Source organism: Ursus americanus, chromosome 1 (genome assembly GCF_024610735.1).
Source record: "Ursus americanus isolate L20-20 chromosome 1, mUrsAme1.1.p, whole genome shotgun sequence".
Lineage (NCBI taxonomy): Eukaryota > Metazoa > Chordata > Mammalia > Carnivora > Ursidae > Ursus > Ursus americanus.
Genome location: NC_142127.1, coordinates 41264480 through 41408658, shown reverse-complemented (window position 1 = coordinate 41408658; position 144179 = coordinate 41264480). Strand labels below are relative to the sequence as shown.

At 38.0% G+C, this 144179-nt stretch overlaps 3 protein-coding genes across 3 annotated transcripts in view; 2 read left to right on the top strand and 1 right to left on the bottom strand.

Annotated features, from left to right (window-relative positions):
- Window positions 1-45944, top strand: part of IFIH1 (interferon induced with helicase C domain 1) — a 52468-nt gene extending 6524 nt beyond the window's left edge. The window contains exons 2-16 of the mRNA XM_045780757.2: window positions 959-1127; window positions 5623-5769; window positions 18681-18764; window positions 24113-24333; window positions 30857-31067; window positions 32094-32311; window positions 33518-33634; window positions 35489-35612; window positions 36118-36390; window positions 36765-37024; window positions 39564-39713; window positions 41154-41315; window positions 44540-44730; window positions 45247-45340; window positions 45439-45944. Of these exons, the coding sequence (XP_045636713.1) occupies window positions 959-1127; window positions 5623-5769; window positions 18681-18764; window positions 24113-24333; window positions 30857-31067; window positions 32094-32311; window positions 33518-33634; window positions 35489-35612; window positions 36118-36390; window positions 36765-37024; window positions 39564-39713; window positions 41154-41315; window positions 44540-44730; window positions 45247-45340; window positions 45439-45618 (2601 nt within the window). The 3' untranslated portion in view covers window positions 45619-45944. The remainder of the gene's footprint in view (window positions 1-958; window positions 1128-5622; window positions 5770-18680; window positions 18765-24112; window positions 24334-30856; window positions 31068-32093; window positions 32312-33517; window positions 33635-35488; window positions 35613-36117; window positions 36391-36764; window positions 37025-39563; window positions 39714-41153; window positions 41316-44539; window positions 44731-45246; window positions 45341-45438) is intronic.
- LOC148110746 (ubiquitin-like) lies at window positions 29239-29996 on the bottom strand. Its single transcript, XM_087868528.1, has 2 exons — window positions 29774-29996; window positions 29239-29384 (listed from the first exon to the last, which is right to left on the bottom strand). The coding sequence occupies exons 1-2, from the start codon at window positions 29994-29996 to the stop codon at window positions 29239-29241; spliced, it is 369 nt and encodes a 122-aa protein (XP_087724654.1).
- Window positions 45945-68909: 22965 nt separating the features above from the next.
- On the top strand, window positions 68910-139051 carry FAP (fibroblast activation protein alpha). Its single transcript, XM_045780769.2, has 26 exons — window positions 68910-69163; window positions 69493-69577; window positions 84538-84636; window positions 85561-85655; window positions 86821-86895; window positions 88382-88434; window positions 91839-91911; window positions 92589-92709; window positions 93617-93771; window positions 95763-95866; window positions 98003-98138; window positions 101338-101382; window positions 107348-107452; window positions 107551-107621; window positions 109427-109480; window positions 111428-111552; window positions 115636-115683; window positions 121016-121114; window positions 121592-121661; window positions 122401-122595; window positions 127385-127439; window positions 135099-135198; window positions 136256-136320; window positions 136822-136894; window positions 137157-137230; window positions 138657-139051. Exons 1-26 carry the CDS (start codon window positions 69158-69160, stop codon window positions 138756-138758), a joined length of 2283 nt encoding a protein of 760 aa, XP_045636725.1. The 5' UTR covers window positions 68910-69157; the 3' UTR covers window positions 138759-139051.
- The last annotated feature ends 5128 nt before the right edge of the window (window positions 139052-144179 follow it).

Genomic DNA, 144179 nt, shown 5'->3' with positions numbered 1-144179 from the left:
AATAAGTCAGACTTCTTGGGGGTAGATCCCAGACATGAGTGTTTTTAAAGCTCCCCAGGTGTGCCCAATGTGCAGGTAGAGTGGAAAAGCCCCCACATTTCTTTTCAGTTGCCTCATTTTGCCCACGCGGAAGCGGAAGCCCAGAGGGATGAAGGCTTTCCTAAAGGCACAGCAGGCTGGTGATGCCCTGTCTCATTTCTTTGTGGTTGAAATGGGGCTTGCATTAGTCTTTTCTCCAAATGTTTCGTGCCATATTAAGAACTGGGAAATGCCCTGTGATAATGATTACACAAATGGTCCACATTTAAAATGCTTTGCTGGTTTAAAAGAGAAATCAAAGGAAGGCTAAAAGTTGTAATGAATAGATAGAGAAATAATTCTGCCCCATACCTTAAGAAAGGAATATATGTAGAAATAAATTTGTCTCATAATCTTAAATGCAAATTTAAGAAAATGATATAGTCATTAATACATATTGCAAATACTAAGTAAACAAGACTATAAATCTTGTGATAGTAATTACTTCATAGAAGTGATAGTCAAGAAAGAGGAGTCAGGTAAGAAATATTTGGCTTCCTATCTATAGACTCCATCAGTTGAAAAGAAATAGCAAGCTCTAGATACATGGAAAGAAATTGATGCAAATGAACAGAACAGAACAAGAAATGAAAGACACTTTCTCTTGTCCCCGTTATTCAGAATGGCCAAGGGAGAACCTTCTTCCTAAGTGTCAGTTTTGAATATCTTTGTGGCTTTTAAAATGGGGCTTGACCCAGAGATTTGCTCCCCACTACAATCCAGAATTTCTGCAAGTGACATTGTTCTTTCCTTTCGTGGTGGAATATAAGCCTTTACTAATATTTATGCTTGATTACTCATTTTTTAAAAAGGCTAGCTCCTGTTTAAAATTGTTCAGAAGATGTGTGATCTTCTTAATTCTGCTTTTCTCTTAAAACAGATTTCTGCTGCAGAAAGCAATGGAAATGAATCAGGTGTAAGAGAGCTACTGAGAAGGATCGTGCAGAAAGAAAACTGGTTTTCTGAATTTCTGACTGTTCTGAGGCAAACAGAAAACCACGCCCTTGTCCAAGAGCTAACAGGCACCACTTGCTTTGAAAGCAATGCAGGTATATCTAATTCTACTTTTTTTTTTTTTTAAAGATTTTATCCATTTATTCGACAGAGATAGAGACAGCCAGTGAGAGAGGGAACACAAGCAGGAGGAGTGGGAGAGGAAGAAGCAGGCTCATAGCAGAGGAGCCTGATGTGGGGCTTGATCCCACAATGCCAGGATCACGCCCTGAGCCGAAGGCAGACGCTTAACCGCTGTGCCACCCAGGCACCCCTAATTCTACTTTTAAAAAGAGTTTGTACATTTTCCCTAGTGGTTGAGAATTTGATGAAGCCTGTGGACACAATGCCAAACACTAAGATATTGAGAATCAAAATTTCAAAATTGGAAGTGATTTGAGAAATCATCTATTTTTTTTCCCCTTTACAAGTGAGGAAACTGTTGCCTGGGAAAAGATTAACTTACCAAGATCACAAAATTCAGCACACTGGGCTATTGGCAGCTTTATATATCTATATACTGGCAGCTGACTCCTAGTCTAACATTCTTTCCACTAGTCATCTTATATTGAAAACAAGATGATTACCTAAAATTTTTATCAAAATAATTTATACATTGATGAGATAACCAATACATTGGAAGAAAATATTCTAGTGGTTATTACAGCTGTGCTGCTAGTCTTCTGGTCATCCCTAACAATTTTTAAGGAATTTATTAAACATCTGATAGAAGGCCTGTGATTACCAACATATCTCAATATTACTTCCTGTGAGGTTTCTTTTTTGGTCCTTCAATTTATAATAATAAAAGTAACATTTTAGAGCCCTTTCACATATATTATTTGTAAATCTAATATAAACTGCCATCTTATTTTTCTTTTCGGGGTATGTATCTTGTTTTCAAAAATCTCGTATGTAAGGCAAAGTGACAGTAGCTGGGATTTACTGGGATTTACTATATTTACGCTACCTGCATTGCTCTTGTTCAAAGAATTTTAATTTTTAAAATTAGATTAAACTTCTAGAGCGCCTTCGTGGCCCGGTCGGCTGTGTCCGACTCTCGATCTCAGGGTGCGGAGCTGGAGCCCTGCATTGGACTCCATCCAATGGTTTGGTAAGAATGATTTAATTGGTAAGGAATGATTTAAATAATTGGTAAGGAATGATTTAAATACACTACAATCACTTCAAGCTTACTCCACTACTTCTGTTCATCCAGTCATCCCGTCATTCATTCACCGAACAATGTGCAATGAGTGCCACACTCGCTGTTGCAAATGCTGCAGATACAGACTTCAATGAGATCCACAAAGGCCCTGTTGCCACAAACCACTTTCTAGTGGAATAAGAAACACGATAAGCACTTTTCTAAGTTGCTTGTGCAAAATAAAAAAGTTACGGAATTATTAAAATTAATAGCACATTATTTTTTATTCTATATTATTTATGAAATAGCTTAATTTTGCCCAGTAGTTAAATACACACACACACACACACACACACACACACACACACACACACCCATGATGAGTTTCCTTTCAGGACCTCATGGAACCATTTCCATCCATGACAAACATCTAAGGGCTTAAATTTCAAAGAGAAAATGGTTGCAGTCTAGATTTTTTTTTTATTGCTGTTCCCTGGGAAATTTTGGTCTCAGTGTAATAAGGAACATTAGAAAGGTGGCCTTTCAGGTCACAAGACCTTGTCATATCTGTCCCTCAAATTCGAGGGTACCCACCCATTTTACAGTTGTATACGGTGGCACACTTGTTTAGGATGGAGTCTAGAAGATCTGCTCCAAAGTGTTGTCTAGATTCTCCTGACATAGACAACATGGCTGGCCATATTTCCTTCTACAATATATGTATTTTAAAGATTTTTATTCATTTATTTGAGAGAGAAAGAGAGAGCAAGTAGGGGGAGGAGCTTGGGGGAGGAAGAGGGACAAGCGGACCCCATGCTGAGCACAGACCCCCATGCGGCCAATCCTAGGACCCAGAGATCATGACCTGAGCGGAAACCAAGAGTTGCTCAACACACTGAGCCACCCAGGCGTCCCTCTTTCTAAAATACTTTTCAGTTCCTCTTCACAAGATGCTTTGTTAGAAGTTTGTTTGTTTTAGTAGGCTTCATGCCCAGCATGGAGTCCAATGCAGGGCTCCAGCTCCGCACCCTGAGATCAACACATGAGCCAAGATCAAGAGTCGGACACAGCCGACCGGGCCACGAAGGTGCTTCTAGAAGTTTAATGTAATTTGAAAAATTATAATTCTTTGAACAAGAGCAATGCAGGTAGCGTAAATATAGTAAATCCCAGGTAATACGTATCTACATTGTAACACACGTCATCACATAGATCTGTACTCTCCCGCTTTCCTCTTCACTTTCTTTACTGTCTGCCATAAATTTGTGTTATTATTCAGTCTTTTTGTGTCTGTTTCTGAATGGCTTAGGGACTAGTTTATCCACATTTTCCCAGCCCACGCACACAACCTGGCTGGCCAAGGCCAAGCCCTTTATAAAAGGGGGAAAGGCCTTGTGGAAAGAAAAAAAGGGAGTACCAATTATCCATCCCCCTTTCTGGTCCCGTAGCAGGGTCCTCACCTAGTTGAGGCTTCTCCCTCATTCTACCAAAGGGAGTGATGATGGGCATTGACCCAGTTATGAGGGCTTCTCTGATGGCAGGGAGCAGAGTGGAAAGAGATCTCTGAGCTTCCTTCGAGGATTGGAAGGAAAACTCCAGTCCCCAGCTGGGGCAGCATCCATGTACCCCCCACCACCCCACCCACAGGGAGGCTGCTCCTGACCCACTCATCCTAAAAAGCAGGGCTTATTTTTTCATTTCTCAGAAAATCCAATCCGAGGGGTTGGGATTGAAATTTTGTTTGCTGAACTGTACCTCTTTTTATGGGAATCTAAACATTTTTCTGGTAGGTCTTAATGACCGGAATAAAGTTAGCTGTGATCGTTCTTGTGGTTAGGAGTTACTATGGACAAAGTTGTGTTTCCCCAAAATTCATACGCTGAAGCCCTAATCCCTAATGTAACTGTTTCTGGGGGATGGGGCCTCCAAGGAGGTAATTAAGGTGCAATGAGGTCGGAAGGGTGAGCCCTGATCTGATAGGACTGTGGCTTTATGAGAAGAGAAAGAGATCTCTGTCTCTCTCTTCACCATGTGAGGACGCAGTGAGAAGGTGGCGTTCTGCACCCTAGGAGAGAGTGCCTACCAGACACCAGTCCTGCTGGCACGTTGATCGGGGACTTGCAATCTCCAGCACTATGAGAAAATAAAATTATCTGGCTTGAGTTATTCCATCTCTGGTGTTTTGTTCTTGTGGCCTGAGCTGACTGATCCAGCAGCCTGGGCTCCCAATCCTGATGCTTATTGAATCCTGGCTCTTTTACTTCCGTGGATGTGTGGCTTTGAACAGGTACTTGCCCTCTCTGTGCCTCAGTTTGCTCCTCTGTGAAGTGGAGAAAATACTATTACCTAAGGCTATTTTGAGGATTTAATGATTCAACATTTCCATAGCGTTTATATGATAAGCACAAATAAATGGACAATTCTGAGTATAGATAAACCCCAAACATACTGAATGCGTGCCTGCAAACACTATCAAGTTGTCTTCACCAACAACAGAGTCCAAAGACACAACAATTTTCTTCGGGAAATTCTCTGCACGCAGGACAAACTTTCCCTTTATTCTTGAGATGGGTTAATCCACAATGATACTTCAAGAAACTTTATTTATGGAATTGGTCTCCTCTGATAGATTATGGCCTCAGGAGGACAGAAACTCTTATTTTTCTTTGTAACCCACATAGAAGAAAACATCCAATGCATGTTGGTCGAAGGAAGAAAGGCTGGTGGTGGAAATGGAGGGAAGGGAAAGGGAAGGATATAGAATATTTTATTGAATTCCTAAAAAATCTCCAGATATTCAAAATACATGAATTTGGGCTGACATTAAAGCATATGCACATCTCATGCAGAACGCACGGCGAGGGAATAAGATGGCAAGAGCACAAGCTAAAGAAAAACCACCACCAAATTTGCATTTTCATAATTCAGCCTTAAATATAACTTTGTGTCACTAAATAAGTGTCTTACTTCCTACCAGTAATGGTCAGAGAGGAAATCATCAGACTGGTTTGTGATTACCATGATACTTGTTATAAAGTCTTTTTAGATAAAATTTAATCACTAGGAAAGAATTACTCATGGTGTCCATATTAAAAATAGAAATAACGTGTCATTAAAAAAATATATATGTTCCTAGCATTTCAAAATGTCAACGTATAAAAGTATATTCTGACAAATTTCTACCGGGAACCTCCACTTGGTTTTCAAAATAACAATGATAACTATTTATATTGTGTAAAAACTTGCATTAACAATTCACATTCTGTATTTTGAAGTATTTCAATATATTCAGGTAAATGTCTACTAGGAACTCCTGTTTCCTTTTCAGAAGAGCTATTGCAGTGATGCAGACGGTCCACAAGTCTGCACTGCACTGTGGTTAACTTCTGATGCTTTATTCACAGAGCCTGAGAATTTATCACAACGAGATGGCCCTGACGTTCAAGAAGCAGTTCTTTCAGCCACAGGTCAGCCAAGTCCAGAGAGAGAGGGCTGGGACGAGGATTGTGATTCCCTGGAATCGTCTTTGGTGGATTCTTCTGTTGTTTCAGGTATTTGGACCCTGCACACAGTTTACCTATTTTGCTGATTACCACTTCCCGAAAAATCAGTTGGTGCATTGACAATATCAGGATCTGTGAAACACAGGGAGAAAATTTGGGCCTGGAGGTTTTGTGAGCACTCTTATTAAAATCATATTTCTAGAAATGTTCAAATTAGAAGAATTCTTTGTGGCTAAAAATGTTTTCAAAACAAATGCAGTATTAATATGTTATGAATAGGAATACATTTGGTTCTAATTTTACTTTATAAGAAGATATCCATGGTCTTTGTGATGGGATAAATATTATAATCATACCGTATATTTCATAGTTTTCAAAGTACTTTCAAATATATGAATTAGTTTGATTCATCCCAAGCTCCAAGAATGAAAAAGCCATTCATTATCTTTTCTTTTTTTTATAGACTGGGATGTCTCAGAGAGGTTCAGCTGGGTTGTAGAGACCAAACACAAGGCTGTAGAAAGGAAGATGACAGGTGCTAAACTGGGGTTGGCTTGATTTGCAGTAACTAATTGGTGAGAGAACTATTGACCACCATGACCACCTTTTTTTGATATGAAACATTCCTGGAAGGATCAAACTAATTTAATTACATTCCCCTCCCTAATTTGCTCACAACAGGAAAATCCTCTCTTCCCCTCTCCCCACCAAAGGGCCACATTCTATTTTCACAAGAAATAGTCATTTAAAAGAAACAATTTTTAAAAATCTGCGCCGTGCTGGTAACTGTTTAAGAAGTAACTCTCTGGGGGAAGGAAAGGAAGGCCTGAGCTGCCAGTACTTGCCGATCTTCACAAAGAAAAAGCTCTCGCTGAAGCTGATGTCAAACCTCCGGCCTCATGTCCCTGAGCTGGAAGGAGAGAAGCGCGAGCTCGTCATCACGTTGGCATCTCCACTCTGCAGATACAATGGGCATAAACAGCCTCAGCGCCACAGATAATAGTGAAATCCAGGAACACGATCAGGAAGTGATGAGTTTAAGCATTCATTACTTTTGTTTTCATGTAATTTATTTAACTGTAAATTTATATAATTTAATTTTTAAAATGGCTGTGCTTAACAACCTGCTCACAAATTCCTGAAAATTTAACGATTGGCTTTTATGAGCCGAGATAAGCTGACTTCATCCCACCACTGCAAAGTTTACTACCTTCTCTCTCTCTCTTTTTTTTAAAGTAATCTCGATCTCCAGTGTGGGGCTCGAACTCACAACCCTGAGATCAAGAGTCACATGCTCCACTGACTGAGCCAGCCAAGTGCTTCTAAAGTTTACTGTTTTGTACTCCGAAATGTAATGTAACTGCATTGCAGGAAATTTGGAAAACATGAAAACATACAAAGGAAAAGTCACCCATCCTCCGGCAATGTAGATGTATTACTCTTAACATTTGGGTATCTATCCTTCTGATCTTTTTGCATAAGTGGATGTTTATACAAAATGGCATTTCTCCTGTGTTCATTAGAAACTCTTCTATAGCGTGGTTTTTAATGACTTAATAATAGTTCCATCCATTGGGTGCTCTATAATTAATAAATCAATTGTTAAATATTTAGGATGTTGAAAAATTTCTACATTGGGAATAACTCCCTTCCTATCTATATTTCAATTTAATTCTTAAAAAACAGATTACATATTTGGAACGTCTGGATCAAATGATGTTTATAATCTTAAGACATTTGATACTTAATGTCAAATTTCCCTCCAGGAACTTGTGCCAATTTACGTGCCCTTTAATAGTATCAGAGAGTGCCTATTGCCCTGAAGTCTCTTTCCCAAGAACAGATATTTCTACAAAATATCAGTATTTTCAAGCCTTGTCAACTGGGTATTTTGCTACTTGAATTTGATTTTTTTTAAATTTCTAGTGGAAAACCTTTTTATAAGTGTATTCTTTTTTGTTGTTACTAATTGCCTATCTATTTTTCTATTAGGGTGTTCATATTCTTCTTGCTGATTTATGTGAACTATCTAAGCACATAGGATAGCAATCCTTTCTCATAAATAGTACCAATATGTTTTATAGTTTGCCAGCTCTTCAGGCTTGTGCCTCGTTTAGGGTTTTTTCTTTTTACGTAATGCTTCTGCAGCTTTGGTGTGTATATGAATCATCGGGAGGAGTGGGTCTTACTGAAATGCGTTCTGATTCAGTAGGTCCTGTGCGGAGCCTGACATTCTTTCTCACGTGCTCCCAGGCGACGCTGTATTGCTGGTCCTGGACCACACTCTAAGTAGTGAGGTTTAACACAGAATAGCAAAAACCTGAATTCCAGAGGATTTTTTTTTTCATTTGAGCAGCTGCGCTTTCTTTCAGAAATCCTGATCCTGCAGGAATGCCAAAGTCACTATCCAAATGTGGATTTGTCACAATTTAATAAACTTCCTTAATAGGATACTTGACATCTCTGTGGGTTACTGGTTATTTTCTAAATCCACACTAGAAAGAATCAAAGACAGGACTGAAGCTGGCAGATAATCCTGTATCTTGAATGAGGGTTTTTCATCAAAGGTTGCCAGCCACGCATCTCGTCAGCCTGTCGCTTATGTATCTACGAGGATTCTGAGTCTCAGAGTGAACAAAATTAAAGGCAAAACTTTACAAATTTTCTGTTTTCTTACTAGTGCAAAACTTAAAGTTGCATGTTGTGAAAAAAAAAAAATCTAGCCCTTAATAATGGCCTTAGAGAACAGAAAGGGTTTTCCCCCCTCCCGTGTTCGCTCTCTCCCTCCCTCCCATTTGCCCTCTATTCCTTTAGCTTCTTTCATTTAACAAATATTTATTTAACTACTACATGCCAGACATGCACTGTTCAGTGTTCAGGACTGCAAATACACTGGGGGCACATAACAGAGGTGGCTTCTTGCTCCCATGCGGCTTTCCACTGATGGGCATGTCAGTCAAACAGTAGTCACTGTAGAGTCGCAGTAAGTGCTAGTAACAGTCATACAGTAAATGCAACTATAGCCTCCTAACATACGCGAGTCTGAGAACATGTGGAAGTCTGGTACACTGTACAGTGATGGGAGGACCCCACCCAGTTCACAGACTTGAACGACCTTCTGGTCTGTAGGATCCTCATGATGTGTGGACTTCCCTGTGGACTTGAGAGCCAGACAGTCCAATCCATCCTGGCCCTTTTCAGAGCAATAACAAAGGGTAACTAATTCATGAAAATGTAGTTCCTTTGCTTTAGGTCTTAGACGCCACTGCTGATACACTATGGATCATTCCAGGTGTTTTGTCTATTTTCTGATTGCTCTCCAGAACTAATAATTAAATACCCTGTAAAACTATGGAAAGAAAGAAAGAACTTGGAAAGTACCATTAGCCCGAGAAAGTTACTGGTGTTCTTTTGATTAAAGTTTTTGCTGCAAAATTTACTCTAGAAGGATTTTGCCTATACGGGCATCCTTTTGTAGAATTCACAGTCAAAATAAAGAGGAAAATATCCCATAGTCTGTGATATGCATTTGCATAATTTTGTTTTGTGTATCTTACCGGTATAGATAATGTATAATCTTTATTTTGAATTCTAATATATAGGGTTAAGATTTCATATACAGCTCAAATATAGTCAATGCTATCAAAGTAGCATTGAAAGAAACTTATTGCTTAAGCTGCACACATTCTATAAATATGAATTTTCATATGCAGGAAGAAAAAAATGTGACTCGAATTATTTCTAATTTTAAATTGACTCCTCTAATTTTTATTTCTGAACCAATTTCTAAAATATTTTTTTCAGTGCATAATAGTCTTGGTGCATACAAATGGTAATTATTTATAGTTTCAATGCAAAGAGTCCTTATGTATTGTTTTTTAGCCCTTTTGACTCCTTAACACACTGGATGGGTAAGATATACTACCATTAGTAACAGTAGCCTGCCCTGAAGGCAATTTTAATCCCATTTCTCCTTCCCCCTTGGGGTGATATATCAGGACTCCCTCGTCTGCGGCTCTGGAGAGTGCTTTTATCATACCTCCACACCGGGGCCTGGTATTTGTTCTTCCTTCCTCCTTCCAACTATTTCCCATTAAAAGGTGGTTAATAATGAAGATACACCAATTTTTAAAACTTGCCTTCTTCTAAATTAACACAGTGATTTCTAAAAGGATATTTGAATAGTTCTCAGACTGTTAGTAGAATTTTAATGCTGGATATTATAGTTCTGCTTGCTAAAGTCCCTGGTCATCTCTTTTAACAAGAATATACTGGAAATCTGTGCTGTTTCTGTTTGTCTAGACCACGCTCCCTAGAAAACATCAGAGGGACACAAAAGCCACATTCATTTTCTTCTATTGCAAATATAGGTTATCTGGATCATTTTAATTCTGAAGGCTTACAGTAGAATTGATTGTACAATCACTTTTAATTTAATAATCTGCTATTATTGCTCTCTCAAAAACAAGTACTTATTTTACATCGACCTATACATTATACTATTTTAGAAATTAATGCCCTATAATAAAATAAAAGTAAAGCAAATGAGATTCAAAATAAAATAAAATTTTTATTTGTAATGAACTTACTTTGATGCAGAGTTTCACATAAAATCTCCCAGACTTCTTTTATCATTCTGTTAGAGCTTCCTGTTATGAAACGAGAAAGTGCAAGTACCTGAGGTTGGCCAGCAGAGGGCGCTTTTACATTATAAAGAGAATGGAATTCACTGTTCAGTGTGGAAGATTATAATGTAACTGTACAGAGTGTGCCATGTGTGAATATACAGTGCGCATGACTGTGAATGCATGTGTATATTTTGATTTATATATTCGTTCACGTGAAGATTTTAAAATTCCACCCCAGCTAATGAGCTTACCAACCTGCTTGTTTTCAGACTTTAATACCTTCTTTTTCATATTCCCCCATATGTTCCACTCCTTAGGTTTATCCGGTGACATTATGCTTTGGAATATATTGTGGATATATTTTGCATAGATCATGTTCTGTAGGAGGGGTTTAAAAATTGACCTTTATAAAACAGCCTCCTTCTCCCTGGCCCAATCTGTTATAGCACTTTTTTTGTTGTTGTTTTGTTTTGCCTTTTTATAGACCAAAGTCCAATCTTAGATTTGGTCTATACTAATTTCTGTAAAAATGCCACAAAATTTATCCTTGCACTTGAGGACCAGAATAATGTTTTATAGCACCAGCCTCTAGAAATTTAGAGATTTTTAGAATCTCTAGAAAAAAAAAATACCATATAGCACTGGAGACCTTAGTGGAAAAGATAATTGACATAGCAGCACATAAGATTGTGTCAGAATTACCCACACGATGACAGGATTGGCTTGACTTCAGGTAACTATCCTTTACTTCTATATTTTGCTAAATTTAGTTACATTTATTTTTGGGAACCAGAAATACTACTGAGGCAATTCAAAAGGCAAATATTAATTTGAGCTGAAAAAAAGAAAGAGAGAGAGATGGCGAGAGAGAGAGAGAGAGAAGCTGCTGTCCCTGCTCATGTCTGCAGGGTTAATATAGGTTTGTATTTTATTTAATGGTTAATATAGGTTTGTATTTTATTTAAAACCTCCCTGGAGCCATCTAGGTTAGTTATATGACTTCCAGTTGCTTAATAGTTCTGTGAGGGTTATTGTTCATGTCTTAGGATTGAGGAGATAGGTGTTTTGACTGAAAGAATCTTCCGGTGTGTAGCTAAGACACTCTGGATTCATTTTCATGACATCCCTTCATGGCTACAAACCTCAAGCACTGTTTTGTTTTGTTTTGTTTTTAGCACCATTTTAACAAAGGTGACAATTTTAATTTTAATTTGATGCTTAGGCCTTACCTTCTCTATTTTGGCACGTGAATGAGGACTAGAAGCCAGAGAGTGAGTTGGTCAGGTCTTAATAATGAGAGAACTAAGTACTGGGGTATGGCCCTCACCCTCAAGGATATAACCCAGTTCCAGAAAACAAGTTCCAGGCCCCCGGAGAAAAGCAGTTATCTATCCAGAGTGAAGGAGAACCTGTTAAAGGATGGGGAGGGAAGACTTGGGAAGGAAGGAAGACGTAGAGACAGCCTCCCTAAGGAGGAAGCGGAGACATCCGTTCATCCGGTCCTGTGTTGGGTGTGTGCACAGAGGTGGTAGGCAGCATTTCAGACCGCCTGGGCCCTACGAGCAAGGCTGTAGGTGTAGGAAGATTCGAAATATGTCTAGGGTGGGGGGCGTCCTGAGGGGGGCTCTGCATGTGTGGGAGCAGGGCTTTTAAGGAAAGTCTCTGTACTTCTACTCAATTTTGCTGTGAACCTGAAACTGCTCTGAAAAATAAAGTCTACAAGACTTTACAGACTGTAATAAACACATCAAAATCCAGCTGTAGTAAACACAGCAAAATGATACAAAAATGCAGGGGAACAGTATGATTAGAGGGGAGCATTTATGGATCAATGGCAGTTAATGGGTTTCTCTATGGTTTTCAGAAATGATTTCCCTAAGGGAAAAAGTACTCTTAAGAGTTTATCATTCATTGTTTGGACAGTTATGAAATAGTAGCACAATGAGCACCTGATCATTTCAGATGATGCTCGTAGGAGAGTCCTTCCTGGGAGCACTGCATAGCCCTGGGAGCTGGAGCTGACTGCACTGACTTGCCAGAGCCGGACGCATCCCTTGCTTCCAAGCCCCACTCCGTGATGTCACGCTGGTAGCTTGAAATTGGCCCTGGCAGGAATATTTACACCATGGAAATTAGCAGACACTTTGAAATCATGTGGGTTGTTTTGTTTGTTTCTTTGTTTGTTTTTACCTCAACGAGCCCCCTGCTGAGTATTTACCAGCACCCCCTTAAATGTGTCTCTCCCCATACTCTCCTCAAGCTTGCTTAAGCCTGCTTAACTTGAATAACTCTGAGGGATGCTTACCAGCCAAAGAAGTTTCCAATTCACCTTCTATCTTGCCATCCCTAAACCTTGTTACTGCCAAGACTCACTTCCCATGTGGTCATCTGGCTTTTCACTCATAGCTGATTCCCTCTGGGACTTTTGGCCTCTGTTACTGACTGGGTCACTCCAGTCAGCATGGTTATCCCCACAACCCTGTATTCTAACAGCTATCTTTAATAGATGGAGACCCAAGTCCGAAGGCTAAAGGGTATACATGATACAATTTAAGCCAACACTATTACTTACACACAATTCAAATTTAATTCTGACTGAAACATTTCAGCAGTATACATTCTATAAACAGGAGCAAGGAGCTCCATGGATAGCCATGTGGGCCTGTGGCTCTAGGAGAGTTTTTTCTCTTTGGGGAACTCATTTCCTAGAAGCTTGGATCCAGGAGAGAATATGCAAGGTGGGTGGAGGTGGCTTCTCTCCATTCTGCGGGAACACATGTTCCCTGGCACGGAGAGCAGAATCTGACAGACCAAAATGTGAGCGTGTGTGTGTGTGTGCGCGCACACGCACAAATCCATATACATAGAGCTGAAAATAAAAGTCATCTATTTCCTCTCAAAAAAGATTAAGGATAAGTTATTTCAAAAGAAAAGGAGTGTTTGAGTGTTAGGATACTTTGCATTTTAGAAAAAAAAAAGACAAGAGGTCTTAGCAATGTGTCTGATCCAATTATAGGAGCCCACAGAAAAGCACAGAAAGATTCAAAGGAACCCACAGTCAGAGAAGATTCCAGAATAACTTTATTGGTGGTCTTGAAGAGCTTGGCTAGTATATCTCCATGAGACATTAGAGGAGGAAGGGAAAAGAAAGAGGGTGATAAAGATGCGTCTTAGTCCCAAATGTACTCATCACAAAAAGCCTGCTTTTTCCATATGGACAATACCCAACTGTTGTTCATTTTTAAGTATCAATAAGAGCTATTGAAAAAGACAGGACCCTAAAAAAGAAAGAAGAAAAAAAAAAAGAAAGAAAAGGAAGGGTATTATTAGTAGTACGAAAGCAAGCACACTTAGGAAGCCCATGTGGTCGTTGTGGGAGTGCCCTAAGTGCACCTGTGTTGGGATCATTAGGGCTGCGGGAATTATGAAGCCAGGTGAAGGGGCATAGCTAAATAGGTGAAGCTAAAATGCATCACAAAGTCAGAACTAGAATAAACATGAAAGTACGGTGACAAGTGAAATTAGACTATTTGCAGACCTTGCAAGCACAGCCCTCAGGTGAATGCGATCTGCGGGTGCCCTTCTCCTTTCCTAATGTGCATAGAGGCCTTGCCCCTTGCACAGCTTCCGGCTCTAATGCAAAACCACTTTTCGGCAAAGAGACTGTATGACAGCCTGAGGCAAGGGGTGAAAAAGGAGAAGTATTCTGTGGAGTGAGAAATACATCTAGGTTGAAAATAGGAGGGACATTACCTGGCAGGAATAGAAGTAAGAACCAATTTGTATCCTACCTAATGAAGCTTAGCCCTTAGATTGAATAAACAAGGTACTTACCAACTAATTGTTATAATAGCATTTTCCAGCAGAGGGCATACTTTACATTGAAATAGACCTAAAAAGGCCTTCGACCAAGAGGGTTTTTCTTCATTTGAATTTTTTTAACTTCAATATTTTTGGTTTCTAAATGGTTTAAAAATATTTTAAAGTATTTAAAGTCTAGAAGATGTTAAATGTGAAATTTCTCAGATTCCAGTTAATATTTCTGCCTTATTAGGAAAATATTCAAGTTGTGAATGCAAAATGAAGCATTTTTCCCATGGCTTATGGACTGGTCTTAGACACTTAACTATCATTGTACACAGAGCTGTTCTTTTTTTGTGCTGTTTACAAAATTATTACAGAAAACCCTATCTTTTAATTGGATGAGTATCGTTTTCTTTCATTCCAAAAGAGTTTGATATAAATAACTGCTTTTTTTTTTAACAGTTAGAGATTACCAGCATTTTCTAATCTGTTTTGTAGCCAGCCTTGATATTTTCCCTAGAGGAAATGACACCTATAGAAAAGTTAACTAAACTTATTATATAATATAACTCCAATATTCAAAGCCCATTTAACTAGCAACTTATAAGAATTTAAGATTTGTTTCTCTTCATGATTCATGTCCTTTATCTAATGGAATCATTCTAAAAATAAATGAGAAAGGAGAAACTATTATCTATATTAAAAAAAAATTTAAGAAAAAAAAAGGTTAAGTCACTTGTTAGCAGTGACTGAGCTCAGATCTGGAGACCGATCTGCTTGACTTCTTAGCACAATGTTCTTTTCATGGCAATACCCTGCCTCCAAGTGACTACTCTATTTTATCTGATCTATTTTAAAATCATAGACATGACTTTGTTCATCAGGACATAAGTCCAGATTGACATACTGTGAAAAATACAAAGAATAAAACAAAATAATCCTATATAAATCAGTTGCAGGAATTTTCGGCTTATAAACTCAATAGCCTGGTTTAATTTTGGCATCACATAATCACTTGATCTGACTTTATGTTGTGTGTGTTTGTGTGATTTTTTTAAACATGATTTCTTTAAGTGAATGCAGAAAAAATCTCTGGGGAAGACATTCTTAATGTTATGGGAGATTCAATATATTTTCTTTTATTATTAAAGTTATTTCCTTTAGTACTTCTCTTTCTATGAAATAAAAAAATACATATCAAATGCATAAGAATTCGCTGCCTAGGAAACAAAATTATTTTTGTGTTGAGAAAGTGGAGATTTTATATATCCTCAAAATGACAAAGAAATAGACCTCTATATATTCACTTTCATTTTCATAATTATTTCTAGCAGAATTATTCCAATTAATTTTGTTTAACAAGGATGGAAGTTTTCCTCTTTTATTTGTGTGCAGAAAAGTAAATTTCAAAATTTGTGTGGATGTTTAAATATAAAGTAAATGTAAGTCTATTGATGAAATCAGAAATGTTAGCAAAATAAGACAATCTCTCTACTTTTTTCCCGTCTTGGGAAGATAAACTATTTCAAGATTGATAGAAAATTTGACATTACAATGAAAATGTCTATATGCTTTAAAACAACAACAACAATAACGAGCTTTCATTTCACTTAACACTTGGATATAGGATTGTTTGCTTGTTTATGAAGCTTCGCACAAATCATTAAAAATATTGGAATACCAGGCTTGGATTCAGAAAATGGGGACTCCTCGCTCCACGCCATTCTAGCTGTGTGATCAGGATAAATGATTTAACTTCTCTGGGCCTCGGTGTGTCATCTGTAAAACCAAGGTGATGATGGGTATCTACCACATAGGACGTTGAGGTTTAGAGTGTAATTTACATCTGTGAAGGCACCAAGCTCAGTGTCTTCCTGACACACTGCAGATTTGTTTGTAAGATCAAAATAATCCACGTAATCCACTTAATAATACCCTATTTTTGGTAGCAACTTTCTTTAATATTTATAAATTAATCACGCACATTGCACTAAACAGCTACCCCAAACGTACATATGCTAAAGCAAAGCTTGGGGAAAACCTTGACTTTACCTATATACAAAGTACTTTTAAGATTGTTGTTCAACTGCTAGTGATTAGAGAATGAAATGAAAATCAAGTATAATTTCCATTTGTATTACACTTAATGGGAGACTTAAAGATACAGGGTCAGATTTTAGATCATACTTGTTAGTATTGTTTCGTATTTTTGGTATTATCTTCAGTTCTCATCCATATTTAAAACAACAAATGAAAGGCATATCAAAATTTACTTTTTTGCTTCAGAAATCTTAGTCTATATTTCTAGATCTAGAATTATCCTTCCAATGACATTTTCCCCAACTCATTTTACACCTTGCCTTTTCCTTATAAATCTTATTCTCTTTTCATCAGTACATCTGCCCAAAACGCTCTTCTGCTTGACAGTTCTATCCCACACTCGCCTCTAAGCTTCTAACAAGGCATACCTCTGGGAATTGCAAAGTGCCATATTTAAAATCTCTCAGTGAGATATACAGGTTTTCCCGTGTGATCATAAGGGATTCCTCAAATCTGAGTTTGAGAGCTAATCTACGACAACTGGTAGGCACAGTATTTTCACATTAGTATATTTATGTTGTGCTAATATACTTAAACAGTATGTATGTCCATTGAGAATTTTTCTACAAATTTCTTATCAGCTTTCTTTTAACTTTTAAGAAAGATGTCTTACATATTTGATTGGCATGGGCTATAATTCCATTATATTTCCCTCTGACTAGGCTTATCCAAGTGGGAAGGGAGATGTCACAGATGTCTCAGACGCTCAGGGAGTACTAGTCAGCAATAAAAAGGAACAAATTACTGATAGAAACAACGTGGATGCATCTCGAACGTCTTACGCTAAGTTGAAGAAGTCGAACGGAGGTTACGTACTGTGTGAATCCATTTATTAACATTCTGAAGAAGGCACAACTGTAGGGACAGAAACTAAATCAGGGACTACTAGGGGGCAGCAGGAGAGAAATGACAACAAAGGGGCCTGAGGGGGCTTCTGAGGTGATAGAAAAGTCTTGCTTGTGATGGTGGTTGCAAAACTGTATACATTTGTCAGACTCATCAAACTAAAACCTACCTAAAAGAACAACCTAAAAGGAGTGATTATAAAGATAGATAAAAAGATAAATTAAACCTCAATGCACCAACTTAAAAAAATAACTGATTAAGGAAAAAGAAAATACTTGTAGTTTTGAGGAGTTGTACACTGTCTCTCTCCAGAGACGTTTTATTGATAATAAACTATGTGCGTTTTTCAACCATTTCTATTTCTAGCCCTAAATGTGTGACACTCGGACTAGTTTTAGGTGGCGAAAGGCTACCTTAATGTAATTTATTTAGTGCATTTGGAAGCTTTAGCATGAAATGATAATTATGTAACAAGTGTAAATATTATGAAATGTTATTAATTGTAAGAAGAACATTATTTAATGGAACTCGTGCCCTAATAATATGCCAAGTCCTTGATTTTTATTTCATTTTCCAATCATCAGCAATTGAGCTACAGTGCTAAGAGCTTCTTGTACCTAACATTACTTAGTGGTTATCAAATTCTAGGAGGCGCATTGTACTAGCCCCACTTTAACTAACGGCGAGCCAGGCTCAGAGCAACCTCAACAGCAAATTTCACAAGTCCTGATTCCAGAGCCGACGTTTGTTGCCATCTTTCATTTACTTTTACGAGTTTAGCAATAGTTCTGATCCTTGTGGATAAGATCGCATAAGTCCTTGGCAATAAACTATAAAGAGGGAAGTCTTCCCTAGAGGGGAAAAAAAAAAAAAAGATTTTCAAAAGGAATTGATACTGAGTACTGAAAACCAGTCATCAGGATTAACAAATTAAGGGAATGCTCTTGCCGTCCATCGTAACTGTCACTTTTTGATGGAAGCTTAGGTTAATTGTAGTAAAGGAAAACATTTATTTCCAACCTCACAGAAGCTTCCAGTACGACTGCAATGCCAGGCTTTAAAGAGATTCTTTTTGAGAAAATTCTTTTCGAGATTTTTAAAGTTATGTGTATCACTGAACTGTTATTTTCATAACCAATTAATAGAACCACGTACTTGATTAACTTTCCATACTTTATTAATTCCCTATCATATTACATTAAAATAACTCCGTGGTTACTATAGAGCACTTTTTGTTTCAATGCCATTATCAAGCCTAGATTTTCTTTTCTTGGACAAAATTTCCATGTGGGGGGACAACAAAAGCCATCAATGTTTACAGGTCTGTAGTTGCTCTCACGTCGGACGTGCGGTGCTTCAAGTAGGTTTATGTGTTTGATTCGCTCCCCAGCAGCTGCTCATTCATGGCGGAGTCTGTAAATGGTGCTTGCCAGAAATTCTTACCTTTTATTCCTCATCGTCTGGGTGTGCCTTTTCCACTTGCATTGAACTGTATGCACTGTGTGCTGTAGAGGTGTGCAGTTAAAATACGTTGATTCTCAGAAATATTTTAAAAATATTTTAAAATGTTTTCCTTTGCAGAATCAGACACAAGTTTGGCAGAAGGAAGTGTCAGCTGCTTAGATGAAAGTCTTGGACATAACAGCAACATGGGAAGTGATTCAGGTACTGCCTAACTGTTGTGTAAACTTAAAAAGTGTGAAATAAGACGCCATATAGTGGAAAGCATGGGGGCTGTTCATACCCTCCCTAATGGATTTATGCAATTAAAGCAATTCTTTTCTACAGTTGAAGTCGTTTTGGAACTTTGCCATTCACTTTCTTTAAAAGTACAACTTATAAAAGTCTTAGACTCAAGCTCTCTCGTTTTTGATCCAGTCCTTATCTTTTTGGTGCAGATAAGAGCATGCATATGCCACATTCCATAGAGTTAGGTCATCTCTTATTTTTGCTATCTGTTTCAGTTAATTGGACTGCATTTAAGTCATGTATTTGGTTTGGTATGTGTGTTCCCGTGCCCTGCTTTTTTTTTTTTTTTAATTAAAAAAATTTCTCATTTTAAATGAGAAGAATTAATACTGTCAATAAGATGATTATGACTCTAGGTTAACCGCAAGTAACAAGAGTCCTTTTATTTTTTATGTATTTTTAAAATTTTATTTAAATTCAATTAATTAACATATAGCATATTATTAGTTTTAGAGGTAGAGTTTAGTGATTCATCAGTTGCATACAACACCCAGGGCTCATTCCATCACATGCCCTCCTTAAGGCCCATCACCCAGTTAACAAGAGTCCTTTTAAAATGAAAAACTAAAAATTACACATGTAGTTAAAAGAGTTTCAATTTGTTTAAATATCTCTTACAGAGAAGTCAAGTTTCCAAAAATATTTTTGTCACTAAATGAGGACTGTATCAGGTGTTTCCCAAATTGCTCTGTTAGTTGGCTATCACTCCAACAATAAATGAGAGTGCCTCTTCCCAGTCCTACACTTCAGCAATACTTCCTGTTATCGGATTGCCTAAATTCTGTCAGTCTGGTCGATTTCACATTGCTTCTGTCTGTTGTTTGAATGTGCAATTCCAATGATTACTACTGAACTAAAATGTTAGCATTTTCTAAGAAGAGGTGATAGATCCTCAGATATCTGGTATACACCTTTGCATATTTGTCTGTGCGTTTGATCTATTTCATAATTAAAATTAACAAATTATAAATGAACAAAAAATGCTTTGCAATGTGGCCAGCTAAGAATCAGTAGGAAACTGGCAAATTAAGAAACACAAATTACTTTATTATTCATTTGTTCTGTGATTGAGTTGTAGAAAACACTCAGAAAATATTGTGTATTTCAGATTTCCCTGCGTTGTCAGAAGAATTATAGAAATTTAGCTAGAAGAGTCCTTAAGGGACAAAATCGTTTACGTAAAAACAGTCGTCTGCCCTAAAAGCTTTCCAAGATTTTAAAGGGTTAATTCATTTTCTGTTCACTGCACTCAGTGCTTATTGAGTTATTGCCCTGTGCTTATTTCTGCGGGTTATATTTGATTTTTCCATGCTTGTTATACAGTTGTTAGATTTAACAATTAACATTTCTATTAAATGTTATTGATGTTAGAACTCAGAATATGTTCTAGCTAATATTTAACATCTTTATGGTTGTTTTAAGCTTCTGGACCTCATCCTAATTTTTATTTGTCTAAGTAAGGGCATTTCAACAATATTCATTCATTCAATAAATATTTAATGGGCATCCTCTATGTGATGGGCATTTTGTCTATTTAGGGCTGTTAGCAAATGTAACTATTTGCTGATTTTCAGTCCTCAATGTGGCATGAAAGACGTGATAAATCTGAACGCAACCTACTTTTAAAAAGCAAATACATTTTCAAAGGCAAATGCATTTGAAGACAAACACATTTTCAGAGGGCACCCGTTGACGTTCTAGATGGGGTCAGTGCTTAGAAACAAAGAATTACTGTGCATGGTGGGTGGTAAAATTCAGAATTCATAAAATTATGAAATTCCTTTCCCTCAGGTGAATGATATAGACCAAAGTAGAAGTCAGTGCAAAAAAAGGATTAGATACATTGCAAATTGGTAAACATATATTGAATTTCTGAAAAGCATTACGATGTTTGGGATAATGTTTTAACTTTTGAGGTTGACATTTAAAGGGACTGTATCCCATATGTCCTTTGTCCGCCTTCAACAATTACATAGTGGGACATAAGGATCATGGATGTGACCCAATACCATAACATTATGTTCCTCTGTGGAAGTGTTACATCATACTAAAACATGAGTAATAATGCTCTTAAAGTTTAAATATTCTCATTACGCTATGGAAGGCTTTTTTGTTTTTCTGTCTCTCATTTTTAGAGAGATATACTGCATCTCACAAAGTGGCAATATTTTTGGCAATACGCATTGTCCTGATATGTAGAAAGTGTTTCCTTACTATTTCGAGGTAATACCTATTAATATTTGTCCAGCTGGAATGGCGTGTTTTTCCGTAGTTACATACTATAGGTAAAGAAATACTTTGTCGATTTCAAACACATGCAGTGACAGACCTTTTCTCTCCAAGAATAACTCAGCTGTCAAAATCAATGTGAGAATGAAATGTGCCACATGGTGTAGTTCCAATAAAATGTTATTATTTAAGTCCTATTTGATTTTATTTTTTGACCATTTATATGGTATAGTAAAATTTCAAGGTCTTCCATCAGTATTTGTTGTAGAGGAAGGGCACAATGTAATTCAAAGCTTGTGCATATTTTAAATACCACATTCATTATTGCATTTAATTGATTTTGCTTTTTCAAAGCAAGCCAAAAAGAAACAAAAAAAACAAACAAACAAAAACCCAAACATTTCTTTTATAAAGGAAATTGGCTCCTAGCTCATTGACACCAGCCCAGTTCTCTCCTTCTGGTGACAGAGAAAATTCTCTTTTCATTGCTTATGTGGATAAATTCTTCCATCCCTATGTCAGAGGATGTGATAAGGCAAGAATCAGGCTGAATATTTAGCACTCACCCAGCTCTTCTTTGGATGCTGTTCTCACAATGAATCCAACTCTTATTTTTTTTTTCCATGTTCACTCTGTGCTTCTCTTTTAAACTTGGGGCTACCTATCAAGTTTCCCGGACTTGACTCAAAAGTATAGATGTGAATTGAGTTATCTAATAGCCCTACATTTTTAGTGGCAGCAGGATAGTACTTTAGACTCTGAAGTCCTTGAAGATAAGGACTATATTCCTGGGACTGCATGGCATGCAATTAGGGCACCCCGTAAATATTTGCTGCAGAATGAACTGGTGGTACATGATGAGTTAAGTAGCAGTGAAACAACATGAGTTTCGCTCCAGAATCAAATTTTGAACATGATAGCCCTTTTAACATCTTAACTCATCTTACATTTATTAGTACAATAAATATCTAGCATGCATAAGTGGTGTCGATGTTTCACTCTTTTGACTTAGTCTTAGATTACTTCAGGAAGAGACAGAAAATTACTCTAGGTTTCTCTTTTTAATTTGTGTTACCCAAGGGTATAGTAGTAAGCATGAAAAACAAAAAGGAAAACTGATTATTTAAAGAGGTACCTGCAACTATTAGGAGAGAAGCAGAATTTTATTATTTTTTTTTAAATCCATGCAAATATATACCTAGAGTGAAATTAAAGGGAATTTGCTAATCTTTTTTAAGCGATTTCCTAAATTAAATATCAATTTAGCAAAAGTAGATTCCTGGATCTTGGTGTTACACACAATTTAAAGGACATCTTCCTTTGCAAATATTTTTGCTCCTTTGGAAAAGTTAGGTAATCAATGCTGGGAATATAGGCAGAATATTAGAATTTTGATAATCTATAAAAGCCACTTAGCAGAGGAGTAAAGTTATTCTTAAATAAATTTGAACCTTACATAAAGATAATAGACGATGAATGATTATGGTTACTGTAGAGTTCAAAGCAAGCATAGAGAGCAAACTTGTAAACGTGTATCTTTAAATGCTGGTGATCTTAAATGGGTTTTTCCTGAAAATCGTATTAAATGAATCAGCAGATGATCCAATGATAACTTAAATGTATTGCTTCTTTGTTTACTCATCCATACAGAAGGCAAATTTCCTGCCAGGTTAGGAGATGACTCTTACTAAGTGATATTTGGTGTGAATTTTCCTACCTGTGCAGATAGTACTATCACAACAAGCTAAAACCCATTAAAATAGAATCATCCAGTTGCTGAAATGGAACCATCAGCAATTTTTGTGAAGTTAATGGGATTTTGTTAGTTTAGTTTTATTGCAATCATTGATAAGAGAAGGAACACTTCATGTGTAATGAAGTACTAAGTGCTATCATTTCATTTTTTCTTATGATTACATAAAGCAAAAGATGGGCTTTTAAATTGATATAATATTTATTTTACTGCATTCCACGTGATACATTATACATTTTTGATCTTTTTGCCCGGGTCAACGTAGATAAATATGATCACTTTTAAACAAAGTGTGTTTAAACCAAGATATGTCATAACAATTTTATTCTGATGTTCAAAAAATTAATATATGTTAGTACTTTATGAGAATTTTAAATTTAGAAATCTGTGTTAATTGGAAATGTTTTTAATGTGTCACACTTTGAGTTTCAGGAAAATATGAATACGGGGAGAATACATATAAGGAAGGGATAAAGATCACAATTCAAAACAAAATGCCGAAACGAGTCACAATTCAGTTTAAACCAACAAAATCGTTTTTCATCTTTTGATGAAAACCTATCAGTTAAAGGCTTGCATGGGATGAGTTTTTTCCCCTTCTCCCTAAATGTGGCTTCTGTTTAAGCTAGCTACCTCACACGGCAAAAATAGGATTTTTTTTTTTTTTTTGCCATTTTAGATATTTGAGTAAGATAGATAGATAGATAGATAGGCAGGCTTTTGGGTATTTGGTTGTCAGATAAAGTTTTTCAAATGAAGGAAAGTACCATCAGCTATAATATCTTCTTTGCAATAAAAAATAAGGGGGGTGGTGATACAGAACAATGACTCATTCTTTCCCAGTTCCTCTTGATTCGTAGGTGGCAAGACTACAGAGAAGCAAGTAGGGCATAAGGGCTCAACGAAGAACTGGAAAGCCTGATGCATTAAGAACCATTCCTGCCCATCTTGTACAGCAGTCCTTCTTGCAGCTTCCCCTGGCTTTGCTCACTCTGAAAAGACTCTCCCATGTTGCCTCCCCTCCTGTCCTCCATCCTGTTAATTCACTCCCTCTGCACCTCCGCCCCCAGGCCACTTCCGGGATGGGGTGCCTGGGTCGACCCCACAGATGTCAACGGAGAGCTGACACCCATATGGTACAGAAAATAGAAAAATGGATTGGTTTGGACCACACATGAAAAGGAATTTAAACCACAAGACGCCTATGTTGGGTCTTAGACTTCCTAGCCTTAGTTATTTTATTGCCCGTTCCCTTATTTTTCTACCTTTTAATTTCCTTCAGACGAAGAGAATGTGGCAGAAAGAGCATCGCCTGAGCCAGAACTGCATCTCAGGCCTTACCAAATGGAAGTCGCCCAACCAGCCTTGGAGGGGAAAAATATCATTATATGCCTCCCTACAGGGAGTGGGAAAACCAGAGTGGCTGTTTACATTGCCAAGGATCACTTGGACAAGAAGAAAAAGGCATCTGAACCTGGAAAAGTTATAGTCCTTGTCAATAAGGTATTCAAATAGCACATAATACAACAGTGTTCATTTTCACTTTATTTTTCTGACGCATTTGTAAAATGACATGTGTAACAATGGATCACACAGACCTAATGTAATTAAGAGGAATGTCAAAATAAGTAATTTATTTTATTTTAAATCTTTGCTTTTACAGATACAAGTTATTAGCTTTTAAAACGAATTTTTTCATAACACCAGAGCATAAATCAAATAGCTATTATTTATGTGTAAAGAATAATACATTTACCCAGATATTCCTTAAGGTTAACTGGTGCTAATTTAAGTTGTCGTGTACATGGACATGAATGGCCTCAGAATGCGACTGGAATCTAGGGTCAGATACTGTCTTTTGGAGTCTCTTTAACTGTTGACCCTTAGTCAAAGGTGGTAAGTCCTCCTTACCAGAATGTATATCATTTGTTTGAAGACAAAGAGAAAATTAAGTGACCATTTGGCTTTTCTAAATCAAGTTAAAAAGGAAAATAGAGGGACACCTGGGTGGCTCAGTCGGTTAAGTGTCTGCCTTTGACTCAGGTCATGATCCCAGATTCCTGGGATTGAGCCCCATGTCAGGTTCTCTGCTCAGTGGGGAGGCTGCTTCTCCCTCTGCCTGCTACTGCCCGCTACTGCCCCTGCTTGTGCTCTCTCTCTCTGACAAATAATAAATAAAATCTTTTTTTTAAAAAAAGGAAAATAGATAACCAACTTTCAAGAATTATGTATAGATGTTACTTGAAATGCAACTGAGGTTTTCCTCTAATAATTTATATTTTGGGGTATTTAAAGAACAATCTTCATAAGTAGGTTTAAGTCTTCTTCACTGTAAAACAAAATCTAGTTATCTGAGCTTTATTCAGATAAATGAGTTTATTAATTTATACATCTATATGTTGGGCAGATTAATCTTTACTTTTGTGTAGTAGAATTGAGTATACATTTCCATGGTCAGACGTAGTCTTTTTTCTATTACTTACAATAACTAGATTTTCATCATTTCCTTTACCAAAAATATAGTAATAGACTATACAGCTTTTCTATATTCTTGGATTTCTATTATGCCAAAGATTTTAGTTACAACCTGCCTTTCGGGACCAAAGAAACATACTCAAAATCTACGATCTGAATAATTTTTATCATGTAGTTCAAATGCATTTTGTATCTATCTGCTAAGTCGAAAAGCCTCTTCTTCATACTTGAATGCCTACTATTAAAACAGTTTTATTTCTCTTGTGACAGTAGTGATACGTTAGAATTTATTTGTGAATAGCCGTTCATGTATTGTCTTTATAAAGGACATTATCTTTGGAAAAAAAAGGAATCTAGCTTTGAATACATCTTCTACCCACCAGTAGTTTGACCTTGGACAAACTCCTAATTTCTCCTTGCTTTAGTCTCCTCATCTGTAAAATGAACAAAATAATACTACCCTATACAGTTGCTCTGAAATTTAAATTAGATAATCTATCTTAAGCCTGGGAATGACTCAGTAGGTTTTAGTTCTTTCTCCCACTCCCTCTTCCTCACCTCTGTAACTAATTAAATGGAACTCCTTAACCAGTGAACAGGGTCTTAATTGCCAGGTTTTGAGGAAAGAACAAAGTTAACTGTATTTGAAGATACTTCAGCTGCAGCTCTTGATACCATTTGAATATTCTGCAGTTTCCTCAAACTGAGGCTTCACTATCTCCCTCCCTAAAGGCTCTCCTTCCCTCCTTAACTGTCTCTTTGTTGGTTACACCACCCCCTCCAAAGCATGAAGCCTCAACACCTAGGAGATATTTTTTAATTCATCTGCTTCCTTCTCTTCTCTGATCAGGCCACAGGGTCATAAACTCTTAGAGCTGAAAGAGGACTTCACGATCCAGCTGTCATCTCATCTCTTGCCTCTGCTGGGTAGGCTGGGCTATCCAGGAAGTCCCGCTTTTAAAAAGATAGCTTGATCCATTCTTTGAATGACTGGCACTGGTGGAAAGCCCTCCCAAAATCTGTTTCTCAGGAATCCACACTCATTGGTTAGAGTTCTTTCCAGTGTGATTATACAGAGTAAGAATTAATTCTCCTGCCTCGTGACTGCCCTTCACATAGAGATAGCAGCAATGTGGCTCCTAAGTCATTTTTCTTTTTGTTCCCTGGGATAAATATTCCCAGTTCCTTTAACTCTTTTTTGTATAATATGGTTTCATCATCCTGAGTGCCGTTTCTGAGACGTTTATTTAGGACCTTCTTCAAATACAGCATCCAGAGTTGGGCAGAATGCTAAAGATACGGTCTCATCGGTGCAGACTGTAAGAGAGTTGAGATGTGACTCTAAGCCCATGACAAGGTCTGCTTTTTCACCGGTGCCGGCACCCACAGACTCATCTGGAGTTTGCCATAAACTAAAAGCCTCAGCTTCTTTTTTGTCTGAAAATCTGTTAAACTAGAACTCTTTTAAGTTGTTTTTGTGCAGTTAATTTCTAAATGCAAATACTTAGGTTCATTTCTTCATCTTATGCACATTGATTGATGGTTGCAGATTTCAGGTTTGTGTATGTGTCTAATGCACCTTGTTCTCACAATGACTCCTCCTCCCAGTGCTGTATGCGCATCACAAGTCTTTCATCTCATTGCATCTGCGGGATTCTTACAAATCCACATTTGCAGCCAAGTTTAAATGTTGAATTATCCTCACTAATTATTCGTATTCACTGCACTGTTGTGTAGACACTTAAGGACATTAAGTCTAATTCATCATCTTCTTCTCTATTGTTTTTCCCTAAGAATTACCTGAAATCCGTCCACTAGTTCTTCCATATATGTCATAGTTGTTTATCATCGAATTTCTTTCAATTTTAAAGTAACTTGAGCTTCAGTTCTCTTCAGTTGAGTCTGGCCCTTTATGTCACATAACCTTAGTTCTGATTTGGCTTAATAGATGGTATTGTAACCCTTGATCCTGAAAAGAGAAATCCTGTCCTCTCTAACATCGTTTACTTTCATCTCCCTGCCTCCATGCTTTCCAAAGTTATCGCCTTCAAATGCAGGGAGAAATGAAAACACCACCTGTGTTCCCAGACTTTCTATTTCCTATCTAGGGCTTCAACATCACGAGAGATAAATCCCAGGTTCCTTCAGATGCTATAATGCAGCCCCATATGATTCAGCAGAAGTGGGTAGCAGTTGGGTTTGATTAGTCTTGGCAGGCACTCTGTCACATCTCAGGAAAAGGCTCCAGGAGGACCACACACCTCCCAATTAGCCATGTCAGACTTGCATCTGGCTTTCTCTGTGTCCTTCAGTAGGAAGTCAACGCCACCCAGAGTGAGTATCAGGATTTCCAACACCTGCTACCTCCTGTAAAAACTTATTTTTGTTCTGTAGACCAGAAGATACTGCTTCTTTAGAAGGTCTTGACTCATCCTTTATGGGCAGAACCCCAGGTTGCTATGTCACCCCATGGTGTAGAGATTCTTAAATCATTCAGCAGCATGAGGGGATTTAAAGACAAACCCAAGGCAGATCCTGTTCTCAGGAATCTACAATCTAAGAAATGAGAGATGTGTATTAATAATATGATAATGAATATTGCACTTTAAGATACAGAATTAATTATTGTTGTTGTATCTCATTAAATCCACACAGCTACTTTGTGAGGTAACCATAAGTGTCCTTGTTTCACCCATCAGAAAACTGGGGCTCTGAGGCTTTACTTGGTCTGTCAGGGCTCATCCTGCCAATAAGTAGCAGAGCTGAAACCTGAACCCTTATCTTCTGAAGCCAACGGGCCTTCTTTTTTCACTATACTGATGGAATGAAAGGATCAGCAAAGTATCAGGGAAGTTTTCTGAGGACCAGAAAAATGACAGCCTCTATTTCGTTAAGTTTTCACAACAGTGATACCATAGGTTAACATTATCCTCATTTTCTCGATGTAGCAATTGAAACGATTGAAATGATTCAGTAGCTTGTCCAAGGTCACATCATAAGTAAGCAGCTAGAGTAGTGTTCACGGCTGACCTTCTCTCCTCTGGATCTTGCTCTCTCTTCCCACTCAGCTTAATTTTCATTCTCTTCTTCAGTCTTTCTTACTTCCTCCTCAGATTATATCCTCTGTCTTGTGTAAGTAGAATGCAAAGAATAGTTCTAGAAAAATGTGTCAGAAATGACTTTGTGTAAGAGAGAGAACAACTGCGGTTCTCACAGTTTAAAGGCTTACTGTCACATGAGAGGTTTCATATAAGTGCAGGTTATGTACACAGAATTGTGTCCCTAGAGATGGTCCCTAGGTTCAGTGGCCCTTTGGTGGGGCCCAGGAGTCTGCATTTTCCAAATCTCTCAAGTGATTTTGTGGCAGATGGACCAGAGACTTTACTTTGACAAAAAACAAACAAACAAAAATAAAACAAAACAAAAAATAAAAACACTAATGGAAAGTTTCTCTTCTTATTTTTCTCACCTCGTATTATTTTCTTCCACTTACCAAACTTGGTTATTAATTTTAGGTCCACACTGTTTCCTTGAAATTCATAGATTCCATTTTACCCCTTCCCTCTCCAAATTCACTCTTAGATAACTGCATTATTTACACTAAATGATAATACAAAGCATTGTTCTTTGTACACTGTTTTCAGCCAGGGATATCAGCCAGCCCTCATTTTACACGGAAGTGGGGCCCACCTCAGGTAAAAAGATGAATAACGCATGTTCTGCAGACCAATGGAAAGATAACCATTGATCACATTATCTGGTAATTATATTATGAGGAGTATAATGCTTATTCTTTGATGCTGGCCCTTGAAACTCTTCCTGCCAACTCTCTGTTTGCCACACTGTACATCCCTAGGCTCCTGTGGGAAAAATTCTTGAGGGTATAACCTTCAAGTTGGCCTGGTTATTCCTTTCCCTAATCTAGGAGGTATTCTAAACGACTGGTAATGTGTAACATTGAGGGGTCAGCTCCACCACCCCAGCAGATACTGCGATATACAGAGAGCCAGCTGAAAGGGCTTCTTTTTGCTGCCATGTGACAAAACCTTTGTTAACATTTTCAACAGGTTCAGCTGTTACTGAAAGTGGTAATTTAATTTTTAAATTTAAAATTAAATAGCAAATGGTTATAATGTAGAGTAATGCCATCACGAGGGAGTGTAAATGCAAGACTGATGGCAGGGAGGACATTAGGAGAAGGAAGGGAAAAATGAAGGGGGGAAAACAGAGAGGGAGACGAACCATGAGAGACTGTGGACTCCGGGAAACAAACTGAGGGTTTTAGAGGGGAGGGGTTGGGGGGATGGGCTAGCCCGGGGATAGGTATTAAGGAGGGCACGTATTGCATGGAGCACTGGGTGTTATATGCAAACAGTGAATCATGGAACATTACATCAAAAACTAATGATGTACTGTATGGTGACTGACATAACACAGTAAAAAGAAAAAAAAAGAATTAAATAGCCACCCCTCAGGCAGAGGACCAAGAATAGGGTTGATACTTTCTGGATATTGTAGTCAGAAAGAATGTGGCCATCTTCCAGCTCCTTGTCTGCAAACATGAGCCTCTGCTGGCCAGGGGGTATGCCTTCTTTATCCTGGGTCTTGGCCTTCACATTCTTCATGGTATCTCTGGGTTCCAACTCCAGGGTGATGGTCTTGCCGGTCAGGGTCTTCATGAAGACCTGCATTTTGACTTGCCAGTGAATGCAAAGATACTGTGAATCGCCAATTACATTGAGTAACCTCAATGCCAACATACTCCCATCAGTAATGCCAGTCACCTCTGAAAGATTTCCACTTATTTTGTCAATCTGTTTGCTCTTTTGTTCTTTCTCAGCCACCAAAGCTATTTTAGTGGTCTATCCCTTCATCTCACATCTGCTCTCCTAGGCAGTGTCTTACCTCCTCACTTTTGGTTCTCTGCTCCCTTCAGATTTTTAGGCATGTTGCCTCTGGCCCCATTCCAAAACAAACAGCAGGAATAAATCAACACTAAACACAACTCACAAGGGTCCTATGAACTATTACACTAAATGTAAAATATTCTGCATGGTACGCACAGCCCTTTATAGCCAGGCCCTGATCTGTGAAATCAGAATTTATTTCTTATCCAGCCTTGGTTTTAATTCATCTTGTCACTGACCCATGGTTTACTAGATTAAAATTCTTTCTAAACCCTTCTTTTGAGTACTCAGTTACTTCTGCCTCTTTGCTGTCACTTTGTATGTATTTCTATGAGGGAATTATTACACTGTGTTTTAATAATTTGTGGTTTTTTGTTGTTTAGTCTTAGTCTATGTGCTCAGCTAGACTGAGTTTCTCAAAGTTGTCAGCCATATCTTAAACATCGTTATGTCTTAGATACAATGTCTACACCTAATAGGCATTCAGTAAATGTTTATTGACAAATTCATGAATGTAATCATGGATAGGTTGTTATGCTTAATTAACTGATAATGTAAACACCTCTGATAATGCTTGCCACATAGTAGGACTCCTTTTTCTTTGACCATGCTCTCCCTCTCTTTTTAATTTGTCATTTTTAAAGGTGCCACTAGTTGAACAGCTCTTCCGCAAAGAGTTTGAACCATTTTTGAAGAAATGGTATCATACAATTGGATTAAGTGGTGATACCCAGTTGAAAATATCATTTCCAGAAGTTGTCAAAACCTATGATGTTATCATCAGTACAGCCCAAATCCTTGAAAATTCTCTTTTAAATTCAGAAAAAGGAGAAGATGATGGTGTCCAGTTTTCAGGTTGGTTGAAGTGGTATTTTTTGGAAAAAGAAGAATTAGTAGTAATATTGACGATAATACAGAGGCTGTATTAGTTAAATAATTTTGAAAATGCTGATTTAAAATGATTATCTCTGATTTAGGGGTGCTTGAGTGGCTCAATTGGTTAAATGTCTGACTCTTGATCTCCGATCAGGTCTTGGTCTGAGGGCGTGAGTTCAAGCCCCGTGTTGGGCTCCACACTGTGTGTGGAGCCTACTTAAAGAAAATAAAAATAAAAAGATTATCTCTGATTTAGATTGTCTTGCATTGCTTAAGTTTTCATTAAAACTCTTCTACTTTCTTGGGAAAACACAAAAGTTATAATACATTTTTAATTAGATCACTTTATTTACATAAGAATGCAGTATTAAATCAAGCACTCACTGGAGTTTCCATTTACTTTTTATTTCTAGGTACCAAGATATTTTCATATGCTAATGACACTGTTAGATATGCCATCTTTTCCATAGAATTAAATACAATTCTTTCTATTTTGTGGGGAAAGGGAAGAGAAAGTGAGAGAAAGAGAAAGAAGTATAAATAATCATTATAATCATTGTAATAATTAAATGCAATGTTAAAACAAGGCAAAACGATCTCTGTTTAAATGGTATGGTTCTCATTTGACATTAAAAAAACCCTCATCAACTTAAAATTTAATGTTTTATTAAAGAACAAAAGTGTAATCCTTATTAATTTTGGGGAGTAAGGCAGGGATTGAATCCCACCCCTTAACACTTTTTACCTTTATAAACTTTCCGAAACTAATCTCTTAAATAGGGATAATAACTAACAAGAATAGTTTCATAATTAATATAAGTGGACCTCTGGATGTACAGGTGACTAACATAGTCACATTACCCTCTTAAAAAGTGAGAGGTCTGTGCCAGGATTCTGCTGAAGAAAAGACATCCCTGTGGCAGTTCAGTTTACTACATTTAAGGTACTTTTTTTCACTCTACGTTGCTGGTATGGACAAATGAACCACTTGGATTTTCTTTTAAGACTTTTCCCTCATCGTCATTGATGAATGCCATCACACCAACAAAGAAGCAGTCTATAATAACATCATGAGGCGTTACTTGAAACAGAAGTTGAAAAACAATAAACTCAAGAAAGAATGCAAACCGGTGATTCCCCTACCTCAGATACTAGGACTAACGGCTTCACCAGGTGTTGGAGGAGCCAAAAAGCAAGCTGAAGCCAAGGAACACATTTTAAAAGTAAGCCATTAACTTTATGTAAAACAACAATAGCAATGACAACAACAACAACAACAACAACAAAAAAAAACCCCTAAAGCAAATGCCAGTGCTTCTTGGGCTTTTTGAGTAAGATTTGGTCCAAGTGCCACGGAGTGCATAAAGGAAGGTACTCTGCGATCATCGGTTAAGTGAAATCCATATGTTTTAGTTAAAGTAAATATATTCAATCTTTTACAAAACAGTAATATGCCTTAAATTACTATGGCACAGAAAAATATCACAAAAATTATGGAGTGCAGATAGAATCAATGAAAAATTGGGACAAATGAAATACCTTATTTTAAATATCTACTCCTATTGTTAAACTTGATGATCCATTTGATATAGAAATATCCACAAACTATGAAAATTTCTAATTTTCATAATACTCCATGAGTTTCAAAATTGCATATTTTCTTCTGTGCCTTTTTTGTTCTATGTGATTCTCAGATTCTGGGTAATTCACATTAAATGAGAAAATGGACATATGAGAATCTTTAGTTGAGGTTGTACTACTTGTCAGCTGACCCCAAAAGGTAACACTACATAAAGTATTAGTGTTGATTTCAAGTGTTAAGTGAATTCAGAGTAACCCAAGAAGTGTGTTGGCACTAAGGTAATTGCATTTATATTTTAAGTCCCTTACTTTGGGTTGAATTCAGTAAAAATCATGTAGAACAGACAGAGGCACAATTATTTGTTCCGAGATACAATTTATTATGGGATTAAGGACTAACATCAGTCTAGATCCAGGCATATCCAGGCTTTAGCTGCTCCTAGCTTTACATTGTCCTCATTATATATAAAAGAGGGTGATAATCTAATCCAGGGATGTCAAGATGACCTTTAAAATGTCTTACGTAATACAGTTATCTCATAACCATTTTCTGCTGATCTCTGTAATTTGCTACACTGTTTCCATGTCAGTTTTTCCAGCTGGCAAATGGAATTTAAGGAATGAAAATAAATACACTTCTTTTTCTGAAATTATCCACCAACAAGATTTAGAAGCTTCTTTTTAGTCCATTGAGATAAATGTATTGGTTAATCAGATCCACAGTAAAGCAATACTAAAATGCTATATTTACTCATGGTCCCTATTTGTTATATGAAAAATAATTCTACATTGAATCAGTTGAAAAGGAAAAGTACATATTTGAATATTGAAAAAAATCTCTTTTCCAGATATGTGCCAATCTTGATGCATGTACCATTAAAACTGTAAAAGAAAATATTGTTCAACTCAAAGACCAAATAAAAGAGCCATGCAAAAAGTTTGCAATCGCAGATGACACCAGAGAAGTATGTGCTTAAAATTTTATATTTATTAGATTTTTTTGTTCTTTTGTTTTTTTTATGTTCAATTAATCAACATATAGTACATCATTAGTTTTTGATGTAGTGTGCAACAATTCATTATACCATACTCAACTGAAAGATGCAAAGGTTATTTTATACCAACCATCTGAGGAATATTATCTTAAATTTTTGGCAAAATAAGTTACAGTTTTATTCTTTTTTTAATTATTAGGCAACAAAGTACTGCTGTGAATTCTCTCTTCCAACCTTCTTTTAGTTTTCCAGTTTATATGAAGAGTGGCTTGACTACATGTGAGCCATGGGGGTAAGGGTAGAGAGGGTTGTATAGCTAAACTAGAGGGATTACTGTAGTTCGTTTTATTCTTTTTACTGTCTTGTGAATTCCAGCACCGGTTTTCCGACATTTCGCAGAGCCATTTTATTGCTACCAGATTACAGTTGGTAATGATAATGGGAATCCTACCTAATTTGCATATTTATTTTCTTAAGAGAACACAGACATGGTAAAAAAGTAAAATATTTACTTTAATGGTGCTTTTGCAATGAGTATTTTCACTGATTATAAAAACCAACGGTGTTAGTTTGGACATTATGACCAGTATATTATGTCAATTTTTTTCTTTTGTAAAATATAAAAAGTATGATAAATTTTGGCTCTATGTACTTGATAGTATAATCATTGAAAATCTACCTCATAGGATGTTAGGATTAAATGACATGAAGAATGTGTAATAGACAATATTGTATTTGAAATGCAGTAGGTACTAACCCAATGTTACTGACCAATCTCCATAGATGAATCTTTTGGAATTCTGAAGATGACTACTATCTATTCCAGCTGAACCAGAACATCTGAATATACTTTATTTCCCTTCACTTCTTGTTACTTATTCAGTTTTACTTAATAAATATAAATGGATATTTCTACTCATAATCATTTTTTAAAACCCCACAAAACCTCAGGATATATTTTTAAAAGAAGTTGCTGTCTTACTTTTTAACTTACTTAATTTTGATATACTTTTTATTGAAGTATAACAGACATGCATAAAAGTACAACTTCATAGGTGTACAAATTGCTGAATTGTTATAAACTGAATACACCTGTATAATCAAAATCCAGATTAAGAGACAGAATGTTTTCAGCACCCCCAAAACCCCTTTTCCTCCTTCCAGTCACCCATCCCCCAAGGATAACTACTATCCTGACTTCTAACACCAAATATGGGTTTTGACTGACTTTGGACTTTATATAAATGAAATCATATAGTATGCACTCTTCTGTGTCTGTTTTTTTTTTTTTAACTCTATCTCTTAACTTTTAAAAAAATTCCAGTTAGTTAACATACAGTGTTATATTAATTACAGGGATACAATATAGAGATTCAGCACTTCCATACACCGCTCATTACAAGTCTACCATTTACTTTTTATTTTGGTAGAAATAATACTGAAACCAGTTCTTCAAAAGGGAATGTTTCTTAAATTACATTGCAGGCTTTCTAAATAATGGGGGCATTGCTTTAATACAGATATTTTTAAATTACTGTTAGCATTCAAGTTGCATATTATTCATTAATTTTAATTTTATTTTTGTAAAACTTTTCAAATGGAAATTCCAGCAGTGGTACATGATGTTGGTGTGTGGATGGCTTAAGGGTGGATTACTGATAAAAAAATAAATGTACAAAGAGGTAGTCAGAGATTAACTTGTTTCTTTGTCTAGACAAAGATTCTGAAGCAGATTTATGATAACATGGGAGTTATTTTAACAAAGATAATGTTATTTCTTTAATAATATAAACATGTAAGAATAAGTGTATAATTTATTTTTAGGATCCATTTAAAGATAAACTTTTAGAAATAATGAACAAGATTCAAAGTTTTTGCCAAATGAGTCCAATGTCAGATTTTGGAACTCAACCCTATGAACAATGGACCACTCAAATGGAAAAAAAAGGTAATTTGGGTTTTGACCTAACACTTAGTTTATTCCATGTTTAGCCAAGATTTCAGATGATATATTCTCAACCAAACTGAAAACAAACGGACTATCTAATGGAGTTTCTGTGTTCGAAGTAGTACAAGGATGAACACGTTCTAAAGAAGCAGCAATCCGTCCATTTTCTCTTTATTTCCAGTTTCACTTATTGTATGTTTAACATATTGAGATAAATATTAGGTTTCTGTCTCCAAATGCAAACTCAACTGAAATGTTTTTCATGCCATTCCCCTGAGTCAGCATGGATCAGGTCTGTGTTCTTGCTGATCCAGAGCTCAGGTAGCCAGTCTAGGGGTTGCAAAACTTTTAGAGCTCAAGGCACATTTTGAGACTTACCTTGCCCACCCAAAAACAACGTGAAGCTGATTTGGAGTCGGTATCACAGACGTATTCAAGTACACAGCACAATTTTAAGGGGTGTGTTCTACCATGATTTCACTGTACGTAACATATTCTTTCATAGCTGCACGAGAAGGAAATCGCAAAGAACGTGTTTGTGCAGAGCATTTGAGGAAGTACAATGAAGCCCTACAAATTAATGACACAATTCGAACGATTGATGCATATAATCACCTTGAAGCTTTCTATAATGATGAGAAAGAAAAGAAGTTTGCAGTCCTAGAAGATGATAGTGATGAGAGTGGTGAGGATGGTGATGGTGATGAAGATGAAGATGATGAAAAGAAACCTTTGAGCCTGGATAGGACAGATAGATTTCTCATGGATTTATTTTTCGGTAAGAATCAATGTTATGTTGATTGCGTACTCTCGTGCATTTCCTCTTGGCGTGAGCCCGCTGCTTCTCAAGAGCTCTCCAAAAGGCCCTCTTAAAATCATCTTTCATTACGAACAAAGAAATCCCACTCATATTGCGGCTCTTTCCAATTGATGGGCTCAGATTAGCCATGAACTGTATAATCACCATAAGTCATTTGGTCATCTGGTTTTATTGTCAACAAAACCGCACTACGTCTGTTTATTAAGCTGGCCTGATCATTAGATAGCACAAGATCAACTGCAGTTCAACTACATCTTAGTATCTCATTACATAAAATCTCCCAGTGTAATTTATTCACATGTTTTATAACTCAAAATAATTCTTTCTTAAAGAAAACAGGAGAATGTTGAAAAAGCTGGCTGAAAACCCAAAACATGAAAATGAAAAGCTGATCAAATTAAGAAACACCATAATGGAACAATATACAAGGACTGAAGAATCGGCCCGAGGAATAATTTTCACAAAAACACGACAGAGTGCATATGCCCTTTCTCAGTGGATTACTGAAAATAAAAAATTTGCAGAAGTAGGAGTCAAAGCCCATCATCTGATTGGAGCTGGACACAGCAGTGAGTTCAAGCCCATGACGCAGGTGAAAACATCCTTCTGTATTTCTTTCCTTATGCTGCTATTACTGTTCCCAAATTAGTTGTAGTCTTTTTTTTCCATCAATTCTCTTGCCACCCCACAAATAATTTTATAGAACTGTTGGTCTTAAAATAAAATGTGAGTTGAGTAGCAGTCTAATCTCTGGTGTCTGACAAGCTAAGCATTGTTAGGAGTCACTTTTTTCACGTACTCGGAGGAACTTTCGAAATTGAGTTTCCTTTGCAAAAATGATTGACATTTAAACTTAGTAACAAAATGGAAAAAAATGGTTACAATATAATATCAAGTGGAAAAATCAAATCCCCACAAAAATATGTGCATTATAATTAGAAAAAAATGTAGAACATGTTTGCATAGGATGAGATCTGTAAGGCAACTTGGAAAAATGAAGACATTTCATGTGTTAGAGATTTGGGACTATGAGCGATTTTCTTTTCCTTTTTAAGATTTGTTTTGTTTTGTTTTCATTTCATTACACTACTTATCGTGTGCACAGTAAAACCCATGGGAGAGATAAAAGGCACTTGTAGACATTACAAGCATGGCTTGTTGGAATAAATTGTTCTTTTGAAGTCATACTGACCTTGAGTCTTGCTGGACAAGGGGACACTCCAATTCTGTCATGGTCATCAAAATTCAGTCCAATGGAGCAAATTAAATCTGTTTTAATGTTTGCTGAAAAAAACAGCTTCTGAAATTTTACAGTGTAATGCCCAATATACTCACTGCATGTACTAAGTTAAAGTTGGTCTAAAATTTATGCGGGAGAAAGAAAGCAATGTTTTCCTGTGGTGAGGATCTTACATCGTCCTTTGTGATTAAAGCTGGTTTAGTTAATTTGTTTCCTTTTGCCCTAGCTTTCAGGAAGCTCACAGGCAAAACTGAAGTTGTCTCACTGCCTTTATGTTAATCCTTACAAATAGTGCATATATATTCTTCCACTCCTGTTTTTAATTATCTATTGTTTTAGCTTTAGTATTATGACTTGGATTTATGTGGCCTGAGCTCCTCTTTGAAAAGAGGTGAGGTACAAAAGGAAAGTATGTTGTTAAGCTACTTTTTACTCCTTGGCCATTTCAGATTTGGGGACTACATGCCCCTTCCTTATGCCCCACATCCTCCCCTTGTGAACAGAGTGGAACTTACTCATTGGGAGAAGGGTCGGCATTTACTTTATGTGATTTGAGGGTCTAACTCTGTCTGAAATTCTCATTGTTAAAGTTCTTTTTTTTTTTTTTAAGATCTTATTTATTTATTTGAGAGAGAGAAAGCAAGCATGCACGAGTTGGGGGAGGGGCAAAGGGAGGGGGAGCCCAGGTCCTGGGATCATGACCTGAGCTGAAGGCAGACATTTAACCGACTGAGCTACTCAGACGCCCCTAAAGTTACTCTTTTGAATAGCACAGACATCTGCTAAAATCTAAAGACATGTAAGCTTTTATTAGTGGACATGAGTGCGAGAGGGAGAAATTATCAGAGAAGACTGGAGAGAGGCTTTTCTGCACAATTCTCCAGCCTTTAGGAGTCAAAATAAGGACACACAGTGCCTCTAAGAAAAAAGGGAGGAGGGTGGGAGAATATACTGTTGGTCTGACATGTTTATTTTTGTCTAATGTTTAATGCTTCTGTTTAATGTTTGGGGATAGAAGATAGCATAAATGTGCACCAGAGGCCGACTGGACCAACAGCTTTGATGAGTCTGAGGACAAAACCACACTGGCCCTATCGGGCTAGGCTTATGCTTACCCACTCCTATGCCAGGGCCAGAGAGCTTGTTTAATTTCTTTACTTATATTAAAATAGTTTTAAAATTCAGAGTTTTTTCATTTAATTATAGTTTTAAAAATTATGTTTTTAGTAACTTATTATTTCATTTTTATTTACTCTTCTCTTTGAACACATATTTACCTCTTTGAGAATTAGTAAGGTTCAGGCACTGCTCTCCAGTCTTCTTGCTCCTTCCCTGGAAGCAGCCAACGTTTTCCATTTCTCACATGTCCTTCCAGACATGTTCCATAGGTTTCCTGCTGGAGCGACTCTTAAAGTGACCAGATGTGGCATAGAGTCTGTTATTTTCTCTGTGACTCAAAATTCAATGACCTTTAAAAGTGTCACCAAATCTTATTTTCTGAATATTAAAGATTCTGAAGTTAATGTAGTGAAAAGCAAAGCCCGTTCTTGTCTCTCGTTGCCTTATCCTCTTCTCCACTGAAAGCATCTCCTTTTTCCTCCCTCCCATGTCACCCATCAATTTATTTCCTTGGCATAAATGATGGTCTTCCCACTTCCAGACTGGATGATGGAAATATTTTTGTTATTGTGTGGTAATCCCAGATTGGAAATCAAATGTTGTCTCACCATCATGTCTTTGTTCAATGCCAAAAACAGATGGCAGTGAATCCGTGTATGATCTAATCCTTTGATTTGCACTGACCAGTTGCAATTTATTATTTCTTCTGCTAATTAGAAGATTTTAATGTGTTTAGCATCACAAAATTTAATTTATTAAACTGTTTCTACAGAATGAACAAAAAGAAGTCATTAGTAAATTCCGCACAGGAAAAATAAATCTGCTTATCGCTACCACAGTGGCAGAAGAAGGTCTGGATATTAAAGAATGTAATATCGTTATCCGTTATGGTCTCGTCACTAACGAAATAGCCATGGTCCAGGTACATTTAATACCTCTAATATGTTAATTTTTGATTTTGTGGTACTTGTTTTCTTTTAGCAAAACAGCACAAGTAGTTTTAAAAATATGTGCATTCTCCTTCTAAAAAAGAAATCATTTCACACCGTATACAAATATCAAATCATTATATTGCACACCTGAAGCTAATACAATGTTATATGTCAATTATACTTCAATTAAAAGAAAAAGAAATCTTGAAGAGCTGCATACTACTGCCTTTTATGGTGTCGTTTAATTCACGTGACAACAGCTAACTGTTGTATTTCTAAACAACTCTTCTTTGGTGGTTATTTCTGTGTCCCAAGGCTCTAGAAACAGGACACTGGCCCATCCTTAAGAGGAGAAAGAGGCCTCCTTAATCTAGGATATCTGTGAGTTCCCAGCTGGACCGGGAGTTTGAAGTGCAGTGTCCCTAAAGTGTCTGACAAAGTAATATGCCCACACCTTAGGGAGCTGTACTATTTCTGCATTTTCCTCCCTATTCTTGCAATTTTTCTGTGTGTTTGGAATTTTTCATAATAATATGTTGGGGGAGGCAGAGTTATACCTGCAAAACAAAGGCCAAATGTCCTAATTTCTATTTAATTTCACTTTATCTCTTACTTACACTATCTTCATGATATAATTGTTACCTTTCATTGAGTATGTATGGGAGTCATGCTTGTTAATATAAATAATATTCTTCCTATAACATTAACTAAAATCTCTTTTTTAAATACATTAAACTGTATCCTTGTGTGGAAGACTAAGATAACCAGATAACCACCAAATTAGGAAATAATTATATTTCAAGAGTTAGTTTGTTAGCAGTTTATTACACTGAATGCATTTTTATACAGATAATATTAGAGTTGATAGTTAGGTTCCTGAGCCAGGCCACAACATTTTCTGTTACTCAGAATGTACCTACATATCAATTTCTAAAGGGGACGATAGAAATTTACCACCTTGCGAGCATGTTTTCAAGGGGAAATATGCTCAAAATCCAAAGTAGATACCAGGAGCTGAACTGCATTCTCAACAGCCCTGGTGTCAAGGTCAGAGATGCCCCTTCTTTCCATCCATCCCTCCTACCAGGCCAAGGAGTGCCTCCCCAGTCCAAGTCAATGATGCTGGTTCCCACGGTTGCGAGAAGGTTCCTGGGAACGAAAAGGGTGGACAGGATGGTCTTGTGTAATTGAGGGTCTTGAGGGTTGGGGTGCTGACCTAACTATCATTGCTCTAGAACGTTGTTCATTAAAGTGCATTTTGAATTTCAAATAACCGACTTTCAAAAAATGGATAATAGCTGACTTTACCGAGAATAGAGAAATTACTTGAAAGCTGGCACACGGAGCAATGAATACCACTCCAGGCCAAAAATGAGAGCGTTCACAGAAAGGCATAACCCTTCATTTACTTGATTTCTTTATGTTCTCAGGCCCGTGGTCGAGCCAGAGCTGATGAGAGCACCTACGTCCTGGTTGCCCACAGTAACTCAGGAGTTATTGAACGCGAGATAGTTAATGATTTCCGAGAGAAAATGATGTATAAAGCTATAGACCATGTTCAGAATATGAACCCAGAGGAGTATGCTCGTAAGGTATTATTTTTGGCCCTCTCTGAACTTATTTTCCACTTTAAAGTAGCTGCATGTGGTTGCCGTTGATAGCTTTGTGGCTGTCTCAAGACAGAAATTGTGCTGAATTTTAAGTTCCAGTTGGGATGAGCTGTGCTTAGTCCAGATTCATATACAAAGAATCAAGATCTATGATGGGCAGAAATTGTCAGGCTGCCGTTCCAGTGAAACCAACTGTAAACTTTGATGATATAAATTTAGTTTGCCCTTGATCAGAAAGACTAGTACATCTCACCCATTCAGAGCAACCTGGTAATTTTGGTTTGGTTCAATCTGTTTGTATGGGCACAAGTTTTTCGTTCCAGAAATATTTATGAAGTGCCTACTGTGTGCCAGACAATGTTCTAGAAAGAGACAACGTGGTAGAAAATAAAGCAGATAGACCCCTGCTGCATGAGGCTTATATTCTCGAGCATACATAATGAGATTTGAGGAGGAGAAACAAGAAACAAAAATGAAGCAAGAAATGCATCACATAAGGATAAATATTACAGAATTAGAATAAGACAGTACGAAACAAGTCATTAGATGAATACTCTATAGATTGGGTATTTGGGGAAGTCTCTTAAAAGGAGCGACATCGAGGCTAGATCTGAACGATAAGAAAATACATAATATGTCATCCGGCTGCATCTCAATTTACTAGTGTAGAGTCATTTGAGCTGCAAGAGGAATGCAGTGAGGGAAGAATGCATTTCTACAATATTTCAGGAAATCCCCCATACCACTGAATTAAAGACTGTAACTACTATAATAGCAAACAATCCATTTAGAAGAAAATTCACACCCTTGCATATGGGTGTGAATGTTAGTTTCTTAACATTGGAATTGGCTCTACCCTAAATAGAGTTTCACGAAAGGGATGCTTTTAAATTGGTGTGCATTGCTATAACCAACTCCAAGGTTTCCTGGCCAGGTTTCTACACAAACTTATATTTTAAAACCCCTTTAGATGTAAGGCAAACCAAACAGTTGGTAATGTCAAATCAAACATCTGTGGCCAAATAATGTCACTGGAAAGTTAATCAAGTGGACATTTTCAAAGATTGATATTTCAAGACCAGGTGTTTTGGGTAAATTCTAGGACATTCCCAGAGTTTATGAGTCAAAATTTTCCAGAATATGTCTACGGTAAGATATAGTCTCTTTGGGGGCCCCAGAATCAACTACCTTTTTAGTTTTCCTTTGGCTAAGAGACCTGCCCTCCCAAAGCTACTCCAGGCTGACAAACTCAGAGCAGGGATGGCAATGATGCAGGGGCACATTCCACTACTATTCTGTTTGGCTCCCTCGCCAGACATGTCTACGGCAGGCATCACTACTAGGTCCCAGCACTACCTTCTTCTGAGTTAAGAATCCTTCTCAACACAATTTTCAGGCAGCCGTTAATAAATGGTGAGCACTGACACAGAAGGTGAGGTCTGTTTTCCATGTGATATACAGAATTTGTACCTAATTGAAAGCCTCTAAATCAAACTTCTAGAAATAATGTGAAGATCTGAAGCATTTTCCCTAGCAATGACTCAACAACTTTTCCCACATCGTTACATTTTATTTAGACTTAGACTGCCGCTGTGCCTCCTATATATTTCTTATGCTTTGTTTTATTTTTTTACCCCTCTAATTGTTTCATATTCTTTACTATTTTGGAACTAATCCTTTATTTCCTGATGTCCTGGTTACATACCCACACGCTAACCTTAGATTTATTTTTATCTTTCCTCTCAAACCTATAGGCATTCCTTGATTGCCCGCCATGTATGTGGTCCTATGCCAAATCATCTTTTATCAGCTCACAGAATTATAAATATCTTGCAAGAACAACCTAATTAAACTTTTGGGAAATGTAATACTTCAATTTTTTACGTTGTTATCATTTACAGGACATTAGTCTTTGTACTTGTCCGATTAGTTTAGGTTTAGTTTAGTTTAGTTAGGTTTAGTTCTCTTTTTTGTACTAAATATGGCTATCTTGAATCAAAGCCCAAAACAGAGGTGAGAGCCAGAGATGGATCATTCAGCTTTGTTCATCAGCACTGATAGTTTACTTTTACTAAAAGTTCCCCTCAGCCTTCAGGAAAACAATGGCTTCTTCCACAATTTAATATAAATTTGCCATCTGAGGGAGGTAAATTACTTAAGAACCAGGTTTTCCTGCTGTGAATTTGTATAGGTGTGAGAACTAGCCAGTGCCTATCTCAAGTTTTGTGTCTCTACGTAGTTTCTGTTGTGAAATAAATTGTGCCACTAACCATAGGGCCTGGAATACAGGGGTTTAAGGACTTATTCTCTCATTAAAGAAAAATGTGGACAATCTAGACCCATATGATAGCTCCATGACATCATAAAGAAGCCAAGACTCCTCTCTGTCTCTCTTCTTGCCCTTTTAGTATTTGGTTTCCATTATCTAGGTCAAAGATAGTTTTTCGTATTTCAACTGTCACATGCTCATTTTAGGCAGGAAGAAGGAAGAAGATGGAAAAGTCAAAAAGTGCAAATGGCAGCTAGCTGATACTTAAGGAGCCTTTCTGGAAATCCTATTCAATATCTTATGTCTCATTGACCACTGGCTTAGAAATGTAGTCATTTAGCTAGCATATTTCCACCCAGGATGCAATTATAGTTCTGTTCCCAGGAAGAATGGACACTGGGTAGGAAACCAGTGGTTCCTACCACAAATGTGTAAAGAGGAGATTGACTAAGATAGCGAAGGGTCTAGAAATTATAATGTGTGAGAAAAGCTTAAAGAAACTGGGGGGCTTATCACAGGTAAGAGAAGACTATTGGTAATGTAATAGAAGTGCTTGTTCTTCAAAGAGATTCCATGTAAAAGAAGGTTTAGACTTATTTTATGACACAGAATTAAAACTAATGGTGAGGGAGAGAGTTTAGAGGGCAATTTTTTTTTTTTGTGGAATATTGCTAAGGACTTTCTCACAATAGAACTTGTCTAAAATGGAATAGGTTGTTTTCGGAACACCTGAGCGTTCCACATTTCCTTGATCACAGACAGGGAAGGATTATATGCAAAGTTGTTTGGGGGGATCACCTCATTATTTTTATTTCTAGACTATGACCAAGTGTATATTTTTATAACTATCTAAGATCCCTGAATTCCAGGAGAACTACTTCAGTCAAACTGTGAAAAAAAAAAAAAAAGAGAAACTTTTTTTTTTCCATCAATGCAGATTTTGGAATTACAGATGCAAAGTATAATGGAAAAGAAAATGAAAATCAAGAGAAGTATTGCAAAGCACTACAAGGAAAACCCATCACTAATAAATTTCCTCTGCAAAAACTGCAGTGTGCTAGCCTGCTCTGGAGAAGATATCCATGTCATTGAGAAGATGCACCACGTCAACATGACGCCAGTATTCAAGTACGTCCAGGAAGACTCAATTTTAAGTTTCTTTATAAGAGGTGAAGTAGGTTGTGCTGTGAATGTTCTTCCAAAATAGTACAAATGAGACTCATTATTTTTCAGAACTTCCCCTCTTTTAGTCCCCACATTATATCCCCATTTCAAATGTCATTTTTTTCAAATATTGCACGGGGGCAGGGAGGGGAGAAGTGTAAGACCCAAAGCCATTTTGATCCAAGTCACATTAGTTTGGTGTATATTTATATGTGTTCTCAGAATTTTGGACAACTTAAGTCTCATTAAAATAATCAACAGACTTAGAAGAAGCCACCAAAGGCAACATGACCCTTGAGAGGTGTGTGTGGAAAGAGGGCATCTGCCTGATGATCTACAGGGGCAAAAGGAGGGAAGGGATAAGATGTGGGATACGCATGCCTGCAGATAGGCTTCCGGTCCAACAGCATGTGCCCATAGGCTGCATACTTGTCCATTGCAAATTCTCAGAGATTTTTTTTTATTTCTTGATAATTTTAGGGAACTCTACATTGTGAGAGAAAACAAAGCACTACGAAAGAAATTTGCAGACTATCAAACAAATGGCGAGATTATCTGCAAAAAATGTGGCCAAGTGAGTAAATTGCTGTGGGCTTATTTTTACTTTGGCCAAAAGGAATTCTTAATTGAATGTGCATTTAATTTTTCCTCTCACTCTCTTTTGTTTTTCAGGCTTGGGGGACGATGATGGTGCACAAAGGCTTAGATTTGCCTTGTCTCAAAATAAAGAATTTTGTAGTGGTTTTCAAAAATAATACGCCAAAGAAACAATACAAAAAGTGGGTAGAATTACCTATCACATTTCCCGATCTTGACTATTCACAATATTGTTTGTGTAGTGATGAGGATTGACATTTGATTTGAGAACCTTTAAAAATACTTTCAACTTAATATTTAATATGACACTGATTAATATTTTTACTATACTCCAGAACTGATGTGAGAATTAATAAAATCATTGCTTTACTCTGTGTTGAGCTGCATAGTGGAAGATAATGTAATATGCTTTCAAGTATCTATCTCATTGGTGGGCAGGGGTGAAGAATACCCAGCAGTAATACTCACTAGGGTGGAGCATTATAATATGTGGAAAGAATGCTAGAGTATAAATGAGGGTCCAAGGTATCGCTTTCAGTCCTGTCACTGATCTTCAAAATAAAATTAACCAAATCAGTTCATCTTTCTGAACCAGTGTCCTTTTTGGTGAAATGGTTATAGTATGATGTACTTTTCCTTTTATTAGTTTTCTATTGCTACACAACAAATTACCACAAACTTAGTGGCTTAAAACAACAGCCCTTGATTATTGCATGTTCTGTAGGTCGGAGGCCCAGACAGGGTCCTCTGCACAGGGCCGCAGAAGGCTGAAATCAAGTTGTGGAGCAGGTGATGTTTTCATCTGGATGCACTGGGCAAAGAGCCACTTCCAAGCTCTCTCAGGCTGTTGGCTGTCATTTCCTTGCAGCTGAAGATGAGGATTCCTGTTTTCGTGCTAGCTTTCCACTGGGGATCACTCTGAGCAGCTAGGGCTGCCCTCACCACGTGGCCTGCTCACAGGGCCTTTTATAGCACAGCTACTTGCTTCTTCAAAGCCAGCAGGACAATCTCTCTTTTGTGTGCTAAGCTAAAATCTTAACTGTAATCACAGGAGTGACTATCTCATTATATTTATAGGTCCTACCCACACTCAAAGTGGGGGGATTTTGAGGGCATATACACCAGCAGGCAGAAATCTTGGAGGCCATGTTAGAATTCTGCCTCTCACACCACTTGTCCAGCTTTTGTGAGTAAGTGGTGATATATGTGTACCTATGAAACCACTTTGAAAAACATGAAGCACCTTAAAAGGTGAGGTATTATGAAGCAGCAGCAGCAGGTAACTTAAGGCTTATTTTTCAGCTTTCCCTCCATGAACGTAACACTATGCTCAAGGAAGATTACCATGTCAGTGGAGATGTCTAGGGCTCACCCAGGGTTTAGCAGGGAGCAGATGCTGGATGTTACTAGAGAATAAAGAGAAAATGTCTACCTCCACTTGTCCCTAACACTAGGTAGAAGAGTAACCTCTCTGTGACTGTGGTATTTTCAGTGTTTCCGAACTAAGTATGATCATTTGGAGATGGACACAGGGCCCAGCCTTCAGAACACTCTCCCAGTAGACAAGTAGCCTCTTTTCGCATGAAGACCCACATGATTGACTCAGAGCCACAACTGACCATTTTAACCCACACTTATGTGGATGGTCTGTTGCATGGAAAGTGTTACCTCCTACGACGACGGAGAAACAAAATGTTGGAGGGAGTGAAAAGAAAATTCTTCTGTGGTTTTGATGGATTCATTAAATTCAGTCTAACATTAGCTTTTGTTGATAAGAACCAAGCAAAGATGAATATCAACCAATCAGAGCTCTTGGGAATGCAAGAGGACAAAAGAAGATTGTGGTTTTCTTAAAATACTTTTAAAAACTCCAGCTGACTCCATTTAAAGTATTGCTGTCTTCTAGAACATTTTGGAAACTATGCAGGAAACCAAATGCATAAAATAGCTAAATGTACTACTGTAACATATGTAGACTGTTTTTGAGGTGTCAACAAATATCAGGTTTTTTCATCTGTGTTTTCCAGTAATTTTTTTCAATAAAAAAGTGTTATTTCTACCTCAAAGTTTTAAAATACGTGTTTTAAATAGTATAAAACTTAACATGTGATGATACCTGAAAACTCAAACTATGGTGCATGTGATAATTGCAGCATTTTGATTGAGCGTTACTGAACAGTTTAATCCTTCCAATATTCAGGGATGATTTACGGAATATGCTCATGACATACAGACATCAGCTTGGAGTTGGAAGGTCTAATTTTAGTTCCCACAAAACCTTCAGTTGGTTGGGGCACTTTGGGCAGCCTCATCTCACACAGGTCCTGTGTTTCCTCTCCCGGAAAATGAGCAACTGGATTAAGTGGTGTCAAAGGTCCCTTACAACTCTAGCATTGCCCTCGTCTATGCTTCTGGCTCCCTGACTGCTTTCATTTGAAGACCTTGTCTAATGACTTGTGGTAATATCAGCTGTGGGCTAAATACCTGGCAAGCACGTGACACATTCAAAGGTACCTCATGTCTGCTAAAGGGCATTGCAGGGGTCTCAACAGGACAGGTACGTGGGCTGAAGTCATGTGTCTCAAGGCAGGTTTGAAAAGCCTGGAAGAGTCAGGAAATTTTAGAACAAGCATTTCCAAGTCAGTAGATCATCGGCCAACCTTGTAGATAGGAGATTGTAAAGGTTTTATACCAAAAGTTTGAGATCATTTCAGGTCTTATGAAATTAAAATACAATAATTTACAGTTTAAACAGACATCTTGCCTGTGAAGCATTGACGCAGCACCTACATGAGTAAAAAGTGGTTTTCCAGAGGACCACGAGTGCACGTCCCAAAAGCAGATGTTGAAAGCATAAAACACTGTAAGAGAGGTGAATATTTTTCTCTCTGCAAATTAATATATCAGAGTGTTAGGCCTTAGGGAAAAGAAGGCTTCTGGTGGTGTTTTCAATTTAGTTGAACATAAAGCCAAAGAGGATTGGAAGTTTCCTATCATTGTTGCTTTTCAGATGTGAGAAATTCGAACATACTTATGTGCAGATGGGAAAGAACAATAAAGAGTGAGAAAGTAGTAGCAATGTTCAACCCCAGAGTAAAGTGCTTATTTTGGTATTTGTTTTGTATATTATATGGTATTTCTGTATTATTGACATTTTCTGCCAAATGATATCACCACTGTCTTTTCTGGGCACCCTGATCCTTTCTCAACAGTGTGTCTTTGCACATGGTTGGGAGCCCTTCTTTGCCATCTCTCCAGCAGACATCTTTTATGTTCCTCAAAGATGGAACCCACGTGGCACTTCCCAGCATCTAGCACAGTTCGTGTTTTCAAAACTAGAACAGAGAGAACATGCAGGAGAAGTAAGGTTTACTCACCCTGAGCATAACAAAGTGCTTGTTTCCAAAACCTGATAAAAGATTACATTAGTCATAGCAATAAAGAAAAAGACAAGAAAATTATTTTATTTCCTTCAAAGAGTTATAAAGTTCATTTAAAATCGCTATAAGCTATGTCAGTCTCCTCCAGTTTGTGAATTTCTCCTTCATCTGTCATACCAGATATACAATTTTACATCTGGTTTTTATGGGGAAAGCCTGGACTGAGACGTAATTGGGTTTGGAACCTCGGGCAAGACACTTAATCGCTCTGAGACTATGGGAATTAAAACCAGCCTTGAGGGACTGCCATGAGAATTTGGATATTGCATGGAACATACCTGGCATTTGACACTTAGTGGGATTTAAAGTTTAGAACCTGGTAGCAAGAGTGGCCAGAAAAGCAGCAGCAGTTGTAACAGAACAGCTGTAAGCAGAGCATAAAAATAGTCAACTTTAGACCTAGGTTTGATAATAAGTAGGATACATACAGCCCCCACATCCAACATTTAGCCTAGAGAGCTTATCCCAAGAAGTAAGTGATGGCTGCAATGAATCATGATTGCTATGAATATGCTATTCTGTGTCCCTAGAAGGAAGACTTAATGTCCAGATCCATAGGCAGAGCAGAAAAATGGGTATTAATGTAAATAAAAAGATCAACACTTATTTGTTAAGTGGTTGTAGGCCTTTACAAGGTCTATTATGTAGATATAATTTTAATTAGATTCTGTCTTTACCTTCAAGAAATGTTGTTGTACTGACCTGGTCAGCAATTGCATGAAAAAGAGTGAGAGAGAGAGAGAGATTGGGCTGTAGCATGTCAATGGTAATTTTTGATCAATACAAATGGTGATTTTATTTGTTTCTAAATACTTAAACTTTTTACTTTTTACTCAGATCATAGGATACAAAATAGGAAATTCAGATGGAAAGCATTGCAGATATTTTTTTTGTTTTTTTAAGATATTTTCCACACAGAGTATTACCAAGTTCCTCTTTACATGAAATTAATCATCCTGTAAGCATCTCATTTGAAGATGAAATTGGCTGTGAGCTCTATTAGTTCATAATTTTTAAATCCAAATTAAAGTCCAGATCCTAAGTGGGGCCATGGGAAGAGAAACAGACTTTATAGGAAGTAATGTTTAACCATGCAGTTGTTAGACTTCATTTGGGCCACTATTTAAGTTGAATATATTTGATGAAGTATATTATTTTTTTATGTACTAATTTCATAAATGGACATGATGTTGACCCTTACAAAAGAAATTTAGGTGTTTAATTCAGTTGTGTAGATAAAATAATACTGAACCAAGGATGAGCATTTTTTCAGCTTAAATATTTCCTTCAACCCCTGTCTTCTGCTGTCTCTTACCAATATGCTTGTATTTTATTGTAAACACATAGGGCGAGTGAACTGTTGGATGGTTAGTTCTTTAATTTTGAATCCTTAACAGGCCATAAAGTGATCATAATTCATCAAGCTGAAAAGATCTGTATAGCACTATAATGACCAAAACAACTGATACGGTGCTATGTTATCTGGGACAGGGGTGCCCACCTGAGATTAGTATCAATTCAATATCACACCAATGTTTCCACTGCTGAATTTACTTTTTTTTCTTAGCATTTTACCCAGGATTATAATTTCATGACTGTACTTTGCACAATTTATGCTAATAATTATGATAACCTGTTCAGCTCAAAATTGCAACTTTCAAGGGATTTACCTCATTTGACAAGCATATCCCAGATCTTTCTCTAAGAATGATGTTTCTTGTGTTTCATTAGACTATATGGTTTTTTCTATTGAAAGCTACTAACCTCTTGGAGAAAGATCAGTTAAGGCCCTAAATTTTTTAATGGACAACTTAGTTCAGTGTTTTATTTTTATCACTCATTAATTTTGGGATAAAATGCAAAATTCAAATAACTGCAAGAAACAAACCAAAACATGTCATTCCATGTAATATGCTGTGCTCTGTGAAGGAGAGGAAAAAGAAGATAAAATGAAGGTAAAAAGGGAATAAATAGAAGCCAGGGGCGCCTGGGTGGCTCAGTTGTTAAGCGTCTGCCTTTGGCTCAGGTCATGATCCCAGGGTCCTGGTATCGAGCCCCCGCATCTGGCTCCCTGCTCAGCGGGAAGCCTGTTTCTCCCTCTTCCACTCCCCCTGCTGGGATTCCCTCTCTTGCTGTGTCTCTCTCTGTCCAATAAATAAATAGAATCTTAAAAAAAAAAAAAAAAGAAGCCAAATGGAATAGAAGCAAAGAGATTAAAAAAATAGTAACACTATAACTCATAGACCAAGAAATAAAAACAAAGAAGGAAAAACAAATTTAACTGAGGGATATTCATACATCTAATAAATGACCAATTATTTCTTTTCTATTCATAAATATTTTTAAGTCCTACTATTTATAATATACTGTGTTTTAGGCACTAATAAGTAAAATAAGGCTCTTGCCCACAAGATTTTTTACCTAATAGTGAGAATCTTTTACTCAATAATGAGTAAAATAAGGATCTTGCTTTTAGGATTCACTTACAGAGATTAGCCATGTTCATAAATACCAGGATGGGAGACTGAGAAGGGAAGGAGAGAATTACTTCCAAAAGGGACGGAAGATGGAGGTTGCCTTGGATTGTGGCATTTCCAGGAGATTTTTCAAAGTCCTTTTTAGAGTTTTCCCATTTTGGGGTGGGGGAGTTGAGGATAGATAATACCTAGAGATAAGAAAAAAGATAACACCTGGTAAATCCATAAAAGAAAATTTTACCATCAAATATAGTTAGAAAAGGAAAAGTCATCTTAATTCTGTTTAGAATAAAATATTTTTTTGTTCAAAGTATATAATAAGTTTGAAATATCTTACAGATAAACATGCCATTTGATTAAAAATATTACTAAGCTTTATTTACCCAAATCACGATAAAACAGTTACACTAGTCTCAGTAAGGTTCAGCTCCATTATAAGGGTTTGAGATGGAAATACACTGGTGAAAACGGTTGCCAGCTTCTGATGTAACTAACAGTCAAAAGAAGAGGTCAAAACTTCTCTAGATGGAGCCAGAGGTGGGAGAGAATGTGAGATGCCTGTGCTCTGGCCACATCCATCCTGGTCAAAAGATGTCTTGAGACTCAATCTTATTTTTCCATCACTCTCCTAGACAAAGGCCTCAGCATCTGGCCCAGCAGTCATCCTCTGGCCCAGGTAAGGACACTACCTCATAACCATCTGAGGAAAAGAATGTTTAGACAGCCATTGTTTGGTCTGGGACAGATGGAAGGATGGATAGTTGGTACCATGTCCATCTTTGTTCACAACATCCAGTGACTAAGGTCCTTTTTAAAAAGATTTAAAATATGTTTTACAATGTTATAATATAACATATTTTAATTTAAAATATGTTTTACAATTTGACTACACTAGGTGATTAGGCCAAGGAAGGTATCTACCAAGCAGGCGTGGCAGACAGTCTTCAACAAAGAGTGAGTTTTGGGAGGTGAGCAAATGGATGCAATAAGCATAGATGATCTCTAAATGGGTATTGTGAAAAAGAGACAGAAAAAGATGAGCAGAAAATTTTGAAAGGGAGACTAAAGTTTTAAGCCTGTTTACAGGCTGAGGAACAAGAGCCAAGAAACAGGGAGAGAGTCAAGACTCAAAGGGAGAGAGGAGGGCATAACATGAAATCAAGAGGAAAGGAAAGGATGAAGATTGGATAGAAGGATAGATGCTTCTGCTGCTGTTGAAGCAGGAAAAATAAATATGAATAAAAGATACAGTGGAAAGGCACAAAAGTAGGAGGCTGGTGAGGTTTTTTTATTGACATCAACCACTGGACTACCTGCCAAGTTGGGCTTTAGATTTGAGGATGGACATGGGGGACTTAAGGAAAGCAGTCAGGATTTTTAACATGCTTTGATGAATGGAAAATGACTAATTAGAAACTAAGTAAGAGGATTACCATGCAATATCAGGACTGGCTGATTAAGAAACAATAAATATAGCACCAATGATTTAGTAAATACTTATGTGCGGGATATAAGACTAAGTTTTGTTGTATTTATTCTTTGATATGTTAAAGAAAAAAATCAGAATGTTTAAAAGTCTGATGGACTCGAAAAACTTTAAAATGTTAGGGTTCCCCAAATAAAGCTGGTCCTGTTTATGACATCTCTCAGCACAGAGTTGCATTTGGAAGAAGCCCAATATCAACATTTCTTCAAAACTCCTCAAAATTATCTTTCTGAAACAATCTTGTATTCTTTTTTTAATATCCCCTACTCTTCCACTCAACATGATTTTACTTGCTCATTTCTTTTCCTCTCTTTGTTCATTTATCCTAGGCTTTATGGCTGTCTGAACCACAAATGGTGTTTTCCACCTTAGAAGTATACATTGGAAAGTGGGGAATTTTTTGGAAAGTGGGAAATTTTTTTGTGAATGTATTTATTTGTTATCAATTTATTACATGTCATCTCCAAATTCAACTTTTTTATCTGGTCCCTACACATGCATCTGGGCCCTTTGAGTATTTTTGCTTCGCCAGCTGGCGTTGATATTAAACTGTGCCTGTAGAGGGTGCTGGAGAAACAATGCAGAAAGAAAGGGTTTTGCTTCCTGGTTCTGGTGCGCATGCGTGGCGAACTTGCGCAAGTGTGTGTGGCTTCTCCAGCAAGCAGTTCCTGTGGGACACGTGGCTTTCTCCAGCACCAGGGGTTTGCACGGCAGCCAGCAGTACTCAGTGGCCAGCTGCTGCATCTCCTCAATTACGTGTACAGTGTCTCCACAAACACTTCCATAAACAGCTTTCCCAGGGACTTGGAGGCACATTTCCAGCAAGCTCCAGAAGACAGACTTCCAGCAAGTTCCAGTGGCACCCTGGCAAATTCTTTGCTTTCAATAACCTATGGCTGCTCTCTCCAATAATGTCTGTATCTCAGCCTTGGGTTGTCTATCTCAGGCACAAGGGAAGTGGCTGCTTCAGATCTCTGTTATTTCTGTATTCCTGGTGTTTTTAAAGATTTTATTTATTTATTTGATAGAGAGAAAGGGCTTGCAACCACAAGCATGGGGAGTGGCAGGCAGAAGGAGAGGGAGAAGCAGGCTCCCCGCTGAGCAAGGAGCCTGATGCAGGACTCAATCCCAGGACCCCAAGATCATGACCTGAGCCAAAAACAGATGCTTAACCAACTAAAACCACCCAGGGGCCCCTATTTCTGTATTCTTTAGAGTTCTTTTTACTTATTAGTTAATCTTCTGTTACTCCAATCCCATTATAGTTAATAATTATTCATATTAAATTTTACCTGTTCAAATTACTCTGTGGTTTCTCCCACCAGACTGGACTCAGTCATGCAATCATATCTAAAGAAATATGAGAGTTAGTTCGCAAGAAGTTATAATTTTCAAATATCAAGCTACTCTTATGTATAAACATTGTATTTCACACAGGAAATGACTCAAATGCATCTGACCGATTCTCTAACCAAATAACTTAGAAACAAGACAGAATATATTTCATAACTAGATACTTTCATTTCCTAAATCCAAACAATCAGTTTTATAATGCCAATAGCTGAACCACAAATTCCTATCTTATATAAAAGACCATGTAATGGATTGTTGAGAGGATTAAATGAGAAAATGCCTTTATAATAGATTTTTTTAATGACTCAACACTCTCAGAATAACTCTCAGAGCAAGAGAACGATCTTTGTTTTAGAAGTCCCCTAATGTGTGTGCTTATTTTTGAAAATGAGACTTCCTTATAGCTCCATTGGCAAATGAATCAAAGAAATAGCTAAACTGTTTTTTGCATAAAACAGGATCAGTTAGAAGGAACTAGAGAGGGAGGGAGAGAATGTTAAAGCAAGAGGGAATCCCAGGAGCAGGGCAGAAGGCTACAGCCCAAGTAGAAATTACCACTGGAAATTCCACCATCATTGTCCCAAAGCACCAGTAAATCTGCTACTTCCACACTTCAGTTGAAGTATCTGGCATCAGGGCAGTCTGGCAGGGCAACATGGAAACGATGAAGGGAAAGCACACACACAAGGAAAAGTGGCTACAGAGAATTCCAGATAACAAATGTTGACCACATTTTACAGTGACTGACACGAAGAAAACTTTCAGTAGATATTAATTTCTTTTCCTGATTTGAAGTATAAGATGTAAACTCTGACCTTGGGAAATTGACCAGTTGGTTGAGAGTTCAATGATTATAGGCACAAAATAATCAGAAAGAAATATGAGCATACAATAATCATATGGTATACAAATTATAGGTATTATAGAATTCAGAAAAGTCAGGGATAAATGGAGAAAGCTTCTGAATTAGAGCAAGTAAGGAATTTGAATAATGCCTTATATATATTAGATGTTCATATTTCATAATAATTTTGAAGGGAGGAAGAGTAGGAAGTGTACTTTAAGTGAAGGAATAAGGAAGAAGAAAAATGAACATGTTTCGGATATCTATTGGAGTACCAAACTGAATCTGGGCTTGACTGGGTAACCAATATGAAGTCATTCTAGTTTTTTGAGCAGTAGAGTAACGTGTTGGAGAAAAGACGATCTACAAAGGGTTAGCAAGTTAAATCATATTGAAGAGAGAAAAACTGGGAGGAAGTTGGAGCCATTGAGTCTGAGATGATGAACATCTGGACTTGGTTATTGGCAGTGAGAGTGGAAGCAATGAGTGATTCTGGATGATGTTGAAATAAAATCACGAGCTGAAGAAATTATGGCTGGTATGGAATTGATGGCAATAAACAGAATAAATATAAAAGTACAGCACAGTTGGTGATAGAAACAAATTGCAAGTAATTTCTTTAAGTTACGTTCTTTTTCTTTCATTATGACTCATGCTTCTGCTCGGCTGTCATCCAATGCCTCATGCGGGTCGTAGTCCCGGCATACGGAAGAGCTAGTCCACTGCACCCAAGAACTGGCTCCCGGGGCTCCAGCTGTTTTCTAATCCACCCACACTGATCACTGAACTGTGGTGGATATAATTCCCTCGTCCTGAGGAAAGGGTTTAAAATGAGTCAGAATCTCCCAATTTGTGAGTAAAGCAAGCATTTCACTTCCCAGAGGCTCTGGTTCTCAGGAAGGATGGCCACTTCCTCCTTCCATTCTCAGTCTACCAACGGGGCAAACTGGTTATAGACCCAGGTGCTATCTTGGTCTCTCAAGAACCAAATTAGGTGCTTTGGGGTTGCCATTGTAGAAAGGCCAGGGAAGGGAGTTTCTGAGAATGCGGAGGTTTCTGCACTCCTCATTCTGTGGTCCTTTCCAATGATGCTCTGTCTTAGGCTGTGGCCTGAGATAATGACCTCTTTGTCAGACTTTAAGATTAGTTGAGACCAGCTCTGTGCAATGAAAGTATAGGTAAAACACATAACTAATTTAAAGTTCGCCAATAGTTACATTAAAAAGTTAAAAGTAACAGGTGAGATTAATTTTAATAATATATCTTGACTCAATATAGCTAAAATATTACATTGACATGTTACCGATATGAAAATTGTTAATAAGATATTTCATATCTTTTTCCTATCAGGCCTCCAAAATTTGGTGTGTATTTTATACTTTTAACACATCTCAATTTGGACTTGCCACATTTTTAAGTGTTCAATAGACACATGCAGTTAGTAGCCACTGTAGTGAATAGAGCAATTCTAAATTATTTTTTAAGATAGATATAGAGAAAATGCTGTTTAAACATGAAGTTCCAATTTCTTCTTGCAAGTTACTACCTAACTTCGAATACTCTTTTTTTTTCTTAATTCTCTTCTTATCTCTGCAGTCATGCATATATTTATATCTGATAAAAACAATTACTTTTGAAAAATACATAATAAACACCATGGTTCTCTGCGCAGATCTTCTCTTCGGGGCCAGGGCACTCATCCCCCTGGGCCTGGGAATATGGCTGCTGAAAGCTCATCACTGCCTCCTTCCCTGGGTATTACCCTAAGCTATGGAGAGCTGTCTTCCCTAGGATTATGTCCTCTTGGCGGTGGCCTGAAGCCAAATCACAGACGGATGAGGAGACACAAGCCTGTCCCCCTTTACTCCATTTGGGACAACTCTGAAGGGCCATCCCAACTCCTGAGGCCCCTGTAGGGTAGACTGGGCTTCCTTTGCAATAGTTCCACAGGTCAGTGTCCTCCCCCCGCCCCATTCTGCCTTCTTCCTATCCCCATAGGTGCTATCTCCTGAGAGCAACCTCTCTCTACTCCCAACCCCACCCACAAACTACATCTTGCTTGCATCTCTCCACCTCAGAACCTGTTTCCATTAAGAGACAATATAAAGGCTCTCTTCAGCAAAAACAAAATTATAGGCAGTGTTTAAAGGGAGAAGAGGGAAAAGCGGGAGTCAGGCTTTGGTTCATTTCTGTGTATTATGACTCTACTTCTCCACAAGTGAACAAGGCCAGAGCTCTCTCTGACCCTCCCTTTCTTTCATGTCAGTTCACTCTCACTATCTTTCTTTTCCTATATCACATCTCACCCAGAGGCCAAAGTGACAACTGAGTAAAAGGTATCGTCAAAAATGGGATTAATCCTCATTGGGTTGAAGCACAAAAAGGGGAAAATCAATCCTGTTGAAGAGATAAATCTAGATTCCCCCGCGTCTTAAAACTTGAACTTGTCTGCCACGTTAAGGTCTTTGACTCTCAAATATCTAAGATTATTCTCCTGGGGAATGTTGGCTTTTCCAATTTCTGCTTTAGCCTTCTTTGATGACTTCATACTTCTGTCTTTCACACACACATACATGCATATTCATCCAGGTTAATGACAATTCATTCTGCACAGCATGACTGATGGTTCTGTTCCAGACCTTACAAAGTCATAATGCATTGAGTATTGTTATAGGTAAGACCATTAGAACCCAAGAAAGTGGAAGAACGAAGCCACCCTTCCCATTATTTCCTCTACATCGTAAGTCCCATAAATAAAGTGAAGTAGTCAGTTCTTAGATGTGAATTGAGAGTTAAGAGGCGTTGATTCTCCATCTCTCATTTGGTCTCCTACTGAAGTTTTTTGTGACTGGTTTAATATCTGAAGTATTCTACTATTTAATTGTTACAGAGACTGTAGCAATATAATGATTAGAGTGCTTTGGGGGTTCCAGAAAAACTTTTCTAGCCTATACGTTCAAGTTAAAAGATTGGATAGAATCTGATATAAGGTAGGCAATGTTTCTTTTCTTCAAAAATCTTGCTGTCTCTTTGGTCTTGATAAAATTCAGAGGGGTGGTAGAAAAGAATTGTAGAGCAGATGGGTATTTTCCTAAAGTATCCCAGAAAATATGTTTTTTCTTGAGTATTTTTATTGTGTGTATAACTAAGATATACTTATGTTAGAAGTACTGAAGCCATGGAAGTTTCTGTGCTTCTGTGAAATATTAGTTTTGACACAATGGTGATACTCAATACACAGCACCGAGAGGTCAGTGACCAGGGGTTTTTCAAAGGAGGGACCTCACATTTAGTGAAGGACAAATTGTGGGAATTACAGTGATAAGGAGATTCTGGCATAAGTCATATTTCAGGCCCTGAAAATATATTTGAGAGTATGTAGTAATACACATCAGCTATTTCTCTTAGTTGATTAAAAGCAAAACTAGAGCAAGCCCACTTGCAGTCAAGCATGGCCCCTCCTGCATTCAACAAAGGGTTTTTCTTCCTCCTTCCAATAGGAGATGGAAGTTTATATGGACGAAGGGAATGTTGTTCCTTTTTCCTGTGATAGTGGGAATGAAGTTACTAAAGAACAAAAGAGCATACCTCAGTATCACAGAAAAAGTTTCTTTAGCCTTCAGTATCATCAAGAGAGACATCGTGGGTTTGAGCTCATGCCTCACTGTAGCCAGTTTTTGTGGCATCATGTTGTGGGACAATAAATTAATGCCTGAGTAGCTTGTGTGGTTCCACGGAATCCACCCCCTTCTGCTCTTCCTTTCTCTTGCCCACTGCTTCCTTCATCTTTCTTTAGATCTCCCTCCTCTGTGATGGTTCCTCAGTGCGAACCTGGATGAGGAGACATCTGATGGTCCAGACAGCCCCGCAGGCTTTTCAGAGCCCACGGGCACCCACAGGACTCCTTGCCTACATCAGCTGGGCTTCGCCATTCAAATCTTGTTATGCCAAGCCATTCACCAAGAGCATGGCAAATCCCTTGTCAGAAAAGAGGCCCACAATTCTGGCATGCGTGTGTGTGTGTGTGTGTGTGTGTGTGTGTGTGTGTTTTAAACTACAAGTTACTGGAAAAATTATCAGAGTGGAACACAACATTGATTAAATTACGTGTTCTTTGAAATTTCTCTAATTAGAATGTCAAAAAGAAGTAGACATGGAATAGTACTTATTTCCACTTTACTAATCCATAAAACAGATACTTCTCCTAAAGAGCTGGTAATCTTTCCTCAGTTCTCGGGAGAAAATGACTGAATTGCTGCAGTAAAGTGTCCTATTACTAATTCTCCGTGTTATAATGAACAAAACTGAAAGGCACACTTAAGCAGTAGCACAAGGATTAAATGACTATTGTTAGATAACAATGGTTAATATCTGATTGTTTAACAATAATGAGCTTGACCCTTTACTGGTCACACCTGGAGGTGTTCTCCTTGAGCATTATCTAGCTTGGACCCCCTGTGAGCAGCAGGTGAGCTTCATATCATCTGTATCACTCGTTCATTCATTCATTCATTCATTCATTCATTCATTCATTCAGACAGCAATATTATTAAGCACCTATTTTATCCAAAGCATTGCTCCTATATCCTTAACATAAATTAGTGAGACAGACTAAAATGGAGCCATATATGTGTGAAAGAGGAATAAACAGTAGAAAAAATACATGCATATGTCCAGATTATAGGATATTGGGAAGTAGTAAAATCTATGGGAAAAAAGACAGGTAAACTAACAAAACAAAACTGGAGATTGAGGGGGGTCAATTTTAAATGAGTGATTCACCCTCATTGAGACGATAACAGTTGAATGAGAACCTCAGTCCGTGTTGGTAATGTCTTGCTTATTTTCTCATCCATAAATCATGGCTATCATTATCTTTCCTGATACCATCTACTAGATACATAAAAAAATTATGGGTAGGTTGAAGACTATATAGATGTCACGTCAAGGCCAGTGATTTTTTTGTGATAACATAGGATTTATCTCTTGAAAACCTGAGAGACCTGGTCTTACTCATGATAGCGGTTGGTAGGTTCCTGAATGATGTGACATGAGATGTGCTACCGAAAGTTCTGTCTCGTCTTCCAGTTCCTTTACTGTTTTAAAATCTGCTTCTTGGGGTGCCTGGGTGCTCAGTGGGTTAAGTCTCCTACTCTCGATTTCAGCTCAGGTCATGATCTCATGATGGAATGGCATACCAGGTGTGGGGTATACTGGGAGTGCAGTGGTCTGCTTCAGGAGGAAGGAGTATTTTATCACTAAAATTGTTTAAAATTACTGGACACAGTGGTAATAAAAAAGCAGACTGATTTTAGTGGCTTTTATTAAATATTAAATATGTTGCAGATAATATTCTCCTTTTCTTTTCTGCTTCCAAGAAAGACTGCTCACCACACCCCACCTGGGAACCCAATGCTCTGAAGCACGTATTTCCAGAATTTCTATTATGTCTATACCTACATAAACTTTTCCTGCCTCTTCTTTACAAAAATGGGATTATACTATATATACTAAACAAGAGATTGTGAATGCTTTCCGTGTCAATAAATGTAGACCTACATCATTCATTTTGATATGTTCCATATGGTTTTGTCTAATTCTGTCTGGATGGGCTTTTAGATAGTTTTCAGTTTCTTGATATTGTAAACTGAATTTCAACAATAGTCTTGTATTGGCAACTCTGTACACATATCTAATGTCCTCCTTAAGGTTCATTACCAGAGGTAGAATGACCACCCCGAAGGGAATGCATATTTTTGATATTTACTCCTCAACTGCACTCCAGAATGCTTATAGTACTTTCCTCTACTATCAGCTGATCATGAGAGGGCCTGCTGCCATTTTTAAATCCTTGCCAATCCAATAAATGGAAGATATCTCATTTTTGTATTTTACTTTGCATTTCTTTGTTGTCTAGCAACATTTAACAGTACCGTACAAATTTCTTTTTTTTTTAAGATTTCATTTATTTTTTTACTTAGATGAGAGAGAGAGAGAGAGGGAGAGGAGAAGCGAAGGGAGAGGGACAAGCAGACTTCCACACTGAACGTGGAGCCTGACTGGGGTTCAATCCCAGGACCCCAAAATCATGACCTGAGCCAAAATCAAGAAGGAGTCTTAACCAACCGAGCCACCCAGTTTATACCCTATTTTATAAATTTCTATTAATATTTGTTTTACATTTTTATAATTTGTAGATGTGCCTTGGTAAACTTTATTTTTGCCCTTTACCCATTTATTCTATTGTGCCATGGAACAAATGTTCCAAAAAGTGGGGGAAAGATACTGAGCACGGATGTTCACTACTATATCAGACTGCCTAGTAGAGAAGACCTGCTAATATCCATCATATGAATTTGCCGATGTATTTTTTAAACTTCAGAAATTATATGAAAAATCATATGGCTCTATATTTCTACTCCTGTAAATGTTCCCCTCCTACAATGTGTCCTCAATACTATTTGGAGGTGACTAGGCAAAACCTGTTATGTGTACTACAATTCTTATTCTGGTCATCCGAGATGAAATCTCTCAACTGCTTGCTTTGCGAGATGAGGGCGGAAGTTTCCCTGCCCCTCCCTCTGTGTTTTTTCATCCTCCTCCACTTTCCAACTTCTATTCTATGTAAATCCAATTCTATTCATATACACATAATAAATAATTTTGATTGATAATTTCTGACTACAAAAAAACTTTCGTGATTTGTCCATAGTGAATTATAAAAATTTAAAACCAATAAACACTCAAATTATAGTGAATATGTAGGTATTGCTTTTGAGCTAAGTAGTTTGGTCAGATTATGTTTCATCCTCTGTGGGTCCAATAGTAGTTTTTATGTTGATCAGTAGAGAATGTTCTTAAGATTCCGCTTTTACATTCCATCAACCGCCTCCATCTGTTATGTGACTATTGGGACTCTTGTTTATAAGTGGCATGAAAAACAACTCCAACTTAGAAAAAAAATAGTTACTCAAAAGAATAGATCTGACTTAAGAAATGGCAAGAGACAGGCGCTCACACTGTTAGCGTCTGGTTTCCAAAGACCAGATTCTCCATTTCTTGGTTCAGCTTTGTTCTCTTCTGAACGGTGACTGTAGTACTTCACTCCCTCACTTTGCCGAAATACACTTCTTCCTAAGAAAGGATATTTGGGGTGTAAGCTTTCTGAGTTTCCACTCCTCTGAAATTGTATTTATTTGATCCTCATGTTAGACTGGTTTCTTGCCTAGGTAGATTCTAGCTTGACGAACATTTTCTCTCAGAACTCTGAGAACAGTGCTCTGTCATTTTGCAGCATCTGGTTGGGAGATATTAAGTTTGTTGTCAGCCTAATTCTTGCTTCTTTTGTAGAGGACTTGTTCTCCTCTCCGGAAGAATTCAGAATTTTCTCTTTGAAATTAATATTCTAGAATTTCACATTTACGTCTAGGTATGAGTCTTTTCTCATGTTTTGTGCTGGGCATTTTGTGGGCCCTAAAGACATGTGTTCTTCTTCAGCACTGGGAAATTCTCTTGTATTTATTCTGTATAACCCCTCTGTCTCTGCTTTCTTTGACCTTCCTCAAACTCCTACTAATTGGATATTGAACTGGCTGGGTTTATATTCTATGTCTCTTATCTCCTCCATCATATTATTCATCTTGTATTTCTGTCCTGAGAGATTTCCTCAATTTTGTTTCCAAAAACATATAATGAATGATTTTTTTCTAACGTGGCAATCATATTTTTATTATGTGAGAGTTTGAATGTTACTTTTTCATAAACTGGCATCCAGGTGAATCTCACTGAGGATGCTAATTCAAGCTTTTTAAATTTTTTGTTTTTCATTTCAGCTTTATTGAGGTATAATTGACAAGTAAAATTGTGAGAATATTAAAGTGTACATTGTGGTAATTTGATATATGTGTACATTGTGGAAGGATTCCTCCCATCTAATTAATTACTACACTCATCACCTCACACACTTATCTTTTGTGTGTGTGGGGACATCGAAGTTCTATTCTGAGCAAATTTCAATTATACGGCAGAGTGTGGTCATGTACAGTCACTACGATTTACAGAGATCCTCAGACGTAGTTTAGCTTAGAGCTGAAAGTTTGTGTTCTGTATCAAACTCTCCCTGTTTCCCCCAGCAACCATTTTTCTACTCTGTTTCTAGGAGTTGGACTTTTTTTCCCTCTTTTTTTTTCCTTTTAGTTTCCACATATAAGTGATAACATGCAGTATTTGTCTTTCTCTGTCTAGCTTATCTCACTTAGCATAATGCCCTCCAGGTCCACGTTTTTGCAAATGCAAGATTCCTTCTTTCTTATTGTTGAATAATATTCCACTGTACGGATATGCCACAATTCCTTAACCATTAGTCCATGGATGAACACTTAGGTGGTTTCCGTATCTTGGCTATTGTGAATAATGCTGCAATGAACATGGGGGTGCGGGTATCTCTTTGGTATCCTGTGTTCATTTCCCTTGGGTTCATAGCCAGAAGTGCAACTGCTGAATTCAAGTTTTTTTAAAGATTGTCTTCTGTTCTCAGAATTATCTCCATGGTCACTTTTTCTATTTTCCTTGACTTTTTTTCTCTATTTATTCTTCTTAGTGTCTTAACTTTTTCTTTCATTTTAGGGTTTTGATTCTTCCTTTTCTTTTTTTAAAGATCTTATTCTTGTCTACTGCTTCTTGTTTTTTGGAGCAGATGTAAGAGCGAGGTAAGAATGGAGAGACCTTACTAGGCAAGCAGGGCTTGTTGGCCGATAGGTTTTGTTTAAGGAAAAGAGGTTGGGAAGCCAATAAGCTGGAGGACTGGATTTATTCTGTTGCACTGACTCCCAGCTAGCCCCTCTAGGAGGCTCCAGTAAGAGTTTCATACAGCTTAAAATGAAATCTCCTAATTTTTTTTGCCTGGAATAAAAGCTCAACTGCAGAATTGTTCTGCATCCGGAGAAGAGTCTATGAATGGATGTCCAAACAGTTAGCGCCCTTCCTTGCAACCCCCTTTCTCTCTCCTATCCTCGGTGGTAGATGCCATATCGGTTCTAGAACTGTTCCACAGAAGTTCCTTTCTAGGTGTGTCCCAGGCAGTCACTATCTCTTTTCTGCTTCATCCGCTGATGACACTCTCCATTCCCTCCATTGTTGCACGCCTTATCCTTTCCTGCCTTTATAATCAGCCCAATGGAGGTTCCGAAGGCAAAGAAATTGATTTATATGTTCAGTCTACCATCTTGAATTGGAAATTTCTTCAACTCTTTTATAAAATGTTTAGACTGTGACTCAGGGTATTTCTCCCCCTCCCCAAGTATCATCATAATTTGAGGTGAATTAAGTGACCTCCCAAATGACACCAGAGACTCTCACTGCATCTCTAGTTACTTTCACTCCTTCCATCCACCTCCGCCACCTACCCCTGTATCTTGTGCAGGATACAGGCCCTTGTCAGCGCCTTGGACTCGAATCTTAAATTGAAACATGCTGCTTTCTGGTAACAACTTTTTTTAATTCCCACTCTATCATTCAGTTACTACTACGACACCTGCTTTTGGCCTCGTCAATATATGCAGCTTGTTAGCCCATTTAATTTCTTTCCTCTGTTCCACCTCCTGCTAGATCCAGCCTCAATTACACCTCACATCACTGAACCTATAATTTACTCTCCTGTCAGAATCTTAAACATGAACCAATCAAATTCTCTTATAGAGTAAGACCTTCTGGGTTCATGTCCTATCTCTACCACCCACATGGCATGAGTCAGAAGCTGTGTGGCTTTGAAGAAGTTGCTTAAATTTTCTGTGCATCCATGTCCTCATCTTGAAAATGAGATAATGATAGTACTAATGTTCTGAGGATGAGATGAGACAGTTATATATTAAATGCTTAGAAAAGAGTCAGGCTCAATAAAAGTATTCAATAAGCGTTAGTCAGTAGAAATAATATTCTCTAATTATATTAAATGAAATACCAGTGAAAAACCAGTGAAATATAATGTTATATTAACATACATAAAATACTTACACATTCAATTTATACCATTTAATCAGTCTTTCTTGATGAAGCATTTCCGAGGGATGTAATATTTACATTTTTAAGCTACATCAAGGCACCCAAAGAAATGAGTTTTTTCTCTAATGTTTTTTTTTTCCTAATCCAACTTTGATTGTTAACTCTCTGCACATCCAAGGAGAACTTGCCCTAATTATTATGTTTAGATCCACTGACATCTAATTATAACATCTAATAAGGCAGTAGGTACCAATTACAAACTCGGAGGCATGTTGCCTCATATTCTCCCTTACATAACAATTGTGGTTTTAGGAAATAGACCAGATTCAAAAAGTGATTTAAACCTGTCAATTCTCATTGATACTGTTATGCCACTTCTTTTAGATCTACAGTTATGTGATAGCTATTATGAGCTTTGAAGATCTCAGGAATCCTTTAGCTTCGACCTCAAAATCTCTTTGATGATGGGATTCTGCTGAATTCCTTAACTCAAACAAGTCCCTGGAGGAAGACCTTTTAATCCCAGGCAGTGTATAATTATTGCTCTGATTACCAGACCCCCATTGTAACAGAACTCTAACCAAATTAATATTTTGGACACTATTCCTGTCGAGTGAGACTGTGGTCTTTTAAGACATGTATAACAACGTTCTCTGAAGATGTGAGGATTGTGCATATTTTCATGGTAATGATTCTATCACCATACCCTTAAAATATCTCTGAATAGAAAATCAGTGAGATGTCAATTAAATTAAAAATATTTTTACTATTGAATCAGCTTCAGGAGGTATTACAGAGAAACAATGTAATATGCTAACATTGGGTCCTATTGGAATCTTGGGCAAGTTATCTAATTTTTTCTGGGTTCCATTTCCTAATCGGTAAAATGGGTTTTGGTTATGAGTTAAATGAAATAATGTATTAAAGCTCTTTGAATATATCACTGAACTGGAAATATTTATTGAATCTGAGGAATCAGATGGGCACTCATGGCCTTCTTAAGAGCAAATTCTTATTTTATAAAAATCAAGGCTTATGTTGGCTCCACTTCTGCCCTCACACCCCTTACCCATCACTTGTCCTTAAATAATCTTAGTCTTAGATTTTGGTTCATAGATGTATCTCTCTTTCTGTATTCCTCTGCCCCCAAATAAAAGGACAGCATCCCTATTTATCCCTTCAGCATGGTCTTACCCCATTCACTCTCTACAAGTATATCACTGGATGTGTTTTCTAGGAAAACATCTAAATCAAACTCACTTTTGGCAGACACACAGTGGCTATTGCTAAATAGTTCTAGAAATCTGTCTTAGTAAGCTAAAGATTTATGTTATAGTTAACTTTCCCAGTGGGCTTACCAGAATGTAGTCATATTCTAAAATAAGCCTTAGGAGGCCCATCTTTGGGGAGAGTTTGGTTGAGCCTCTGTTATCTTAATTCTTGCTCTTAGTTTTTTATAGGCCAAAGTCATACTTGCCATATTTGTTGCCGTTGATAAGATCCAGAGTCACTTTCTGAAAAGAGTCCCGGTCCTGACCAAAACTAGACCTACTCTATGGCTTACAAACATGGTATCGTGGACTTCGTGACTCTCCTCCTGGGTCCATGCTGAAGTCAGCAGCCAATCACGAGTCTCTTTCCTACTAAGGATGAACCCAGCCTAAGGCTCATCCTCAGCCCGAGCTCCAGAAAGGGAAAAGAAACAAATATGTAAGAACTTTCCTGTCCTGCCTGTACTAGAAAGTCAGCTCCCCGAGGACACAGGCTGAGGCTTATTCATAGGTATTTTCCTGACAAACATGCTGATTGGATGTTGATTCACTGTATAAAATAAGAATGGTAGTCAGTTTCCTTAATGTTTAAAAAAAATGTTAGCATAAGCATTTTCATATTCACTCTGAAAGAAGAAAAAGCCAGTAAAGATGTTGTAATATTAAAAGGATCCAAATTTCTGTGGGAGTCTCTGTTTGGATGAAAGCTAGAACACGTACACAGTATCTCAGAGGGATGGACATGTGAAGCTCTGTTAAAGCAGCATGTGCCTAACCCATGGAATCACATGGAAAACTCTTGACATCTTTACTTCTGTAGTCAGTCTCATTTTTCTAAAAACAGTTTAAACCAGTAAGAATTTTCCAGAAGTTGAATTTGAATCACCAACCTTCCAAGGAAAAGAATAAACAAAGCTAAGTAAACATATTTCAGCCTCAAAATTTCCTCCACTCACTAACAGTTTCAACTTAAATTTTTTCCTCTTAAAGCACCCCAATTTCTTTATAGAATCTATCAAATGAGTCTCTTGTGGACGCCCACACTTGGCTGCAATCCTAAATGGTACTCAGACCAGACACATGTCGGTGCATTTTTAATTGCTAAAGCGAATAGTATCCATTTTAATTACACCCTCATCATTTATTACAGTCACTCTTCAGAATGTGAAGTCTTGGAATTAACACACTAAAAAGTACTCGTGGAGTCTGGGGCTTTGGCAGCCTGGGACAGAACTTCAGAGAACATGCTGTGTGAATTTTCCAAAGGAGGCAATCAATCTCAGAGGACCCACACGGGAGCTGTTCATTTGGAACCTCGCTGGTGGCTTTTATCTCAGATTTGAGGATCTCACGATCAATGGACATGCCTGCAAGTATAGAGCATAACCTGGATATTACTCTTAATCATTGCTTCAGTCTGTAAAAAGCTGGTCCCATCAACTGCCAAAGAGGGAGGCTCATCTAGAACCGGGTGGCTACATCTCTCTGCCAGTAAGTGCTTAATGACTCATTTTCCTCAACAGAATTTTCATAAGACTGGAATTCAGGGAGGGATGTCTGGAGAATGTCTGAAAGGAAGTTCGCAAGCCACTGTCCTGCTGTTTGCTGGAGAAAGCCTCCCATGTTAGCCAGACCAGTTGGTTAAAGCAAACAGCAACAGATTTCAGTATTGTTCCCTCGTGACCTTTCATGAACAACCCATGAAATAAATGTCGCCATGAAGTTTGTTTTAGTCAGGTTGAGAACATCATAAACTTCCAGAAAAGAAAATCATTAGTGGAAAGACAAAAGACACAGTAGGTGAACAATTGTGTTTATGTGGAACCACAGAATCTATCCGAGTGACTTGCACTGAACCAGCCAGAATACTCCAAGAAACTGTTGTATGTATATATTTTTTACAAATTCAGTCAATCACTTTTTCTGATCCATCAGGTTGACCAGTTGCTTTGGAATTATATGGATTTAGCCAAAATGAAATTGCACTTAAGACTTACCTCTGTTTTCTAATGCTATTTTATTTGTTTTAGAGGCTTTATAATTACTGAATGGTCTTCTCTCTCAGAATATATTCTGATATGGAAGCAAAAATACCACTTTTGCAAAGCCATTTCCATTCTTCCAAAGGTCTGCTGGTAAATTATTCTTCCTGATCTTTCCATCTTTCTGGCCTGTGCATATACACCTAACCCATACTAAATTTCACCAGATGGCATTTTATTTCTTTAAAGTAAAGCAGTCGTGGGTTTAGACAGTTGAATTTTTAAACTTCTGTATTTACTGAAAGTGCATATGGTGCTATATGGACAAAGAAATTGTGCTGAAAGAAAAACATTTCTGTCCGCAAGTACCTCATAATCTCCCAGAGGAAGAAAAATGTGCAGTTATGTGGTGTATGTCTCACAAAATCTTATATGGCTTTAATTTTCTTCCTCTGCTAAAAAATAGATAATGTATATTGTGCATACCTGGAGGTTGCACTATTTTAAATTTCTTTTTTGGTTGCAAATAAAAGGGTTACACAAAATGCAATCATTTGCCAAAGCGATCCGTGAGTGATTTCTAGAAGAAAATGAAACATAAACCCGAACTTGTTAAAAAAAAAAAAAAACCTAAAACCTCTGTATGTCAACGTAAGCAGATGTTGGTGTAGAATTTACAAGGATGAGAAGGCTATAAAACCTCCCTTGAGCCACTCACAGTTCATTTCAAGGCCAAGAACGCCCCCAAAATCTGTTTCTAATTTTACAGAAATCTTTTGAAATTTGGCACGGTATTCAAAAGTCCGTGGAAAGAAAAAAACCTTGTCCTAGCTTCAGCTTCCAACTCCGAAGACAGACTTGCTTCTTTTCAACGGTTTTCACAGATCCGGTGACCCACGCTCTGAAGTCAGAATTAGCTAACTTTCAAAAACATCTGGAAAAATGAAGGTTAGTATATGCAGCCTCAGGTATTGCTAAAGAAGGAGGACTGGCTAAGTTGAGTTTGATCACAGTTTTCTATTGTTTAGAAGGTGAGGATTTGTACATAAGTATGTACTTCCTGGAGTGGGTTGGGATTGGGAGATTGTTCTAAATATACTGTAGAAACATTTGTCCTTGCAGAGCTGGGAGAATTCCAGCAATTATAGCCAGATCAGTGGAAAACAATCAGAGGCTTTGTGGGGAGGGAGAAATAGGATTTAGGTGTAAACAAAATCTTGCCATATCTACTATTTAACAGAAACTGTGTATATGTCAATTTTCTTTATTTTATGTAGACGTGGTTAAAAATTGTATTTGGAGTTGCCACCTCTGCTCTGCTTGCTTTATTGGTGATGTGCATTGTCTTACGTCCTTCAAGAGGTAAGAATTTTCTCTGATTTGCTCTATCTGCTTAGGATAGCTCGGAAAGTGCACTAATGCATGGGCACAAGTGAGTGAACATTTCCTGAGTGCTTATTTCCCAAAGTAAGTCTGTTATTTCTAAAAAGACATATAAGCTCACAGATACGTTGTTGAGCAACCAGAAATACTGAGGAATTTAAGGCACAAGTAGGAAGAGATTCCCAGTATTACTTCAGCAATAGAAAAACCTAAGCACTATTCCGTATCACCCCCACACCCCCCACGATATCTGCTAAATCGCAAGTTTGAACAGGCCTTTAGAGAAAATATTTTTAACTAACATTGCTTTTCATTATTGGATTGTCTTATAGAAAGTAAGATAAGTAAGAATGGAAAAGTCAAAACAGAACCTATGGAGTTTTGTATTATGAGACTTTCCAAAAATGTAGGGAGGGAGTGGCAAATAGAGATCCCAGGGATAGCTACAGAAAAGGTGAAATTGCTGTTCTAGATGCAGTAGCAATGAAAAATCAGATTAGACTATTATCAAGCAAGCATTATGTTTAGTGATAAATTGATCCTTTTAGAAGATTAACATTGATCTCAATTTGCTGTAAGACGGAAGATACCATGAGCTAATATTGGGGCTAGTCTGAATTTGAATTAAGACTCTGTCCACAAATAATCCAGTGGTATTAGGGGAATAGGTTCTTATGAAACAGTTGATGAAGAGAAGCTCAAATTCTAAAACAGGAGAAAATTACAATAAAAACAGCTCTTGTGCCTTGGGGTCTAGGGAAAGGGGGAAAGTTTGTACTAGTAAATGTTCAAAGCTTATGATAGCTAAAGTGGGAAATATTTTTGGTTACAGATTAACTGACAGTACAGGAAGACCAATGGTAAGCCTTTAGCTAAAAAATGATCTGTTGCTTTAAAAAATGAAATATAGAAAAATATGTTGAAAAATTCAAATGCTAGTGGGATTTTCACAGAATTACAAAATGGAGAAGTTAATCAATAAGATGAAAGCAGTGTTCTCCTATCTTCACTGTTAATCTTGAGTCCTTATTTCTGCTATCTGCTGGCATTTGATTACTCTTAGGCTGCTGAGATGTGTGTGGGCATCTGTATTTTTCATGGTTTATCAAGTTAAAATTATATTCAGACCAGCATCTCACCTCAATGGTTTCGGGCCATATTTCCCTCATACGAATGTCTGTCAGATGGCGGATTAAGTCCAATCGACCTATTGAATGCTGATCCATTCAAAATTAACTCCTTGTTTGGAAAGAAATTCATCAGTACTTGAAATTAACATTTTGCTCCTTCAAAAATCAGTGTTCTGAGAACAAAAGTGTGTGGAAATTATTGTGAGCTTACCCCATGTCCACAGGCAAGATTGGATTGCAATGGGCACTTTGGAACTTAAACCATAATTTTTAATGAGAAACATACTATAGTTACACATTTAAAAAGCATGTAAGTATACAACACATAGAAATCTGTGTAACTATATACAATCTCAATCCTAACTTTCCTCCCAAGGTTAGCCACGTATCTTATACACATAAATATATGTCATAAACCACATATATTATAGAATTCCTGTCATTTATAGCATAGTTTTCTGTTTCAACCAACAGGATTATTCTCAGGGCAAAGTAATTTCTTGAAAGAGTCAAATAATCAAATTAAACTTTAGATGAAATTTTATTACTCATTGAGCAACAGAAAAATCACCAAAAAAGCTGAGAACTGTATCTTTTCTATCTATAATATCATTCTCTATCTATTCTAAGTTGGCTGTGGAACTTGTCAGAATGCCACTTGAATAACTTGTACATGGGACTATTCATTGCCTCATTTCCTGAGCAGGACCAGGGCTGGAGCTCTCCTTCCCACACGTCTGTGTACAGGCAGCCCTGATGTGTGTCTGTTTCCATATTTTTCATGGTTTTTCAAGTTAAAATTGTTTTCAGACCAGTGTCTCACCTCAAAGGTTCTGGGCCATATTTCCCTCATACAAATATCTGTCAGAGAGCTGATTAAGTCCAATTGACCTATTGAATGCTAATCCATTCAAAATGGATCCTTCTGACCTCCTTCTCACCCCACTCCTTAATCATACCAGGTCCGGAGCTACACTCTCGCCTCTGCCCAGTGCCTGGTGAGAATAGCATCTAAGGTACTAAAGCAGGAGAAGGGAAGGAGGAACAGAGGATTCAACGCCAAGTTAGCTTCCAGTTAGCCTTCTCACACTTCCTCAGAATTCCCATTACCTCACATTGGCCTTAGGTGCCCTCATATTCTTAGCCCAGGATTTCTGCGCCGGCATAAAAACAGTCTTCCTTTGAGAAACAAAGACCCACTTAAGAAACCCTGGTTCACTTTTTTGTTTATTACTGAAGTAAATCCCAGCAGTGACCTGCCCATCATTGTGTCAGTTGCCGGGGAAGCAAAGGTGCAGTGGTCTAGATTTCCTTGTGAAAGGCAAGGTAAAAACCCACTATGGAGGCATGGCCATCACCACCAGAGGGGATTTCTGCCATTCCCCACCAGATCCCAGTGAAAGAAGGTGAGAGATGGACTTTTCCACACAGGGAGAAGGTCCCAGGAACACCGGCCTCAGTTCTAAAAGAGCTGTGGAGGCATTAGACAGGATTTTAGAAACAAATAGGAAAATGTAGTAGTGAAATGAAAATAATCCATTTAGATCACCCACATAATAATAAAAATAAGGGACAATTTTTTTGAAACTTCTAAAATTTCCCATTTTTATTTTCACTGAATGGGAAACACATATGGGTTTCTATCCCTTAGTCCCAGGCCATCCCCCTTGGCCTCAGTCCACCCCTGATCCATAGATGCCCTTTCTATTCTCCTGCCTCTATTCATCTTCTCTTTTCTTCTGAAGCATCACTCCACTTCCCCTGTGAAGATGCAACCAGGCCAAGAACAGAAATTAACCTCCACAACTTCCCCTCATTTTTGCCAACCCCAAAGACAAATGCACAGATCTTGTTTCAAGAGATTTCATGAGATAAACATAATCACACCAAAAACGGGAATTGGAAAGCGATAGACGTTCCAGAATTTCAAAAGTAAATTCTATATGGCCTTGCTCACAATTTACCGTCTCTGAATTCCTGGACCTGAGTTTGTGAAATTTGTGTCTGAGGGGACAGGTAGGCACAAATGGCCCTCCCCTTGACTTCTCCTGAGTGTAGAGCTCCCCACATGATGATAAGCAAATGCTCCATAAATATTAGCTATTATCTTTCTACAATTTAACATAAAGTAGCTGCTGAAAGAATGACAGCTAGGATTTTGTTGTGGTCTTCATCCTAATGTACATAAAACACAGAGATGGCAAGTAAGCCCTACTGTGTGATGTATTCCCATTTCAGCAACGTTCTCAATTCTGAAAGTAGGGAGTCTTTACCCCTGGGTATCATTCCTGTTCCTAACCCCCACCTCCTTGGTTCAAAACCAAATATTTTTCAGGAAGTTTTGTGTGCAAGGCATTCATACAGGACATTAGCAGCTCTGACGCAAAAGCAAGAGAGAAAAAAGGGAGAAGATAAAGGAAGTTGGAGACGGGGGTAGAGGATAAAACTGAAGAAAAGAAAAAGAAGAGGGGGAATGCAATGGGGAGAAATTGGAAGTTCTCCTGGGCAGTGCCTCTAGTACCTCTCAGTGAAAGGAGAACCATTTAAGTCCAGCCTCAGATCTCCCTGAAATCCTTTGTCTACCTTTAAACAGTTTGCCTTTTACTGTTGTTTCGGGTTTGCGGTATTTTATACACATTCATATAGTTGCTAATTTTTAAAAATCTGAAGACTTCACATAAAAATCTTAGATTTCTGACTCCTCTTTAAATATTAGATCAGGCAGCACTGGGTCCATGGTAATAGTTGAGCAGCTATCTTTAGCTGGGCAGTGCATTCTCCAGTGGGCCACAGATCCCACAACTTCGGTATGTTATTGTGCTCAAGATACCACATTCATTTACAAAATCTGCCTGATTTCTAGAAAAAGTTGGATTTTTTAAAAGGATTTTATTTATTTATTTGAAATAGAGAATGCGCGAGAGAAAGCACAAGCAGGGGGAGGGGCAAAGGGAGAGGGAGAAGCAGACTCCCCGCTGAGCAGGGAGCTTGCCCCCCCCCCGGGGGGGGGCTCAATCTCAGGACCCTGGGATCATGACCTGAGCCAAAGGCAGACACGTGACTGACTGAGCCACGCAGGTGCCCCGAAACAGTTGGATTTTTAACCCTTGGACTGGAAGAGGTATATGATTCCTCCCGGGATTAAAAATAACAATCTACTTGATATGAAAAGCCTGAAATAAAAAACCTACAGTTATCCAAGATCCACAATGTCCAGTCTGCTGTGGCTCCTGACATGTCGACTGTTTGTCCAACAATTATTTGTTAAGCACCTTCCAATAACTGCCACTGGTGTAGGGCGGGAACGAGAAGGTCTCCATCCTTAGGAAAGAGCAGTCTGATAATAAGCAAGTAAACAAATACGTAAGGTATTTCGAATTCCTTAAAGTGTTACGTGGAACAGCTAGAGTGAGGGTTGTGTTAGGGCTCCAGGGCTGCCAGAACGGAATACCACAGACTGGCGGCTTCAACAGCTGACATTTATTTTCTCCCAGTTCTGGAGGCTGGAAGTCCAGGATCAGGGAGCAGACAGGTTTGGTTTCTTCGGAGGCTTCCCTCCTTCGCTTGTACATGGCCGCCTTCTTGCTGTGCCCCCACACGGCCTTTTCCCCATGCACACGTACTCCTGGTGCCTCTTCCTCTTCTGATAGGGACACCAGTTATACTGGATTCGGGCTCCATCTTTAGGATTTTTATGTGATCTTGATCATGTGCCTCCTTGAGGGCACTGTCTCCAAATATAGTCACACTGATGGTTAGAGTTTCAGTCTTTGAATTTGGGAGACACAGTTCAGTCTGTAATGAAGCTCATCCATGAAGCCTCTCGGAGATGATATTTGAGCTGAGACCTTAAGGGCAGGAAGGACACAATCCTCAATGCAAGCTTAAATCCTCAATGCAGAGGAAAATGTGGGCACAAAGTCTCTGAGGCAGGAAAGTGAGTTCAAGGAACCCAAAAGAGAATGATAGCTGTGAGGTCAAGTTATGTAAACAAGTTAACACAGGAAAATGTGTACATCCATATGTATTTACGATTATACACACACATATAAAAAATTTATAACGATTATTTACTTAGCTAGGTAATGCCCTATACAATTCATTTTAGGAGATATCTGAAACCAAGACAATTTAGATAGAACAGAAATCAATATTTTGCAAGAAGAAATATAATTTGGAATGTCTGCATGTTAGGCAGAAGTCCACTGTTGTTATTGTTATTATTATTATTACTACTATAATGTCAGTCATCACTTTTTGTAAAATAAGATACATGTGAGACAAAATCACCTTCAAAGGAGATGTGAATATGTTTTTAAGGCTTGAAATTTTCCCAGTATCAACATTCAGAACTGTGAAACAGACTCCCTCAAACATCTTAAGAGTTTTAAGCTTATTTTTTCACTGTTCTTTTGGAGGAAATCTGGGGAAGCCTGAAGGGTTGAAGAAAAGGTTCAGAAAGTTCATGGGTATAAAGGAGCTTTTGAGTTGAGTGTAAATAAATCAACTTTGCAGATAATATTTCCGTAATTCGCACTTGGATTTTAAAATCACAGAAGATGAATCTTGGCAAACTTTCTCCAAGTTTTGCCAAATTCTAAATAATATAGAAAATAATCCCAGTCTTTGGATGAGTCCCATAATGCAGAGGAGTTTACCTGTCTCTGATTTCCAAAGCGAATTGTGTTACAACTTACACAAGAACATCTAGTCATACACACACCTTGAACAAAAAATTCTAAAGCACAAATCGGGGATGTGTAATCCGGGATAAAAGTTTTTAAGAAGCAGAGACAGGCAAAATGAGTTTTAAAATATATTGTAATAATTAACACAGTAGGCACAAATTGAAATGATCTTTCCATAAGATAATCAAGTACTAATCAGTCTTTTTAAAAATTTATTCCGTATTTATATGTAGAGCAAAGGACTTACTTTTCGTTTTAGTATCCTTGTGAAATAATAAAAACAGAATAACTTACGGCTGTTCCTAACCTTTATTTCTATTAATCATAAAAAGAATATGATTATTTAGTACCTAAAGTTAATTTTTTCATACCGATTATGATTTTGTACTTGGTAGAAAAAGTGATGTGATACAGCTAAATCTATAAAAGTCTTTTTTAAAAATATTTTATTTATTTATTTGAGAGAGAGAGAGAGAACATGAGCGGGGTGAGGGGCAGCAGGAGAAGCAGACTCCCTCCTGAGCAGGAAGCCAGACATGGGGCTCAATCCCAGAACGCCAGGTTCATGACCTGAGCCAAAGGCAGACACTTCACTTACTGAGCCACCCAGGTGCCCCTAAATCTATAAAAGTCTTTAAAACAAAACATAGGAATGAATCTTCATGTTCTTGGATTAGTCAATGGTTTCTTAGATATGACCAAAAACACAAGCAGCAAAAGAAAAAGTACATACATTGAACTTCATTGAAATTTAATGCTTTGGGGTTACAAAGGATCCCATCAAGAAAGTGAAAAGACTACCCACAAAATGGGGAAAAAATATTTGCAAATCATATCTCCGATAAGGGACTTGCATCCAGAATATATAAAGAACTCTTAAAAATCAATAACAAAAAGGCAAATAACCAGGGCACTTGGGTGGCTCAGTCATTAAGAGTCTGCCTTCAGCTCAGGGTGTGATCCCAGAGTCCTGAGATCGAGCCCCACGTCAGGGTCCCTGCTCTGCTGGGAGCCTGCTTGTTCCTCTCCTACTCCCCCTGCTTGTGTTCCCTCTCTAGCTGGCTGTCTCTCTCTGTGTCAAATAAATAAAATCTTTTAAAAAAAGAAAAAGGCAAATAACCCAATTTTAAAGTGGACAAAGGATAGACATCCCCCCCCAGAAAAGTATACAAATGACCAATAAGCACGTGAAAAGATACTTAACGTCATTAGTCATTAGGAAAATGTAAATCAAAACCTGAATGAAATACCAGGAATGAAGTTGTAGGTGAGCAATTAGGCATCCATTGTAGTCCACCTAGTGAGAAATGGCTTGGCCTTGGGGGTGCAGTAGAAATGGAGAAAAGCAGACAGAGTAGAGAGAGATTTTGGAGACTGAGTTGTCAGGCTTGGGTGATTGACAAAGGCAGTAAGGAAAAAGGGAGGTCAAGGATAATTCCCAGGTATTTGAGTTGAGGAACTCTATGGATGATAGTGCCATTAACTTAGAGAAGTCTGGAGGGACAGCATGGAATTATTCTTAGCTTTCAACATATTGATTTTGAAATCCCCGAGAGATGTGCAAGCAGAGATGTTAAGGAGGAGGTTGAATAAACAGGTCTGGAATCCAGAAAAGAATTCCAGTGAGGGTCAGGTGTGGCAGCGATGGTGGAGGTAAGTCAGCCCAAGGATATGTAATAGAAATCCTGGGAGAATGAAATGTCTGAGGAAAGTTCTTCCTCAGACCCCAGGGAACACCAGTATGAGCCACACCAAAATCTAAAGTAGAGACTAGAGGAAGCTGAGCTGGCAAAGGAGACTGAGTGAGCCTTCAAAAATAGACAAAGTTTGTTTTCACCTTCAGGGTCACCCAAATGACGTCTACTGGTGCGGTTCTTATGCATTACGTTGACCATATCTGCTGATCTTCAAAGCTTTAGAGATCATGGGAAAAAAACGCCCTAATAAAAATAACATAGCACGACAATCACATAATCCACAAATGGACTTTAAAAAACCTGACAATTCCTTTGACTTAACATTGTACAGTGTTATTTGTAGAGAGAACCATGGAAAATTGCTTTCAGAAACTGGGAGCTACTATGTTTTTCAGTGACCTCTTTGCTTTGACGAAGCTCAAATTGCCTCATTTTCTCTTAACCTGCATTTTGAGGTATAATTATTCTAGCCTCTTGTGTGTTGCTTCGTTCTTCACCTTATTTCTGTGTTTGTTTTGTTCTGTTGTTGTTTTGACGTGCGCTTTTGCTTTAAATCACAGCAGAGTAATAAAATGCCAGCCTCTAAGATCAGATGGGGTGGATTTAAACCCCATCTCTGTTATATATTAGGCAAGTGACTTTGCTTCTCTGATTTCCATTTCCTAATCTGTAAAATGGTGTTAATAATAGTACTCATGTCAAAGAGTTGCTGTGAGTATTTAACGGGACCAACGCGTGCAGTGTGCTCGTTACTTATAAGAACTTAGTAAATTATTACTGGTTTAAAGATGCCTCAAATCTATTTTTTTTCGGAGTTGTCAGCCTTTGCTGAAGTATAATATTAGTTTGTAAATAGCATCTCACACCCTAGTATTTTCTACTCTTGCCCTTGAGGCGCTCACTCCGCGCGATGTGATGACTGGAAGTGATGCCTCCTCCCAGACAGCACCTCTGCAGAGCTCCCAGAAGCATGGGTGTGGTGTGCCTGGGAGCTCTGGTCACTTTCCTTGAGGTGGCTCATAAGCATCGCTTCCCAATCAAGTTCGAGAGTGAGAACAAAATGGCCTGCCGGCTATTTGTGTGCCCACTTAATAAACCATATTTTCTCATTTAGTGTACGATGAATATTAGAGCTAACATCAGATGCCTCCGCTCCGACACTGACTCTCAATTTTTCAGGACTGGAAAATTAAATGGCAGAAATAGAAACAGAATCCTAATAATGAATACACCAAGTTTTAAGAAAGAATTAGGAAAATAGTGAATCACTACTTATGAATCATTTCTGTGAATTGTAATTTCTTGGATTTGTAATTGAAATAATTTTCAGCTTTGCTTTAAGAAGTTGAAAATGCAAATAAAGTACTGTTAATTCGAGTGTTTAAGCAGTGTATGAGTAACTTGTGCTAAAGATGGGCCAAACCGAATTTAAGGGCACTATCAGGAATTAAGTGTTGATCAAGTGAGTGTCAGTTACGTATAGAAGAGAGATATGCTTTCAGAATTCTTTTGTGCTTCTGTTTAATTATTTAAAGTTTAAAAATTATGGATGTCAAAAGTAAACTTCCAAAATAATCAGAAGATTGTATTTCAAAATTAAAACATTATTTGGAAAAGGGCATGCAAATCTATTTATTCATTCAATAACTCTTAGTGGAATATTTTTCAAGTGACTGGAACTTCTTTAGTGTGATCGATGCCATGGAGTGACACTTTATACTGATTTGCATGTACACACACACACACACACACACACACATAGGAAACAATGACCTCCATGCTTTCCCTGCAATCTTCCTTTAATCCAATCTGGGGCAGAATCAGTCTCCTTACCTTTTCTTCATTCTTCAAGGATCAGCAGAGGAAAAGTACCTAAACAAGTGTCCATTTGGACAAAGCCTCAAAACAATGAGCAAGAGGACTGAATAGGGGCATAGATGTTAAGGAAGACCATTAACATTCCTTTCAAGCCATGATCAACACTTGGTTATAGGGTATCTGTGTCTATGAGGTATGGATTTCTATGCAAGCCAGCCTCACCCACGCACAAGGAGTTTATAGGCAAGGAGCGATTCCACTGATAGGCACAGGAGCTCACTGAATCAAGTAGACTCAGTGAAATCACTAAATTGCAGAATCATAACTGAGGGGCTTGGTAAAAATAAAAACTACCAGGGCCCCAAGGCCTAGAGATTCCAAATCAATAGGTTTGAGATAAAGATTAGGAATCTGTTTTTCAAAAAAACAGTCAATTTGGAGGAATCCAGGTGACTCCAAAGACTAAATTTTTATACATTCTGTAAATGAAGACATGTCCAGGTAGAAGAGTGTTTACATGAAATTCACAACGTGGTCAAGAAGGTAAAGAGTAAAGGCAGGCATATTTTTGTGGGAGAATTAATGACAGTAAGTTAACATAAAATCTGTTCAGTTGATTTATTTCTTCATTCAACAAATACTTATCATGCTCCCACTCTATGCCAAGTGCTGTCCTGGCTACTGGGCACATAATAGTGAGAAAAATCAAATACAGACTGCTATCATGGGTGAAGACCTATGCTTTATACAACTCGCATGAATATAGAGATGAAAACAGTTCATGTACAATAAATTTAGGTAAGTATTGAGACAGCAATAAGCCAATGGCATTTTCATAGAGCCCAATGGAAGGTCATTTCTGTTGGTAGCTGATACAGGGGTTAACACTGATAGTGTAGTGAAACATAATTATGTTTATGGTCTTTCTAGATGTACAAAGAACCAAAGCTTGGATTAGAAATTCTGAGTAAACTTCATGTTTCATAACTCATAATATGTGACCTAATGCGGCTTCTCAGAACAGATACATTACTCCATTGCATTTACGAACATGTGGTCATTTTCAGGAGAAAGTAAAGAATACCTAATTTAAATTCTTCCCATTTGATTTGGTATTGCACTGATCCCAGCCTGGCTCTGGCAAAATCACACCTTTCGAGCCCTGGCTACCCCACACGCGACGTTAAGAACAGTTGCCTACCCTAAATCTGTGTTATGAACCTTACTTATTTCCACATCAATATAACTAGCTCCTCTGGATATGTTTTCTGTGCATCCACTCATCACTTCTTGGGTGCTGGTGGGGCTTATTATCCTTATAATAATTAGTAGTATAATTAATACAAGTTTAAAAATGCTTTTCAGATATTTTGAGTCATAATAGGACATATGCTAAGTTCTATAAATAGATTATTGGCATTTCTAGCTACTATGCACCCATTTAAAATAAATGACTAACTAGGAAATAATATTAAATACACTTTAATGTAACTTTCCGGGTAATCTGAATTCGAAGTGCTAACAGAGTAAATAACAAATCCCTAAAATCTTTTTGAGAAATCTGACAAGGATCAGCATGATTGTTCATGATATGAAAAGGAAAATGAGTAGGCATTCTCAAAATAATTTGAAACTCTTAATTTTTATAAATTTTATTTATCCATATATGTGATATTAGTACTAACTCTGTTTATGATTATAATTGTGCTATTTCAGTAGTGGAGCTATAAAGTGACCAAAATTTTCAAGCACAACTGATGAATTTCATTATGGTAACATGAAAGTGAACATTAATTATATACACTACCAGTCTAATTTGAAACTGCATTTCCCGTACTGTGGTTTTTTAAATTATTTTTTAAAAAGATTTTATTTATTTATCTGACAGAGAGAGAGAGAACACCCACAAGCAAGGGGAGCAGGAGGCAGAGGGAGAGGGAGAAGCAGGCTCCCCACTGAGCAGGGAGCCTGACGCAGGGCTCAATCCCAGGACCCTGCAATCATGACGTGAGCTGAAGGCAAATGCTTAACCGACTAAGCCATCCAGGAACCCCCCTTACTGTGATTTTAGTAGATATTTAAAAACAAAACAGTTCCAGCGGTCAGATTAGTTTGGGAATCTCTGATCAAGAATATTTATTTGGTAGGAGGTTGGGCAAAATGGGTGAAAGGGAGTGGGAGATACAAGCTTCCAGTTATAGAATGAATAAGTCACAGGAGCAAAAGGCCCAGCATAAGGAACGTAGTGATATTGTAATAGCCATGTATGGGGACAGATGGTAGCTACGCTTGTGGTGAACATAGCATAATGAATGTACAAACTTGTTGAATCACTATGTTGTACACCTGAAACTAATGTCAACCATACTCAGATTTTTTAAAAAGGAAAAAATACAGAAAGAATACTATAAGTTATGATAATAACAAAAGCTAAATTTATTCACTGATTACCATGTGCCAAGCATAGAGCTAAATGTTTCATTTCAATTAGCTTGCTTAATTTAACCTTCTATAGAAATGAAGATTAACTGCTATGAATTTCTCAGTTAAGCATAATTGCAAGTAGGGAAAATTATATGCAAGGATATTTAAAAAGGAAAATCTATTATGTAACTCATTAGCCATAATCTAAGCATAACTTATGCTAGACAAAAAAGTAAATAAATAAAAACAAATAAGTAAATCACCAAGCTTATATTTATTTATTGAATTAAAATCAAAAATGTTTTCTAAAAAGCAATTATCTAGGAGGGGGTTTTTTTGGCATTCACAATAAAGGGATTCACTAAATCGAAAATTTTTTTCATCTATATGTTCAGGATTATGTAGATATAAATTAAATGTATCTCAAAAAGGAAAGTAATTTCCACCGCAAATAGTGTTAGAATTTCCCCTTAGCTATATTAGAAACAGATTGCAATTTACTTTTAGGAGAGCTAAGTAAAATTTAATTAAAATACTTCACAAGTATTCTAGTGTTATTGTAGTAAAATGGTCTTTTATTCATTGAATAGCAATTATAAAATCAGTGGTATAGGGGCGCCTGGGTGGCTCAGTCATTAAGCGTCTGCCTTCAGCTCAGGGCGTGATCCCTGGGTCCTGGGGTTGAGCCCTGCATCAGGCTCCCTGTTCCACGGGAAGCCTGCTGCTTCCTCTCCCACTCCCGCTGCTTGTGTTCCCTCTCTCGCTGGCCGTCTCTCTCTGTCAAATAAATAAACAAAAAATCTTTAAATAAATAAATAAAATAAAATCAGTGGTATAAATCTTACACAAGACCATTTAATTAAATAGAAGAACTTTTATTATGAATAATTGTATGGCACGTACAACCTTACTTAGAATTCAAAGAGAATATAAGAAGAAGAACATCCTAAAAAACAGCAAAACTTAGTGTTATTATTTAGTGTCTAGTTGCAAAAGGGTTCACCAGCCACCTGCGTTCTTGTAGCCACCAGAATAATTTTTAGTAAATGAAGAAAATAATTCAGGGTCCTAATTAAGCGTATGGAGTATACATACATCAGTGTGAATCAGTTAAAATAGCAGAAGATGCTATTATCCAGTTGGTCAATTAACTCTTATCACATGGCTGTACATTTATGTAATTATAAGCTTATAGAGCATGTTGCGTCTCGAATTTCCAAAGCCAGTGTGGTGGGACTGGAAGTATTATCACCATTTTCTAGTCCAGTCCTTTATACTGTTACAGGTGGGTAAGCTGTGATGCCAGGGATTGACTCACCAAAGCCCTACAGGATATTAGTAGTAGAATGATCCTGTAAAAAAGAGAGGATTAATCTCATCCAACCATCCATCCATTCATCCATCCACCCATGCTTCATTTCATGTATTCATTCATCCAACAAGCATTAATTAAATGCCTATTATGTTCTAGATACTAGGGATGTGATGGTGAGCAAAACTAGACACGGTCTCTGGCCTTACAGTGACTATTTTGAGAATACAGTGGAAGGTGGAGAAATATAAATAAAATAATCACTCAAATACATACAAGGTGACAAATCAAGGCAAATGCTTTTTTTAAAAAAGAACATGGCCTGTGGTAATGTATAACAAGGGAAACAGATCTAAACCGGGGTCAGAAGGGGTTTCCCAGAGAAGTGAACTTTATATTAAGCATTAGGGTCTGAATAGAAGCAATGAGAGGGGAGAAGGTGGAAAAAGGAGCAGAAGCCCTGGAGAAAGAAATAAGTATCTGAAAAACAGAAAACCCAGTATGTTTGGAGTCTAAAAAGTAACGAGAGAGAGGCAAGAAGGGACAGGAGGGCCATCCCGGACAGGCTAGGGCCTACAGTTCAGACGAACCTGTTTGGTCGTTATCCCACGAGTTATGGGAAGCTAGGAGAGAGTTTAGCAGGAGGAAGAAGTTATAGTTCTCATCTTCGACAGTTTTATTTTTGCATGGGCACATACCAGATTCACAAATGCTATTCAAGGTTGAGGACATTTTTCTAAGTTTTGGTTCTGTAAGGGATGGCCTGGAGAAGGGGTAGGGTGGGAGGGATGGAGAATGGCAATATGGATGTGAAGGAGGATTGGAAGTTGGTTGCCATACTACCCATCTGGCGTATCTGACTGTTTCGGAGCTCTATAATGAATGTGTTCTGAGAATAGAGTCATGTTTGAAAAACACAATTGTTTCGGAGGATCCAAATATAGGTGAAATTTGCTTGTGATTGGTGAGTTACCTTAGGTGAGGTTTGATATGGCAAACCTCTACTTCCAGAATTTTTACGATCATCTGCATAGATGATGTTGCTTTTGTGGGTTTTTTTTTTTTCTGGCCCACTTTATCTTTAAAAAAGGCCCAGTCAGGATAAGAAATTATCTAGGTTCATTGATGTCTCCTCTCTTGAGAGGTCTGAAGGTAAGGATTTGGGCTGATGGCTTCTGACCAAAGGGGATGCTAAAATATGCTGCAGCTACACCAGGAGTAATCCAAGCCAAGCATCGGGGACAAAACACAATAAACTGCTTGAAACACTAGGTTTTTAGGCTAGTCTGCAATCCCAGCTTTGCAAGGTTTAGAGTTGTGCGATCATCATCTTATCTTTTTTTAAAAATCTCTGACAACTCCGCACTGCCTGAATAGCATCCTGGCTGCTCAGCACGGCCCTCCCGGCCACCCTCATAGTCCTCTCAGGCAAGCAAACTGGCCCTCTAGGCCTTCATTAGCCTATCAAGGAAATAATACTCACAGATCTTAAGACAGGACTTAAGCCAAGTGTTTAGCAATGGCAAGTCTTTTCTTTTTTCTTTTCTTTTCTTTTCTTCTTTTCTTTTCTTTGTGATTTTGAGAAAGAGAGAGAGAGCATGCACATGCAAGGGGGGAGGGGCAGAGAAAGAGAGACAGAATCTTATGTAGGCTTCACACTCAGCATAGAGCCTCACCTGGGGCTTGATCCCAGGACCCTGAGATCATGAACTGAGAAGAAACCAAGAGTCGGTAGTTCAACCCAGTGAGCCACCCAGGTGCCCCAGCAGGTCTTTTCATGACATGAGACAGAACAGAGGAGAGACAGGCTCAGGATTTATTTAATTTATTAATCATCTTTTTTGTAATAATGTTTCCATTTCTCCCAAAGTTCATGACTCTGAAGGAAGTACAACAAGAGCACTCACACTGAAGGATATTTTAAATGGAACATTTACCTACAAAACATTTTTCCCAAACTGGATTTCAGGTAAATGAATTATTTCTTTACCTTTTGAGGCTTTAAAAAATGTGTGTGTGTTTTTATTTATTTTTTTACTTTTAGTGCCAACATCTTTCTATGGTAACTGAAGCCATATCAATTGAAATGGAAAGAAAGAACAATTATTCAGATAAGTCAAATGGCCACCAAAGCACCTTTGACAGAACCATTTGGACTGCATTTACCCAATAGTAATGATGCCGGTTAGAGTTTCAACAAGAGAGTGAAAGCTGAGAGTGCATTGTTAGAATAATCTGAAAAATGGGAGATATGCACCTATTCAGGAGAGGTCATAAAAATTTTACCAAAAGAGAAATTCCATTGTCAATCTGGATAATCTGAGAAATGGACAAATCCCACCCTGACAAAAAAAATATTTCCCAGGCCATAAAACTGATGTTTTCACATAAGTTTCAAAAATAGGAAGTTGCCAAAGGAGTCTAATCAAACAAATAATAAGGTGAACTGAGATGTTTATGACATTATAGTTTATATCTAAGGACAACTAAACAAATATGAATATTTTAATTTTTAATAAAATGCACATCAAATGGGTTTTAAACTAAATCAAACACAGCCCAAATGTAATGTATTTTTTTTGCTGCAAAACAAACATACCATTTTAAACTAGTTTATCTTCTTTGTAACACAGAGAAAATTTTATTCCCAAGCACCCCGGACTGGTCATATTGGGGCAGCTACTACTACATATGGCATTTTTGTGGAGAGTAGAAAAGAGCATCCTGTTCTCCCTTCCACTGTCGACTTATTATTTTAAATCTGACAAAGCACCATCCTGGACAGGGAAGAAAAACAAAGTCAATCTATGAAATAAGAGAGGTTTCTCTTTCTTATAAATGTATTTCCTATTAAGGGAGATCATTTCAAGTTTGTTTTCCTTCTTGTTTAAAGGACAAGAATATCTTCATCAGTCTACAGATAATGATATAGTATATTACAATATTGAAACAGGAGACTCATATACCATTTTGAGTAATGCCACCATGGTATGTATCCGGCAACATCTTCCTCCCCAAAACTTCGCCATCTCTTCACTGATCAAGGCCGAGTCCAAAATCTCCGCACTTGATCTGGACCCAATCTGCCTTCTTGGCTCCATCTCCCACTAAATTCTCAAATTCTCTCTTCTAGTCACACTAGACAACTTGTCCTTGCCTCCTCTCAATCGCCTAGCATCTTTCTTTCTCTGTGGACAAAGTGTAGCAAGAAACAAGACTCAGGGACGCCTGGGTAGCGCAGTCATTAGGCATCTGCCTTCGGCTCAGGGCGTGATCCCGGCGTTATGGGATCGAGTCCCACATCGGGCTCCTCCGCTGGGAGCCTGCTTCTTCCTCTTCCACTCCCCCTGCTTGTGTTCCCTCTCTCGCTGGCTGTCTATCTCTGTCAAATAAATAAATAAAAAATCTTAAAAAAAGAAAAGAAAAGAAAAGAAAAGAAACAAAAGTCAAGAACTCAGTCCTTACATGAGGCAAACCGAGGCTCTAGGTTCTGTCAACTCCCTAGTTATGGAAAGCTACATAAGGTTCCTCACTACACCAGCCACGGTGTGCCTCATTTTCTCTCTCTAAAGAGTAGGAAGAATAATCCCTCTCTGGGTTACTATAAGAGGTAAGTGATGCAACATCTGAATGTGGTAGGACGGCACCTAACACGGAATACGCGCTCAAGAAACAAGAGCTATGAAATGTAGGTGCATGCTGTTCTGTCTCCCGAGCTCTCAAGCCTCCTGCTTTCTCCGCCCTCAAAAGCCTGCTAACATTTTAAGATCAAGCTCAGATGATACTGTCCTCCTTTGCACAATCAATGATCCGCTCATTTGGATTTAAACACTTCTTTTTTCTTATGCTTTTACAATGCTATATTTATATCTCTTTAATAGAACTTTCTAATCTGCAATACATTGTTTTCAAGTTTAACATGTTAAGCTTCTAGAAATCACGGAATATGTCCTATTTATCACATCTTCCTCCCATAGTGTTTAATAAATTTCTTTGTATACAGTAAGTACCATGTAAACATTTTTAAAAATTGCATTGAAAGCATATGTATGTAGGAGTATATCAGTTGTATGATATCCTTTTAGAACTACACATTTACATGGCTCTGGGTATTTTTTTGTCTGTATTCTAATCAACTTCTTTATAATTCCAGAAAAGCGTGAATGCTTCAAATTATGGCTTATCACCTGATCGGCAATTTGCATATCTAGAAAGTGATTATTCAAAGGTATGGACAATTTAATTTGGGTATATCTGTCTATATCTCTTACTAATCTGCAGTTTGGCTTATAAAAGTAAGAGGAAGCAAGAATATATTTTTATGTCTAAATAGTCAAGAAGTTAATGTGGGTTCTCGATGAATCCCCAAAACATAACTAAAACATATACAAATAATTTAGAATTTTGTGTACTTGTCTGGTTATCATCCAGTAGTAGAAACTACTGTCTTCTGGGGGGGGGGGGGACTGCATTTCGAGGCACCGATATTTATCAGAAATGGGAGAATTATACTTGTATTTCTAAAGCTATTTGACTTCATAAATCGTTAGTTAATTCTTACATGTTTTAACCTCATGAAAGTTTATTATTATTGAAAATGGGAAAATCAAGGTGTCGCTTTTTTAACTCACTTGCTCAAGTAAGATAATATACAGGCAGTGATAGACCAGGGTTTAAATCTGTGGTTCAAAAGCCTGGAGTAGAAGTATCCCACCAAACCATAACCATTTACCCTTACTTAATTTCCCGAACCTGAATGAAGTTGTAGAGGGAAGTTAATTATCTTGTATTTTTCTACTTACATAACTTCAAGATAATTATTTTTTTTTGCAAGAAGGCAAAAGAATTTGTTATCAAATTAAACTTCTAATAATTACCTTTAGATAGACAACCTTTTAACTGCCATTTTTCATATCCTATCTGAGATGTAAAACTCTCTTAATATACAGAATGAATAGTTAATCTTTCCTCTCCCCTGCTGTTCTGTCTGCTGATTATTTTCCAATGGACCAAGTTCGGGTCACTAGCAGTCTTTAGGAAGACATGTTTCAACCAGTCAGAGTTTCTTTGCCAAGAGTTTGAAAGCTCTTTTAAGAAACAAAAAAATAATACTTGTATTACTCACCCACCACAGAACAACTATACTTAATGAGAAAAAGAGCAGTTTTTTTTTTTCAGGAGGAATTATAAGCTACATATCTTCTATTTATTTTCTAATTTCTATTATTTTTAAAAAGCATTACCTTTGAACAAGGCAAACATTTTGTAACAAAACTCTGTGTTGAATAAAATTCGTTACCTAATTTTAGAGGGTATCATTGTCATGAACTCAGGTGTAGGGTAACCCTTATGGCCATGGAGATCATAGTGGTTTCACTTCAATCAAGGTAAAGCATAAAGGGAAAATTCTTAGGAGAGAGTGTGTCAAAGAAAAGCTTTTTATATTAAGAAATGTCTTCGGATATGCTTTTTATGGAGTGAGGGTTGAATCACTGCTGAGATTAGTTCTGGAACTTAGACAAACAGCACAAAAGTCCACAGTAAGACTCTTTAAACGAAGACTCTTTTGGAATTGAAACATATCCTTCCTAGTGCCTTGTGAAAATTGTCCTTTTATAATTCTGACACTTGAGTTGAACGATTTGTGATTATACATTATTAACATAAGCTTTTTAAGAATCGTAATTTGTCATCGTCTGTCTTCTTTCTGACAGCTTTGGAGATACTCTTACACAGCAACATATCACATCTACGACCTCAATAATGGGTAAAATTTCATGATTGCATGTCTATTTATTCATACTACTTACATCTACTATAGTTTTTCCATCCAAATTCTGATTTGAGGTTAAGACTACATTGTCTTGTTACTGATCTTTGTTTCTTACTTCCTTAAGTGTATGTGTACCCATAAAACTTAAGAAATTGAAGGAAATACTGTTAAGGAGTATTTACCTCTTTTTATTTGACTAATATTTTGTAACTTTACACACAGTGCAGTTTTATTTTCCCTACTTTAGACACCAAATTATAAACATACCATTTATGGAAGTAAACATATGTACTGAAAGTACAAACCCAGGTGTGGGGATGATACGCTACTTTCAGGAGAGTAGATACTTCATGGGAAGGAAGCAGGAGGGAAGGAGATACAATATTTGTTGCACCTGAATACATACTCCATTAATTGTCTTTAGATTAATTGTTCTTGAAATTGCAAAATGTAAGTATTTCTTAAATTTAGGTTGTAGATTGTCATCTATTACATTATTTTCTTTTTTTATTTGTAATGTTTAACTATTTGAAATATTTGCAATTTAAAAGAAAAAAAAAAGGAGTGAGTAGGTAGGCAAAAGACCTAGTGGAAGAATTCCTGGCGGAAGGAATAACATGTAAAGACCCGAAGGGAAGGGAGAGCATGGAGTGTTCCAGAAACTCAAAGTAGGTCAGTTGAGTTGAAATTGGAGAAGGGCGTGCTGACTAGTGAGAGGTGGCATGAGGTGGGGAAGGAGACCGGGCCAGGAAGCAGGGGCCAAATAATAATGAGGAAACCATTAAGAAGAGTTTAGATGTCGTTCTGATGACAATAGGGAATCACTGAAGGGTTTTAAATGGTAAATGACATGATCAGATTTACACTTTAGAAAAATCACTCTAAGTATGGACAATGAATTGGTTTAGTTACTCATCTTAATGTGATATCTTATTGCTGTTATATAAAAGGGAAAAATAATTATATGGCTTGAAGAGGTATTGAAAAATTTTATGGTCTATTTCCTCTTTTGTTCAGCAAGAGCACAAAAATTCAAAAAAAAATCTACTTGTTTTAAATGTTCAGAAAAGAATAGCTCTGATCTTAAACTGTCAAATTGAAAAAAAGGAGCTCTACATAAAGTAGAATCTTACCTAATGTAGTCTGAGCCCTTCTCTTGTCTGTATCCACATCATCACCAAATTCAAAAAGTATTTATTGAACACCTACTATGTGAAAAGCATATATAGGAGAGAGACACATGAACTCAAGGCACTAACCCTACTCTCAAGAAAACTTGAAACTAGTGAAGTAAAAACCTTACTCTTTCAACACAATTTCTTAAGGCTTTAAACATTTCCTTATTTTTCTTTTAATCATTTTGAAATTCTCCACGTCCTATCCATGTTGAGGTTCAACAAATAAAACAGCATTGCAAAAGAAGATGACGATACTAATATTTTAATTATGGCTTGTATAAGCTTTATGGCCTAGAATCATTTTAAATATTTAGCTTTTGTGCAGTGAATTTAGTCATACCACTGTTTACTTGCTTTCTTTCTTTCCTTTTTTCTTTCTTCCTTTCTTTTCTGCACAACTATCTAATTTCCAGATTGTTGTGTTGTTTGTTTGTTTGTTTTTTTTTTTGGTCAGGTAAATATAGCATAATTTAGGAAGTGAGGGATGACAAATATGTTGAGATTCAAGGCAAGACCAAATACCACTAATTCCAAGTTTTCTATGTGCTTCTGAAGAGTCTATAAAAATCTACCACAGAGCAAGTGAAGATACTTCTGGTTTCAAGCATGGGAAGGAGTACTGAGGAGATGACAGCCTTTGTAAGCAGCCTCCTCCACTTTCTCTCATAGTGTTAGTTATTTAGAAAACAGAAAATGGCAGCTGTGGTGACTTGCCAGTCTTGAAGAGACTGTGTACTGAGATTTTCAGCTTGGTGCTGTCTGCATGCTTGGATAGATGACTCCACAGCATATGGAAACCTAAGACAGTGTTACAATGTCAAGGTAGCGTGAACCCTGGCTTGACACAGAACTGTACCCAGGTGAAGAAGGTTTTCTTTTCCGGATCATTCCTTTGCCTGTGCCCTCATGTCTTTTAATATACTCTGGCCCTTCCCGGCACCTGCTGCTCATAAACCATACTCTGGCAGGCAGGATTCTCACTGCAGCACCGGTGGCCTCTCTCTTCCAGGGGCATTACTCCTTCCCCCATCAAAACTGACCTGCCCATGTTCCCTCATGGTTTGCTAGGCCTCCGGCTCCGTGACTGAAGAAGTTACATCAAAGGAATGTGTGTTACAAGCCTTTGCATGTGTCCAAACTTTAAAAGGATGAGAAAAGTAGAAATGTCAGGCATATGTTAGATCCAGGTTAAAGTTAGTTATTGGAGGGGGAGGCCAAAGAGTCTTTCTTCAGGGTCCTCAATTTATACATTGGAGGCAGATCTGGTTTTGTGTCTCTACAAAAACATTCTTAACAAAACCATTGATGCAATCTTCAAGAAGATAATAGGCAAAACTTAAGCACGGCAGCCTATGACTCTTTAGCACTTGTAAAAATCTGAGCACATTCTTGCTGAAGAACTACAAAAGCTCCACAGTGCGAGTTAGTCAATTGAGTATTTGCAGGGCGACTCTAGGAATCAAAGTGAGATTTTGGGCCAATAAGATATTTGAAATTTCCCCATGGGTGGAGAACTTTGCAAGCTTAAGGCATACTGCCCAGTGTATGATCTGTTTTTCAGTTTAGCTTGAGATCAGATGTTCCTTTCCTTTTCTGATTTCAAGTCAGATCCCTGGGGAGATTGTCAAATGGCATCTTATTTTCAAAATTTGAAATGCATATGCATTCACAGAGATGGGGGTTGTAAATGAGAATGTGGAAGAGTACATATTAAACTTCAGCACAATTATAGCATTTGAGAGCTGGAAGGCACTTCATCGACCATCTCAGCCTGATGTGTACAGATTTTACAGTCCTGAGGGTTAAGAGACTTGAGTTTAGTTAGGGGTCTGCCAAGAACCAGTGATGTGATTTTAAAAAGTCATATCCCTCGAACCTCACGTTCCTTTTTTATAAAACGAGGGGGTTCCATTAGATAATTTCTAGAAACAGTCCCACTTTCACAGCCTATAAATCTTTAATAAATCTTTAATTCACCTCAATATAGACGTCAGAAAACTGAGACCCGGAGAAGTTAAGTGACTTAAGTAACTAGTAAAGAACCCCAACTACTACTCAATGTGTCTAGTGCCATTGCTACCACCTTCTTTCTGTTAGGTTTCAAGAAGCAGGGGATGATCCGTCATTGTTATTGTTTACTTTTTTCTGTTTACAGAGATGTTTTTTTCATTGAACAGCAAGGTTTATTATTATTTTTTCTTTCTTTTTTTTTCCTTCTAGAGAGTTTATAAGAAGAAATGAGCTTCCTCGTCCAATTCAGTATTTATGCTGGTCGCCTGTTGGGAGTAAATTAGTAAGTGTTTAAATTATAGAAGTGTTTAATCATTTAAATAAAAGAGGAGCCATTTGATTTTGGCCTTTGTTAAATTTCCCTGCCTGAAAGGAAAAAAAAAAAATTCATGACTATTTTAGTGGTTAAAAACGGGAAGAGTTTTGATAAATTGAAACTCATCTGAGAATTCCGCAAAATCTCAAGCTCATGGATAGACTTCTTTAAATATCGCAGTCAAAAACTTTATCCTCATACTCAGCCAGAATGCGTTGTGCCAGAAAGCTGAGGAAAAATATGGTTTTCACAAGTTTCCCAGACTAGCTTCAGACAACATGAAATTTTGTCCAAGCTCTTATTTAAGGACTCTAAATAAAGATTAGATCTGGCTAGCTATTAATATTCAAAGATTTATTTGACTTTCTGTTAATATACACAATTATTTATTTGGGTAATAAAACTACAAATACAATAGTAGACTCTATGCTTTATTTGATACAGACTTCAAAAATCATAATTGTTGTTAATGTGAGTTGGTTGGTTTTTTGACCTATTAAAACGATATTTTCGTTGTGAGTCTTTTTTGCATCTGGATTACCACTCATTTTGCAGGTATTAGGTAAATAGTTCATACAAATTTACAGACTTCATTGTATTTCTTATGGAATTCTCCTTATTAACTAACTTACCACCACTTCTAGGCATATGTCTATCAAAACAATATCTATTTGAAACAAAGACCAGAAGACCCACCTTTTCAAATAACATATAATGGAAAAGAAAATAAAATATTCAATGGAATCCCAGACTGGGTGTATGAAGGTAAGCTGTATTCTTTTTCTACTGTTGCTGTTTTAGGCTTTTAATTAAAAATAATTGCATATATTTAGTAAAATGGAGATGAGTGGTATGTTACTGAGATGAATGGTGGCATTTCTGAAAGCTGTTATCAGGTTAGGAACAGGGTGAGCCTGTTCTGAAAGAGCAAAATCTAATAATCGGCCTGGGAGAGTTTATTTTCATAAGCATTATAAAGTGGTAGTAATAATTTATATTTCAAGAGTATATGGTCTTTAGATGCTATGTTAGTACATTTCCTCAGGTTTCTTTTTTCTTGAGAAATAAGCTTCTTCCAAAACGAAACAGCAATCTACGTAATTTTGCAGGGAAATATTCCTAGGTTTTGATGCTTTCGTGAATTGTGTCCTCTCTCTAGGTCATGTAGGATCCAGGACTCACCTGGACGTTAAAAGGTCTTGTAGTCCTTGCCTTTACTAAAAAATATATAACTGAGCTGTTGTTGTTGTTGTTGTTGTTTTTAATATTCCTAGGATAAAAAGTCATCTTCCAACATTTATGTCACTCTGTAATATAATTACAGTTCCCCTTGTTTGGGCTACTTGAGGTGACTATAAAAACCAGAAGCTGTCCCAAAGGGAAAAGGTTACTTATTGTTGAAATGTTTAATTAATTTACTTAAATAATTACATTTCTGATTTAATACCAATTCGTAAGAAGACTGGTTGATGTTTGATATGAGGTATAAGGTTAAACTCTTTCTTTAAACTCAGATTGTCCTTTTTAATAACCAAATTTTGGGATATGTTACATCCACATTAAATACATTATTTCAGTCAATAAATGGCTAATACAATGTATTTTGAAGCATTTACAATGATCTTAAGAGTCAGTTATAACTGTAATTAACATGCTTGTATTTGTCTTTCAGAGGAAATGCTTGCTACAAAATATGCTCTCTGGTGGTCTCCTAATGGAAAATTTTTGGCATATGCAGAATTTAATGATACAGAGATACCAGTTATTGCCTATTCCTATTTTGGTGATGAACAATATCCTAGAACAATAAATATTCCATACCCAAAGGTATGTTGAGTACTTTTAGCAGATGCTTCCATTTCTCCGGTGTCAAAATGAGCAACCAATACCATGAATAGAGGTGGGATCAACAAGTTTGGAGAGCTTCTTATCCTTGTGCATTGTAAGGCAAACATTGTACTGTGCTCTATTATTTATGTGGACGTCTGTTGCTTTGGACATCTGGTTGTGCTGGATGAAGTAGTCTTTGCAAAATCCATCGCAGAATCTTTGAAAAACATATGGTCTAGATTATGGAGGAAAAACAAGCTTAACTTAATTTTAATTTTTCATATTTCGTGCTCCAAATTCAGGGTAAAGTTCTGTTTTGCAATTCCCTCTTGAATTCTCATGTAAATGCAAACTAGAATGGAAAATACAAATGTTGAACTTGATGTTCCTGTCAGGTAGAAACAGGCATGTGTTATGATCTTTTCTGGACATACAAGGTAGGTTAGGCTTGTAAGCCTAGTTTCTTCCTTGAGGAATTAAACGTGGAGTTTAAAGTTTCTTGTATAACCATTCTAGAATTCTCAGTGTACACACTTTTCATTCAGCCCCATGTCTGTAGTGGGAGAACGGCAAGGTCACGGTGGAGAAGCACCATATCCCGATTTGATTTAGACAAAAAATCTGAAAGGGGATCAAATCAAATCATAAATCGTCCTCTCTCACAAGAAGTGATTTTAGAAAATACTTCTTTGTTCTTTAGTCGCTATGGTGTTTACTTGCGAAAGAGAACACTGTTACAGATGGATCCAGTGGGTGCCTATATGTGACAAAGATGGACAGATGTGCATACGCACAAGTGATTTTTGATGCGAGTCAAAGTGATTGTGGTAAGAGAAATAAAAATAGCAGATAGTCTAAAATTTATGTTAAAAGTCATCTGAGAAAAGGCAGTGTATAGGAGATGCATGTTTAGGTAGGAGACCCCTCAATGGCTGGGTAAAAAGTCTGAAAGCTGGAGATATTTGGAAGCAAGAGTGTGGTTCCTGGGGCCCAAGATGTGAAAGAACTTGGGTCTTTAGGAGGGTGGAAGGGAGCAGGAAGAGACGGAGGAACCCAGTACTGAGGACTGACTGACACTGGCAGAGAAGTTGGAACCCAAATTTTCACGTTTCCTTGAAGACCGAAGTTGTTGAAACATCTGATGTTAGACTGAGAGGTGAGACGACCTGAAAGAAGCCTAAAGCCCTAGCTAAATCTCACAGGGAGACAGGTCAGAGGAGGGCCTGGACAGTTCTTTAGATAAATCCAAACAGCATGGAGTCATTTAAGGCTGTGAACCTAAACTTCGTGGACTTAAATTGTTTAACAATTATAAGACTCTCTTTTTCTGTGTTAAAATAACAGGAACTCTAAGAAGCTGTCTGGGTGTGAACTACACTGTCATGTAAATTTAGGGTGTATAATAGCACAGAAAGTACAAAACAAGAAAAGTGCAAATTCCACGGGCACTTTATTTGGAGGTGACATTTCCCTAATTTGGGGGAATGATAGCAGTAGTAATGTAACCGCTAGGAGATTGAGTGATGATTGTCCTAGACCAAATTACAGGGTGCAAGGCAAAGAGTATCTTTCATTATTTATTCTTTACACTGTCCTCCCCTCTACACTCCCTCTAGCACATGGAGAAATTATTATTATACTTATCCTAATAATAATAATAGGACATATCTGTTTTGAAAGTCAGAAAAGATAATATCAATTATAGAACTGCATTTTCATATCCAAAGTATTCTTTCCCTATGAATTAAAGCTCCCTCATTAATCACTTAAAATATGTGTTTTTCACTCTGGTTGACACAATATTTGTAATTGCCGTGCAAGTAAAATTGAGATGGGATTCCTGGGCATGTTATAATTAGAATGTTTTCAACAGTAATATACTTTATATCATTAGCTTATAAAATTCCTAAAGTGTCTTTAATATGGTGGTGATAATTAGAATTTTATGAGCTTATATATATATATATATATCTCCAATTTTTTGGCAGGCTGGAGCTAAGAATCCTGTTGTTCGGTTATTTATTATCGATACCACTTATCCTGAGCATGTGGGTCCCAGAGAAGTGCCAGTTCCAGCAATGATAGCTTCAAGGTATAGTAAACTCAGCTGCTTCCTATCTTAAACTGAATTTTAACACTGAAATTTCTTAATTGGGATTTACATTTCTTTTCTAGTGAGTTTATGATGTGTATACTCTAAGCAAAAATAAATAAATAAAATTGGCATGCAAACCCAAACACACAACCAAATTTAAAAAAATCACAAACACATTTCTTATGTTGATTTTAAAATATTAGCCTCTTTCACACAGATAAAGATGATCGTAGTGATCAGTCTGAGGCTCCCTCAGAGGAGTGAATGTAAACCTGGGATCAGTAGGCTAGTAGTTAAATTCCTATGTGTTCTCAGCATGGCTTCTCTCAACACAGGTCTGCTTTCTCTCCAGCCCAGCGTTTATAGATCGTGCTTGATCACATACGCATGACAAACTAGAGAAGATAAGCCAACCCTCTCCAAATATTAGCATTTTATTTTTACTAGGATGCTGTCTATCCACAATTATTTGGGTGTCCAATTATCTGTTTGGGGTTAACTATGGGGTTAACTATAGGTAGACAGGGACATGAAGCGGTCTCACTTCCCCAGCATGGTGCCCTATGTAGATATTGGCTGATTAGCCCCGATTATAGCAACCCTTCAGCCCTCCCTCAGTCCTCTGTGGTCATTCTGGTTGGAGCAGATAGAGGCAAGAGGTCCCCTACGCCCTGCCTGGTGGGCCTCCTTACTACCTCCCGAACCCTAGCAGGCCACGGCTTGGCTTCTCTCCTGCTGCCCCATGAAGGGGAGTCAGCCAGGGCCAAGCAATTGATCACTAACAGGGAAAAGAACCTCAGCACAGACCTCTGCTGCGTCCTGCCAGGGTGAATCCACTCGTGGATAATTGAAAATGGCTTTATTTTTTTGGATGATCCATTACTCCCCCAACCCCAATCTAGTTGATTAAAACCAAATACGTCTTTTTTTTTCTTTTGAAGTGTCATTCTCCTTAGGAGGCAAATGGAATGATAGAAAGGGTACTGTAGAAGGAGTCAAGGGGCTTGTTGGGGCATCTATAAAATATTAACAATTTAATAGGAAGAGCTAACATTTTCTCAGTACCACCATGGAGCAGGCAGAGTTCTCAAGAACCTTAAGCACTCTCCACAAACTCTCTAGCAAGCTTTGAGTTTGGTAATATTATTATTCCCATTTTATATAGAAACAGAGGCACAGATATGTTAAGTAAGTAGCCTTAAATAGTATAACTAGTAGGAGGTAAAAGCAGAATCTGAGCCAGAGACCCTTCCAGTTCTGGGATTTCTTTTAAACATCAATGTCCAAAATTCTGTGGTTTAATTACATCGATGCTCTCTACCTGCGGCTTCACCCTCAGAGCCGAGTAATAATTGTTGCCATTCGGTGACACCAACGACGTGCCGAGCGTCATTTGGGTTCCTTAGTGTACATCACCTCTGATTATTATAGTAAACCTGAATTTCAACCCCTGATCATGGTCACAGTTAAAACCCGGCTTCCAACACAAGCCTGCCTGGAGAGAAAGATGGGCCTTTACCACGCTGGGCGTTCTCTCAACTAGTTAAAAAATGAAACATTGAGTTTACCTGCGAAAAATCACCAGTTTAATGCTTTTCCCCTCTAGATTGACCAATAGCTTGGCCTCATGTCTTAAAATGTTTCTTAAGATGTAAAAATCCAAAATGAGAAGAAACCCAAGCATATAATAATTCCATTTAGATGAATGAGCTCCCTTATAGATGTTCTTTAAAAATCAGCAAGTATGGGGTGCCCAGGTTGTTCAGTAGGTTAAGCATCTGACTCTTGATTTTGGCTCAGGTCATGATCTCGGGGTCATGCCTTGGAGCCCCACATCAAGCTCTGCACTTGGAGCCTGCTTAAGATTCTCTCTCTCCCTCTCCCTTTGCCCCCTCCCCTGCCCTGGGCTCATGTGCACTCTCTCTCTTAAAAAGAAAAAATTAGTAAAATAAATAAAATAAAATTCAGCAAGTATATTTAAGCCTTCTCTGTAGAGAAGGGAAAATTTTACCTTCCTTATCTATGGAATACATATTTCATAATAATAAAATGCATCCTTTAGAAAGTAGAACTTAAATTATTTGATGTGATACTGGTTTATGATTGTGACTCCCTGTTTTGCTTTATTTGCAGTGATTATTACTTCAGTTGGCTCACATGGGTTACTGATGAACGAATATGCTTGCAGTGGCTAAAAAGAATCCAGAATGTTTCAGTTCTGTCTATATGTGATTTCAGGGAAGGCTGGCAGACATGGGATTGTCCAAAGGTAGGTTATATTAAAACCACAGAGGTTTATTTCTGAAGATGAAAGTATATGAGGGGGGACTTATCTGTAGCTAACATTTTGTATTATAAGGCTAGAATTACAGCATTCAACTCTTGATTGCTTTGCAAAAAACTCCCTCTTCACTCACAGTCCACTATTTTTATTAAATAAGTAAGATACCCCTTGTTTTCTTGAATGACTTTAGCACTGAGACTGCATGGAGAAAAAGACTAACTGAAACAGTGTAACATTGGAGAAATAAGGCGTCTGGTTCTGAGTTAGGACGGAGATCTATCCTTTTGAGATAATAGGATTGGCAGTCAAAAAAAACAAAATAAGGAGGGTGAAAAAATAAGATGGGTGTATTAGGGAAATAGATGTGTTCTATTAAAAAAAGAAGAAGAAGAAAGAAAAAATGCAAATGGTGCTATGTTCTATTCAGTGTCAAAATTGAAAAATAAAAATTTCAAAGGAAATGGATATTATCAAAAGAAAGCCAAATATTCCCATTTTAAAATTAACAGCAGGTAATTGAGACTATGACATGAAATATCGGATCAAATTATCCTGCTCTCCTGTTATCTTGAGAGTATTCCATACCGTGCTAATTTTAGGGAGAAAAAAACTTGAAAATTAGGCATAGATTTATTGTTGAGTTTTAATTGTTTCTATTGTTCAAATCCAAACATAATCTGTTAAATTAATGAGTGAGACAAGTACTTCAGCAATCTAAAAGCTTTAAAATGAGCCTGTTCATAAGTACTCATATTAAAGACTAAGAAATACAAAATGTTTTCTTTAAATAGGAAATTTGATGGATACATTTCATAAGACTTCTAATTATGAAGACATGTTTCATTAAACCAAATATAGAACAAACCTATTTTATAAAGTAAGAAAAAAAGCACAGAGCAATCAAAGTAAATCACTAAATTCCATCTTGAAATTAGGACACTATGTTTTGCAAGAAAAGAGTCATATGAATCTATTTGGAAATATATCAGGACTATAATAGTCAACATTACTCGGGCTAAAAATATTTTTTAAATCACTACCCTGTAAGAAGCTTGACTAATTTTGATGGAATATGCTAGAAGCTTATTTTTATCTTATTTATATTTTGATATACAAAACAGAAAGATTTTGGCTTTAATGCAGTAGCATGGGGGGAGAAAAGAATAAATTTGATTGTGGTAGTTAATTAGAAACCATTCATCTGATAAATCAGCTTTGGAGGAATATATCTTCAATGTTTGTATTGAATCTAGGTATGACGAATTATTGCTTTAATTTTATTAGTTTAAAACTCTAAGATCAGTCATTTAGATACAATTTTTAGTTCTCAAACCTAGGCATTTAAAAACAGCAATTGCTTTGGAATCTGAAATTCTAATTTATCAAAATCAGGGACAACTTTAATCCAAACTGACAGAGTATATAAGATGCTTATTCAAGGAGATGTGGAAGTCCTTGGAATATAAGCTTTAGTTTTATGGCCCAAAACAGTGATTAAATTCAGAATACCAGGTTTAATTAACCTTAGGATTTCAAAACAACCTCTGTTTCCAAATAATTTGGTAAGTACGTGGAACACGTTTTCTGATTTAAGAACAACAAAACATTGAGTTAGACAGCAAAGCTGTGCCTTAAGATTTATTATTCCCTTGATTTTTATGACAGTACCCGCACTCATGGTTCTCTTTCTTCTTCACTGACTGTTCTTTTTGTTTCCAGCAATTCTTTTCTGCTCTCTGGAAATCTTATTATTCTCCAAATTAATGTATTCGCAGGATAGGCTAACTGCTATAACAGCAATAAAACCCTCCCAGTAATTGAGTGGGTTAAGACAATAGAAATGTTTTGCACATTCATGTAACCACCTACTAGTGAGTCCAAGTGAGTGGGGAATGGTGAGGGGTGGGAGATGGGGTGCTCAGGTTGATGGCATTTCTGCTGTCTTATCTAGTGATTTCCAAGGTTAGTCCAAAGTCATTCAAACCTGACCACCAATATCCAGCTGGGGGATGGAAAAGGGAATGGAGAATCATGCACAAGAGGTTTTTATAGGTTAGGCCTAGAAGTGGAATGAGTCACTTCTGCTCACACACCATTGGTTAGAACTTATCATAGGACCACATCTTATGGGAAGGAGGCCTGGGAAATGGAGCCCGGCTGTAGTCCTAGCAAAAAGAGAAAATGATTGCTGATAATCTTATAGTCTTTGCCACAACTCTCAACTTACTCTTTAGGTGATTTTTATCTATACCAGAGGTTTTGGTTACCATTGGCCCCTCAAATTTATTCTGAGGATTTGAACTTTTAAGTATCTCTGGCTACATCTTCTCTGGCCTGTCCTCACTATCGATATCTAGATGTAGGCCTTTATCATCCTTTTCCCAAGCATTACAATAGCATTCCAACTGATCTCTCCACCTCCTTCGATCTTACTCACTTCTAATCCATTCTCTCTATTATGTTCGCAATTATATTTTCGAAATTGTGATTTTTGAAATCCTTCAAAGAATTTACCCAGAGGGGGAGTCCAAACTTCCTAGAGTGGCATCAGAATTTCTCCAGGATGTTTCTGATACCCCTGCATCTTTCCTCATCTTCAACTCTTTTCAGTAGTCACCCTCCGCTCAGCCTTATTGAACCACACCTGTGGTCTACTAAGCTGGCCTGGTCTCTGTGTTGTTCGTTTCACATAGAATGTTCTTTCTCTATTTGTCTAGGAAAGCCTATTCATCCTTTTAAGCTTACTAAATTTTGTTCAATAAATGATGGATTGTATTATGCTAAAATATACACCAAAATAAGATCCAGTGCACATTTTAAAATTCCTACCTACTTAATAGGACTAAGAAAAAAAATTAAACTCCACTGTAAAATGCTACGTGACGCTAAGTGCTTGGGGTTGTCCTAGGCTTCCACAGATGTAATAATTCCAGGCACTGCTTCATGGAAAATTAAACCAGAATTCTTGAAGGTTTGCAGAAAGATCCAGCTCTTACATTACTCATGTGGTTGCAATAGTGCGGATGTACAAGATTTTGAATATGGTCATCTGAAGTGTGAAGTTACTCAATTAGCAATAGTACAGTTTGAGTAGGCAGCACTTAACTGGTTCAAATGCCCAGATTATATTTAGGAAAAACTGTTCTCCTAACAGTATGCTTGATGTGATCTTTCTTTCTTTTAGACCCAGGAGCATATAGAAGAAAGCAGAACTGGATGGGCTGGTGGAGTATGATTTTGCTATCTTTTCCTTGTATTTTAATGTCACTTGACAGATTCTCAGCTATCAAAGGACTATTTCAAATGTATCCAAACTGACCCTATTTGTTTCATAGAAAAAATAACAAGGTAAAGAACAAAAACAAAACCAAAACAACAAAAGTGGTGATCCTTTCAGCAATTTTGTGCCAATTTCAACGTCTGTGTATTTAAAGTTCTGTTGAGAACATATCATATTCCTCATGTTCCAACCTTAATTTTTTAATTGACACTCTGCTATTCTTAATTAATATTCTTATTAAACAAATAAAAAAGATTATTTTTCAAAAGGGATCACAATTCCTGATCAGCTTAAAATAATAATTATTAGCTATTTGAAGCCAGAAGAACCAAATACGCTGGTGTTCTTAGTCATTTAAAGACAATCTACCTCTTATTAAATTTTATATAAACTGAAATGAATAAATGAAGTATATATTTTTTCCAGTTTTTAAGTGATATCAAATAGGAAAATGTATGTTTTGCTGTGGTTTGTGATCCCTTATCTGTAGAGTTTTGGGGATAGATTTATTCTGTGATTTGTGAGAATTTTTAGTGTAAAAAAATCATGTTTTACAAAATTATCAATTTTGTCTAATAGCCCATATGAAGAATACACAACAGGACAAAGAATAAGTGAATGTTGTATGAATGCTGCCACTTATTACAAGTATATTGAATTCAACTAGCATTTGGATTTAAACACACACACACACAGAGTTTTTCTGAGTGGCACATGCAAAGAAAAAGGAAACTCTTAGGACCTGGTTTAACATATTAACCCCTGATACAAGGACAATAATGACTTCAGAGTCAATTGTAAGATGACAACTCATAAAAAATCGAAGTTAAGGTGGGTAGAAAGAAGGTAAATTGCAAAGTAGAAATCTTCAGTATTAAAAACTCTTTGTTGTACACTTTTCTGGATTTAACAATATTAGCTTACATGTATTTACTCTGTCTTCAGTTGAAGATATTTCAGTTTTATTCATTAACTTGAGAATAGTTATTACTTTATTAATTATATACATTAAGTTACATTCTAAAATAGCAAGGCAACAAGGATAGATGTGTAATTGAGAAAAAAATGGGAAAGTCTTATTTGAGTTCACTCTTTGCCACTGTACTAAATAACACAGGAAAAATCAGGAGTATTCAGTGAAAGGACAGGAATTTCTAAATTTTTGGAACATTGGTCAATCCGAAGCTCATCTTCCAAAAAGGTAATCCCTAGATCATTGCTTGAAAACTTGAAGAAAGGGGGAGTTAATCTATGAGTTCACTCCCATTGCAAAATTTCCAGTAAAGAATGAAGGCAAAGAAGAATTCTTGAAGACTTCCTTCGGTTGTATTCTCCATGATGATAACATAGCTGGAGTTACTACAGAATAACATGAATGATATGATTTTACAAATAGATAAACAATGATACCAACAGTCTTCTCAAAGACATGATTTTAGGAATCCACACACATTTATTCTGAAAATGCTACCAGTGTTCAAAACACTCTGAAATATTTTAGAATGCATCTTTTGAAATCTCTTATTTATAAGCATCTTAGAGTCAACATTTGTATCTTATCAATTTTTACAATCTGTACAGCACCAACCTTGCAACCTCAGCAAACATGAGCTGGATGAATAGATCAATTAATTAATTAATTGCCTTTTAAAGCCACAGAACATTGTTTTACATACCCTCAGTGGAGGCACATGCATATCCTTTGAGGGAAGATGAGATTCCCTACATTAAATCAAAAATCGTTTTTAAAAAATCATGCCAAAATAAATCTAATCAACAACGGGTTACTTATCTGCAACATATGATTTTGTGCTAGATCATTTTAATACCTGTTGCTCTGGAATTCTATTGGGAAAAAGTACTTTTTCATGTACTCATCTCGATCTCTTAAAATTTACCCAATAGTCAGTAAATTTTCTAAATACCAGAAGAGGTATCGTCAAAAAATCTTTGCACTGAGATCTCTTAAGAAGAAGTTCTTATTCTCCCAAGGCAGCTGCTTTGAAGTGGTCTTTCATAAAATTTTGACATGTCTTTTGAAAGTCAGGCCACAACTTTATACGCTCATAACTCATACATCATAATATGCTGGATAGCGTCTTTTGACCTATAATCAAACCAATCGCTTAATAAAGCTACCCAGAAATAATCCAGAAACATGTATGTCTTTCAGACATTTGTTCAAGGAATATTTATGAAGTTTTTAGAGAAAGGGTACAGGCTAGTCATATTAGTATAAAATTAAAGAGCAATCTTAGAGAAGTTGTTCCTGTAGAATTTATTAAGGAGAATTAAACTGAAAAACCCTTGGAAACCGCCTGTGAATCAGAGTGAGAGAGAATGACTTGCGTAAAGCAATGCACCTGTTAGCTGCAGGCTAACAGTGATAGCTTTACTTATCACTTTCTGTCCTCCGCAGGGGATATTCAGGGTCTTAATTTGGGGCAAATAGCCTAACATCTCCTTTAGTATTTGATCACAAACATAACAACCACGAGTGCACTTCAAACAAATTTCTTCTTGCCCTGTGGAGAACAGACAAAAAAAGAAGCCTTTAATCAAAGGATCTAGTATTGAGGTAGTAAAATTTGGAGAACAAGCACTAAAAGCACACAACTAGAGTGCAAAGCCACATTTAAATTATTTTAAAATAAGTAAGCAACACACTACACCTCCCTTAGTGTTGGCAAAACCCCCTTTGTTCAGAAAACTGAGGGTTGTTTTGGGTTTGTATTTTTTTTAACTTTTAAGTAAGCCTTTATTTCCTTGTTTCACAAATGAAGCTGGCCGAATTTGGTTGCCAGAAAAATGAGTTTTCTACTCGATGCTTGGAAGTCTGTGTTTTTCACTGAATGTGGACTCTGTTTAGGCATCAGCCTCTGCTGAGTAGGACCTCAGGTTGTTCACCAACAATGGCAAGAAATTATCTGTGGTAAATAATCTTACCTTCCGAGTAAAATATTTGAAATGGCTTTGCACATAGAGGTGAGTAATTTTTCAGAAAATCTAAGCACGATAAAGGGGCTGTGAAATAGCCTTGTTAAAACTGAGGACCCCCTAGTTATGGGCGCTTATCTAGGGTCCAGGCGTGACTTGCTGCCAGAAGCACTTAACTCAGGATGCATGATGGACTCGGCTCTGGGAAAGTGAAGGCGGAAATATTTCACACTCTCTTTAGCTCACCCAAGTTACCCGCTCATCTAAAGCAGCTGTCTTCAGCGTGTGCAATAAAAGGGGTGAAGATAACAGTCTTTGCTTAGCAGAGATATTCTTCCTGCTCGCCTGATTCTGATATCTTAAAACATAACACTCTGCCCTCTGATTTTTTTTTCAATGAAAATGAAATTTTAAGTCTCGATCTAGAACAAAACCTTTTTCACAGCTCCTTACTAACCAGAGGTGTGAGGAGAATATGTTTTTACTCTAGCACCTTAAAATATTTTGGACCCTGGTTCCATTTTAGCGGTGAAGACAACGTAGCCCTGGTTTTCGTCTTTCACCCTGAGGAGTGAGAGGGAGGCCTTGTAAAGTGGCTACTAGGAAGCAGGTATATCATCATTTTTCTAAGCAGGCAAAGCTTCATTCTGATATGAAAGAATGGCTTGTCATGACGACCTAAGCTAATGAAATTCCAGCCACCAAATTCCAAGCCAGAATTTCTTTTCCCTGGGTCTCTTTTTCACTCAGTTCACTCTCAATTTCATTTAGAGGCATTAGTCTCAATACCCCAAATCCCACCGAGGCTGTCTTCTGATTAATGAAACTAACAAATGAATCGTGTAAGGAGACGGTAGTTTCTCCTTACTCCATTTTTCATCTGGTGAAAGCCATCCGTTCTGTGCCAGAGTGATTCAGACTTAGTTTCCTGGGACCGCCACAACGAAGTACCACAAACACAGTGGCTTCAAACAACAGAAATTCACTCTGCCACCATCCTGGAGGCTGTAAGTCCAAAGTCAACGTGTCAGCAGGGTCCTGCTCCCTCTGAAGCCTCCAGGGAAGAGCTCTTTCTCATTCCTTCCAGCTACTAGGGGCTCTTGGCAGTCCTCGGGCTTCTTTGGCTCACAGTTGCATCTCTCCAATGTCTGCTTCACCATCACGTAGCCTTCTTTCCCGTGTTCCCTGGGTCTAGTGATAGCCTCTCTTCTGATGAGAACACCAGCTAGATTGGATTCAGGGCCCACCCTAATCCAATTCGATCACATCTCAATTCTTACCTTGATTATATCTGCAAATAGGGTCATTATCTTCCTCCCTTTAGGTGGCTAAAACAAAGTGCCATAGCCCGAGTGCTTAGAGACAACAGAAGTTGATTTCTCACACTTCTGGAGGCTGGGAGTCTTAGCTCAGGGTGCCAGCCTGGTTGGGTTCTGGTGAGAGCTCTCTTCTGGGTTGCAGACCACCAACTTCTTGTATCCTTGCATGATAGAGAATGGAACAAGGGAAGCAAGCTCTCTGGTGATTCTTATAAGAGCATCAATCCTGTTCATGGGGGCTCTACTCATGTGACGTCATCTCATCCTAGTCACCTGCCAAAGCTCCCACCTCCTAATACCATCCTAGTGGGGGTTAGGGTTTCAAAATATGAATTTTGGGGGAGATAGAAACATTCAGTCCATAATAGTCACCATTGGAAGTTCTGGGTTCAAATGGGAATTTTGGAGAATGCTATTCAGACCACTACAGACACCATACCCAAGTAAGTTACATTTTAATATCATGTAATCATAACCATTATTTTTTATCAAAAAGCATCAATTATCAGATCACACATGGAGCCATCACTAAAAAGGCCTACAGCAACTAAAAGATACTGGTAGTTTGGTTGTTGTCCCTTGGTCAGTTCTGAAGGAGTGGAACAACTTGTTTCACTGTTATGGGGAAGTGCTTCTGGTTAGAGGCACCTGGTTTGGGATTATCTGTGGGAATCTCTACTGGGCATGATGCTGAGCGGCTCTGTCCTCATGTAGCCATTTTACCACTTTGCCTTTCTTTTACAACCCAAAGACAGCAAAGCCAACAAATATAAGACTATTTTTTGGTTTTTTTTTTTTCAATTGAAAGGAATGTTTTGGAGTTTTTTTATTATTATTATGTCCAGTTAATGGCTATTTTTTTTTTTAATGGAGAAACTACTAGTTAAAATTTGGTATGAGAACATTTGTAGGGTTTTAGTTGTGTATACCATTCTGGATATAGAGGTGGGGCTGGATATAGAGGTTTCCAGGGCACAGGAAAGCTGAGTGTCAGAGACTCCTTGGGTCATTCAGCAGTTCCCAGCAAGTGGCAAGTGGGGGCCCTGGGAAGAGGTCAGAGATAGGCAACGAGGCCTGCTTTGCTCCCTGAACTCAAGGAGTAAACCTGCCACTTGCTTGTCCTGGGTAACATTTTTCCCTCAAGTCTAGAAGTTCTAGAAGTTTCTTTCCACCATGAAAAACCATGGCTAGCAGGCCATGATATTTTCATCTTTAAAATGTCTTCATTGAATCACTGGCATTAGGTGCTTGGCATCAGACAAATAAAAAATCAAAAGAACTATCAGCCTTCATGAGTCACACTTTGGTCAAATACCACATTTTGAAGTCTGACTTGGCTAAATACCAACACTCACTCGTGATTCTTTTCACTCTATTTCAAACCACATTATTTCCAAGCATAGACAGTCAATCGAATTAAACATTATAAACACAGGGGTATGTAGCAGCAATTAAGCAGCAGTTGGAATGTGCAAATGCCTGTTGGAATCACTAGAAAAGCTGTCTAAAGAATGGAATTTCAGATGTGAGTGATGGAAGGCAGGGGAGGCAGGGCGTTCTGGTTCCTATCATCTTAACTATCCACTGCTTACAAAAAAAAAATCTATAGTTTTAGTTTGGTTTGTCTTTTGAGCATAACCTCTGTTCATTTCTTTCAGTTCTTTGTTTCAACACCAGTTTTCAGCTATGATGCCATTTCATACTACAAAATATTTAGCGACAAGGATGGCTACAAACATATTCACTATATCAAAGACACTGTGGTATGTTCCTTCCAAGATTTATCTCCCCAAAGATCATTCACTTGAGGTTGCTCAAATAACGCTCAGCTTCACACAACATAATGTTTGTCTTTTTATAGGAAAATGCTATTCAAATTACAAGTGGCAAGTGGGAGGCCATAAATATATTCAGAGTAACACAGGATTCACTGTAAGTATTGCATGAAGCATGGTGCACCATTCAGGTTTTAATTGGCACTGATGGACACACAAGTGATACTGCACCACCCCTTCGTTAAGAGCGTTTTTGGTGACTTACTCTATAGGTTAGTTCAGATAGCTGTGGTTTCATTAAGATTGCACATTCTCTAAGAGCTAGTTAACATGATTTCTTTCAGGAAAGCATATTTAGTAAGTGGTCATGTCTCTTGTGATACTTGGTAGATAATTAACTAAAAGTATAAAATTTTTAAAATAGCAACTGCTTCTAAACACAAATTTTACACTTCAGCACTCGAAGAAAGGAGCAAGCTTCCAAAGTCCATGAAGGGCAGCCCGTAGATACAGACATTTGTGTGTGTGTGTGTGTGTGTGTGTGTGTGTGTGTGTGTGTGTGTGATTCACTGTTATATAAATTTAAGATCATTATCTATAACAGCTATCATTTTGTGAGCAATTACTTCCTACCACATACTGTGAAGTAGAAACAGAGGTAGGAGAAACCCAAAGGCAGGAAGACCCAGCCATGGTCCTAATCGAGGCCTGCAACCATGGGGACCTAAACTAGAACAGTGAGATACGGACTCTGGGAGGGAAAAGCTATACCTCCTTTTTCTTGTGTCCTTAGCGCTTGGCATAGTGCCTGACACAGCCCTGGAATTCAGTAAATATTTGTTAAATGACTGAGAGGACGGGTACATGACCTTGAGGACAGATAGAGGACGAACAAGACAGCTGACTCCGTGACAGTGAAGGGAAAGGGGAAGGAAAGGCCAAGTGGACTCGGGTGCCAGGATAGATGAAGGCCACCGTGAAGCCTCTGACGGAACAGGAAAGCTGCGGGGGGCTGCTTGGAAAAGATACGGAGTAGTTTATTCACTGGTAGTTTGAGACGATGTGGGGAAGGCAAGTGCAGGTGACTGTCCCCACGGTCAGAGTTATGTGAAGTTAGTCAACGCACATGGAAGGATGCTGGTTTAGAGGAACAGTCAATCCTAGGAGTGATTTGCATTCTCTTACCTTTTCTTTCTACTTGGGGATAACGAAGTGTTTATGGCAGTGAAGACATAGACCCACCTGGGCCACTGAACAGTCCTAAGAATTATAAATGGGTAACCGAACCTGACTTTCTACACTCCATTATACTCTTCCAAAAAGAAAAAAAAAAAAAAAAGACAGTTACTTCGTGATATTCAGACGAACTCACAGAGGAGTGAAAATCATGCCACTAAATTGGATCTCCCACTTCATGGCTATATTAAGACAGGTTAGAACCGGGACCCAGATACTTAAGTAATGAGTATGTTCTCTTGTGACTTCTTTTGCATCTGGGTAAATTAACATGGCCCTTCATAGTGCGGAAGCGTTTCTGGGTTTATAACCACAAATTCACTTATTGTCAGAGCTTCTGTAAAATAAATTCAAAATGTCTTCGGAATCATGGACAGAATTAATATAGCATAGAGAAATCAGTAAACTGTCATGGGTAAGGAAGGGGGTGATATTAATCAATATCCTACCTTATTTTGTGTAACTCATAACCAATGAATCAATATCCCTATAATAAAAAAGGAGTATTCAGCATAATTTAATCTTTCTCCTATGATTTAAAAGTCAGAGTAAGTACATAAAATTCAGAGTTATAAACAGCAATGATTTATCTATGTAAGTGCCAATTAATATAGTTTCATTAGTGAACATTGGACTATATTGTTTATTCTATTAGTATTAGTACTAACAATTCTATCACCATTTAGTGATCAATACTTATTTAATAACTTCTGAATATATTTTCAGGTTTTATTCTAGCAATGAATTTGAAGGCTACCCTGGAAGAAGAAATATCTATAGGTAATTTATGTCAATATATTCTAATATTTTTATACATTAATATTTGAATGAAAATCTGTCAGAGGCCTTTAGATTTATAGAATATTTTTAGAGCCTGAAATGTAATAAAAATTATTACATTTATATATATATGTATGTATGTGTATATATGTATATATATGCATTTCATATAATAAAAATTATATATGAATCAAGGTAAAGCATTCAGAGAATATTGTATACTGCATCAGTATAAAAATATACACTTCCCTGGGGCCCCTGGGTGGCTCAGCTGATTAAGCACCCAACTCTTAGTTTTGGCTCAGGTCTCGATCTAAGGGTTGTGAGATCAAGCCCTGCCTCCGGCTTCAGGCTCAACAGGGAGTCTGCTTGAGTTTCTCTCTCTCACCCTTGCTCTCTGCCCCTCCTCCTGCACACATACTTTCTCTCTCTCTCTCTCTCTAAAGTAAATAAATAAATCTTTTAAAAAAATACGTACACCCCCAAATATTAGCTAACTCAAAATGTTTTCAGAAAAAAAGTCAAGAAATTCTAATGCAGATATAAACATGATACTAAATACTTCAACTAAATTTAGAGGTAATTGAGGACATTTATCCATTTAGCAGCCACTTATTAAGTCCCTACTGTATACCAGGCATTGTGGTTATTCCCATATCATGTGATTTCTTTTAATATTTTAATATCTATTAATATCTTAAATTAGTGTTTAAATTGGTCGAGTTGTCCCCTTGGTGATTGGAATGGAGCCCTCAACAGCCTTCACTGGATATGGAAGTAAAAGTCATAGTTACCATGGGCTGGTAGTCTGCTATATGTCCGGCACATTTTTATCTACTTTACATATGTAATTTCATTTAATCCCCACAATTTCAGGAGGCAGGTGTTATATTTAGAGCCAGAATTTTGTACCTGGGCATGCTGATCTAACCCCCTTACTATTAACTGCTTACCTAACATTTCCAAGATGACACCAAAATGTGAACATGAATGTGAACTGTAACCAAGGAAATAAGGGATTTTCCTCTGCTGCTCCCTCCTGGATCGTGACTTTTATCTATTGGAGAGACTCCCTCTGTGGTGTTAGCGATGTCTCCGGCTCCCCTCTACCAGGCGCTCGGCGAGGTCAGGGGCAGCAGCAGAAGGAACAGAGCAGCAGCGAATTATTTTACCAGCCACAACAGACTCTGACCCTGACCCCATTCTGCATCATACCATCTAGTCTGCCCCAAATGAGAATCTGATTCCGAGGGTTTGGGGTCAGGTCTGGGAGTCTGTATATTAAAGCCAGTCACCCCATTCAGGAGCCATGCAGAAGGCTCCGGTGGGGAGAGGGTGAGTCCGACGTGGTAGGTACAGGTTGGCTTGTGTAGGAATGTGGTGGGGGGGGGGAGCATTCCCAGGAAGAACTTCTTTGACCCTAAACCTCCTTCAGAAAGGAATGAAAGGCACAGGAGGCACTTAAAAACTATGGTTTTTATTTCCACTTTGCTTATGACTGATTTCCCCTTCCAGATATATGATAAGAACAGCGACCCCTTTCCTGGTGAGGCTGCCAGACTTGCCTTGCATGTTTTGCATGGGAGTACAGAAAGAGAGGTGGGAAGATGGAGAGCTATGCATTGCCAAGCACTCTGTAAGATGTAGGGGATGAGTGGCTATGGGAAGTGGTCACCTCACTCCCATTCAAGGTGTTAGACATTTCTCCCACCCCAGAGAAACCGAAGGGCTTCTCTCTCAAGGCTTGTGCCTCTCTAGGCAAAGATGATTGAAAATCAGGCTACATCAAAATACTGTAATTCCCCCTTCACTTTAAATGATATTGGCAAGAGAAAAATAGAGTGGGTTTGATGTCAATATGTAAATTAGTCATTTTACATGGAGTAGTACATTTTGATAAATACAATCTCAAAATTTCAGCTTAGTTTTATTTTCATTTTCCTCTAGAATTAGCATTGGAAGCTATCCTCCAAGCAAAAAGTGCATTACTTGCCATCTAAGGAAAGAAAGGTGCCAATATTACACAGCAAGTTTCAGTGACTACGCCAAGTACTATGCACTTGTCTGCTATGGTAGGTAATGGACCCGACACGAGCTCCGCCACGCCACTGCCAATGTTGTCGTCCTCATCACCACCGTCCTCTGATCAGTCCTAAACTACAGGCTATTGAGCACTTGTTATATATGGGGATCTTACCTATGTTATCTTATCTAACGCTTATGGGGCAAAAAATGAAAGGAAGATAGGAGGGCATTTGTATCCTGATATTTTGCAGTTGAGGAACTAGGGAAACTTGCAGAAGGTCCACACTGCTGGTAAAGTGGCAGAGCCGGGGTGGGAGCAGAGATGTGTTGACCGTAAATCCTGAGCTCTCACCGACTGTGTGCGGCAGCAGCGAGACGTTGACGTTGAATGCAAACACCATCTACCCGCTATCACAACAAGACTCCAGCAGTTATCTCAGAAAGCAGCATTCTTTGTTAAAATGGTTGCTGGACTTTGGCCCCATTTGCCTGGAGAAATGTCAAACTCTGCCAGCCAGGGAAAAGAATAATGTCCCAGAAAGCTAACTCCTTCCCTTGGAGGCCAATATTTCTTTGAACTCTATAGTTTCAGTGAGGATAGAAAGTCAAATTTTGTCACCTCGCATGTCTTTCCTATATTGGGGAAACATAATACAAGTAATTCATTCAAATATTAAAAAGTCATAGGGAATAAAACATACCAAATACTTCCTGGTTTTTTAGGCTGTGTGTGCATTTAGTTAATAATTTCTATCCAAATAATTTTATTTTATGCATAACAGCTTATCTATATCTTGAACATATGACAAGCCATGAAACAGGTTAGGTTAGGCATCAGTAGATCAATGAAATATGTTGGGGTCTTGGTAGGCATCATGGAGATTTGGAAAATGGACTTGAGAAATATCTACTTTTCCATTCTCTATCCCAGCCCCGTAATTAATCTCTGAGTTTCACTGGTGAGGAACAGCAAACAGAGAACGCTATTACAAAATACATGCCACTCCACTGTTTCTGGTATCGACTCCCAGTGGAAGGCAACTCAGAGAACAAATGGAATCTTCCACTGATGGAGATCCCTGACCAATTGCAGAAGACCCCAGTTTCTTTCCTTCCCAGAAGGAAGGCTGCCCTGTCCTGCCACTTTCCTCATCCCAATCCCCTGGCCCCAGAACCTGAGCCCTAGCTCAACTGACTGCAGACATGAATAAACATTTTAACCCAAATGCTCCCTTCAAGATGGCACAGGATGTCAGTTTGATACAATACTTTCACAAAATGTTGAGTCAATGACATCTTTGAAAAGCCAAGAGATTGTTGTTTATGACTGTATGTGCTGATCATGGTTATGGCACTTAAAGATGCATATTAAATGTCCTTCTCAAATTATATGCAGAATTTTCAACCCAAGCTATGTATTTGTGCAACATGTATTGAAAGCTTACATGCCAGGCATGTGGTATCATTGAACCAACTATACTGAGTCATCTGTTTGTCTTTCTCTCCTGAAGGCAGAGACTGCTTTCTTTTCATCTTTACATTCATAAGGCCAAGAAAAATGTCTACTGCATAATAATTATGCATAACACATAATTGTTGAATGAACATTTGTGGTAAAGAAGATCAAAACACTATTGCCTTTTGCAAAGCCTTACAAAAGACTTGTTCATATGCTGACATATTTACATAGAGACCTCAGTGACCCTACACTTGCCTACATTCATTTATAATTATATGCATTCTGCGATTGTGCAATGCCTCAACCCGTTTAGAAAGCACTCTACCACTTTTTATATCACTTTGTCGTCCTAATATTTGCTTGAGTCTGAGTGCCCACTGAAAAGATAAGGAAGCAGACTAAGCTCTCCTCAAAAGTTGGTGGAAGAGTCCTTTCTAGAACTTGAATCGCCTGACTTTTCCACACTCACTCTTGCTCGGCAGTATGGTAATTTCCCATTTAGCAAAAAATATACTGTGTGGGAAGCATCACATCGTCTGGTGTTTTTGAAGCTCCAGTAAAATGAGTCACTGAGCCATCATAAGAAAAACCTTGAAATCTTTCCCTTTAGGACTAAGAGTAAAGCCTCATTATGTAACTTCAAACTCTCCAAGAGATGGTGAGTAAATCCCAGATAATAGGATTAAATAGGTAAAAATCCTCTTCCTGATGCTGATGGAACAGAAGTCATGCAAAGGAGGGACTCCAGACAATTGATGCTTTTATGCCCCTGCGACCACACGCTCAGGCCATTTGTATCCAGGGCGGCCAGTCATTAGTCTGCCTCAGAATTTGGCCAGAGAAGATCTGCTAGCTGTCACTACTGGAGCTGCATACCACGGAAGTTCCGTAGGGTGGACGCTGGTTGACTAAAGTCAGGAAATTCAGATTCGTGCTTCATTTCCTTACATTCTGACCCAAAACATAATATGTGTTTGTCCCTTCTAATAACTTTGAAGGAAAGCTGGTCAAAATGAAAATCTCTGAAATCAAATTCTATAAAATTTTGAAACTCCACACAATAAAGAACTATTTTTTGAGAGAGCCTAATAAATAAATAAATCTCCTCACTCCCAAGTTAGCCTGAGGGGTCAGGAAGGAAATTAAAATATTGGCTTTATTACCTCTAAAGTTTACTCAGAATTACAATTACAGAATATGGGTACGACTGGACAGCCACTGGCTGCCCCCGCAGGCCCCAGGATTGCTGCACTTAGAGCACTGAGGATCCATTCAAGAGCAGGCAGAAAGATGCCGGGAACAGAGCAGAAGAAGGGGTTACTTATATCCAGGTCTTCTGAGAACTCATCAAATAGGTTACCCCCTCTTCAGCTTGCTTGGAATCCAGGGTGCTACTGAAATGATGTTCCACAAGGAAAGAAGAAGTGCAAATGAACTTCTACCCCTCACCTCCATGTTGTTTCTTTTAGCCCATCGACTGCCAGAGCAAACTAATCCTATAAAGGGGTATTTCCAGGGGCTCTTGGGTGACTCAGTCAGTTAAGCTTCCCTCTCTTGATCTCAGCTCAGGTCTTGAACTCAGGGTGGTGATTTCAACCCCCACGTTGGGCTCCACGCTGGGTGTGGAGCCTACTTAAAAAAGATTTTAAAAATTTTTTAGAAGTATATTTCCAGGTATTATTTTATCCTATAGTTCAAGTAAGTAAGAGATAATTAGTGTTTAATTACTTGTAGACCTTGTTAAAATGGTCAGTTTCTGCACAGAGAACCTGAGTTCCATGCTGTAATATGTAGTGGACACTTGGGTGCCACCCAGAACCCCCCACTTCATTTCGCCAGCTGCTAAGAGTGCTGGTGGCCGCCGACAGCTCACAGCTGAGTGCCTACCCTGGGAATCGCGCTCGTCCCATGCCACATCCAATGACTGCTCTAATCTGGGCTATAAATGCAGGCCCTGTTTGTACCTAGAGGCCCTTCTGCAGACCATTCAGCTCCAGAGCTCCCTGTGGGGTCAGCTGAGGTTTGTATTTTGACTGCACTAAAGCCCACCTTCCCTTACCACCCCATCCTTCCTCTCCCAGAAGCAAGCATCCTAATACAACCCCCAGAAAAACCTCTGGGCCACAAAACTTCCGGGTCTGTTTCCCAGGGAATGTCACCTGCCACAGCATACAGGTAATAGATTGTATATATATTTATTTCTGCATTTATTAATTACATGGGGGGAGAAAAGATGCTGGGTTCCACCCACCAAAATAAACCAAACATTGACCCAAGAAGCCAGACTGAAAGTATCATCTGGATGCTGGTGGAGGTTATTGGATAATAAAGACACAGCTAACGCTAGCCCCTACAACATGATGTCTTCTCAGGAGGCCATTGACCATAGCAGAGCCTGGGGCCGTTTGTGTAGAGCTGGACTATTCAGGATCACTCCTGGAAAAGTGCACAGGCCACTCTTCTCTCACATCTGTTCTTTGATTGGGCTCTGATCTCATGCGTTGTTTAAATGTAACTTAAAAGGTGGTATTTGCTTCTCCGTGGGAAAAAAGGAGCTGTAGAATTCAGATATACTGGAGCTTGACACTAATCACAAAATGACCAGTTTCTTATTGGAAACTCAGTGTTGTTTTAAAGCTAAAGCCTGTTTTTGTTTTCATCCTGTGCACAGGCCCAGGCCTCCCCATTTCCACCCTCCACGACGGCCACACTGATCAAGGTACGCTCACGTGTATGCACTGTCTGCAGAAATCCTGAACTCCGGTGACGTTACACTGACACAGCAAGACAGTTTCCCCACACCAACAAGGGGAACTTTGATGGACTCCTGTGGTCATTGAACTTACTGTCACATAGACTTGGATATTCTTTGAGTCAAAGCTGATCCTCTGTAATTTAGTAATGATTTGCAGTTGGAACCTGGCATAACACAGATGAGTTAGATGGCAGGGCTTCATGCTGCCTTCCCCAGTCAGCCTTATGGAAAAGGCAGAAGCTTAGCATTGGAAGGAAACTTCGGGTATTTAGCACAACCTCCCTCCCAAACAAGAATTCCTGCTTTTTTTGCAACATCCCAAGCTAGAGACAAATTCCAGATCTAAGTCCAGTTCAAAGCAGAGGGTGACGATCACACTGGCTTTTTTGTCTTAACAGCTACATCACACTGTTGCTACGAATGAAATCCCTGAAATTTAGAGGCTTTTCCCATTTTCAACCATTATCAAGACAGACCTCCTCCATCCCATATCTGTGATATTGGTTCAAAATAGTTCACAGATCAAAGATGACCGTCTTTGCTCTTGGCAGAGCGATCCAAGCGTGTGATTGCCCCCATACTCTCCCTGCAGTTTCCCCGTTGTCTTTGGATTTACTATTGAACAACCTTAGGGGTTGAAGTTGATGGAGACGAGGGACAATGAGGGACTTCGGGATTCGTGCCTGTGACCCTCCCCGGACAGCTTTGGTGACAAGTCAGGAGACTGCTCTGGGGTTAGTTTGACTGCGAGCTCAATGGCTCAAGTAAAATGGGTGAGAATAAGGTAACGAGGAAAAACAGAGTCAGTTCAGAAGCTCTGGACAGGACAGGCACTGTAATGCAAGAACTGTGAATTTCGCTTAATTTGAAGTTGCCTTTTTGTTTTTCGTTTGTTTTTTTTTTTACCTCATGTCTAATAATGGAAAACCTTTAAGAATAAAAGATTGTATTTCTCAGTATGGCTCATCTCAACCTGGAGTAAGAGACACTTTAAAGCAATACTACATTCAAATCTGTAAGATTTTGTTTTAATGGAAATTCCCATAAATGTATGATTCCCATTTTATCATGACTGTTAAAGGTCAGCCTCCCTTTTTTCAGAGCATGAATTTCCACTTTCTTATTATCCTTCTCCTGTTCCTGCCAGATACCAATTTCGGTACTGCATGCAAAAGTGTTATTACTTCACCCAATACTTACAAAATAGGTGCAGTGCTCATGTCACTCTCATTTCTCATATGTATTTATATGTTTTCTAACCCTCGAATAGAAGGCGATTTTTTTAGAACACAGTTCTGCAAACTCGCCTCGTGATGAAATTCTTCAGAGATATTTATTATAAATACAGATGCTCAGGCCCTCCCCAGAAATTCCAGCTCAGTGGATCTTAGATTGGGCTAAGGAATCCGAATCTTTAATAAATTCCCAGATAAGCTGCCTTTTAGAGCCGATGCTGGGTCTTCTATTTATTTGTAGGAGGTTTTTTTCCACCCATTTTTCATTTCATTTGGTGCCAGAAATCTTTATTCAACAGATATTAATCTGTTGCACCTATCAAGTTAAGCCAGACACTGTGCTGGATACTAGATCCTTAAAGTGAACAGGTACTGGGTTAGGTATATTCCATGTCCTCAAGGAGATTATAGATCAATGGGGAATGCAAACATGTGAGTGGGTAATACAGTGGGGTAAACGATTAGGATGGGGGAAATAGAGCAGGAAAGCACATAAGCAGGGGACTGTATGTGGGGGATGGGGGTTAGGAAATGTCTCCTAATGATAGATACATCGTACTGGAAACTCACAAATAGAAAGGAGGGATTAATGCTGCTTGGATGTCTGGCTTGGTCAAGTGGACTGATATTGATGCTTTTTACTGAAAGAGGGATTCACGGCCAAAAGAACGTTTTTAGGGAGATGATGGATTTTGTTTGTAATGTTGAGCTTGAGGTGCCAATGGGATATCCAAGTGGAGCTATCCCAGGGTGACAAAGTTTTGGATCTGGACATTGGATTGAAGCTGAGGGAGAAGAAGTCTTTAATTTATGAAATCCATGGTTACTAAGGCCATGGAAGTGGATAAGACCACAGAGTAGGAATAAAACTGCAGAATACCAACATGAGAAATGCGAAGAGAAACATGAACTTATGAAGGAGACAGAGAGGGGAACAGAAGGAGAATAACCTTGAGAGTATGGTATCATAGGATGCAGGGAGGAGACGATCTCAGGAAAGAGGGAGGGCTCTTCTTGTCAAGTGTTATAGAGAGTGAACTGAGACCAGCTCTAAATCAATGAATTTAGCAAGAAGGAGATTACCATTGGCTTGGTCAGACCAGTTTCAGAGCAACTGAGGTGGGATCCAGATTGAAGCAAATTTAGACTTGATAGGCTTGATAGGACATAAATAAAAAGACAATATTTTCAATAGGTCTGCCTGAGGAGAGGAGGAAAGAAGAGGGATGATGGCTGGAAACAGTTGATAGAAGTTTAATTTTGCTTTTGAAAGATAATAAACATTTGAGCATGGTTAAATGCTGATGGAAGATATTAGGAGACCAGAAGGGGTCAAAGACATAAAGGAGGGAGGTGCCCAAAAAAGCTGGGAAAAAATGGAGTCCAGAGACAGGTGGAGATTCATCTCTGCATTGTGCTGAGCGAGAATGAAGAAATTACTAATGTAATGGTATGAAAGTCTGTAGACATTGCAGAAAACAGTGCAATGGCTTCCTTTTATCGACAAAGTGGGGTAAGGTCATTCGAAAATAACATAGGACCTGAAGCAGGTGCTTTAGAAACCCAGAAGAGTTGGCATTCGACATAGACATCCCAACAGAGGCTTAGTTGCTTCAGCACAGCAGGTGCTCGTTACAATTACCCAGCTGATGGAAGGACCTCATTGATCAGCTTTTCCACAAATCCTTTACATAGTTTAATGAGTGAGCAACATATAGTAGTTAATATAATTAAAACAAACAATTCTTACATGATCCATCACTCTTCTTTTTGTATTTCATCATAATGAAGAGTCCACCGATAAATAGAGAGCACATACTACATGCATATCGTGTACTAGGTACTAAGGATGTTAGGTACTGAGTATATAATGATGAGTGAAGTATGGTGAAAGGTGCTCTGGGCGGTAGCACCCCTTCCATGTTACAGGCTTTTCATGCAAAGCCACACAGAGAAGCCCCCACCACTGACAGTCCTATGAAACCTCATTTTGCTCCAAGGGGTGGGAAAATTGTCAGGTGACCATATGTCTAAATGCTTCTCTGGACTATAGAGCATTAATAAGCTTATAAATTAACTTCAGCATTTCAGTAAGCCATGAATCAGGAAAGTTCAATAGCCAAGAAAAGAATAGAGGAATCAAAGTCTAACCCACTTGGCAAGACTTGTGTATAGTCTCCGACTTCCGGTACCTCTTGGTAAAATGATAAAAGTAAATAAGTAAATAATAAATATAATAATAAGTAAAATATGAAAATAAATAAATAAGCAATTCTAATGCAGTCACTCTGTGTACTTGCTCCGCACAGGGTTCCCTTTAACCATAATAGCTCCACACACAGAACCCACACAAGGAGAATGAAAAACTGGCTCCATTGTGCTTAGAATTGTATATTTGGTGGGGGGTTTTTTGTTTTGTTTTTTGGGGGTTTTTTTTGGTTTTAACTTTTAAGATGCCACAAGTATCTCTTTCCTGATGGATTATCCAAAGTTAAAATGAAATTTATTATGTATCTTATACAACTCATACCAAAACATCTATACTTGTTCTAAGATTAAATATAACATGTTGGAACAAAATGCCATGAGTATATGAAAACTGAGAGTTACAAGGGAAGTGGTTTGGCAAACTTACTGTAGTTACAAGTACTCCTCCAGTTCCCTATCTTCAAGGACCACTTTTAAAAAGGCACAAAAACAAGAAGTTCGCAGGATGTCTTTTGTAAAAACTGCCATATCTCAGAAGTCATCCAGACCTTCTTTTAAGAAAAATAAATCGACAAACTCCACATGGTATATGAAAACCTAACTTTTCTCTAGAAGATAACTAGTATCAATTCTAGTTCAAAATAAAACGTGCAAAAAGCCCTCAATTGCTAGAAACCCATTTGCATATACCACCGAACTTCAGCATCAGGAGATCAATGGATTGTTCAGTTTCAAAGATTAAAGTGTGAAACATAATTAAGCTCAAATATAAGCAGCAGTTTTTTTGAAGATCCTTTAAGGTGAAAAACAGAAAGAGATCATAGCGTGTATATATTGTTATTTCACTAAAAAGATGTATAACCACCTTGACAAAAATGATCTGAAGGGATACGATGTGCAATAATTCAATTACAAAAAATGGAAGAATATCCTATATTAATTAAGTACAGCAGGAAAAGATTTAAAAAGAATTATATGTTGGGGTGCCCGGGTGGTTTAGTCAGTTCAGTGCCTGACTTGATTTCGGCTCCAGGGTTGTGAGATGGAGCCTCGTGTCTGGCTCCATGCTGGGCATAGAGTCTGCTTAAGATTCTCTCTCTCCCTCTGCTTCTGACCCCTCCCCCTTCTCTCCTCTCTCTCTCTCTCTCTCTCTCTATATATATATATATATATAAATCACAGAAAGAGTATTTAACTTTACACATTGAAAATTTAAAAAGAAATTTTGTGACTACATAATTAATTATTTTTTAAAGATTTATTTATTTATTTGAGAGAGAGAATGTGTGTATGAGCAGGGGTGGGGTGGGAGGGGTAGAGGGAGAGGGAGAGAGAGAATCCAAGCAACCTCCCCGCTGAGCATGCCCTGAGGTCATGACCTGAGCCAAAATCAAGAGTTGAATGCTTAACTGATGAACGCTCCTGGCACCCCTATTTTAATTTGATGTTTCAGCAATATAGAGTTTACTTCTATTATGTTTGTTTGTTTGTTTGTTTGTTTGTTTGTTTTCTTAATAGATGGTAAAAAAAACTCACCTACGCAGGTCATAGCTTCTTGTTAGAAAAGTTGAAGATCGGAAAATATGGTGAATAAACACTGTTGCCTCTGTGATTCTGCTCAAAAATGTGTTTTGATGACATAAAGATCAGTTCAGGAGGCAATGATTAGTGTCCTCATAAATTCATAACTGCTTTAAAGGCTGGGTTAAAAATATGCTTGTCAATAAAACTTCTTAGACAGTTCCTTATACAGTTTCAGTTTCATCTACATTAAAACCAAAAGAATTTTAAGAAAGGACTTTTCTCATGGAACGCTATTAATTAAAAATGAACATTTTATTTTTTTTTTTAAGAAATTAGAATCCTGGAAGAAAACAAAGAATTGGAAAATGCTTTGAGAAATATCCAGCTACCTAAAGAGGAAATTGAGAAACTTGAAGTGGATGACATTAGTAAGATCTTTTAAAAACTTCTTATTTATGAATATGAAGCTGAACACTTATCTTGCTTTTTTTTAAAAAAAAGCATAGGGTATAGGGTAAATATTATAGTCCAAACCCTATAATATCAAAGGTCTTAAGTAAAACAATCTTACTGTAACAATAGAGTGTCACAAAAGATCTTTAATATATTTGTAAATAGAATTGATCTTATACTTTGCTGTAGCTCCATTTCAACACTGATATTTTTTTAAAAGTGGTTTATCTAATTTTAATTTTAGAATGTGTGCTTCTAGAAAAACAATAACTCAAGATTTCTAGTAATTTATACATTTGGCAAAAATATGTAATAAAAATCAAGTTAAAATATATTCCTGATTTTTTACAATTTACTAGTTATGAATTGATTTTGTGTTATCTTGTTATTAAAGAAAATAAATAATGCTGTGAATATAGTGGAATGAAGATTTTTCTTTTTTTTCCCCCAAGCTTTATGGTACAAGATGATTCTTCCTCCTCAATTTGACAGATCAAAGAAGTATCCCTTGCTAATTCAAGTGTATGTAATATTTTCTTTGGTGTAAAAACTATTTACTGAAAATATGTTGAATTAAATACACATTTATGAGATAGAATGAACCATTCTCCTTGGTAACAGTTCCTATTGATGCTGTTTTTATATATTCCTCAACTAATCAGAGTAAATAAAATATGGCTATTTAAAATAGATTGAGGAAGTTTGGGGATTTTAGATGGACTGGTTTGTATTCGCTGCCTTGAATTTCCTTTGTATGGCAAATTGCCGAATGTGTCAGAATACCTTTGAGATAGAGAAATTGCAGCCAAAAAATATTGTAAATCATCTTAATGTCTTATGTAAGTGAGTTAGAAATGAAATAAGGGAATGGAATACATTTAGTGGAATCACACCCAAAATCAGTGCTGACCTACACACAATTTGCTTAAAACACCATGCATTTTTTTTAGTATATCTTATGCCTGCTTTTAGCAAGTGGCAGGTGGCAGAAATGACGAAAAACCCACACATATTCCTTGAAATGCCAACCCTAGATGTATCCGTTTTGGGGAATAGGAGAGGCTGTGTCCCAAAACAACTTCCTTGTAGCAAACCTCTGGGAAAAGCCTGGTCCTCTCTTGATTTTGCGCCAGTTCTAATGCCACTGTTATTGAAATTTTATCATACAAATGTACTGGGAAATACTAAAGGCAATTCTTAGCCATGATGTGAAGTTGAGTTTTACAAAGGAATCCAAGATTCTTTTTTTTTTTTTCTTTAGGTACGGTGGTCCCTGCAGTCAGAGCGTAAGGTCTGTATTCGCTATTAATTGGATTTCTTATCTTGCAAGTAAGGAAGGGATAGTCATTGCCTTGGTGGATGGCCGAGGAACAGCTTTCCAAGGTGACAAACTCCTGTATGCAGTATATCGAAAGCTGGGTGTTTATGAAGTTGAGGACCAGATCACAGCTGTCAGGTGAGCACCTTCTCATTCAAACAGAAATTGATGTGCAACAAAAGTCATGCAATCACTGTTGGGTTTCTCCATCTTTAATGATTTAATTCTTTTTGTCTGTTTTCCTAACTTCATCTAAAGTTACCATTAATCTTAAAGAGATACTTTTGCCCAATATGAGAAAAAAAAATTACTGATGGAAAGAGCTAATCAATGTGTAGAAACATGATTTATAGTGATAAATGACAGATAACTCTCTTTTGATGTTTCAGTCATTCTGATATCCTTTCATTTATTCACATGGTTCACACACAAAAAATTGTACAACTCTAGGGATGGTCTGTAGGCATCTGAATTTGCTCAAGCATTGTGGATTCTAGCTCATAAATTTAGAAATGCCTCAAGATTTCATCAACACTATATCCTTACAGATACTAGGCATTCTTTTGTAATTAAGCTAGCTGTGAAGTTCGGCTGTTAGCATGAAAGTGTTTTCCTGTTTTCATTTGACAAAAAAATTCATTTTCTGTAATACAAATTATATTATGAAAACATTCATAAGGAAAACAGACTCATAATCTGACTTCTTCCCAGCTACATTCTCAACCATAATCTGTGTCTCCATCATCTTTTCTGAAACAAAAAGAATATAGTCACCAAAATCGTTTATTTAGAAACACTGTGCAGGATTCTTCTGGATATTTCTCTATAGTTGTTGGGTTTCTGTTTTTATGTTATGGGTATGTGAAATTAGAGAACAGCAGTTTATAAATGTAAAAGCTAACGCAGGCCTACTGCACCCTTCATCACGGATGTATATGTGTGCGTAATGGCCTAAGGTCAAACAGTGTTTCACCGCCAAGAGCAATTTAGAAAATTCATTAGTAAATTCCTTTTATCATCTTGATGTCATTAAGAGCTACTGATTTCAATATAGCATACACAATGAAGATTGTATTTAACAGCTAGGAGCCAGGCCCAGACAACACTTTTCTGTATTTTTGTCTCTAATCACAGCAGAAGAGTTTAGACTCACAAGTAATTATTTTTAAAAATAGAAAAGTAATCATAACCCATATGTTTTCAAATTTTCCTTCCATTCTGTGAACAGTAATATACACACACTTATATACAATATTCAATTAAAACCAGTCTATTTGAGTAAAATCTGACACATGAATAAGTAGATTATTAAAGAACACTGCACAGTCTGTAGTCATTATTCATGCCTCGTTTCGAGGAGGCTCCATCTTCCTTGCTGATGGAGATTTCCGGCCTGTCTGCTATTAACCTGTTCAGGAGAATCTTCTGCCTAATGGAGAGGCATAGAGGAGAGAGCTCAAAGAAAAATCTACCAAGAGATCAGTTTCTCACATAAAGACTGCGGTGCACCTTGATGGAAATATGAACACCATTGTCAGTGTTACAGACCTAATTCTATAAGGATTTTTTTTTTTTTTTTTTTGGCACTGAGAGTCACATCTATTTGTACTTAAACCACGCAGTAAACACAGCGTGCAATCCTGGGACTGCATCAAAAGCCAGATGTAGATCACACCTCATTTGTAATTCACCGGGATCTTTTCTTAAGCTGGTAGAGCTAAAAAGTGGTTTGTTTTGGCACCGGTTAAAAAACAAACATCATCACCACCACCATCACCGCAGTCCACTGACCACAATACATCACCACATCTTTGAGTATTGTTTACTACCCAAATCGCAGCACTTGAATTTCAGAATACCTCAAGAGACAGCGCAGATAGCTTCTTACCATGTTTCTTGGATGGAAACCTGAAACCCATGTAGAGGCCTTAACAAAAATTGTTTTTCTGATGTTCAATATATAGGACATGAAGCCACAAATTGTACCAATTTTCACAATAATATAAATGTCTTTGGCATTTAGAATCGAAGATAGACCAGAGGCAGTAGTTGGCCACCTTTACCTTCTCTGAGCCATTTTTAGGATGGAATCTTCCCGCTATAAAGCAGGCATATGTTCACTCATTTGCTCAGCCATTCAACAACAACAGATCAAATATTAATATATGCCATCGCAAGCCACTCTGGATAAAATTGTGCAACTTACGATTTCTACTTTCAGTGCACTTACAATCTTCATAAAAAGGTTAAACCCCCAGCACTCTGAAGGGATGGCACTGCTGTGAGATGGAACTTCTAGTAAACAGCCTCGTGAGCCAGGGGAGGCTGGGTGGCCCGGGCAGAGCATATACACAACCGTGGAGATGCATTTGGGGCTGGCCTGGCTTTGTTTGAAAGCATCGTTCTGCAAAAGTGAAAGGGACGCCTTGGAACCCAATGCTTTGAGGAAACAAAGCTAAAAAGGATAGATTTATAATGATAATCCTGGGAATAATTCAACCACACGTCTGCCAAGAAGTGTTTTAGGAATCAGGCACTGTTTGTCTGACATGGGAATTGGGACTGTCATCCCTTTATGGTCCCCCTCAAATTACCTTCCCACGAAAGAATGAAATGTGTCCCCTTCGATCTCATATAAAATGCAATCCGGCTAAATTTTTTACGTACCAAAAGGAAATCATGTGTACCTATTCAGAAACAACAGTAAATACTGGTCAGGATCAATAAATAGATTTAAACAAAGCAAAACAGGGTTTAAAAAAAAAAAAAAGCAGCAACAGCCAGACAACCTCACAACTTGGACCACACAAAAGAAAATGCTTCAGAGGAGAAGCTTGTGAGGGCAAAACATAAGTGAAACTGGGAGCTGCTTTCATCAGGCTGCCCTGCAAATGGTACATACGTAGGACCCATAAAACTTTGTTAGTTACAGGGCCAGTTCTACTCATTTGGGGTCTATTTGGCAGTTTTGACATTCCCACACTTCCCACGATAACTAGAAGGTTGGTGGTGAGAAAACATCATATCATACTGTTGTACATGGTATCAATAAGAACAATTCCAAAACAGAATAATAATTGATCCCCAGGATTTCAAATTGACCTTTAGTCTAGGGCCATTTTTATGCGAGAAAAGTTGTAAAGTTCAGATCAGCCTCCAAAATGCTTTTTCATTTGTTACTAACATTTTTCTTTATTTCACCACATTATCAACAATGTTTCTTATAACCATCTGAGAGCGCTTCAGAATTTGGAGGTAAATTTTATGGAGCCTTGTTGGCCCCGAAGTGCTCAGATTATCTAGCTAACCTTTAACCTAGTCCTGCCACATTAAGTGTTAATGTTTCATTTCCATGTTAACTATTGCACTATCATTTCCAGTAAATGTCATCCTTCCAGAATAAACCGAGGAAGGGAGCTGTTAAGAATTTCCTGCTCCCATGTATCACCTGCTATTTGCTTTTACCCCAGATGCAAGGCAATATGATTGTTAGCTTCTGGGAGATCATAAAATCGAAATTGATTTTATGGCTCAGAACTGTCTTCCAGCACTAGTGGAAAGATTTTTTTCTAACAAAGAAAGTGAACCCTCTCCCCTTTCATTTGGCTTTTGAAGTTTATGGAAGAATTGCTGAAATGCCACAGTTTGCTGCACATTTTCTCTGTTTTACCATGAACAGCATCCACACAGGTAGCAACTTTCCATTTGCTGCTGCATTTCTCCCCCGTAGACTCCTCAGTGTCCCTCAGAATCGGTGTAGGGTAAGCTGCGACTGACGGGACTTCTTCCCATCTGTTGGTCCCGGGCATTTGCCCAACTCCTCTGTGCATTGGAAACGTGCATGTTGAATCAATGCAAGGAGCAAAATGGTTGCTGTGAAATTCCTATAAGAAACTCCATTATTCAACTAATGAAACCATTCCATTTTACTTCCAGAGAAGAAGGAGAAAGGGCATTAACATAACTAAAGGGAACAACAACAACAACAAAAGTATTTTTCTGGCTCCCTCTGTGTTACTTTGTTCTCCTCCCCTCCTTCCTGTTACTGTAGCATCCGGGTCTCTGCAATGGCTCATCCCCCTTGCTTTTTCCTTCCACCGCTTCTGTTTTTCAGAGAGTTCCCCGAGTATTTATCAAACCATTCCCAAAATAAATCACAATGGCTCTAGAACACCACCCCTCAAGGAGGCATGGGATACATTGGCCTAACACATTCCTATTTTGTACCAGCTTTGCGAGGTTGCATTTCTGAGGACTTCCCATGCCTTTTTAAGGGTTACCCTTCAGCATGGTCCCTTGCTCCTAAGAAGATACTTGTTTTCAAAAATAGTTTTCAAAGGAAGGCTCTTCTGTGATGGAACTCAAATGAATCATGTCCATATCCTAAAACATATAATTATCCATACCATGATAAATTGAGGGTACCTAAGTATGAAATGGGAGAGGGATGGATATTTTTTGGTGGATGAAAGTGACCAAAACGAGGTGATGATTATCATTAACATCTAAGCATTTAAGATTGATAAAATTTAAAGCAGCAATAACAAAAATCTTTTTTTTCCAAAATCTGAGGATTTGGAAATTTGGTCCTAGTCGTGGTGCTATGATTTCCTGTGTTACTGTAAGCCTGGGTCTTGACCTCTCTGATTCCCAAGTAACTCACTCACACAGTCAGAATGCTAGACCTGCAGCCGGGGAAGAACCACTCAATAGATGTACAGTAGAGTCTAAAGGATCCGTTTTATCCTTTGCCGAAAACACGATAATATTCTTTTAATTATTTGTAAGTGCAGTGTTATTATGCATGTGTTTAAACAAAGAAAACGGAGCGTTTCTATTAAATCTTTGGATCAAATATGCTTGTGTAATGAGGTAAATGTCATGTGTACACACTTAAAATTCTAAAAATTTGTTTCTTTTACTTTAGAAAATTCATAGAAATGGGTTTCATTGATGAAAAAAGAATAGCCATATGGGGCTGGGTGAGTTGTTTTATATGTTTTATGCCTGTTACTGAGTTCAGCAATCATAATTTTCTAAAGTGTGCTCTTATAAGGTTTCTCATGAAATGTTAATGTTGCAACATCATCTAATCTGTCAATGGAAACAGTCAGTTTGGATCATCTAGGCTTCAAAGTGGTGGCTTTAAGTGTTCCTTTTTTCCAATCATTAATTTCTTCCTCATATAGTAAATTAACTCATAGTTGATGCATTTTTACTTTTTTTTTATTAGAGTCTACTGAAGTGAACTATAGTCATCAAAGGTTTAATTTCTTTTGTTATTTTAGAGTTAATGTATATCTTTTATATTTCATCATTTCATTTTCATGAAAAGCTAAGCTAATGTTTGAAATCACAGGAAATTTTAAAATATAAATTCCCTAGTACCTAGCCTATCCCAGTCATATCTTGGCTGTTTTGATTCCTTTCTTTTCTTTCTTTCTTTCTTTCTTTCTTTCTTTCTTTCTTTCTTTCTTTCTTTCTTTCTTTTTTTCTTTCTTTCTTTCTTTCTTTCTCTTTCTTTCTTTCTTTCTTTCTTCCTCTTTATTTTTGTAATCAAATTATTTTATCAGACCCAATATTAATTTGTACCAACGGGAGAGAAGTACAATTTAGTTTCTTAGTTATAGGTCATGAAGATAACTGCCCAAGTTTGAGGAGCTGTGCCGGTTCTCAAAATACACATTAAAAGAAGTGGCAAAACTTCCCAATCACGGGCAATGAAGTCACTGGAAAGTTTAGAGAAATATTGGAAAGAGTTTAGATTTGCCCATTATAAATTATGATAATTACCCTTCAAAGAAGATTTCCTGTTTCACTTTTTGGTCTGAATTTGTACATTTGCAAGTCAATTTGCAGCCGTTTGTGCTTGGGTTGTTTTTCTTGGCTGTTTTCTCTGAGAGCGGCCTGCACAAGATGGAGGGAATGAAACCCAATATTGAAGGGAGTCTGCAGGCTCCGGCTCCGCTCTCAGCTCAGTGACCAGATGAAGAGCTGTTATGAATTTGTGGAAAGTTGTTACTTCAAGCCATTTGGTCCTTTTTAAAACTATCAAATGTTAAATATCTAAACAGAATGGAATTCAAATGGGTGGAAATAAATGAAATATTTTTATAGTGAAATATTTCAGATAAGATCTCTCCTACCATCCATTTTTATGAAATTGCCTAAAGTAGATTTTTGAAAGATTCCGATTTCGTGCTGAACACTTACATATAATCATTAACATTTCTCTTATAGTTTTACTTTGCTTTTACTGCAGGCTTTGAAATAACCATAAGGTGGAACTTTTAATTTCATTTCTAGAACATCCTGGTATTAGTATGGTAGAGAACCATCGATGTGGGATGATTTAAAGAACCCAGTCAGCACCCCAAAATACATCCATATCAGTCTGAAATTCTTCAATAAGAGATTCTCACCATGGCTATGCAAATGCTTCTAGAAGACGTAGTATATTAGGTCCCCTTTATTACTTACTTTCTAACAAGGCAGCGATTGTGAGGTATACCCTGAGAGCACAGGCAGAAGAAGGAATAAGTGAACTGCCGATGGTTGGAACATCGGAGCAGCCCCTAAATCAGCAGGACCCAAAAGATCCTGAAGGAAAAAGACCTTAATACTATACTGGGTTTTTTTTTCCCTCAGTCCTTTACGATTTATTTAACCAACCATCTGATCACTGACTCGTGCATTCTTTCACCAATGTAGTAAATTTTTATTGGATCTTAACTAAGTCTGGTATTATGTTCTTTAGAAGATGAAAAGATGAATAAGTTATAGCTTCGGCCATCTATTAGATAAAACAGAGAGCAAAAAAGCAATTGCTCAGCAATGTTCCAAGTGTTAAGACAGATACATCTTGCAGTGGAAAACGTGGGGGAGCCGGGTGGTTAATTCTGGCTGTGAGACCTAAGGGGAAATTCAGGAGTGAGGTAGTGAAGATAGGTCCGTAATGGTGCATTCCAGAGACTAAAGACAACCTTGCCCGGGGCCTGAGGTAACAATGAGTAGGGCGTGGTTGGTACTTCAGAAGTGTAAGGTGCTCAGTGAGGAAGGTGAAGGAAAGGAGTTTGGGTAGGGAGGTAGCCAGATAACAGGAGGCCTTTTAGACTGCGTAAAGGAGAATGGACTCGATCCAGGGCTCTGCAACACATTTCTCTTACTTTTCTGTGTCTCCATGATCATTATACTCCATTCATTCTTTCAGTGTCAGTGTTTCTCAAGGTCTGGCTGTGACTCTCATTGTTTTACACTTCCTTGGGGAAACCCACGTAATTTCAAAGATGGTGATGACTGTCAGATCTATGCCCCTAGCCCCCGCCTCTCTTCTGAGCTCCACGTTTCAAATGCTCACTGACCATCTATCCCAAGTGCCTGATTGGAGCCTCAAACCTAAGCCACAGAAGCTAAACTTGTTATAGCCAACTTAAAACAAGTCCTCATCTTTCTTAAAGGACCTCACCACACACCTAGTCATCCAAATTAGTAAATTCAGAGCCGTATTCAACTTCGTTTGCTCCCCAACTCCAATGTTCCAATCGGTTAGTAAGTTCTGTCAACATCCAAATCCGTTCTCATCATCCCCACTGTCAGGGCTTTACCTCGAATTTCTTTGTATGTAATTTAGATCAAAACTTCTCTAACCTTAGCTTACATAAGCAGCACCTGGAGAACTTGTGGAAACAATTCCCAGGCCCTACCACCAGAGATTCTGATTCAGTAGCCCAGGGTGAGCCCCAAGGATTTGCATTTCTAACAAGATCCCACGCTGATTCTTTGGGTCTGTGGACCGTTGGGTGGTACCGGTTTAACTGTTCCGATTGCATCTTAACTAGCCTTCCTGCTTTGACCTCGCAAGCTGCCGTGTTGCTAATGAAGTTGCTGTCCCAAACACAACTCTTACTATGATGTTTTCCTGTTTATATGCTTCTATATTTTCTAAGGCCTCACATTGACCTTGACCTGGTGCCCAAACTTATTTCCTTACATGCAAAGTGCTTGACAACCTGGCCGTAACCTCATCTCTTTCCACTTTTCCCCATGCCTTATGAAAATACTTTGACTGCTGTCTGTGCTCCCTTGCTCCGTGCTTTCGTGAATCCCGTTCCCTGCACCTGCAATGTGTCCCTCTTCTTCCATTCTGCTCCTCTGCCTCCGAAATGGAAAACTCCTACTTATTCTTTAAAACCCAACTCAGATATGACTTCCTTTGTGCTGCAGTAGTTCTTTATACTGCTCTTCTAGGAATTACCATATTTTATTTTGTCTATTGGTTTCTCCCGTGAGAATGTAAGCTCATGTTAAAAAAGACTGTCTTTTTTTAAAATTTTTTCTCAAATGTTTAGCATAATACTTGGCCATCCCACACACCAATGATGTTATTTAAACTAAATTTAATCCTATAAGTCAATGTTTCCCCAAATGTATCTTATTAGTACCAAGGAATTTTTCTGGAAAAAGGTCCTCTGGGTCTAATAATTTGGTAAATCATGAATTCTACATAATAGTGTATATCGGCTCTTTAAAGGAACAGTGAAGAATCCTGTTAAATTTTGATTAATACAGTATTATCAAAAGGTATTTGATTCCATGGATACTTTTTTAAAATGTGCTCTTGAAGTCAATAAGGAATAGAACTGGTGTCTTAGAAAGATACTCTTGGTGGCAGGGGTGAAGGGTGGCCTGAGGTAGGGGAGAGAGTGGGCTAAGGAGCTAGGTGAGCAGTAATATTGGCAACAAATACCAAGGGCCTAATTTAGGCAGAGAAGTAGGAGGTGGGAAGAGGTCAGAGCTCCGAGGGCCGTTTTCCAGTATAATAAGCGGGGACCTGGGGCAAACTGGAGATGCGAAAGAGGAAGATACTGAGAATGACCAAGAGCGTTACTTAGCTGTTATTGTGTTTCATACCAAGGAAGGAAGTATCTGTTTCCATGCAGTGTTAGGCAGGTTTGCAGTCTGAGACATATACCATAGCTAACCCCATACATTTTTGGTAGTCAATTGGCGAATAAGCTGCAAATCTATGTTTCCCTCCATAATCCTGATTAAGAAGGGGAGAGGTGGCATTTTTATCTTACCCTTTTATTCTTCTGGCTCACACAAACCAAAATCCAGTAGCTGTGTTTTTAGCTGTTTATTAGATCTCCACTAGGCCAGCACCAGGCCTAGGAAGTGTCTGCTATACCCGGTTCTTCACCAGGCCATCATGCCCCTCAGGGGACATTTGGCAATGTCTGGAGTCACTTTTGGTTGTCACAACTGGCGGAGTGCTACTGGCAGCTAGTGAGTCGAGGCCAGAGATGCTGTTAAATATCCCACGATGCACAGGACAGTTCCCCACAAAAAAGAATTATCCAGCCCCAAATGTCAACCGTGCCGAGGTTGCAAAACCCTGGTTTATGTGAAGAAAAGTTGAAGTAATTATTCTGACAATTGAAGAGCAGCAGGGGTTTTGCCTAAATTATTAGAATAACAACCTCATTTGTGGGCCTTGCTTTGTTAATATAGGCCTAGCCAGGTGGTGTTGAATAAGCATTAGTTCATGATTTAATCTTAGTTCCTTTCTCTTCCAGTGACTAATTATAAGCAATTTGAATTGCTATGTGTGATCAACGATGTAAAAGTAGGACAAATGCACCTCTAATGAGACTACATTAGATTCCAAACTTAAAGTTGCCTGATGAGGTTTGCCCCAGCACAAGGACAGAGAGGAAAGTCATGGGTTGTAGGGGCAGGTGTCCTGGCTTTGAGTCCCAGCTCTGCTGCTTCCTGACTCCCAGAGCCCTCTTGGTTCCCTCCGAGCCACGGCTTCCTTGTCGTGAAAGGCAGCCATGATTTCCTCACCGGCTCACCTTGAGGATGAACTGAGTTAACAGGAAAGTGATATATTTGACAAATATCGATTCTGCTCCCCTCTGTGTTCCCGGACACGTTGTCAGTGCTGGGGATACATTCATTAACAAGACAGATGAAAACGTCTACCCTTATGGGCTTGGGAACAGTTGGGAAGAAAGACAATAAGCAGGACAAATAAGTACAAAGAATAGGATGTTAGATGATGATGAGCTGTCTGGTGAAAAACAAAACAAAACAAGGAAGGAGCGTGATGCAGGGTTGGGCATTGTAGATGAGAAGGACAGGTGCGACTCTCTCTGAGTTAAGACTTGCAATGGGGAGGAAGCGAGCCATGGCCATATCCAGGGAAAGAGTGTTCTAGGTAGAGGGCAGCAGCATTTGTGAAAGTCCCGGGGCTAGCTTGTGCCTGGAGAGTCCAGACAGCACGGGGAGAGCTGACAAGCAGGGGAATATCTGAGGAGGGAGAAGGGAAGCAGAGCGTGTGGGTCCTCCAAGAAGGCTGCAAGAGCCTTGGCCGTACAAACGTTAGCTATTCGTTATTATTGCCTGTCGGTAAAATGTTCCAGTGTGCGTTATGGCTCACATAAGAGCGTTCTATAAACCCCTCAAAATTCTGTGCCCTTCTAAGAATGTTTTTAAAGATATCCTTCGTTTAAACAAAATGGCAAGGCATCTAAGTGCAAAGGACAAAATTCTAGAATTCTCATGGCCAATCTGCTCCGTGGGTTCCGTTCTTGCGACAGCCACCCACTCTGCCTTGGAGCCCCACCCATGGGAGAGCAGAAAAAAGTCAACGCGGGTTTATTTTATTTCCTCTTCATTTCTACAATAGGAATCGCTTTTCTAAGCTGCCTGAGAATTTAAAGAACACCTACTTTTGTTTTGCTGCTGCTACACTCGTTTTGCTCTTACAAATTCCTAGAGACAATTCGTATTCATCCTGGAAACACGGACATTTATTTCGTGCAGCACTACTCTCTAATCACTGAGTAGATACAGGTTAATAATTTGTAAGATTTCAAACAGTAATGTTCAAACCCTTTTTACTATGTGTAAATGCTTTCCACTTCAAATCTCACTTCATGCTATTTCAGCGGGACCCACCGTTGTTACTTGTAGTGAACCCCCTTTTCCAATAAAACCACAAACAATAATATTTCTAACTCAGGCTTACTGTCCTCTCATTTGAACCTAGAATCAAGAAAGAAGGAGAGGACTTCCATTTCAGTAATAGTCGTCGCTAACCTATGAATCAAAGCAAATCATTTTTATCAGTGAAAATTTTCACTTACCAAAATGATTTTTAAACCCACGGTTCCTTCCGTTTTTAAAATATATTTTCCCCTATTAGAACATGTTTTAGTTCTCCTCTAAGTATAATAAAAAGAGGCCATGATATAATTGGAGCTGCCTCTTCTATTCTGTGTTTTGTCGCCAAGGGTCCTCAATAAAATTCCCCAGAACTGGACACATACGACCGTACACTAGTTAAAATATTTTGTTCTTCCTTTAACTCATGAACTCAGCAAGATTGTTTAGCTTATCCCCCATTCCGTGTATTTCATGGTTAAGAATAGACCCCTCCCACTGACCTGCCCTCATTAGCATGGCTGTCTGTCTGTCTGCCTGTCTGTTTCTCACTCTGTAAAGCTCTCCCTCTCACTCTTTCACCCTCTCTAAAGACTGACTTTTCTGTGGCAAAGGGTGATATGATCTCTGCTGACCTAAGGGAAAATGGCTGCCAGAGGTTTGTGGTAATGAGGTCCTAAATACAAGGCACATTCCTAGTTGGAAAAATCCCACTGTCCTCTGGGGACTTGTGGGGATGTTCCTGTGTTGGGGCAAGAATATGCACTGAGAATCACTTCCTGATCTATCCCACACATTTTGGGGGGTTCAGGACACAGAGCACTGTTCAGTCCACATTCCCAGGAGAAGCATCTCTCTCAAGCATGTTTCTATAGCCCAAATTTCACTTCTGGGGGAGATGCCGTCTTATTGTGTTCATTTCTTCACTTTTAGGAAAAGTTTCAAATTTCCAAATGACATGGGCAGACATCTATTATCAGGGTCACATTTCTGAATCATCTGCCTGATTCCTTGGGGAAGAAAACTGATGAGAGCCAACCCTACCCGTGACTCCTCTTGCATTTCTTTGTTTTCCATTAAATTTGTGGGGGGCTATGTAGGACTTTTAAAGACACCAATGCCTTTTTCTTCTTTGAGCTGCTATGCCAGAAATCTTCAGAACAGAATATGTAACACTACATTATACACAAACTCTGGCCATGTTTTCAACTCTCCAAAAGGTTCTTATGTCCTTCCCTTGTTGTTCTATTATGAAAACCAATAAGTAAATACACAGATGTGAGTATTGTCTTACAGGACTTTTGCAGACTGTGGGAAGTATCTCGTTTTTACCTTTCGGGAATAATCTCCTTTCTTTGTGCCTTTCTCTCAAGTAAAATCCTGGTTTTGCTCCGGCAAGGTCCTCACTGGAAAAATATAAGAGGGAAAAAAATTTGGCAGAAAAGTTGCAATTATAAATATCTCTTAAACTGCCCTACCATGCTCTGATCAGAACACCAAGTATTTTTAGTTTACTAGGGGTGAAATGCTGTGTCAGGTGGAGCTTGCTTCCAAGGGCCAAGATAGACATTTAATCTACCCCATGCGTATCCCCGGCTCGCATCAGTACTTATTGTGAGCAGAGTTGCTGTAAAACGATGATGGAGACTTTCTGAAAGCAAACCTGGGACTGACTTGTAATGATGTCTCCACAGTCCTATGGAGGCTATGTTTCATCGCTGGCCCTTGCTTCAGGAACTGGTCTCTTCAAATGTGGGATAGCAGTGGCTCCTGTCTCCAGCTGGGAATATTACGGTATGGAAACATTTCATGAATGTTGCTGCGAAAACATTTAACACATAATTACTCTATATTTGAGGTTGCTAGGAAAACAAATTATGCAGTAAAATTCACCCCAGCTTCACTGGGGAAAGTATAATCTATAAACGAGGTGGTTTATGTGATTCATTGTAATCGTGTTGCAACAATCAAAGAAATCTTAAGAGTGAGGAAGGACTCTTCCAAAACCCAGTGTATGTTATCCTCTCCCTGAAACCTGGTGCCTCCTGCTAAACCAAACCTTTAAAACCAGAGCCAAGTCTGCATTTTTGCAGGCGCACAGGTGCAGCATGACTGGCCTGCAAGCACATCTTAGGCAAAGTTGGGCGGAGCCAAGCTATTCACCTCCAAGCCACAGTTTGCAGCGGCCAGATCCATTGCTCCAGAAACCAGAGCCACAAAAAAAATTGTTAAGAAATACGTCTCCCATGTGTGCCTATTTTTATGATTAACATTAATGCAGGATGATTGTTCGGAATTAACTCAAATAATTGTGCAAAAATTAGCCTTCATCAGATCCTTGTCCCTGTGTTGGGGTAGAAATGAGACAACTTTAACTCGCAGAGAATCTTTATTCAGAAAACAAAAAAAAAGTGTGTGTGTGTGTGTGTGTGTGTGTGTGTGTGTTGGGAGAGGAGGATTTGGGGCACATAGTTTCATCCCAGATTACTTTAGAAAACAGCAAAAGTACTAGAGGTGGCTGCATTTGTGATCTCTTTTAAAATACAATGAGGCCATTCTGTAAGGTCCTCCCTAGCTCAACATTCCCCCCACGGAAGGGTGGAAGAGAAAAAGCTTAAGATCAGTCCTTTCTAATGTTAGCTGTGCCTGTCTCCTCCTTTGCTTCTTTAGCCCTGTTGAGGCAAATCGCAGAGCAAATGTCTTGGGTGGAGCGTTACAGTAAAGGAAAGCAAGAACCTTCCTCGGCAGCTCCGCGGGGAAAAGGACGAGCAGTTCTCAAACCGAGGGGTCTTGTTGGTTAATGAAATGACCGATATCACATGTAAACAGCATATTCTTATGTATTTTATAGCATCTATCTACACAGAGCGATTCATGGGCCTCCCAACAAAGAACGATAACCTCGAGCACTATAAAGTAAGCATTTACTGTTTCATTTAGGTCATTGATTTCTTGCAAACGTGCGAAATAATTTTGAAGCAGTCATTCAGAGTTTTCACTTTTGCTGGGTCCCCAAGCAAATACGCTGATCTTTTGTTAGCTGCAAAACACCTCACTAGGAAGACATTTACTCTCTTTGGATTCTCTTCTTTCTTTCCCCATCCTCTCTTCCCTCACCTCCCTTTTCCCCATCCTCCTGCCCACCCCCAACCCCTACACAGCTTGAGCGGGCATCATTTATGCCTAAGGTCTCACTCATATGTAACATATGACACATAAACTTCCCGTTTTTCAAACTAAGAATCAGATGGAAGTAATGCAAATGATGATGAAAATGTGTTGCACTGACTCTTAAATATTTATCAACCAAAGCAATACATAATTTCAGTATTGGTGCTAAGTCCATCGCACAATGATTTAGCTAGTTTTCTATTAGAACTTGCAGCAACTAAAATGTTAATTTTTCCTCTTTTCCAGAATTCAACTGTGATGGCAAGAGCAGAATATTTCAGAAATGTAGACTATCTTCTCATCCACGGAACAGCAGATGGTGAGGTTTAAGCAAGACTCTTACACATAAAAATACTGAGCCAACATCACTTTGTTTAAGAAACATTAAGCATCCTCCTATGCCTGTGCTCAGGGTCAGTACCTAAGAGTCAGGGACATTTCCACAAATGAGTGCGATGACTCACTGCTGACAATGTCAACCGCATGACTAGATAATTGTCGGTGTTCATTTGCAGGCGGCACCTTGTCACTCGATGCTTTCTGGTATTTAGCAGCACTTTAACTCTCTCTCTTTGTTGCAGATAATGTGCACTTTCAAAACTCAGCACAGATTGCAAAAGCTCTGGTTAATGCACAAGTGGATTTCCAGGCAATGGTACATAATTTCGTTTTACTCCTGTTCGCGGCCTTAGACCCTAAGCTCCAAGGAGGAATCTGATTTTTTCATTAGTATTATTATTTTTTTTTTTACAAAAACCTGGCACAAGGGCTGTGGGGTCGAGTAGGCAAAACCTTAGCAAGTGAGTCTTAGATCTTTCGTGAACTCCCTGAAGGACACGAGGCGAGCCATGTCCCCTGTGGGGATCCCAGTTGAGTCTGATATGAAATAAAGGCATCCGTGAGATTATGATCTTCTAGCTCGAACATCCAAGAGTTCTGTGATCCTGCTTACATAGTGTTGCTGCAGGCTTAGTGTCCCCACAAAAGCCGGGAGTCCCAAAGCAGCTAAAAGATTCTATGTATTTAGTAAGGAGTGATTGGGGAATGTTATCAGCGGCCACAGAGGCTTCCCGAAGTCGGGCGGCTCCACTCAGAGTTAGAGAACCCTTTCCTACATGTGTTCTCAGTGCCTGACACAAGCCTGGCCCAGCACAGAAGCTGGAGTGTTCCCCGAGCAAATGAATGAACGAGCTCGCTGGAGAAGCCGGGTGACACAAGGACTAGGAAATGACAACAGAGAGAAAAGGAAGGTCACCAAGGCAAGGGTGACAAGCCCTGACAGCTGCTTCCCCTCTTCAGGGAGCAGAAGCTCTCCCTCACTTGCTTTTCCTGAACAAGAACCTCGAAAAGGAAAACCCCATTTTTGGAAATTGGGCTTTTTAAAATAATTTACAAAAGGGGATGGGAGATTTTTCTGATCTTTTTTATCGTGACCCCCGAGGTAAATTCACCTTCTGGGCATATAGCATTCCATCATGACCACTGTCCACCTTTATTCGGTGAAAACAATCATCTCACCAGCATCTCTCCAACAATGAAGTTTTACAATGTCATCTTCCTGGGTGTTTTTAATGATACTATGTTTAACTCCTGTGAAAGGTGTTCACAGTTACATGTGTTGTGGATTTTCTGCAGCAGAGAGGAATTGGATTCAGAGGCTAAAAGCCTCATAGAATTTTTGAGCTAGAAGGAGCCTCAGAGAAAATCAAATCCAACCTCCTCATTTTTTCAAATGAGGCAACCAAGCTCCCGAGAAGCAGAGCAACAGACCCAGCACACCAGCTCTGGAACACATGCCTGCCTCCTGGTCCCCCAGGAGGCTGGCCATTGTGAGAGCTCAGCCACCAAGATCGAAAAGACAAGCTCAAAGAATACGAAAGAATAGTCCGGGTTGGATAAAAGGCTTTTATTGTCTTCCTGTTCTAAATGTCTGTGTGTGAGCTATCTTATTAAGTGCTCTTAAGTAGAATTTCAATCACAATATTAGAGAAATTGTCAGGAGCTGCGAGCGTTAAAAAGTCAAAGCTGGGTGCATTGTGTGGCTGTGGGAGTGACACCCGCGTCTGCTCTTTGCCTTTCAGTGGTACTCTGACCAGAACCATGGCATATCCGGCCTGTCCACGAAGCACTTGTACACCCACATGACCCACTTCCTAAAGCAGTGTTTTTCTTTGTCCGACTAAAAACGACACAGACGCAAGCCTGTATCACAGTCGGAACACTTCGTATAAATGCCTCAGACCATTTGCTTGTTTTACTCTTTATGCTGTTAAATCCTGGTACAAACAAACAAATGAATGATGTTCTAAAGGCTGGCGGAAGATTAAGACTCAGAAGTTCAACCCAAATATTGTTTACATTTTCTGGCACTCTCTGAAAGAAGAGAAGAGGGAACCGTGCCTTTCACTTTTGGACACAGACAGTGTTTTATCACCTGTTCATTTGAGGAAAATAATAAAGTCAGAAGTTAAAGCGCTGTTATTTTGTCTGTGTGCATTAATTTCGGCTACCAGTTTTATCACGGAAAATAAACGCTTGTGCTAGGCACGCACATGAGTAATGTTAGGTGGTGATGGAGAAGAAGAATCTAGAAGAGTTTGGATTTTTGTAATTAGAATTCCAAATGCTGGAGTGAATAGTTCAGAGAACGCAAAAGCCTTGCTCAGAAATCAAGTTCGAGATGCATTTGGAGAGCAGTCCTGGTGTTTGCACTCTATGCTGGCCCTCCAAGAAATGTTTATTTAATTTCTCCCAGATTTCTTCAACGTGGCCAAAAGCATTTGATAAGGATAAAGTCAGAATTTTGAATTCAGGCTCCTTTTAATAAACGCTTCAAATTTAGAAGCATTTCTATTTTGTATCCCTTTCAAGAATCAGCAATGGTGACTGCCTTCAGATTGCTAACCTGCACCAAAGTAAACAAGCAAAACAATGAAATAAAAAGCACATTCACAGCTAGAAAGGAAAAGTGTCGTATCTACGAGATTTTTCTGGGGTTTGAGTTTGACATTACTAAGCTCATTTTGAAAAAGAAAAAAAAAAAAAAAGCCACAGTGCTTGCGATCCCGAAGGTGGTGCTCTGCCAGTAACGTCCCCATCAGTCAGAAAGTCATGGGCACTTCCATCTCTGTGACTGCCACCGAATTAAAAAAGATCAGGTCACCAGAAGATAGTTCTTAAATGAATGTTGGAAGTGTCTGTGAAGCCACTCCCTAGGGCACTTTTCATTCCTGTGTTTCCTGGCGCTAGATTGCTCTGGAAGATTTCTCCCCATCCCTAGCTTGATTCTTCCTAGTTGCAGGTAGAAGACCCTTGCACCTTTTCTCATGCCCTATAGCCGGAAGAACCAATCCGGGCATGCAGTGTTATAGCAGGAAGGGGCCTCGAAAATCAGAGACCACAGCCTCCAATAGAATTGTCAGACATTTCTCTGTCCAATGCTCTCTCCACTACTGCTTTCTGAAATCATGCCTCCCACTCAGGCCACAGAGTCCCACTGCACCTGTCAGGAAGGGGTGCTCGGTCAGGAAGTTTGGGCAGCACCCGCACAGATTCAGGGCTGGCCATGGCCCCTCCTCCCCATATCTATGCCACTGCCGATGCCCTGAGGGGCAGAGAGGAGCTATTCCCTTCCCCTTGTGTTCTGCCCGCAGCAGCCTCCGAAGTGAGCCCAGAAGATGTCCTTAAAATATCCTGATCCTCTACTCCCTCCAGCTGGGGAGAGGAGACTAAGCAAAGTTCTTTCTTAATACTGAAGGCGGACAACAGGGCAAGTGCAAAGAATAAGAATCTTGTTCCTTCCACGTCTTTTCTGCCTTGTAGAATTCTGCAAAGCTGTTGTTTAATATCAACATGCAATAAGTGGTCTCCAGCCTCACACCTCTGTTTCCACTGCTGCAGCGGCAACTTCTAAAAGACAAATCGAAACGTGCCATTATTCCAGGTGGAAGCCTCCAGTCTTCTCCGCAGTCTACAAAATAACATTGGAGATGTTAGATGTAGAACATTTCCATCATCACAGACAGTGCTATGGGATGGTGCTGTCCTAGCAATCTTCACAGACCGTATCTTGGAACATAGCATATGGTAGAAGCTCAGTGACTGATAAATGAGTGAATGCATCTATGTTTGTGGAAGATTCATTTTTCTACATTACTGTTGCTAAAGCCTCCCCTGACCTCGTCAGGCAGAGTCATCCAGGTGCTCCTCAGACATTCAGTATGTGTTTATGTATTTATTCGTTCATTCAACAAGTATTTGTTGAGTCTGTCTGTATACCAGACACTGTGCAAGACTTTAAGGATATAGCGAAAAGCAAGGCAGCAACTTGAGAGGCAGTTGGGGTTTTTTTAATGTTCACATTTTGTACAGCTTTACTAGACTCTTCTTTTGGTGTGGAGGATAAAAGATACATAAATTACAAAGGGGAAAGATTTAATAGAAAAATACCAAACCAAAAGGGATGATTATAAACATCTGACCTTTTCCATTTGTAGGAAGCAAATCGTACTAATAACTATCCTTTAACCACATTTTATTCTTGCTTATGAGATTTGGGGAGGAGGGTGTCCCAACACCGTAACTGACGGTGAAAGTATAATCACGCTTCGTCTATCACAAACTTGAGATTTTCCCTCATCCGTTGGACAAATGTAATTGCAAGCCACTGTTCTGGGTACTAGAGGGGACCCTCCACCCCCCCCAAAATGCATGTATATGAAACAAAATACATGTCTATAGGCAAAACTTGAAGTCTTGTACAGGTGAAAAATGAATGTAACTACAATGAAAGTTCAAATGACACCAGTCATACAGGGGTCGGATTCTAATATGTATAAGAGGGAAATCATAAAAAATGTTATCAACTCAAAATAATCTGCAATGTTAGTCCTGCGATGCTAACCTTAGAGCTCTTTTAAATGGTTTCAAAATTCTAAGTGACCATCTCCTATATCCTAGTGTGAATGAGAAAGAAGTAGTAAGAAAATGGGTATTTTGTTAAATTTAACATAAATGAACGAACTTGTATTGAGGCTTTAAAAAATTTTTTTAAGTCTGCTCAAAAGCATAAAATGTATGAATTATTTCCTTCAAGAAACATTGTTTAAATACCTATGCTGTGCCTGGCAGTACTCTGGGTCCGCAGGGGTGAGGGGTATTACAAAGATGAATGTATGTACAATTTCTCCATTTCTAGACTGTTTCAGTAAAGGCGACTTAACGAATCTGATTTTCCCAACATTTGAGCATTTTTCAGAAACTGACAGATCTTTATGCAAATGTTGTTGCCAAGCTGTTTGTAATGGTGAAATTATACTTTGACAGTAACTCTTTAAAATATATTAAACCCAGCTAAGGTTTTTTTGGAAATGTTGCCAATTAAGTGACTTTAATGAGCTTCTTGATGGTAATGTAATTAAAATTCAGATGTTCTAATTGTAAAAAAAAAAATTACAGTTCTGGGAAAGTTAACAGTAAAATAAGCAAATGTAAAATGAATTAGGACTAATTTAAATGGTGATTATGTGGTCTTCTGAGAAGATTTTACCAAAACAATGCTTTCAATTATGCTGTTTGTAAAGAAGAAAGAAGACACCTAACAGATATTTTAAATTTATCCAATAAAGCAGATATTTTGAGTTTATCCAATAAAACAGATTTAAAAATTCTGAACATGGTGAATCATTCTCAGCTTGTGAAAGAACTGCTAAAACACTCCCTTGGCATTATGGACAGGTACCTTAGTAATTTGAAGGGGAATGATTTCTAATTCAGGGAAAAATAAGTGGTTGGACTTTACCAAGCTATTCAAGGGGGAAACGATCTGGCTTCTAGCAAAATCTCTAATGACCACCTGCTCAGATTATTGGCATGTGATGCTAACATGCCGATCATAAACTGTTCTTTTTGACACACAGGTAATATCTTAGGCAGGTTAGCACAGTATAATTTCACTCTATTGGCCTCCAATTAATATTCCATTACTTACTCTACTTACTTAAAAAATTGCTTTGACAGTATGTGTTTTAACAAATACTTGTTGGTACAGCATTATATCCCTCATACTTAGTTGTACAGAATCTATACCCTGTGAATAAGAGAGAGCAAAAATGAAGCAAAGGGCAGGGCACCATGGTTTGACAACTCATCTTCCTTCTTTCCTAAGTACTGTCCATTGGCAAGCAAAGACAGAAGCATCTTTGCTAGCCATTAATTATTGGGGGCAGAAGTTTTTCTCACTGTTACAGGGGCTAAATTTTTGAGATATATGTCTTAATGAAAAATTGAGGATGGTAGAAAAATCATTCATATGTTAAAAACTACCATCCATTCACACAGATTCAGCTTGTTATTGAGACATCCTTTCCAATATTCATGGTCATAATAGAAATTTTAAATATGTCATAAAATGTGTTTATATCACACCAGCACTAAGCTAAATCTCCAGCTTTGAGAAACGATAAAAAGTAATGATGGCTTAATATGTATAAGCATGTTATATAACCAAAAGAAACAATGTTACTGTCTGAAGATTGAAGAAATATTTTGTAATATTACAAATTTCTTCCTATCAAATAATATACAAGATAGTTCATATGTCAATTCTTTCAAATATAATATATGTTCATTATAACTCATTTTAGACATAGTGGGCTTCAATAAGTAAGGGCACAGATACAAAAGTAGATTACCTGGTGTGAATTCCAACTCAGTAACATATTAGCTGTGTGACGTTGCTCAGTCATTATAAATTCTTCCTGCTTCAGCTTCCTTATATATGAAGTTGGGGATAATAATAGTCCCTATCCCATAAGGTTGTTTGGAGGTCTAACTTAGTTGTTATTCATAGAACTAACAGTATCAGACGTATAGTAAGCATTTTGTAAGAGTTTGCTAGATATATAAAGTAAACCCCTTTTTAGTTGGCATTTTCAATGAATTAATTTTCAAGGAATTAATAGTCTGATGTTTATTGCAGCATTACTGACAATATCCAAATTATAGAAGCTGCCCAAGTGTTCATTGATAGAAAAATGGATAAAGAAGATGTGGTATGTATAATGGAATATTATTCAGCCATTAAAAAAGAACGAAATCTTGCCATTTGCAACAACATGGATGGGTCTAGAAGGTATAATCCTAAGTGAAGTCAGTCAGAGAAAGACAAATACCATATGATTTCTCTCATATGTGGAGTTTAAGAAACAAAACAAAGGAACAAAGAAAAAAGAGACAAACCAAAAAACAGACTCTTAACTATAGAGAACACACTGATGTTTACCAGAAGGGAGTGGGTAGAGGGTATGGCGAAATAGGTAAAGGGGATTAGGGGTACTCTTATCCTGATAAGCACTGAGAAATGTATAGAATTGTTGAATTGTACACCTGAAACTAATATAACACTGTATGTTAAATATACTGGAATTAAAATTTTTAAAAAAAGAAATTAATAGTCTAAATCAGAAGCCAATAGTTTCTTTTCCATATCAGTGAATTTAGTATAAGTGTGAGACTCATTAATCACTTATAAAGGAATCTCTATGTTCTCTGCAACAATGTGGCCTTTTAGGAATAACTAATATAGAAATCATGAATGTCCAGGG

Excerpts from the sequence above, each read along its gene's own strand:
- LOC148110746 (XM_087868528.1), bottom strand. The coding sequence starts at position 29,996 with ATGCAGGTCTTCATGAAGACCCTGACCGGCAAGACCATCACCCTGGAG. Across the intron at positions 29,385-29,773 it reads CTTGGTCCTCTGCCTGAGGG|TAACAGCTGAACCTGTTGAA; the intron begins GTGGCTATTTAA and ends TACCACTTTCAG.
- FAP (XM_045780769.2), top strand. Across the intron at positions 122,596-127,384 it reads GACCAGATCACAGCTGTCAG|AAAATTCATAGAAATGGGTT; the intron begins GTGAGCACCTTC and ends CTTTTACTTTAG. Across the intron at positions 135,199-136,255 it reads CTCCAGCTGGGAATATTACG|CATCTATCTACACAGAGCGA; the intron begins GTATGGAAACAT and ends TGTATTTTATAG.